Genomic DNA, 144,179 nt, shown 5'->3' on the forward strand with positions numbered 1-144,179 from the left:
GCACTTATTGTCTCGGGAGTGTCAATTAAATTGATTATTGCAGTCTCACAGGAGACTGCAGTTGCCATTGCTAGTCATCTGGGATTATATTCCAAAACCTCCCAGTCAGTCTCCAAAGAACTAGATGCAATGGATGTCCAGCAGCTTCCACAGGTAGTGTCAAAGGTGGCACTAGTGGTAAAGAACTTGCCTGCCAATGCAGGAGACAGAAGAAACGTTGGTTGGATCCCTGGGTTGGGACGATCTACTGGAGGAGGAAATCACAACCCACTCCAGTATTCTTGCCTGGAAAATCCCATGGACAGAGGAGCCTGCCGAGCTACAGTCCATGGGGTTGCAAAGAGTTGGACATGACTGATTAAGTATTAGATAAAAGATTATGTATTAGACTGAAGAAACAGATAAAACAAGCAGTTCTCAGATTTCTGAAGTTTTACACTTGCATCTTGTCCACTGGGGGTTGAAGAAAAGGACAAGCAGGGAGCTACTCCATAAAGTCATTCAGGAATTCAGACTTCTGCCTTGAAGTTTATCTACCATCATCTTGAGCAAAAGTTAGAAAACTAGGATCCATGGAAAAATTTTGGCCCAAATCTAATTTTGTATGTCATCTGGGCAAAGAATGATTTTTGCATTTTTAACAGCTATTAAAAAAAAAAGAATATGACAAGCAAATCATTTACTCTCTGGACTTTTCAGGAAAAACAAAATTCCCAATCGCAGCTCTAGATCCTTGGTACCTTCAAATAAAGTCTCTGTATCCAGCTGGCAGATAAGGAAAATGAGACCATAGAGGGCTGTAATAGAGGTTTAGGGGACAGATCTGGATATGACATTCATCATTTCCACTCACATACTAATGGCCTTACATGTTTAAAGGAGCCCCACCTCAATTTAAAGCATAGTTGTAAGCACAGCCTCTCTTTAGACACGGATGAAAAAGGACTATGACTTAAAGAATTATTAGAGATGCTTCACTGATAGGGAAAGATTTTTTTTTAAACTTGTTATAATCCCAATTGAAGTTAAAGATGCTCAAAGTCTTGTCTGACTCTTTGAAACACCATGGACTATACAGTCCATGGAATTCTCCAGGCCAGGATACTGGAGTGGGTAGCTGTTCCCTTCTCCAGGGGATCTTCCCAACCCAGGGATGGAATCCAGGTCTCCCACATTGCAGATGGATTTTTTACCAGCTGAGGCACAAAGGAAACCCTTTTTTAAATTTTTTATAAGAGAAGGCAGAGGAACCAGAGATCAAATTGCCAACATCTGTTGGATCATCAAAAAAGTTCCAGAAAAATATCTATTTCTGCATTATTGACTACACCAAAGTCTTTGACTGTGTGGATCACAACAGACTGTGGAAAATTCTTAAAGAGATGGGAATACCAGGACACCTGACCAGCCTCCTGAGAAATCTGTTTGCAGGTCAAGGAGCAACAGTTAGAACTGCACATGGAACAAAAGACTGGTTCCAAATCAGGAAAGGAGTATGTTAAGGCTATATATTGTCACCCTGCTTATTTAACTTATATGCAGGGTACATCATGCGAAATGCTGGGCAGGATGAATCACAAGCTGGAATTTAGATTGCTGGGAGAAATATCAATAACCTCAGATATGCAGATGACACCACCTTATGGCAGAAAGAGAAGAGGAACTAAAAAGCCTCCTGATGCAAGTGAAAGAGGACAGTGAAAAAGTTGGCTTAAAACCCAACATTCAGAAATCTAAGATCGTGGCATCTGGTCCCATCACTTCAGGGCAAGTAGATGGGGAAAAAATAGAAACAGTGAGAGACTTTTAATTTTGAGGGTTCCAAAATCACTGCAGATGGTGACTGCAGCCATGAAATTAAAAGACACTTGCTCCTTGGAAGAAAAGTTATGACCAACCTAGACATCATATTAAAAATCAGAGACATTACTTCATCAACAAAGGTCCGTCTAGTCAAGGCTATGGTTTTTCCAGTGGTCATGTATGGATGTGAGAACTGGACTCTAAAGGAAGATGAGTGCCAAAGAATTGATGCTTTTGAACTGTGGTATTGGAGAAAACTCTTGAGAGTCCTTTGGATTGCAAAGAGATCCAACTAGTCCATCCTAAAGGAAATCAGTCCTGAATATTCATTGGAAGGACTGATGTTGAAGCTGAAACTCCAATATTTTGGCCACCTGATGTGAAGAACTGACTCATTGGGAAAGACCTTGATGCTGGGAAAGATTGGAGGTGGGAGGAAAAGGGGACAACAGTGATGAGATGGTTTGATGGCATCACCAACTTGACGGACATGGATTTGAGTAAGCTCTAGGAGTTGGTGCTGGACAGGGAGGCCTGGTGTTCTGCAGTCCACGGGGTTGCAAAAAGTTGGACATGACTGAGCGACTTAACTGAACTGAACTGATAATAATACCAACTACTGGGTAACAAAACTTAAAATGGAAACATTTGAAAAATATATAATAGAAAATAATTAAATGTTGATTTGCAAAAAAAAAGTTAACCAGAAAGCACAAGATTGTCCGGGTTACAAACAGGCAATTGTGGTTAGTGGCATTTTTTTTTTCCTCAATAAATATTCAATACAATCCAATAGTAAATTATTCTAACCCTTGAACACAAAATCTCTGGAAATATAATGCACATTGGTTGGCTTGTCAAAATGGAAATTATATCTTTCATACTCCATATGAAAAGTGGAACTGAGATTATCTGCCCCAAATATACGTTGAATAAAATTGTTTACTAGATTCTTCATGCTCAGGTATCTACCATCATATTATCTAACAATTTTATAAAAATAATTTTAAAATAAGTTCTAAATTAACACAGAGAGAAATGAGCAGTGTTTTATAAACATTGAATATAAGCCTAAATATATATAGAAAAAATGAAAAAAATTACACATCACTAGACCGTGATTCTTATGTAAACTATAAGTCACTTATCTTTGGGCTTTAGTGGAAATCATTAGTCATGACTATCTGAGAAAAATCTCCCTCCTTACCCTGTCAAGATGTTCTTTTTCCTTACTGTCATGATTGTTTTTTATCTGCTTCTATACACATTGATTCATGGTGGACAACAGCAGGCAGCTTACTCTCTTTATTCAGTGCCAGGATATTAATTAAAGAAAATTATCTTCCTGTCTGAAACTGTTTAACATTCAGTATTTAAAGCAAGAGGAATAGTTGACTACATAGATTTCATCAGTAATATCTCTTCTTCTGGTTATATATGCCACAATTTATATTACCTGCACTTGTGAAATAGAAAATGTAGGGATAGGAAATCTGTTAATGTTTTTTTCAGAAGCTCTTTGCAATGCCTTTCATAAAGTGCTCTTTGCAGACTGTCTGCTTCATCTGTGATGGGAATGATTTTATTCATCTCCTTCATTCTTCAATACTATCAAAAACATGATATAGGGAAAATAGTATCTTGGATGTGAAATGTTACTTGCAAAAATTGCCTGTATTTCTCATCCTCCCTTCCTTTGAGAATTGTTTCCTCTTTCAGTTATTAGGAAACTCCAGGTTTGTTACATCAGAGCAATTACACTGTATCTGTTTGATATACTCCAGGAGTTTGTTGTTAAACTGTTCCATGCTCTTTTGCATGTGGATTAAACACACACCCTTTCTCTCATACCCAAGCTGTATCATCTGATTGTCACCATATAGCCTCCACATCTGGCATCCAGTAAAAGCAATGAGGTGAAAAACTCAGGGAATCTATCTTACTAGAATTTTTGGACATAAAATATCCTTAAAGCTGCCAATCTGGTTCTTTCGGCCATTACTCCTCAATGACTGTGGAAACACTCATTACAGATTTTTTTTTTTTTTTTCCTGTGAAGGAAAAAAGAAAAAGATTCTGCTTCATAAAGCCCTTGACTTTCTCTCCTAAATCTTGCAAAGGAGAGATTCTCCTTTGACTGCCATCATCTCCTGTGGATTGCAATTTGCCACATTGCAAAATTACACTGTGACTCTTCGAAGGGCTTGTGCATTCCCATGCTGTTTTGTGAATCGGTTCTCAGCTATCAGCTTTGTGTGTGTAGTGATGTCACACCATGCACTCCTGAAAAGTTGTTACAAGCCACATCCTTATGGATTCTGTTTATGGATTCTGTACAATTTATCTAGAGAAAGCCTGTGGAAGAATATGATCAGACTTTAAATCAAAGAAAAGAAGCACTATGAAGATTTTCTTCAATACACTGCTAGCTCTGTGTGAAACTAATAGGGACAAGTAGTCTGTGAAATCTGTGCTACTGAGTTGAAAAGCTTTGCTAGAGTTGCTTAAACCTATAACATTCATAAACATCTTTTAATAAGATTTTGATTCATGAAAATCTGACTGTCCTTTTTATAAGTATTCTTACAATGACGTCAACACAACCTATTCTGTTCCTATTAGTAAACATTACACATATAATATTTGAATTATATATATATATATATATCAGAGAAGGCAATGGCACCCCACTCCAGTACTCTTGCCTGGAAAATCTCATGGACGGAGGAGCCTGGAAGGCTGCAGTCCATGGGGTCGCTGACGGTCCTGCAAGACTGAACGACTTCACTTTCACTTTTCACCTTCATGCACTGGAGAAGGAAACGGCAACCCACTCCAGTGTTTTTGCCTGGAGAATCCCAGGGATGGGGGAGCCTGGTGGGCTGCCATCTATGGGGTCGCACAGAGTCGGACACAACTGAAGCGACTTAGCAGCATATATATATAAAAGGAAACGGCAACCGACTCCAACATTCTTTCCTGGAGAATCCCATGGACAGAGGAGCCTGGAGGCTTACATTCAATAGGGCTGCAAAGAGTCAGACACAACCTAGCGATTTAACAACGTGTGTGTGTGTGCGCACATGCATGCATGCCCAGTCGTTTCGGTCCTGCCCAACCCTTCGTGACCCCAAGGGCCATACCCCACAAGGCTCCTCAGTCCATGAGATTTTCCTGGCAAGAATACAGAAGTGGGTTGCCAAGCCCTTCTCCAGAGGACCTTCCTGACCCAGAGATCAAACCTGCGTCTGCTGTGTCTCCTGCATTGCAGGTGGACTTTTATCGCTGAGCCACCAAGGAAGCCCGTGTGTGTGTGTGTGTGTGTGTGTGTGTGTATACACTACTTTGAACTACCCTTGGTGGAATCATAATTCCAGTTCTAGAAGCATTAAACCTGTTCATACCAGAAAAATGTCTGTACAGGAAGAAGTTGTCAGAGTCACTTTTATAAATATTAGCTTATCTTTCCAGAAATAAACAACATCCTGGGTCATAAGTATTCGATTTTAAGAAATCTGAAATTGCTACTAAAATAGTTCAATTGCTTAGGAGTTTAGTGAATGATCTAAATTACAGACAACAAAATTCAAATAAAAATTTTATCATTGAATAAAAGACTAGTTTGATATTGATGAGATTCAACTTAATAGCTGAAAAACCAAACCTTGTGGTCTCTTTTCTAAAGTAACACAGTGGACATAGGAGAGATTGGAAACTAGTCAGAGTAAATTGGGATAAATGAACAGATATGGTTAAAATAACACACAATTTTGGGACTTGGTCTAGGTAATAAAATTATAAAATAGAGCTATGACAATAGGAGGGTAAGTTATCTACTTTATGGGTAACTTTGCAATGAGTGGGGGAGAGAATAATAAGTACAAAATTTTTCCCCAGTAATTCTCAATAAAAGGCTTAGAACCTCAACTTAATGTGATGTTTAACCTGAAAGGGTCTATGATACAAATAATAAATACATATCAGAGTAATTGCTAACCATAGCACTTTTTTTCTTTTTAAAAAGGATAATTGTTTTACTGTACTGTGTTGGTTTCTGCTATATATCAACATGCATCAGCCATAAGTATATATATGTCCCCTTCCTCTTGAACAACCCTCCCACCTCCCCCCCATCCCACTTTTTTGGGTTGTCATAGAACCCCAGTTTGAGTTCCCGGTGTCATACAGAAAATTCCCACTGGCTCTCTGCTTTACATATACATATAGTATATGTTTTTTATGAAGTGTTGATGTGCCAGACATTCAGGAAAGTGTTGTAAATATTATTTAATTCACATATACAGACTAAAAGTTATCATATGTACTAATATTGTTACAAATGAAAAACCACAAGCTAAGAAAGGATAAATAAATTCCCTTAAGAACCAAAACCTGTGAGTGGTAGAACCAGGAGTCCAAATGAAGTTTGAGTCCAAAGCCACTGTTCTTAATACTTAAAACTCTGAGTTCTTCCTCTAAAGTTCGAAATGGATATAACCTTTGTGATTAAAAGAACATAGCTATTCAAGCTTCCCCCAAGCATTCCTTAATAAAGCTGAGCAGCAAAGTGTGACCTGTTTCATTGGCTCAAGGGGGTAAAAATAAATAGATAGATGGATCAGTTCAGTTCAGTTCAGCCTCTCAGTTGTGTCCAAATGTTTGCGACCCCAAAGACTGCAGCATGCCAGGCCTCCCTGTCCATCACCAACTCCCAAAGCTTGCTCAAACTCATGTCCATCATCAGTGATAGATCGATAAATAAATGCATAGATAAGTATTCCAGTTCATATCACCTGAAGGGGAGTCTTTTGGGGATCTAAAAGACAAAGTGAGTAATACAGATTTTAAGGATAGAAATGAAAAAAAAAAAAAAGATGAATTTCATGTTGTGATGAGAAAAGATGAGAGGCACAATGTAAAGTAGCTGGAGATAAATAAGAAGTACACTGAGAAAACAGCAGGTGGAAGACAGCTCTTACAAAGTGAATGAGACACAGCAAGCTGATTTCTGAACATACAGCTTTGTGTGAAATCTAACTATGAAGGGGAAAAGGGGAATGAGAAATGAAGACATCACTACAAATAAAGGAGATTAAGCTAAAGGGGAATAAAATGGAAGTTAACTAGAGACTGAAGCTAAGTTTTTGATTCAAAATAAGAAATATAACTCAGAAATCAAGTAACAGAAAAGAGCCACTTTGGGAGAGCTGAAGGTAGAAAAGAAAAACCCTTAAATAAACTACACAAAGTCACATAGCTATGGATCAAGTAGTTCTTGAAGCAGGATCGTGTAACCTAAGCAGCATCACCAGAAAGAAGGCATAAAAATGTGATTTATTGTTCTTTGAGAAAAGAAAAAAATACAATGTCAGTACAAGAAAAAATCATATGAAAAGAAAATACTATGAAAGAATGAACCAGTTTTGGAGTTCTTCATAATGATTAATAAAGGGAAATGCATAAAAAAAGAGGGAATATGATATTTTACAACTATTTCTTTAATTGATCCCACTATGTGACTCTATTAGAATGGGTATGCTCAAAATTATCATATTTAGTTTTTCTCAATCTATATTTGACTTAAAATTAATGCTAAAGAAAAAATAACAAATTGTATTTGTTAGAATAGATAAATTTTGTGTACATTTATAAGATATATGAATTGGGAGGCAATTCAAAGTAGAAGTATTGATAAAAAACGAGTGGATTGAAAGTGACCTAGGGAGAAAAATATTGAAAATCAGATTTAATATTATAAATATCACTAATTCATATGTTTTTTCATTCATTTATTTGACATAATTCCAAAAGCAATCTATAATCATTTTTAAAATTTTAGAAAATACTCTTCACAGCAGCAATACAAACCCAGAGGCATGACATGGCGTTCCCAAGACCACCCACTCAAGTACACCTGTATATCCTTGCAAGCTGCCTTCAGTAGTTTGTCAATGTGGTGAGGATGTCTTCCTGGATCATCACTTTGGGGCCATGAACTTAAATGCCCCTAGATCAACTTCCAGAATGTTAATTCACCAATAGCCATTCATCATAAGACCAAGTTGCTCCATGATAAATTTGACAAATTATTAACTCTCCCAGAATGTGTACCCATTAACCAGTTATGAAGCCGGTAGCAATCCCTACTCACCCAAGGCCACTCAGTTTTCAATGTTAGTTTAGATATTGCAATTTATTTTGGACTTTGAATTTTAGGTTTAGAATATATCATTTATGTTGAAGAATTTTAAAACTTTGGAGTGAGTCTCTTACAAAACATTTTCAATCAGGTCTACAATGAGTAAATGCAGAGGCATTGTGTAGGGAATTGTGTATCTTTATTACATTCAGGAGGCTTTCCTGGTGGCTGAGTGAGTAAAGAATCTGCTTGCAATGTGGGAGACGGGTGTTCAATCACTGGGTTGGGAAGAGCCCCTGGAGGAGGGCATGGCAACCCACTCCAGTATTCTTGCCTGGAGAATCCCCATAACAGAGGAGCCTGGGGGTCTACAATTCATGGGGTAGCAATGAGTTGGACACAACTGAGCGACTAAGCACAGCACACATTACATTCAGATAGCCATAGGAACTAAACCTGGATTCGTATAAATCATAAAACTGAATTAAAAGAATTTGCAACCTAAAACTTCCATGGTTGCTCAGCTATAAAGAATTTGCCTGCAATGCAGCATACCTTGGTTCAATCCCTGGGTCAGGAAGCTCCCCAGGATAAAGGAATAGCAACCCACTCCAGTATTTTTGCCTGGAGAGTCCCATGGACAGAGAGAGGAGTCTGGCAGGCTACAGCTCATGGGGTTGCAAAAAGTTGGACACGACTGAGCAACTAAAACCTTCACTTTTTTCACAACCTAAAATAAAAATAGTTTACAAATATGAGATATGCAGGCTCTTTGTGACACACAAAATTAATGTTACACACGTCATGTTATTTCTACTAGAATTGTTTGATCTGTATATATTTATAAAAAAATAAATAAAAGCATTTGAGCTCCATCAATCAGTAGCTGTTTTCAGCAATAGTTGGCTACACAGAGAAAAGACATAAGCATGTACATTTCAAATTCCTGAATACTCTTTAAATGCTTAGCGTTTTATATACAGATGGGTAAATTTTTCCTTAATTGCAATTCAGACTGACATGGATGCGTGAAAACAGACACTCAGGTGAAAGTCCCACTTGGTGGTCTGAGCAATAATTGGTCTTTGTGCACATCTTTATGGTGTACACAATCAAGTTTGCATAAATTAGGCTCAGTATTATTTCTTGGTTCAGTGGTATTAACAAATTGCTATCATAGAATTGATTCATTAGATTATATATTTGGGAACTACATTTAGAAGAATGTGGGCAAATTGAGCATAAGTATTAAAAAGCCTGCAAATTTAAAATTAGCTATCACTATCTTGGAGGAGGGAGCAGCATATTATAGATACATAATGTTTTTTCTCTTTTATAGTTCTGTAGATTCAATCAATGCCCACTAAATTTTCTTAAATCATAAAGATAACTACTCACAATAACAAAAATTAGAATATTACAAATATGGAAATTTGGTGCAACCACTACGGAAACTAATATGGAGGCTCCTCACAAAATTAAAAATAGAATTACCATATGATCCAACAATTTTACTTCTGGGTATTTTTTTGAGTGAAAAAAACCCCACTATCTCAAAAAGATATCTGCAACCCCCATGTTCATTGCAGCATTATTATACAAAAGCCAAGAAATGAAAGAAAAGTATCCATCAAGGATGAATGTATAAAGAAGTGTGATATATACATATGATGGACTATTATTCAGTCACAAAAAGAAGGAAATCCTGCCATTTGCTATAACATGAGTAGGCTTCAAGGGCATTAGGCTAAGTGAAAGAAGTTAAATATAGAAAAACAAATACCATATGATTTAACTTATATGTGGAATCTAAAACAAAAGGAACTCATAGATACAGAGAACAGATTGGTGCTTGCCGGAGGTGGAGGGTAGAGGGTGGGCAGAATAAGCAAAGATAATCAAAAGGTACAAACTTCCAGTTAAAAGACAAAAAATCCTGGGAATGCAATATATACCCTGGGTGAATATAGTTAACAATAATGTATTGTGTACTGAAAGTCACTAACACACACAAAAAATATTTGCAACCGTGCGTGGTGTGGATGTTAACTACATCTATTGTGGTGATCTTTTTGCAATATTTATATAAATCAAGTCATTATGTTTTACATCTAAAACAAATACAATGTTATATGTCAATTTTTAAAAGAGTGTTATGAGCCTATAGTTCATGGGAGGGTGAAAGTGCTCTAAATCCTCAACATTCATAGTAAGAAGTAGAACATGTCTGTAATTTATAAAATAAGAAATACAAATTTAAATGTTGTACTTAAGGTAATGACAATCATCAGAATAACTAGAGAGATTTATTCTGATTGGAAGGTGTCAAGAGGGTAGAAGTGGTGAAATATAGTGTAAATAGATTCATTTACTCAATGAATATTTCTAGTTACTACTTAAAGTTGTTAAGTCAAGCAACAAAGTTATAAAAATTGATAAAGACTGGTAACTAAGAAATCCAGTTTGTTTAAAGAATGTAGAAAATAGGCAAGAGTGCTGTTCACATCTTAGCAACCAGAAAAAAAAGCAAGGTGATTTACAAATCCATATCTTTTCTTGAACCTATCACATAGCTGAGGTCACAGGGCAATCAACTAGCCTGAAATCTAAAGAGAAGTACAAACTGTCAAGGAGAGATGTAGTCGCATAATTTAGGTTGCTGGGGCAGAGCCAGAGACAAATACAGGACTGTCATAAAAGGGAGTTAAAGACTTTTTACTAATAAACTTCTCAAGGTTTAGCGTCAGCTAGTATTTAGAGTTTAGATACAGCCTATATATTGAAACAATCCATCAAAGAGTTAAAATATTTATGATTAATATGTTAAAGGCCCTGGTAGAAAATGATGGACAACACACATGAACAAGTGGAAAATTTTAGCAAAAAGATGGAAACTATACAAAGTAATCAATTGGAATTTCTAACAGTGATGAAAAATATAAAACAACAGATCTAAAATTCTCAGAGAACCTTAGAGTAAATACTCTGCCCCCAAAAAATGAACCTAAAATCCTCCTATGCAAACATCTAGAAACCAAGATAAAGAAAAAGAATGAGGACACTGACAATACTCTAGGCAAGAAAAAGGAGTAAACACAAATTACCAACATCAATTAGGAAACAGAACATAACAACATATCTATAGACATTTAATTTAGAGTCTGCCTGCAGTGCAGGAGACTCAGGTTCGATCCCTGGGTTAGGAAGATCCCCTGGAGAAGGAAATGGCTACCCACTCCAGTATTCTTGCCTGGAAAATCCGGTGGATGGAGGAGCCTGGCAGGCTACAGTCCATGGGGTCGCAAAGAGTCAGACACGACTGAGCAACTTCTCTTTCTACTTTCTCTTAATTTAGCAGAGGAATTTTACAAAACTTAATAGGAGAATGTTACCAAAAAGTTATATAACTTTGATGAGATAAACATGTGTGTGTAATCTCAATAGTTTTACCCATTTAAATATATCAAATTTGTATTAAAAAATTACAGAAGCAGGAGCAAAATTCTAGGCCTATGTGACTTCTCTGGCAAACTCTAACACATATTTAAAGATGAAATCATACCAATCTTATGAAAACTTTCAGAAAACTAAAAATGGAACATATTTCAACTCATCTAAAGAAGCAAAAATTGCCCTGACATCAAAACCAAATACTAAGATAAAGACTGTGAAAAAAGAAAATTACAATCCAAGATCCCTATGAAATAAAAATGCCGAAACCCTCAATAAAACATTAGCAAATCAAATCCAACAATATACAGAAAATGGTAAATATATGATGATCAGATAGGGTTAATCCCAGGAATGCAGGGCTGGTCCAAAATTCTAAAATTGGTGATTGCTTTCCCCCATTTCAATAGATAAGGGAGCAAAGAAAAATTCATTTCAGTAAATGCAGTAAAAGCATTTATTCCCCAGTTGCATATTTCATCAATCAGCATGCCCACATTATATTGATAAGTGAAAAAGGCAATTTCCAGAATTTCATATATATATATATATGTTTATAGGTATATAGGTATATACAGCTATAGGTATATAGATATATGTGTACCTATACACACAATGATCCTGACAGATTAAATGGGTGGGTGTAATTGTGTATATCAGAAAATATCTTGCATATTAATAATGACTGCATCTGAGGATGTCAGATCAGATTTTGGAAGCTACATGAGAAATCAGGAATCTTGTACTTTTTTCTTTGTATACCTCTGTGCAGTGTAAATTGTTTTATAGCAGATTCATTACCTATATAATCAGTTTTAATATAAAGTCTATAATTATGACTGCCTGTTAAGTGACATATTCTAAAGAAGCTGTGCATTAATGCAGAGAAAGTTTCTAAGTGAATATCTTGGAGTTGCTCAAAACTTGCTGCCGGCAGATTTTTCTCCCCACTGCTGCTGGAGCATTAATTGGCACTTGGAATAGATGATTAACTGACTCTTGTGAATGCTTTATCCTGTGGAGAGAGTTATGGCTGAGAATTAAAGCCCCTTGTGATATAGGTAAGGATGAAACTGGAATAGTAACCATTCCAGGTTTCATAGAAAATTATTCCTCTTTACTGATTATACACAGTTGCATCTCATTCTCACAATGGGTGGTTTCTTTTATAAAATGTGAAAATGGGTTATTTTGTAAATAATGTAACATTGTGAATAGCCTCAAAGAAAACTTCAGAGAGAACTGAGGGATATGTGTGTGTTCTTTGGAAGGAATGATGCTAAAGCTGAAACTCCAGAACTTTGGCCACCTCATGTGAAGAGTTGACTCATTGGAAAAGACTCTGATGCTGGGAGGGATTGGGGGCAGGAGGAGAAGGGGATGACAGAGGATGAGATGGCTGGATGGCATCACCGACTCGATGGACGTGAGCCTGAGTGAACTCCGGGAGTTTGTGATGGACAGGGAGGCCTGGTGTGCTGATATTCATGGAGTCGCGAAGAGTCAGACACGACTGAGTGACTGAACTGAGGGATATGTAAGAGTGAAGAAGACATTTGACATAACCGCTGTTTCAAAAGGTCCTTCAGAAGAGAGGGCTGGGGTGGGAGGGGGTCAAAGGAAAGACTAAGGGGATTCAATTGTAAGAGCTTATCACTCCAGTGTTTTCAGTTGATTTTATTCATTTTGTGTTTGGAGTTCTCCATAATGTTGTATTCATAGAGAGTGTTCCACTGCAAAAGAAAGTCTACCAAATCCATTTTTAAAATAATTAAGTCTTGGGTGTTCCCTCTACCTCATTTTCTGTCTCTTATAATTCAAGCTGTTCACATATGTTGCCTTTATATAGAAATAATTCAAGAAGTTGTTAAATTTATTTATACATTATATTTATTATGCTTATGCATTCAATTACAATTAATTTTAAACTCGATGAGTACCATTTATGTTAAAGTTCTATTGTTTTTAATTGAAAAAAGAATGCATGCTCAGCTAATAATAAAAATTCAAACTATTAAAAATATAATTTGTATAATCTATAACATAATTATTCCTCTCTGCCTAAGTCCCTCCACCTTTTCCTAAAATGCAATCTTACAACATTTTTATGAATGTACCTTTAGAAATTTTATATACACATACAAACCCATGTATATGTAGATATAAATATTATGAATATGAATAGCCATTTACAAAATTTAAATGGTTGTATTCAACATTCTATCTGCCTTTTCTAACCAAACATCTTAGAAATTGTTTCATGTCTTGTGCTCAGTAGCTCAGTCATGTTCGATTCTTTTCGACTCCATGGACTGTGGCCTGCCAGGCTCCTCTGTCCATGGGTTTCCAGGCACGAATACTGGAGTGGGTTACCATTTCCTTCTCCAGGGTATCTTCCCAACCCAGGAATCGAACCCTCATCTTCTGTGTCTCCTGCATTGGCAGGCAGATTCTTTACCACTACACTACTTGGGAAGCCTGTTGTTTCATAATAAAACATGAATTTAAAACTACAGTGTATATCATTGCTTGCACTATAATTTAATCATAATTTTAACTGATCAAAGAATTTTTTTTAAACTTAGCTGAATAAATTAAGCTCATGTTGGTCAATTTTAGTAATCTGCTATTAAAAATCATGTTATTAGTTTGTTATCATTTATTCCAACAATGCTGCTTAGCAAATGACCTCCAATTAAAAGACTTAAAAACAAACTTAAACCTATGATCATTTAATATTGTTTATGAAAATACAGTTTAGATGAGCCATTCTTCTAGCCTTAATTAAACTCATTCATCTGTCTGCAATCAGTCAAAAGTTGAGGAAGTTGTCTTTTTGTTCTTAAGTCATCTGATGTGTTTATCACTGGAGGTTGGCTGGATTTTGTCTCTTGCAGGTGGTCTTTGATGGGAACAACTGGGATGACTAGGAAGGTAAGAAAATCTAAATTTTCTTCTACATGTCTCTCACATCCCGTTCCACATTAAATAGTTTTAGTTTCATGCAGGAAATACTCATTCAGTGATTCTGAGGATACTAATTGGAATTGTTTTCAATGTTTATGGCTACATTATCTTTTCCCTTGAATCAGTCATTTTGTTCATCTTGTTGTTTTCAGTCACTCAGTTGTGTCCAACTCTTTGTGACCCCATGGACTGCAGCACATCAGGCTTCCCTGTCTTTCACCATCTCCAGGAGCATGCTCGAACTCATGTCCATCGAGTCAGTGATGCCATCCAACCATCTTGTCCTATGTCATCCCTTTGGGTCTTCCCTTTCATGCTAATGGTTTTACTAAGAGGCTGAGTCCTGGTTGTTTAAAGTAAAAAGTGAAGTCACTTAGTTGTGTCTGACTCTTTGTGACCCCATAGACTATAGAGTCCATGGGATTCTCCAGGCCAGAATAATAGAGTGTGTAGCCATTCCTTTTTCTAGGGGTTCTTCCCAACCCAGGGACTAAACCCAGGTACCTCACAGTGCACGAGGCTTCTTTACCAGCTGAGCTACCAGGTAAGCTGCCTCGGTTGTTTAGTTGTATTTATTAATGTTCCCTGATGGCTCAGAAGGTAAAGAATCTGCCTGCAATGCAGAAGACCTGGATTCTATCCCTAGGTCAAGGAACGGCCCTGGAGAAGGGAATACTCACTCCAGTATTCTTGCCCGGAGAATTTCATGGACAGAAGAATCTGATGGTCTACAGTTGATGGGGTTGCAAAGAGTTGGACACGATAGAGTGACTAAAACTATTTTTTTTGTTTACACTATTAATGAAGTGTGATCTTAGAATAGATATCTGGCAAAGGATAATATTAGATAGGTAACAAACAAATCTGCCTCTTGAATGGGAGTGTGAATTATTTGTTTATAACTAAAACAGATACTTTAACAGGCAGGGCTCACAAGTAGGAATGAAAAGAAAAGAAGGCAGACAAAATGAACAGATACCAACTGCCACTTAGGGCTTTACTCTGGAAAGGTGAGGCAGTTCCGTATATTTTACTGTGCTACCAAGTTGTCTTCTTATCTCACCATATTTTTTTCCTTGTCTGTTGAAGAGGTTCAACTGACACCTCACTCTGTTCACTACACTATTAGGGCAGACACTTTCTAATTTCTTCTAAATATATTAATTTATCTATAAATTCATTTAATAGGAGTTCTCAAGATTTGTACTGTGGGCAAGAATTGGTGCTCAATTTATAGACAGTAAAAGAAAAATTACCCTAAGAGCCAAGTGAATTTAATATAGCTCTTTCATGAATTAATTTGATGCTACCCTCTCCCATTCACCCCCCATATGAAGCTTTTTAGGTTCTTGACTTAGAAGTTCATGGAGGCTTCTTTGAGAAGAGGCTCAAGTATTCCTAGTGATTTGGACCATTATTTGCTCTGATTTCTTCCCCATTCACATGTTTTCTGCTGTCAGTATTGCTGAAATAACTCAAAATTTCCTATGGCAAACTTTGTTATACTCTAACACTGTTATAGCTGAAAAAGAATTATGATTATTAATTAGCACCATTTCTGTGTAATTTCTATTTTAAAATGAATTTGAAAAAGTGGGAGAGAGATGTCCTTACTTTTCCATTAGGAGCTAAAAATATGTAATTAATTATGTAATGGAATGATTTTTAATTTTTTTTAATTGGAGGATAATTGCTTTACAATATTGTGATGGTTTCTGACATATATCAACATGAATCAGCCACAGGTATACATATGTCCCTTCCCTCCTGAAACTCCCTCCCATCTCCCCATCCCACCCCTCTAGGTAGTCACAGAGCACTGGGCTGGGCTCCCTGTGTCACACAGCATGAAAGCATAGAGAACAGACTAATCAAAAAGCTAATTCTGAATGGTAATTTTTCCTCGGTATATTTTCTCATGGATAATCTATTTCCTATCCTCCCATTTGTCAGTGGCAAATGAGATCTGCCATAATCTGTATTTTTCCATTAGAAAGCAAATAGATTTTAATTCTCATAAACAACATTTTTAGTAATATTAAAGGAAGTATAAAATCTGATCTTAATTGCCTAAGATTTCCAAACTTGATGACATAAATTATGATCTAATTATAGAAATAGATTTGTCAAATCTATAGAATGATGGATATCATCTCTCATATCTTAATGTTTGTATGTATAAAATATCCTTATATCTAAAAATGTTTCTCTCTTTAAAATAACTGCCAATCTGGAGTCAGTCCAGATTAAAAATCACTTAATTTTTAATCAATCAGATCTGACAAAATTAAGTATTGTTACCATTCTCTTCGGAAATGACCATTAAGACATATCATGCCTCTCTCTAATAAACTTGTAACAGATACAAAATTGCTTCTAGGAATGCCTCATAGAATTCCATTTCTAAACTGGACAGCTGGTAAGAAAACAGGTCTCTGTCATCTTAGAATAGATCATTTATTTTCAACACTCTGAAGAGATTACCCCTTTGGCAACCAAACACTTTTTGCCATCTGCAGCAGGTGAAAAACAGAGACAGTTTGTGAAATTCTGGTGCATTTCAGTGACCACAAGAAATATTTGCAGAAAAATGTTTTCTCTCATTTTAGTGGAAATTTTATATATTTTTAGTAAATGTTCCCTCCCCATGATTTCTGTTAAGATATCATCTCTTTTCCAAGTATGTTACTATTTTTCTTCTCAGAGATGTCCAATATGGTGTCAGGAATTAGCCATTAATGTAGGCATAAATCATACCAAAGTTATTCAATAAGCATGTTTCAAACTGCAATTTCTGCTTTAAGTCCCATTATTATCTTATATCAATTTCATTAATATTCAGAAGATTCAGTTCTCTTTCAGATGTCACTGTTTTTCTGTCCATCTTCTTGTTCTCTCCTTCAGTTAAACTCTCAAATCTATGTAAGCATTGTACACTACACATACAGGCTAACAAAGACTCCTAGTCATCATAAATGTTTCAGGTAATAAGAAATTTTGTGGATTTTCTACTTCCTAGATTGTCTATACTTTAATGCTACATTCAGGACCTTTTAGGTCTTATAATTTAAAGTATATGAACAGAACTTCTTACCTATAAATCATATATAATATATATATCAATATATATTTATAATTATCATATATTCATAGTTATTTATTATATAATAAATTATACTATAGACTCTTTGAGTTAGCACCTAATAATCTATCATTGAGATGGATGAATGGATACATGTTTTTCCAGAAGAAATCTAATTAACCAGACAAACCAATTGCTCTCAAGAAGATAACCATGGCTCCCTTCTGTAGTTGAGTCAGTGCCCAGAACATTAGAAGAAATATGGGAATTTTCATCAGCAATTATCAAACCATTTCTAAACTGATACAGACCTTTAGTCCAATAAAACACTTCTTAGAATTCCAGTTTGTTGAACTACTTGCATGGAGACAGGATACGATGGGTAGTCATGCCCCAATTTTTGTCCTTACTATCTCACTTTGAGACATGATTCACTGTTTCTGAACTCTTTGAGGACTGTAGATTACAGTTGTAAAAGTTGTATCTTGTGGGAAAAATTGATTATTTCTGATTACCATAGTTTGCATATTGTTTATATCACATCCAACTTGAATAAACTAAGGCAGCATATATTACTAAAATGTGTTTTACATTTGATCTTGAAACAATAATTCAGTTCAGTTCAGTTCAGTTCAGTCACTCAGTCCTGTCCAACTGTGTGACCTCATGGACTGCAGCACGCCTGGTCTCCCTGTCCATCACCAACTCCTAGAGTTTACTCAAACTCATGCTCGTTGAGTCGGTGTTGCCATCCAAACATCTCATCCTCTGTTGTCCCCTTCTCCTCCCGCCTTCAATCTTTCCCAGCATCAGGGTCTTTGTAATGAGTCAGTTCTTCACATCAAGTGATCAAAGTATTGGAGTTTCAGCTTCAACATCAGTCTTTCCAATGCATATTCAGGGCTGATATCCTTTAGGATGGACTGGTTGGATCTCCTTGAAGTCCAAGGGGACTCAAGAGTCTTCTCCAACACCATAGTTCAGAAACATCAATTCTTCGGTGCTCAGGTTTCTTTATAGTCCAACTCTCACATCCATACATGACCACTGAAAAAACCATAGCATTGACCAGATAGACCTTTGTTGGCAAAGCATTGTCTCTGTTTTTTAATATGCTGCCTAGGTTGGTCATAACTTTTATTCCAAGGAGTAAGCGACTTTTAATTTCATAGCTGCAGTAACCATCTGCAGTGATTTTGGACCCCTCAAATTTAAAGTCTGCCACTGTTTCCTCTGTTTCCTCATCTATTTGCCATGAAGTGATGGGACCGGATGCCAAGATCTTAGTTTTCTGAATGTTGAGTTTTAAGCCAACTTTTACACTCTCCTCTTTCACTTTCATCAACAGGCTCTTCAGTTCTTCTTCACTTTCTGCCATAAGGGTTGTATCATCTGCATATCTGAGGTTATTGATATTTCTCCCAGCAATCTTGATTCCAGCTCATGCTCCACCCAGCCCAGCATTACTCATGATGTCCTCTGCATATAAGTTAAATAAACACAGTGACAATATACAGCCTTGATATACTCCTTTTCCTATTTGGAGTCAGTATGTTGTTCCATGTTCAGTTCTAACTGTTGTTTCCTGACCTGCATACAGATTTCTCAACAGATAGGTCAGGTGATATTCCCATCTCTTTCAGAACTTTCCACCGTTTATTGTGATCCACACAGTCAAAAGCTTTGGCATAGTCAATAAAGCAGAATTAGATGTTTTTCTAGAACTCTCTTGCTTTTTTGATAATCCAGAGGATGTTGGCAATTTGATTTCTGGTTCCTCTGCCTTTTCTAAAATCAGCTCATGGTTGGAAGTTCACGGTTCACATATTGTTGAAACGTGGCTTGGAGAATTTTGAGCATTACTTTGCTAGCATGTGAGATGAGTGCAACTGTGCAGTAGTTTGAGCATCTGTTGGCATTGCCCTTCTTTGGGATTTAAATGAAAACTGACTGTTTCCAGTCCTGCGGCCACTGCCTCATTTTCCAAATTTCTTGGCATATTGAGTACAGCATGGTAACGGCATCATCTTTTAGGATTTGCAATAACTCAACTGGAATTCCATCACCTCCACTAGCTTTGTTCATAATGATGCTTCCTTCTTAAGGCATACTTGATTACACATTCCAGGATGTCTGGCTCTAGGTGAGTAATCACCACATCATGATTATCTGGGTCATGAAGATCTTTTGTTGTACAGTTCTTCTGTGTACTCTTGCCACCTCTTCTTAAAATCTTCTGTCTCTGTTATGTCCATACCATTTCTTTATTGAGCTCATCTTTGCATGAAATGTTCCCTTGGTATCTCTAATTTTCTTGAGGAGATCTCTAGTCTTTCCTATTCTATTGTTTTCCTCTATTTCTTTGCACTGGTCACTGAGAAAGGCTTTCTTATCTCTCTTTGCTACTCTTTGGAACTGTGCATTCAAATGGGTATGTCTTTCCTTTTCTCCTTTGATTTTCCCTTCTCTTCTTTTCACAGCTATTTGTAAGGCCTCCTCAAACAGCCACTTTGCCTTTTTGCATTTCTTTTTCTTGGAGATGGTCTTGATCCCTGTCTCCTGTACAATGTCATGAACCTCCATCCATATCAGGCACTCTGTCTAGCAGATCTAGTCCCTTAAATCTATTTCTCACATCCACTGTATAATCATAAGGGATTTGATTAAGGTCATACCTGAGTGGTCTAGTGGTTTTCCCTACTTTCTTCAAGTTAATTTTGAATTTGGCAATTTGGAATTCATGATCTGAGCCACAGTCAGCTCCCAGTCTTGTTTTTGCTGACTGTATAGAGCTTTTCCATCTTTGGCTGCAAAGAATATAATCAATCTGATTTTGGTGTTGACCATTGGTGATGCCCATGTGCAGACTCTTCTCTACATACTGAAACTATAATTCAGTATGGAATATTTCTGGAAAACAAAAATATCATAGATGATAATATTTAAGCTTTTCAAACATTTCAGTTTACAGTAAGTTCATGAAACATCAAACTCTGAAAATGGTAAATGATGTCAGCACACAAACTTCTTTATAGAAACAGCCAAGCTAGTGATGAAGGAAACAAATAATCTATTCTAGTAAATGCTGGAATGTAAGTGCCCAATGAATTAGTGAGCCCTGGAAATACATTATCACTGAGGACATCTGCTCAGCTCTGGCAGCCCAAAGACATTAAGGGTTTTCATGGCCTCTTGGCAAGAAGAATAGAAGCAAATCACAGGGTATAAGCACAGGAGGAGAGAACTCACCACCCACATACAATCTGAACATAATTTAACACATCATTGGATAAGGAAAAACAAAAACAATAAGCAAAATTCACCAGATAGCAGAAGATTCTCAGAATAAATAACTATCTAGTAAATCCTTGTTTAGTAGTTTTAGAGTCAGCATTTCTATCAGCATGGGCACAAAAACGCCAAGTCAAAAATTTAAAGCGTGTTAAGTTAGTCCAATTTTAGGGCAGTTGATTGAAACAAGCAGAAATTATTTCTAGAACACTGCATTTTAATACAATTCTCAAATGATTCCAACAAATAGTGTTTATAGTTATAAGAGCTCACAATTTACCAAAATCAACATACAAATGAAGAAATCAACCACAATCAATAAGAATCAGCAGAAAACAGATTCACACAAATTTGACAGTTAATCCTTGAAGATTTCATATGTTGAAATTATAAGCTATAAAGTATAAAAGAATTTTGAATGTTTAAAAAATATAAATATGATATTTAAAATAGAAAGAATGTAGACCAAGCTTATATAGGGAAACAATTTATTATAATTTTTAGTAATTAAAAAAAATAATTAAAATCCTAAAAAATGGTCATATCAAACTGCAGATTCAGTTCAGTTCAGTTCAGTCGCTCAGTCGTGTCCGACTCTTTGCGACCCCATGAATTGCAGCACGCCAGGCCTCCCTGTCCATCACCAACTCCTGGAGTTCACTCAGACTCACGTCCATCGAGTCAGTGATGCCATCCAGCCATCTCAACCTCTGTCGTCCACTTCTCCTCCTGCCCCCCATCCCTCCCAGCATCAGAGTCTTTTCCAATGAGTCAGCTCTTCGCATGAGGTGGCCAAAGTACTGGAGTTTCAGCTTTAGCCTCAGTCCTTCCAAAGAAATCCCATGGCTATTCTCCTTCAGAATGGACTGGTTGGATCTCCTTGCAGTCCAAGGGACTCTCAAGAACCTTCTCCAACACCACAGTTCAAAAGCATCAATTCTTCAGCACTCAGCTTTCTTCACAGTCTAACTCTCACATCCATACATGACCACTGGAAAAACCATAGCCTTGACTAGATGGACCTTTGTTGGGAAAGTAATGTCTCTGCTTTTGAATATGCTATCTAGGTTGGTCATAACTTTCCTTCCAAGGAGTAAGTGTCATAATTTCATGGCTGCAGTCTCAATCTGCAGTGATTTTGGAGCCCAAAAAATAAAGTCTGACACTGTTTCCATTGTTTTCCCATCTATTTCCCGTGAAGTGATGGGACCAGATGCCATGATCTTCGTTTTCTGAATGTTGAGCTTTAAGCCAACTTTTTCACTCTCCACTTTCACTTTCATCAAGAGCCTTTTTAGTTCCTCTTTACTTTCTGCCATAAGGGTGGTGTCATCTGCATATCTGAGGTTATTGATATTTCTCCCGGCAATCTTGATTCCAGCTTGTGCTTCTTCCAGCCCAGCATTTCTCATGATGTACTCTGCATATAAGTTAAATAAGCAGGGTGACAATATACAGCCTTGATGTACTACTCATTTTCCTATTTGATAGGTAGAGTGCCTGATGAACTATGGACGGAGCTTCATGACATTGTACAGGAGACAGGGATCAAGACCATCCCCATGGAAAAGAAATGCAAAAAAGCAAAATGGCTGTCTGGGGAGGTCTTACAAATAGCTGTGAAAAGAAGAGAAGTGAAAAGCAAAGGAGAAAAGGAAAGAGAAAGCATCTGAATGCAGAGTTCCAAAGAATAGCAAGAAGAGATAAGAAAGCCTTCCTCAGCGATCAATGCAAAGAAATAGAGGAAAACAACAGAATGGGAAAGACTAGAGGTCTCTTCAAGAAAATTAGAGATACTAAGGCAACATTTCATGCAAAGATGGGCTTGGTAAAGGACAGAAATGGTATGGACCTAACAGAAGCAGAAGATATTAAGAAGAGGTGGCAGGAATACACAGAAGAACTGTACAAAAAAAACAAAACAAAACTGAAGATTAGGCTTATATAAAGGATTTGGTGAAGTGGCAAATGTATATATAAAGAAATTATGTAAAACAAGGCATAAAAGCACTAGAAGAAAATATACAAGAAAGTTAGAGCAGACAGAGAAAGACAGACTGCAAATTAAATATCAAGAAGCATATAAAAGAAAAGTGGAGACAGACAGTTATTAAAGAGAAGTAGATTAATAGTTTTCTAGAATTTAGATTTAAATCTAGAATTTAAAAATAAAATCATAGATTCAGATACTTAAACAAATTCAAAAGAGTATAAGTAAAAACTGTCCCTTGGATGGAGTGCAGTGAAATGGCAGAATACCAAAGTGAAAGAAAAATTATATAATTTTTTAGAGTTAGAATGGGTTACCTACCACTCAATGACAATGAGTCCAACAGCTGCCTTCTCAATATCATAAAAGAAATACAAATATCTTCGATAATATACTCATAGTAATTAGAGAAAATAACCACTGAACTAAAATTCTATCTTTTAAAAAAGTGGTCAAAGTAAACATATGTTCAAAATAACAAAGTTTTGTTCACGATCAAAATATGTCACTGAAGACTTAATAAAGTAGTACTATCCAACAGAACTTTCTTCAGTGATGGAAATATTCACATATGTGCTGTCTAATATGGCAAGCCACATGTAACTTTAAGCACTTGAGATGCGGCTACTATGACTGAGAAATTGAATTTTACATTGTAATTAATTTAAATTTAAATAATCACAGATGGCAAGTGGCTATAAATTAGACAGCAGGTCTAAAGGATATAATTTAAGAAGAAATGAAGTGCAAAGATAATAGTAAATTTTGTATAAATATTAAAATGTATAAAACAATTTGTGTTATTAAGAGAATCAAGAGAGATAAAACTGGAATTATAGTCAATAATATGATCTGGGAAGCGGCTAATCTGTCAGAACATTTTAAATTATTTGTTCATGAGGAGAGTAAAGTAAATATTAATTCAATCTTTAACATGCTAAATAGTTATAGTAAAATATAGGGAGACTAAAAAAAGGAAAACTTAGAATACATAATTTCTAAACTAGGAAACACATAAAGAGTGGGTGTAATGGATGAAAAAAACTCAGAGTAAAATAAGGGAATGAGAAAGAAAAATCTATACAATGTACAAAAAATAAAGGGAAAAAACAAGCTTAGTAATGGAAATAAATCCAAATCTATCTGTGATAATATTAAATATAAAAATAAAAATATTTCTACTTAAAATTGGATAGTACTACTATAAGATTCTACTTAAAACTTCTACTTAAAATTCTATTTAAAAGAAAAAGATTACCTAAGTGTATTTTAAAAAAATCTAGTTGTACTCAGTGTTTAAGAATATAAAATGAGGATAAGACAAAGAGAAAGATGTATCAGGCAAATATAAACCAAAAGAAAATTGATGTAGGTATGTTAATATGGATTAAGGGGAAAAATTTACTATAGAGAGACTTTTGAATGTTAATAAAATATTTAATTCGTAAGAACAGAATTAAAAATTCTAAATTTACAAATACACAGTAAAATAACTTCAAAATGTACAACAAATTCAAACATATAATTTAAATTAAAAATTTATAAATGTGGCATTATTATAAGAGATTTTATTACACTTTTGCTCATCAAATTTTAGATATGTAGAAGAATATTTCACTAAAGACATGGCAGTTTAAATTAACATAATTAGCAAGAATGATCAAATAAAAACTGTCATAAATGCAGTATTTTTTAGCATAACTGTAATTTTCGTAATAATTGACTATGTTAAGAGCCATAAAACAAGTTACAACAAAGTTATAAAAGGGATAGTCATAGAGTGTTGTAGAGACTGTTAAGTCTACCAAACCCCTATCTTTTTTTTTTTTTTTGAGAAAGTAGCTGAATTCCACTCCCCAGACTTAATTCCAGTTAAGACAAGAATGTACATGCATCATATATAGTCATAAATGCTATTTTATTCAATGGAATGTGAGCAGAAATGATGTATGTTTCTTCAAGCATGTACTATAAACACCTCTCATAATAATTCTCCACACTCATTCCCTTATCTCATTTATGGTATTAAGTATAAAGAAATTAAAGCCTTGTACAAAGATACTATACCCAAATATAAAAAATGCCTGGAATCTTTAATCACTGCTTAGAGAAAAGCCTCTTCCTAATCAAGAACACATTTGTTGGAAGCTTTACATGAAAAAGAAATGGAATTATATTTTGTTAACTCACTGAGATTTCAGAGGTTATCTGTTACAAATGCTAGTGTTATATCTGATACAGAAATTGATATCAGAAGTGGTATACTACAGTATATCATTTTATATATACAAACATAAGTATACAATATATCAGCTTACAAACATATATCCACACTAGGTTGCCATGAATTCTTATTAATGACTAAAAACAAAAAAATGGATAAACATGAAATAGTTGGCAAAACACTTAAAGATACATGAGCTATGATAATTTGGAAGGCAAACCATATGTCTTCTGCGTCTGCTGCTCTTAGTAAAATAGGAAAGAATTAATGTAATAGTATATGTAGAATTCTGATTTTGGTAAAGTATCATAAGATAGATATAACCTCAAATAAGAATGCTTTTCTTTGCCAGTCAAAATAAAAGGAAATTGACTTTTTAACAAAATGTAGCAGAGAAAAATCAGAAAATACGATTGTTCCTAGATCCCAAGCAGTAAGACATAAGACTGAGGACTTTGAGAGTCAAAAAGCTATTGACAAAAATTAATTAATTAATTAAAATTAAAATTTTAAAATGCAGAGGGAAAAAAAAATAAAACACCTATGAGCTTTGCGACCCCATGGAATACACAGTCCATGGAATTCTCCAGGTCAGAATACTAGAATACTGGAGTGGACAGCTGTTCTCTTTGCCAGGGAATCTTCCCAACACAGGGATTGAACCTAGGTCTCCCACATTGCAGGCAGATTCTTTAATATCTGAGCAACCAGGGAAGCCAAAGAATACTGGAGTGGGTAGCCTATCCCTTCTCCAGGGGAACTTCACCAACAAGGAATCGATCGGGGTCTCCTGCATTGCAGTTGGATTATTTACCAGCTAAGCTACCAGGGGAGCCCAAATGATTTAACTCTGCAATAAAGGTCAGTGTGTTAATTATCTATTATTGCACAAGAAATTACCCTGAGTAGTATACTAGTTATCTACTGTGTTCAGTTGCTCAGGCGTGTCTGACTCTTTGCCACCCCATGGACTATAGCCCTTGGGCTTTCCAGGTGATGCTAGTGGTAAGAAACCTGGCTGCCAATGCAGGAAGCCGTAAGAGATGCAGGTTGGATCCCTGGGTTGGGAAGATCCCATGGAGAAGGAAATGGCACCCCACTCCAGTATTCTTGCCTCCAGATCCAATGGACAGAGGAGTTTGGTAAACTACAATCCAAAGTTTCCAGAGCTGGTCACAACTGAAGTGACTTAGCACACATGCACGCGTGTGGACTGTAGCCCACCATGGGATTTCCCAGGTAAGAGTACTGGAGTGGGTTGCCATTTCTTTCTCCAGAGGATCTTCCTGATTCAAGGATCCAACCCACGTTTCCTGCATTGCAGGCAGATTCTTTACTGCTGAGCCATTCTGGAAGCCCCATTAGTTATCTATTACTACATAACAAATTATCCCATGTAGTTAGTAGACCCAAAGACATCAAGTCATAATCTCTAGAGCTTATGGATGTTACTTTATATGATAAAAGTTTTGGGGTGTGATTAAATTAAAAAATTTGCAATGAGGAGATTATTCTGAATTATCCAGGTTAGCCCTAAATCCTATCACAAGTGTCCTTATAAAAGAAATGAAAGGGAAATTAGACACAAACTGGAGTGATGCAGTGACAGGCCACTCAATAGCAGACTCCAAAACCTAAGAGAATCACAGAAGAGATTTTTCCCCTATAGCCTCCAGAGGAGGTGTGTCTTGGTTGAAGCACCTTGATACATACTCAGTAAAACTGTTTTCAGACCTCCACACTCCAGAATTGTTAAAGAATACATTTCTATTGTTTTAAGATACCAAGTGTGTGACTATGTGTTACAGCAGCCATAGGAAACTAATGCGCCTTTAGCAGCTATAAACAATGAACATTTATTTTCTCACTGTTTCCCAGGGTCAGGGATACACTGGATTGCCCTGGCTTAAGATCTCTTACAAATCCATGATCGAGGCCTCCATGATCATCTCTGGGCTCAACTGAGGGAGATCTCTCTCCAGGTTCACTCATATAGTTTGAGTGATCTCAGACAATCTGCTTCCAAGCTCATTTACACAGTACTTTCCACACAGATGCACTAGTTCATAGCAGCTTGCTTCCCCACAGTGAGCAATCTGAAAGCAAAAGAAGGCACCAAGATGGAAACCACAGTGTTTTTCTAGCTTAATATTGGAAGTGAAATCCTATCACATATGCCTTATTCTGTTAGTTAGAAGTGAGTCAATAATTCCATCCTGTGTTCGAGGGGAGCATATTGCACAGGGCATGAGTAAGAGGAGATGAGCTATTTGTGGGCCATGTTGGAGGCTTTCTACCACACAGGCATAGATTTTATGAAGAAATAGAAGCACTGAAGAAAAGTTGTTTCCTCTTAGCTCAAGGATAAGTGAGAGTAAGAGGAAAGGGTGAATCTTAGAATTCCAGGTATACTTCTTGGTATCCTGAAGAAAGCAAAGTCATAAGAAGAGAAATCAGATCATTTTCTGCCAGGAGCTAAGGGTGGAATAACAGACAATTGTCAAAAAGTGGTACTTTGAGGTTAATAAAATTATCTGCATCTTGATTGTGGTTGTAATTATCTAAAACATGTAGTTAGTATACATTTATCTAAATCATTAAACTATATCTTGAGTGGGTCAGTTTTATAGCACATAAATTACATCACAAGAAACCTGACTAAAAAAATATCACTCTTTCAATGCAAACCAGAAATAATATACAAGGAATAAATAAGTATAATCACATACAAACATTTCTGGGGAAAATGAAATGAGCATACTCCTCAAATTATTTTATGATGTTAGAGTAATCTTAATCCCAAAATCTGAAAAGGAGATTAAAATATCACAGAATTAGAGGTTTATCTCACTCATGAATATGAATACAAAAATTCTAAACAAACGTGAGCAAAATAAATACTTTTAAAAATGAAAAGGACATCATGACAGAAACAGATTTATCCCAATACTGCAAAATTACTTTCTAAGTATCAACAAAAAATTAATGTGATTCATCTAGGTAAAGAAAAAGATTTAGACAAATTTCAATATAATTTATATATTTTTTAAAAATATCTCTCAACAAATTGAGAATAAGCATGAATTTTCTTTTATTGACTTTTAACTGTTGCCAGGGATTTTTAAGCAATATCTGTCACTGATTTAAAAAGAAAGCAAATAAAGCATTTTCCTCCAAACTCAGAATGATAGGGTACTAGTATGAATTCACTGAATATGCCATATCTTTTTGGTTGCTTGTCCACCACATCTATTTCTTGTTACTATTAATAGAATACAGCTTTGTTCAGAATAGTATGGATGTCCTTCCACTTATAATAAAGCAAAACCAGTCTAAGTTGTCATGATAATTCTTATTCCATTGCCAGATGTGGAATTTACTAGCTTCCTTTGTAGCCAGTTATGGTCATGTGACCCTGTTCTGACAAATGGAACACAGCACATGGCTACTATTTGATTAGAACTGCTTCTAGAAAAAGTTAATTTCTATCAAAAAGAAGCCTGTGTATGACAACATCTTTGTTGCCTTAAATATGAATGTAATGTCTGAATCTCAGAGATAAGTCATCTTATACCCATGAAACAGTGTATAACTTGTTGAGGATGATACACAGAATGATGAAAAGAACATAGTTGCTTGCAGATGTTAAGTTTGTCTATCAATACTGTGTTGTTTATCTGGCCTTGGGCATGATTAGTGTCCTTATTACTGCGAGCAAGTGTAAGTAAGAAACTTTTTACTTGCAGCTGAAAGTACTCTAAACTGATCAGTAGTTACTGATCAATCCAAGTTCTCTTATAATTAAACTATATTTATTTCCAATTCATGAGAATATAGATGGGGTAGCTTGGCCCTTTTTATTTGTAACAAAAAGTATTTAGTTCAAAAATCTTACACTTAAAAAAATGTTTAAAATTTGTATGGAAACACGAAAGACTCCAAATGGCCAAAACAATATTGAGAAAAAAAGAACAAAGCTGGAGGAACCACTCTCTCTGACTTCAGACTGCAAAGCTATAGAAATCAAAACATTATGGTACTGGTACAAAAATAGATTTATAGATCAATGGAACAGGATAGAAAGCTCAGTAACAAAACCATGTACCCATGGTCAGTTAATCTATGACAAAGCAGCCAGAATATACAATGGAGAAAAGAGAGTATCTTTAATTAGTGGTGAGGGGAAAACTGGATAGTTACACGTAAAAAAAAAAAAAATGAAATTAGAACTTCTGTAACACCATACACAAAAATAAACTCAAAATGAATTAAAAACCTAAATGTAAGATTGGATACTATAAAACTCTTATTGGAAAACAGGTAGAACAGTCTTTGACATAACTTGCAGCAATAATTTTTTGGATACATTTCCTAGGGTAATGAAAATAAAATAAAAAATAAACAAATGGGACCTAATTAAACTTAAAAGCTTTTGCATTGCAAAGGAAAACTATGAACAAAGCAAAAGGAAACCTATGATTTGAGAGAAAATAGTTTGAAGTGATACTACAAACAAATGATTAATTTCCAAAACACATAAATAGCACATACAGCTTAATATAAAATATCTTATTTAAAATGAGCAGAACACCTTAAAATACTTTTCTCCAAACAAGATACACAGATGGCTAAAAAGCACATGAAAAGATGCTCAGTATCACAAATTTTTAGAGAAATGCAAGTCAAAACTACAGTGAGGTATTACCTCACACCAGTCAGGATGACGATCATTAAAAAGTCTACCCCCACCCCCCCAAAAAAAAAAATGCTGGAGTGGATATGGAGAGAAAAAACCCTTTGGACACTGTTGATAAGAATGTAAATTGGTACAGCCACTAGGGTCAACAGCATGGAGGTTCCTTAAAAAACTAAAAGTATTATTACTGTATGATCCTGTAATCCCACACTTGGGTATATATCTGGAAAAAACTCTAATATGAAAAGATACATGTACACCAATTTTTGTCTGGTAGTCAGATGGTAAAGAATATGCCTGCAATGCAGGAAACCAGGGCTCAGTCCCTAGGTTGGGAAGATTCCCTGGAGAAGGGAATGGCAACCCACTCCAGTATTTTTGCCTGGAAAACCCCATGGGCAGAGGAGCCTGGCAGGACACAGTATATGGGATCTCAAAGAGTCAGACAGTACTTGAGTGACTAACACTTCCAATTCCCAATGTTCCTAGCAACACTATTTACAGTAGACAAGACATGGAAGCAACCTAATTGTTCATAATCAGATGAATGGATAAATAAAATGTGACCTATATATGTATATATATGCATAAAAAGAATGAGAGAATGCTATTTGCACCAACACAGGCGGACCTAGAGGTTGTCATGTTAAGCGAAGTAAGTCAGACAAAGACAAATATCACATGATATCAATTATATCTGAAATCAAAAAAATGATACAAATGAATTTATTTACAAAACAGAAATAGACTTACAGACATAGAAAATAAACTTATGGTTACCAAAGGGGATAGCAGGAGTGGGGAGAGAGAGATAAATCAGAAGTTTGGGATTAAAATATGGACACTATTATATATGAAATGGGTTTCCCAGGTGATGTTAGTGGTAATGAACCCACCTGCCAATACAGAAGATGAAGGTTCCATTCTGGGTCAGGAAGATCCCCTGGAGGAGGAAATGACAAACCAAGTATTCTTGCCTGTAGAATCCCATGGACAGAGGAGCCTGGCAGGCTACAGTCCATAGGGTCACAAAGAGACAAGAGTGAAGCAACTTAGCACACACACACGCATATATAAAATATGTAACAACAAGGACCTGCTGTAACAGTATAGGCAATTATACTCAATATCTTATAATAGCCTATAATGGAAAAGAATATGAAAAAAGAATATATATGTGTGTATATATGTGTGTGTGTAACTGAATCACTTTGCTACTCTTGAAACTAACATATCACAAATTAACTATATTTCAATTAAAAAAATCTTATTCTTGAAAAGAATGTATAGTCTCAAAAAAACCATGTTTCAGTTCTGAATTCCCATGTAACAAATGAATCCAAAATCTAGTGACATAAAATGGCAATGATTTACTATTTCTTGCTTCCTATAACTTTTTTCAGTTAGTTGACTTAGCTTTCTTTCTTTGCCACGGGGGTGTTGGCTAAAAATACAAAGCATTTCTTTGGCTACCTTCTGTGGAATATGGCTGGGATAGCACGTTCAAAATGGCTTCATTCACACTCACGGCACCTCTTTTGTGGTAACTGGAATGCCTGTGTAGACTGCTTTGGGCCTTTTCTCTTTTGTCACAGTAATCTTGCCCATAGCTCTTTCACTTTGTGGCTGGATCCCAAGAGAAAGATAATGAAAGGTGCTATGCCTGGTAAAGAACAGCCATGCACAAGAACTTGCACAAGATGACTTTTGCCTCTTTCTCCTGGTCAAAACAAGTCATAGGACTAGCAACGATTCAAGAGAGGGAAAATAGCATCCAAATCTTGATGAGAGATCAAAGGGATTGTTGGTAGCCATCTGCCAACTGGATAATTTGCCTCTAAGTCGCTTATAATAATATTTTTCTCCTATCCCCATTATACTTTCTTTTACATGTTTTATTTTACTGTAATGCTTAAAATAAAAGTATAGTCTTGTAGTTAAGAATTACTATAAAGAAGACTGGAAGATACAGCATAGATATAAATACGTATTGCATGCATGAGTGCTCAGTTGCTAGGCTGTGTTTGATCTGAGACTCCATGGACTATAGACCACCAAGCTTCTCTGTCAATGGATTTCCCAGGCAAAAAACTCTGGAGTGTACTGCCATTTCCTTCTGTAGGGGATCTTCCCCACCCTGGAATGAACCCATGCCTCCTGCATTGACAGCAGTTTCTTTAATGTTGAGCCATCAGGGAATATGTATTATTCTATACCAATTCAAGATAAGTCAGATATTTTGTTAGTTATTATTACTATTGGAAGTAACTACATGATTAATAGAGACAAAAGTGATAGTGTACTATGACTGAATGTTTTTATGCTATATAATCTTCCCTTCATTTCTTCTTCTAGATATTTGCCTAACTTTAGAATGGAACACTGTTTTACACTTCTATTTTTAAATGAAAATAGAATTTTTCATTCTAATATAAAAATTACTTCTTCCACTTTGCAATAAAAATATAGAATGTGGAGATGATTAAAGAAGATTTTTCTATTACCCGAGAGAATACTTACAAAAGAAATAAGATCATAAACTTGTAAGAGATTAGAAATGTCAAATATATTTGCATATAAACAGATTCAGGTCAGTTCAGTTCAGTCGCTCAGTCATGTCCGACTCTTTGCGACCCCTTGAATCGCAGCACGCCAGGCCTCCCTGTCCATCACCAACTCCCGGAGTTCACTGAGACTCATGTCCATCGACTCAGTGATGCCATCCAGCCATCTCATCCTCTGTCGTCCCCTTCTCCTCCTGCTCCCAATCCCTCCCAGCATCAGAGTCTTTTCCAATGAGTCAACTCTTCGCATGAGGTGGCCAAAGTACTGGAATTTCAGCTTTAGCATCATTTCCTCCAAAGAAATCCCAGGGCTGATCTCCTTCAGAATGGACTGGTTGGATCTTCTTGCAGTCCAAGGACTCTCAAGAGTCTTCTCCAACACCACAGTTCAAAAGCATCAATTCTTCAGTGCTCAGCCTTCTTCACAGTCCAACTCTCACATCCATACATGACCACAGGAAAAACCATAGCCTTGACTAGACGGACCTTTGTTGGCAAAGTAATGTCTCTGCTTTTGAATATGCTATCTAGGTTGGACATAACTTTCCTTCCAAGGAGTAAGAGTCTTTTAATTTCATGGCTGCAGTCACCATCTTCAGTGATTTTGGAGCCCAAAAAATAAAGTCTGACACTGTTTCCACTGTTTCCCCATCTATTTCCTGTGAAGTGATGGGACCAGATGCCATGATCTTCGTTTTCTGAATGTTGAGCTTTAAGCCAACTTTTTCACTCTCCTCTTCACCTTCATCAAGAGGCTTTTTAGTTCCTCTTCACTTTCTGCCATAAGGGTGGTTGCATCTGCATATCTGAGGTTATTGATATTTCTCCCGGCAATCTTGATTCCAGCTTGTGTTTGTTCCAGTCCAGTGTTTCAGAGTTGGTGATGGACAGGGAGGCCTGGCATGCTGCGATTCATGGGGTCGCAAAGACACGACTGAGTGACTGAACTGAACTGAAGTGAAGAGATAAGAACTTAAATGTTCACATCAAAAGAAAAAAAATGGGGAAAATAGAAGCAAAAAAAGGTAAACATGTGAGGTGATGGATGTGTGTGTGTGTCAGTGTACGTGTGTGTGCTTAGTCTCTCCGTCATGTCTGAGGACTCTTTGCAACCTTTCGGATTGTAGGCCACCAGGCTCCTCTGTGCATGAGATTTCCCTGGCAAAAATACTAGAGTAGGTTGCCATTTTCTTCTCCAGGGGATCTTACTATAGTCTTTAAATATCTTACAACTGTATCTGTCAAGTATATCTCCAAAGCTGCGACAAAAAGGAAATCTTCTTGAAGATCAGCATGAGATAATTATCTTAAGGTATCTTGTAAATTCAAATCTCTTTGTAAGGGCATAAGAAGCAACTTTTGTATTTCTTAGAATTCATTTTCTCTAGTCCACTTATCATCATTTTTCATAGTGTTACTTATTTTAAAAAACAAGTATCTTCTTAAATCCAAATTACCAAAATTAATAATAATTAGAATAGGTAATATCATATTACATTATGTTGATCAGTTACTCTAGTCAATCAACTTTAGTCTCCTCTACATACACTCACACATATGTGCACATGTACTTATGTACCTATTTATATACACAAATAAATATATATGTGTGTTTATATAAGCATTATATTTCTACATAAAGAAAATTGCAAGACAATATATAAAGGAAAAGAAAGGTGAAAGACACTGGACTTAGAGAGTGATTGTCACTACATCTAGTCTGAAAGTACAACTGAGTTGGTAATTAAACAGCCACACTCCCACTGACAGGCTTGCAGCTATGTAGCTCATCCCAAGAATAAGACCGAATCTGGACTCACACTGAAAACCTCCATTAAATAGGTTTACCTCAAACAGATTCAATCTTTCCGGCCAGAGAGTACAAATTATAAAATTTGGGATAAGAGGAGTCATGAAATACCCAATCTTTATCAAACAGTATGTGCAAGGGTGGAAGATAAAAGGATATTATATATTTTAATGCATTATATATTTAATGCAAGTTGAGTCTTTACAAAAATCGATTTACTGTATTAGGATGTACAGCAGCATACAATGATGGGATACACATCTCATAATAATACTGTTTGATGGTGTCTTTTAATAATATTCCATCTGTATTTTTGGCTCAAGAAAAGTAAATCAAAGTCAATTCCTGCAATCATTTCTGAAATAGTTAAACTAAAATGCAAAATGACCAAGAATATTAAATTGTACTTATGTACTTAGGCTGCTACTATCAATAACGCTATTATAATCTCACTGAATTCTACACAGTTCCCAATAATAGAAGCTATATTAGAGCTATTAAAACCTAGATTTGCATAGTGATTATCCATCCATAGAGCCTAATTTCCTTTTATGAATGTTATTTTGCTCAGAATTCCTACTTTGGATGGAAACAGATGCAAAGGGACAGAATTTTATACTTTGTCCAAGATCAAAGAAAACTATTATTTACGAAATGAGAGCCCTGAAACAAATATCTCTTAAACTCCTCAGCTAATCTTTTTCACTTCAAGTTCATCCTCACCAACTCCTTTTTGATTGAAGATTCCAGAAATTTTTCTGCAGAGTTTGGGGCCACTTTTTGTTCTTTCAAGACAATAGGAATCTACAAGCTTGAGGTCATAGTGGGAAGTCATTTTAGCCAAATTAATGCCAGAAGATGTGATAATATCACTGCCTTCAGCCAATTGGTTGCTCACAGGGTCTCCAAGCAATAATGTCCCATGATTTGTGTTAGGTAGTTAGAATAGGAAAAAGGAGACTAGACTGGTGGTGGCTAAAAGACAAGGAAGGAAAAAACTCACAAAAATAGAAAAAAAGAAAGTCCGAGGACTGGAGTGAGGACCTCAGGTAAAACAAACAGCACTCCTGGCTAGTCCAATTTACATGGGGCAGGCTCAGGGGGAGGAGAAAAAACATATAAAAAGAGGGGCCATTGTTGGGCTGGGGGAGGGCTCTCTTCTAGTCTTTTGGGTCCGCATGGCCTCACACCTCTAGGATGTATTTTCCTTTACTTTCTAAATAAAACTGAGCTGTAACAGAGAGCTGTAACTGGTCAGTCTGAGGGCTGTAACACTGGTTCATCTGTCACTTCAAATTTTTGTTGCAATGAGACAGAACCAAGGAAATTACAAAAGTACTACAGGAAATTCCTCTCGAGTCTCTAACTATGAGAAAAAAGACCACAAAAGACAAAATCAGGGCTGCATGTTTCTCTATCACTTAAAATTCTTCCCTATTGACCTCACTGTTTACCTGCCTTTCCAGTTAGAGCCTATTCATCTTTTACCTAAATGATCTCTCATGTAGTAACAAATTTCTTCTTCAAAAGATTTGTTCCCTGGTAGTCAGCCTGACTTTGGTTCACAGCCTTCCTCTGACTTATGATGCTATAAAACAGGACTCATATTCTATGTGGGTAACTCAACACTGCCTTGGCAACAAGCTCTTGAAACTTCCCAGGCATGACCACCCCTTCTGCCTCTTCTGCTTGGTCTTTCATTGGGTCTTCTGGTGGCAGTCTTTAGCAATCTGTATTTTGTTTTGACATTATCAAGCAGTCAGCACCTTGACACTTTCCTTCTCACCACCATCTCCTGTAATATCATGTTTAGCATCATTTTCCTTATAAAACAGTTTGAGCTACTCAGAGCTCATATTCTCTGTTATTCCTATTTAGATTTGAAAACAATCCTGTTTTATTACCTAGAGTTATTACTCTGAAACATGACAGGCATTACCTAGTTTTTAATCTAGGTAACTAAATATCATGTTCCTTTGTTGTTGTTGTCCATTGGCTAAGTTGTGTGCACCTATTTCTGACCTCATGGACTACAGCATGCCAGGCTCCTCTGTCCTCTACTATTTCCTGGAGTCTGCTCAAATTCATATCCACTGAATTGGTGATGCTATCTAACCATCTCATCCTCTGCTGCCCTCTTCTCCTTTAGCATTCAAACATTCCCAGCATCAGAATCTTTGACAATGAGTCAGCTCTTCACATCAGGTAGCCAAAGTATTGGAGCCTCAGCTTCATCAACAGTTCTTCAAATGAATAATCAGGGTTGATTTCCTTTAGTATTGACTGATTTGCTCTCCTTGCAGACCAAGGGACTCTCAAGAGTCTTCTCCAGCACCACAATTCAAAAGCATCAATTCTTTGGAACTCAGCCTTCTTACTGAGAGTATTCTTCAGGAGCTTTTAAAATTCTTCATTGTGGGTTTTTTTCTGTCTTATATGAATTTATGCTAATAGAATAATACTCTCATGGAATTGTGGGATAAATTACCCATTACATTTCTCCAAAATCCATTTTCTTTACTTTATTTTCTTTCTTTATTAGCAATGAAACATTTTCAAGTAGGTTCATATCCTGAATTTGCAATTAGGTAAGACTAAATAACCAAAATCTGTTAGATGAAATATGAGCTGAAATAACATGAAAAACTTCTGGATCGTACTACTAAAGGGATGTGGCATACATTTCACATCTTTTCTGTTTTTCATTTTTTTACTGATTTTTTTAAAACATTTTTTTAAATTAACCTTTAGATTTTAGAACAGTTGGAGATTTGGGGGAAATTATAAAAATAGTACAAAATCTATCATACAGATTCCACTATTATTAAAATCATATCATATGGCACATTTATTCCAATTTATTAACCAATATTGACATATTATTATTAACTAAAGACTATACTTTGTTCACACATTTTCAGTTTTGATTATACAGTAGAAGTGACAAACAGAATCAAGGGATTAGGTCTGATAGACAGAGTGCTTGAAGAACAATGGATAGAGGTTCCCAGCATAGTACAGGATGTGGTGATCAAAACCACACCCAAGAAAAAGAATGCAAAAAGGGCAAAATGGTTGTTTGAGGAGGTCTTACACATACTTGAGAAAAGAACAGAAGAAAAAGGCAAAAGAGAAAAGGAACGATACATCTATCTGAATGCAGAGTTCCAAAGAATAGCGAGGAGAGATAGGAAAGCCTGCTGAAGTGACCAATGCAAAGAAATAGAAATATAATAGAAAGGGGAAGACTAGAGATCTCTTTGAGAAAATTAGAGATATCAAGGGGACATTTCATGCAAAGATGGGCACAATAAAGGACAGAAACAATATGGACCTAATAGAAGAAGAAGACTTAAGAAAAGGTGGCAAGAACACACAGAATAAGTACACAAAAAAGATTTTCATGACCCAGATGGTGTGATCACTCACCTAGAGCCAGAAATTCTGGAGGGCAAAGTCATGTGGGCCTTAGGAAACATCACAATGAACAAAGTTAGTGAAGATGATGAAATTCCAGTTGAGCTATTTCAAATCCTAAAAGATGATGCTGTTAAAGTGTTGTACTCAATATGCTAACAACTGGAAAGCTCAGCAATGGCCACAGGACTGGAAGAGGTCAGTTTTAATTCCAGTCCCAAAGAAAGGCAATGCCAAAGAATGTTCAAACTACTGCACAATTACACTCATTTCACACTCTAGGAAATTAATGCTCAAATTCTGCAAGCTAGGCTTCAACAGCACATGACCCAAGAACTTCCAGATGTGCAAGCTGGCTTCAGAAAAGGCAGAGGAACCAGAGACAACTTGCCAACATCAGTTGGATCACAGAAAAAGCAAAAGAATTCCAGAAAACTATCTACTTCTGCTTCATTGACTATACTAAAGGCTTTGTGTGGATCACAACTGAAATAAGGACCTCATAATCTTGCCAACATCTGCTGGATCATGGAAAAAGCAAGAGAGTTCCAGAAAAACATCTATTTCTGCTTTATTGACTATGCCAAAGCCTTTGTGTGGGTCACAATAAACTGCGGAAAATTCTGAAAAAGATGGGAATACTAGACCACTTCACCTGCCTCTTGAGAAACCTATATGCAGGTCAGGAAGCAACAGTTAGAACTGGATATGGAACAACAGACCGGTTCCAAATAGGAAAAGGAGTACGTCAAGGCAGTATACTGTCACCCTGCTTATTTAACTTATATATGGAGTACATAACAAGAAACACTGGGCTGGAGGAAGCACGAGCTGGAAGCAAGATTGGTGGGAGAAATATTAATAACCTCAGATATGCAGATGACACCACCCTTATGGCAGAAAGTAAAGAACTAAAGAGCCTCTTGATGAAAGTGAAAGAGGAGAGTGAAAAAGTTGGCTTAAAGCTCAACATTCAGAAAACGAAGATCATGGCATCTAGTCCCATCACTTCATGGCAAATAGATGGGGAATCAGTGGAAACTGTCAGACTTTATTTTGGGGGGCTCCAAAGTCACTGCAGATGGTGACTAAAGCCATGAAATAAAAAGACACTTACTCCTTGGAAGAAGAGTTATGACCAACCTAGAAAGCATATTAAAAAGCAGAGACATTACTTTGCCACAAAGGTTTGTCTAGTCAAGGCTATGGTTTTTCCAGTAGTCATGTATGGATGTGAGAGTTGGACTATAAAGAAAGCTGACTGCCAAAGAATTGATGCTTTTGAGCTGTGGTGTTGGAGAAGACTCTTGAGAGTCCCTTGAACTGCAAGGAGATCCAACCAGTCCATCCTAAAGGAAATCAGTCCTGAATATTCCTTGAAAGGACTGATGTTGAAGCTGAAACTCCAATACTTTGGCCACTTGATTCAAAGAGCTGACTCATTTGAAAAGACCCTGATGCTGGGAAAGATTGAAGGTGGGAAGAGAAGGGGATGACAGAGGATGAGATGTTTGGAAGGCATCACTGACTCAATGGGCATGAGTTTAAGTAAACTCTGGGAGTTGGTGATAGACAAGGAGGCCTGGCATGTTGAAGTCTATGGGGTCACAAAGAGGCGGACACAACTGAGAAACTGAACTGTACTGTACCTAGACAGCATATTAAAAAGCAGAGACATTACTTTTCCAACAAAGGTCCATCTAGTCAAAGCTCTGGTTTTTCCAGTAAGTCATATATAGATGTGAGTGTTGGACCATAAAAAACATCTGAGCACCGAAGAACTTATGCTTTTGAATTGTGGTGTTGGGGAAGGCTCTTGAGAGTCCTTTGGACTACAAGGAGATCAAATCTGTCAGTCCTGAAGGAAATCAGTCCTGAATATTCTTTGGGAGGACTGATGCTGAAGTTCCAATACTTTGGCCACCTGATGAGAAGAGTTGACTTATAAAAGAACTTGATCCTGGAAAATATTGAAGGCAAGAAGAGAGGGGGATGCCAGAGGATGAGATGGTTTGATGGCATCAGCAACTCAATGGACATGAGTTTGAGCAAGCTTCAGGAGTTGGTGATGGCCATGGAAGCCTGGCATGCTGTAGTCAAAGAGCTGGACATTACTGAGCGACTGAACTGAACTAAAAGACTCTACTTTGTTCACATATCTTCAGTTTACCTGAAGCTTTTTTTCTTTTCCAAAATCCCATCATGGATACCACATTACATTTACTACTCATATCTCATTCACTTTTTGGCTGTGAGAGACTTATTTTTGATGACCTTTATAGTTTTGAGAAGGAGTGCTCAGGTATTTTGTAGGATGTATTGCAATCAGAATTTGTATGGTGTTTCATGTTTAACTGGAGTTGTGTGTACATATTTTAATATTTATAAATATTGATGTTAATCAACTGGACGTAGTTGTGTTCTCAGTAAGAAAGTATCCAAATGGAGGTGTCTGGGCTAGAAAGGCAGATATGACTAAAAAGAGTGTCTAAGTGCATGCTTACAATTCTTCCAAAGAAACACAATTGGCTGACTTTTTACCAAGTCTAGGATGGGGAAGGCAGCCTCTTTCTCTCCCTACAACCTGCCAGGGAAAACTTGTAATTGCCTATCTCTGGCCCCAAAATATCATACGTATGGTTTTGACTTGGACCCAGACTCATCAATACCATATATATATATATATATATATATATATATATATACTTTTTTTTTTTTTCCTGAAAACCAGGATTTTGTTTTCAGTAATGAAAACTGAGGTAAATAGACCTACATTGTAAGGATTTATATTAATCTGGCTAGAAGCTGGACTGCTTTTAGTGTTTGCTCTAGGCATAGGGCTTCCCAGGTTGTGTTAGTAAGAAACAATTCAGCTGCCAGTGCAGGAGATTCAAGAGATGTAGGTTGAATCTCTGTGTGGGGAAGATCCCCTGGAGTAGGAAATAGCAACTGACTCCAGTATTCTTGCCTGGAAAATCCCATGGACAGATTAGTGGGCTACAGTCCATAGTGTTGCAAAGAGTCAGACAGGACTGAGCAACTGAGCACAAGTACAGGTACAAGTCTTCAAATAACTTGCTTCATTGGTGCTAGAGTGGTGAGCATAACTGCCTTGCAAAGACTTAAAATTCCTCTAGTATCCTAGCTTTTGCCTCCCCTCTTGATGACTTTCAGTTATCCTGAAGTATCTCTTAGAAAATTATTTTGTCTTGCAGTTCTTCCAGCTTTAATCCATTATTATGTTGTGACTCTCTTGGTGTGATGATTACTGAGACAGCAAATTTCTCTTCTCTAATGCTTCTGCTCCTTTGACTCATATTGACATGATGCCAATTTATATCACAAAATAAAATTCACTTTTTGGAACTGGCAAGTACACTTCAGGACATTCACACAAAGGGAAATGACCACGTGTGGCAGCCATCCGAGCCTTAACTCTCCCCTAGAATATATGTGTGGGTTCTTTGGAAAAGATGAAAAAGAGCCTTCTGACTGCAGTTTCCTGAGGTGGAAGAGGTCCACTCCACCACTTCTTGTTGCCGGGCTACCTTCAGGCAATGGATATTCATCTTGAGTGAAAAATCAGGAAGACAGAACCCAGCTGCCTTTCTTAGTGTTTACTTGAAATGGGAACTGTGAGGAGGAACATAACTTCCTTCACTCTTGACTCCATCAACTCCTTCCCAGTCCTTGTCCTTTGTTTAACTAATACAGAGCAGGTCAGCAAGTCTGCTGGCTAAACAGATAAGTTTCTTGAGGTTGTCTTCTTTGTTCTATCACCTTGAATTCTGCTGGCCTCAAAAGCTTTAGTTTCCTATCTCTCCAATCCTCCTTTCCTATTTATTTGCATTTAGGGTGATGTTAAGGGTTGTAAGGCCATTTCTGAAGCCCCTTAAGTCCAAATGGGACAAAGGCGTGTTTGCCCCCACTCTGAATTTAGAATGTTGTGTGCTTAGTTCCTTCAGTGTCCAGGTTTGGTCCTTAATTGTAATTCAGAAAGAAACAGAAAAATATAATAAACTTGTTATGATTTTTAAATAAAAGGTAGTCAATGTTTTCTTTTTTACCCAATTTCTGATTCTTTAGAAATATATAATAAAGGATTCTCTTTCAAACAAATTCTTCTGAAATGTAATTCCTCTCACAAAGCCAGAGTATCTATAATTTGGTCTGCCCTTTTTCATAGATAGCATTTAACTTTATCTTACTCACATTCAAGAACTGAGAGTCCATGTTTTTCAAAGGTCTGTAAACCTTCATCTTAATTTTAAAGACACATTTTCTGAATCTTTTGAAATCTCAAAAAGCCTTTCAACAGTAATTCACTGGCAAAGCACCATTCTGTAATCATCTTATTTAGAGCATGGAATGTAAATCCAGACTCAAGTGGTTACAACAATATTTAGTAATTTATGAACTACGAAGAAAATAAACCATGGACATTCAGTCTGTCAGTGGTCTGCTTAGGAAAGTAGCCTAATGAACCACACATAGGGCCTGGAATCTCACCTCTAATCAGTAAAGTGATCTAGATATATCTACATATCAACTGACCAAATTCTACTGAAAATGGAAGAGGAAATTATCCAGCTAAAAATAGAAAATCATTGTAACAAACCAAAACATAAAGTGGTGTTAAAATTATAACTAAAAAACTGAGTATAGAGAGTAAAGTCTTAGTCATTTTTTAAAAATCTAACTTCATATGGAAAACACTTTCTAATTTAAAAAATGCTGACAAGGGCTCTAAATTTGACTCTTACACTTTCATGTATTTATCAAAAATGAAAAATATTACTTATCAACCTCCAAAATTACATTTTAAATGACTGTGTACTTTTTCAATAATGTTTTACACATAAAGAAGTTTTATCTACAGTGTCTATATTAGAATCTGATAGCTAAAGGATCACTTTACAGGATCTTAGTTCTCTCTTACAGTAAATGAAGTTCCATTTGTCCATTTAAAATACTGAATTTTTAATATGTCCCTCTGCTCTTTCTCTGTCTCCTATCCCTTCAGCCCAAGAGTCCAGTTCACATCTAAAAATCCATTAACTTCCACTTGCCACAGTATTGGAATGGTCTTTCCTGGCTCGGATAAAGAAGGAATTCTTGCCCTACCATTGACCTTTATGTCAAATGGAAAGATAACTTCACAGTGTTATCCTTTCTTACCATGCTCTTTTCACATGATTTAAATTCTCTCATGTTACCTTTACTATTTTCAAATAAAGATTTGAGTTTGACCTGAACTCTCTGCTATAGAGACAGTCTTTCTTACAATGGTCATTTAGGACAAGTCTCCACCAACTAAAAACTGGAGGAAGTCTGTTAAGGATAATTTGGGAAATTGAATTCAAGCAAAATGGTGTTTTTAAAAAGAAACGTGAAATATTATTTTCACATATTTTTTAGTTTTGTTACAGAAAATTATTCATATTTTAATGAGTACTTTGAAGCACAGATCTTTCCATTAAATAATAAATTATGGAAATGTGTCCCCAAAAACATGAAAATAAAATTTTATTTTAAAATAATTGAGGAGAGGATGATACAGTAAGAAGAGTAGTAATAGCTATTGTATAATTAATGCTTACAACGTGATAGCTATTCTAGCATTTTACATATTTTATATACCATTTAAACCTGACAATAACAGACTATTGGTAGCTATCATTTCTTTATTTCCAGATGTTAAAATGGAAGCTGAAAGAAGGTAAGTGACTTAGTGATAATAACAGAGTCAGAAATTCTACCTAGTTACATGTCATTCCAAAGCCTGCTTTCCTAATCACTTTTCTAATATGCTTGTGAATAAATGTTGTTTAGAAATGAATTTCAGGAACACAGATGTTTAACAGAGATTTGAAAATTAAAAAAAAATGATACTTCTCTTATAGACCAAAATTTAAGTTAGATAATGCAAAACAAGAGCACTAAAACAACTTAGATTACTTGGTATATTATTATTGCAAAATGCATTATTTTCACTTCAAAGAGTGATCTCTAGCATCATTGATAATAGTAAAAAAAATCAACAAATTTGTCTTGGAAAAAAACAAAATCTTTTAAGTCACTTAATGCTTGATTTTTTTTTCCTCATCTTGATCAAATTAATGAATTTATTGTGTAAATATACATAATCAAAATAGGGTATACTTTAGTCAAGACCTTAAAAATACTTTGTGGTCTAATTTTCATGTTACAGGTAGAATTCCAAACCTAATCTTCAATCTCTCTTAATATTTCTGATTTACTTTTGAAATACAGAAAGCCATTTAATTATTACTGTTAATATTGTCAGAGGTATATAAAACAGCCTAATGTTAAGTGTGTTTTCCTCCTCTTTAATCCTGTAACAAAAAGTATGTATTTGAAAAGACAAACACTTTCAAATGGTGTTATAAAGGTTTACAAAGTATGAGCTTTCTATACAAAATAGGAAAACACTCTTGTTTTTTTTTTAATTCTTATATCATTAATAAATAAATTTTTGCCTGAATGATGAGACAAGCATTTTCTTTTCTTTACGACTGGAATTACCTGGAGATCATCTTAACTCTATCTAACTGTAACAAATAAATGACTTAAAAGAAAAAAAAAAAGGAATCACCTGTCAGATTCCATACATAGCCTAGACTTTTTTTTTTAATAATATACTTCTCTGTTTTACCTTCCAATTTTTAAAAGAAAATACATCTGGACCTATCTGGACAGGAGAACAGAGATAACTCAGTAGGGGCAGTTCCAGTAGGGGCTGGATAGATTTTTTCATGAATTAGGGTTGCAATAGGACCCCAAGTTCTACCCCAAGTAGAATATCATGCACTTGGCCTAAGAAATCTGATTCAGATATTTCATAAGAAAATGTTCAGAGAATAAGAGTATACTAAACAAGTTTGATTTGTGACATAATTAAACCAAATTTCTTCTGTTTTCCATTGTTCCTTTAAAACACATTGGTGGAAGTTATCATATGTATCTAGATTAAACATGGAAAAGTCCTATGATTTTATAATTTTTCTCTTTTCTTTCAGGCAGCAGAATATGCGGTTTTACAGGACCTAAATCTTAGATAGTTTAGGGTGACTTCCTTAAGGAAATAAACACTGAAATACAAATTTAATTAAAAAAAGAATACATATTCAGAAAGAAAAAACAAATCATAAGAACATACTGTGCTTAGTTGCTCAGTCATGTCTGACTCTGCAACCCATGGCTTCTAGCCCATCAAGCTCCTCTGCCCATGATGATTCTCCAGGCAAGAACACTGGAGTGGGTTGCCATGCACTCCTCCAGGGAATCTTTCCAATCCGGGGATTGAAACAAGGTCTCCCACATTGCAGGCAGATTCTTTACTGTGTGAGCCACCAGGGAAGCCCAAGAATACTGGAGTGGGTAGCCTATCCCTTCTCCAGGGAACTTCCCAACCCAGGAATCGAACCAAAGTCTCCTGCATTGCAGGTGAGTTCTTTACCAGCTGAGCATAATATGTACATTTTTAAAACTTTCAAATACCACAAACATCACAAATCATCATCCTTATAAAGAAAAAACTGTACTGCATTTGTATCAATTATACCTGAAATACCTGTGTACTACCTTTTTTCATTATATTTTTTGGTCATATACCCTTTGATTATTTTCACATTTCAATATATGTCATTTTTTCACAGTAGTACACATCAGTTTTTAATCATGATTTAGCAAAAAATAAGATTCATTCTTTTCATTTAAAAAATTCCTTCAGCTTCACTCCTTATGTTAAATTTTTAAGATAATTTTTAATACAGGGAAACTTCTATTTTATATGTATGTGTTTGTATGTGTTTAAGTATGAGCTGTCAGATGTGAAAGAACTTTTCACAGACCAACTTCTGAGTCTGTATATTACAAGCCTTGCTTCTTCCCACATATATTTGGTGCCCAGTCACAGCATGGAATGGCTTCACAGCATGGAAACACTCAAGTCTCAAGATGACGTATGACTCTGCACCTCTCCATAATGGTGCCAGATGAGTGGGCACCGGCCAGCAGGGGGTTTGCTGGCAGCCATTTCTACACCTGAAGAGCCAGCAGTACATTAACTTTGCATGGAAGTAAGTGAGAACATAGACTCTTCCATGGAACCCAAATGAAAGCATCTGTGGCTTCTCCATAGCTGGGCCCTAGAAGTGCATCCATGGTCACATGAAAGTCACTTACCTGGAAGGCAAGTGTAATGTGAATAGTAGGAAGTTAGAATGGAAGGAAATAGTCATGCTGATTGTGGTTAAAATATTATTGCAAAATTTATGAAAACCAACGATCCTGTGACTACATTGCTAGAGTTGATTCTAGGCTCCTGATATCGAGGGACCCTGAATGGAGCATTAAGTGTTTCAGTAATACTATTACAGGTGATGTGCTGTGGCCAATTAATAGGCTTGGGAGACCCAATTATGTTCCTCTCTCCCAACTCTGGTTTCAGGGACACCATGTTGGTAGATAGAAGTTGGCCATGATGGGGAACTTATACCACAGAAAAGGGTGAATGCCACAGATCAAGGCTTTCATTCTGGGGGCAACCACTTGTGATTAACCAGAACAGCACTTGTCCTATTTTCACTTCAAGTATACATTTAAAAAGTGGAATTAATCAGTCCAAGATATAATCAGTGTTCAAAACTTGAGTTAATATTAAGTGAATATATTTGGTATGTATGAGGGATATCAAGAAGGTGAGTGCAAGTGAATGAAGCAAGAATGACTGAAGACAAACTGTAGAGATATTCAAGGTTCCGTATTACTTAGTCTTGTTGGCTGTGATGAGAACTTGGATTTTTATTCTAAATGCAATTGAATTTTAAATTTGGCAGATAATATGATCATACCTAAACTTTTAAAGGATTACTCTAGCTGTTTTGTGTAAAAAGTGGTTGATGGGGAGTGCAAGAGTTGAATTAGGGAAACCAGGTAGAATTTTGTTGCAAGAGCTCTGAGAGATAATGGCAGCTTAGTCTTTGGTTTTAGAAAGTAGTAAAGTAGACAAATTCTGAATTTATATAAAAAATAAATTCAAGAGCATATGCTTTCAGATCAGATATGAAATATAAGAGAATGTAAGGTATCGAGGATAATTCCAAGAATTTGGTCTATACAGCTGAAAAGATGGGGTTGCCATTTGCTGTGATAGGAAGTCCATTGGAGATAAATAAATGCTTTTCTGAGTTCATATAAAGAAAAAGTCAGGTTTGGAGTAGACATGCCTTACTTCAGACAGTCTAGAGTTGCCATTTACTAAAATAGTGGAGACTTCAGTGTAATCAAGAGGTCACTTTTGGATATTAGAAGGTTGAAATTCTAATAGTTCTTTAGTTGGTGGCAATGATTAAGAGTCGGCTAAATACACAAAACCGGATTTCAGGGGAAAAACAGTTCTGTGTTTAGAATTATACATTTGAAACTTGTCAGTGCATTTATAATATTTAAAGACATATGACTGGATGAGACTATCTAGGACAAATGTAAATACAGAAAGGAACTGAGGCCATTTATTTTGATGAGTATATTGAAGCCCAGACTAATTAAGAGATTTCCTTCAGTTCAGCTAATAATCTCCAGGTCCAGGATTAGAAACACAATCTCTTTAATCTCCAACCTGCGTTCTTTCCAAAAAACTTGTCTCTGCCTTGCGTTAAATGTCAATATATGTTTCCTGTGTGAACACATATTAACAACAAGACTAAAGAAAGTCTAAGACATCCATGTAGCTTTTAATATATACAGGTGTGTGGATTCCCAAAGGTATTCTTACCTCAGAGCATCATGCAATCAACAGTCACTGTACAGAGCAGATCAATACATTCTAAGATAATATACCATCATCACACTGCAACTGCTGTCAAAAGAAAAGGATAGTTATCTACTACAACTTCCAAATAAAAATCCTAAAAATAAAGTTATAAAGTTCATTGCATCAAGGAAATAAATTAATCTTACTTGTATCTCTTTCAATGATTGCTTTTCCCTTATATTACAGTGAGAATCATCACATATCTTTCCTATTTTAGAGGGAATTCCTGAATAGCAGAGATCTTTTATAACAGACATTTGTAACTCCCTGAAAATTGGTATCTAGCTGTTTTTCAAAAAATAGCTTTTGAGTTAAACATAAAAGAATTAAGAAAAAGAAGATTAAAATATTGTGCAATTAACAGTAAGAAGCATAAGAACTAAGAGAATTTGCCAATTGACATTAATTCTGAGAGAGTAGTATCAGTAGGATACTGATCAGTGGGAGCAGGAAAAGATAGCCTTAAGAAATAAAAGGGTAAAAGAATAGTAAAGAAGAAACAGTAAGCTCAGGACAAGGAGAACATGGAAACTCATGAATAAACAAGAAAAATGCAGTCAAGATGGGAGAGCAAGTATCACAAATGTCTCAAGGACTGGAGGAGATGCAAAGAGAGAGGTTAGAGAGAATTGGGGCATAGAGTAGTTGGACTTATAAGAGCAGAGGAAATTTTTCTTAAGAAATAAGAAGGAAATGAACAGGTAAGAAAATTTTGATGTAGAAAAAAATCAAAGAGAAAGGTGAATTTAATCACAGAGAAGTGGGAAGCAAGGTCATTCTCTGAGAGTAAAGAAGATGGTGATGTGTTTGGATAATGTGAGACATCTCAGAAAGTATTAGAACAGTCACTGTGTCAAGTATGACAGAAAGTCCACAGGAGACAGGCAGATGGTTTTCTGAGTTAAAATAAAGGATAAGAACAGTTTGAATTTGAAGTGGAGGCAATGTTGCTTCAAGCAGTCTGTAGTTAAAAAGTTTTACTGGCACTCATTTTGTAAAATATTTATGTAAGTAGAATTGAAAAGAGGAGAGGAGGGAGGGCATCAGCGGATGAGATTGGCTTGATGTCATCATTGGTGCAATGGACATGGACTTGGGCAAACTTCAGGAGATGGTGAGGGACAGGGAGGCGTAGTGTGCTTCAGTCCATGGGGTCGGGAAGAGTTGGACACAACTTGGCAACTGAACAACAACTGAAAATAATTCCCAATCTGAATAGATAATTTACTGAGCATTCAATACAAGTACATCACTTCGTGGGTAATTTATAATGTGCCATGCTCTAATCTAAGCACATCTCATGAAATAACTCACTTATATTCCTCCAAATTCTATGAGATAGAATCTATTACAATCTCATATGAGTAACTGAGCATGGAAATGTTAAGCTTTTTAATCAAAGCAAACAGGTAGGCCAACCTTTAAATTGGAGTTCAGATCCCATAAGAGAGAGAGAAAAAGACAGAGAGACAGACAAACAAACAGATAAAGGCAAAGAGAGACAGATTTTACACAATAACATAGAGTTACCACGTAAATGGTCGGTGGCGAGGGAGGATACGTACAGGATTATCTGTTTTCCTAAAAGGTTTTCTTCATTGGCCACTGACGAGGGTTCCTTTTTCCCCTTAAAATGAGGCTAAATTGTATCTCTTTTCTAGCATTCTGATGGGTAAAGTAGTATGTTCTTTTATTATATTTGAGGCTTCCCTGGTTGATGAGAACTTAAATAATCCTCCTGTAATGTAGGAGACTCAGGAGACCCAGGTTTGATCTCTGGGTCAGGATGATCCTTGAAGAAGGGAATGGCTACCCACTCTAGTATTCTTGCCTGGAGAATTCCATGGAGAGAGGAGCTTGGTGGGCTATAGTCCATGCCGCAAAGAGTCAGACATGACAGATGTTGTTTTATTATATTTGGAGTAAGAATTAAATGAACTGCTGTGCAGATTATGGAATTCTAGAGCATATTTATTTCCTTCTTTCTTGTATCCTCATCTAGTCATTTAAATTTTGCTTATGAGCTTTAACATGAAGATAATATATGTAAATATTCAAACATTCTTTAGCCCATGTTGCCATTTTTTAAATAATGGATAAAACCTCATTCTTAATAGTACTAAACTCCCCTGTCTTAAGAAGAATAACCTTTCTGGCTTTGCTTGGATTTTATGTTTTATATTTACTGTAAAAATATGTGTCTGATAATAATACAACTTGTGATTTCATTTATGATCTTGACATATTTACTGCTATAGAGAAAGTTTTCAAGCACATACTTAGGAAGCAAAGGTTAATGCTTAAAAATATTTTATGCTAAGAAACCATCTGAGAAAGGCTGCATATGTGTGGGAATATTTCACAGGTATGTTGGTAAAATTTTGCACAGTGATTGTAATGGTCATAACTATGGAGGAAGGACTTTTTTTTTTTTTTAATACTTAACTTCTGTTTTTTTATTTTTTTTTATTTTATTTTATTTTTAAACTTTACAATATTGTATTAGTTTTGCCAAATATTGAAATGAATCCACCACAGGTATACCTGTGTTCCCCATCCTGAACCCTCCTCCCTCCTCCCTCCCCATATCATCCCTCTGGGTTGTCCCAGTGCACCAGCCCCAAGCATCCAGTATCGTGCATCAAACCTGGACTGGAGACTCATTTCATACATGATATTATGCATGTTTCAATGCCATTCTCCCAAATCTCCCCACCCTCTCCCTCTCCAACAGAGTCCTTAAGACTGATATATACATCAGTGTCTCTTTTGCTGTCTCGTACACAGGGTTATTGTTACCATCTTTCTAAATTCCATATATATGTGTTAGTATACTGTATTGGTGTTTTTCTTTCTGGCTTACTTCACTCTGTATAATAGGTTCCAGTTTCATCCACCTCATTAGAACTGATTCAAATGTGTTCTTTTTAATGGCTGAGTAATACTCCATTGTGTATATGTACCACAGCTTTGTTATCCACTCATCTTCTGATGGGCATCTAGGTTGCTTCCATGTCCTGGCTATTATAAACAGTGCTGCGATGAACATTGGGGTACACGTGTCTCTTTCCCTTCTGGTTTCCTCAGTGTGTATGCCCAGCAGTGGGATTGCTGGATCATAAGGCAGTTCTATTTCCAGTTTTTTAAGGAATCTCCACACTGTTCTCCAGAGTGGCTGTACTAGTTTGCATTCCCACCAACAGAGCAAGAGGGTTCCCTTTTCTCCACACCCTCTCCAGCATTTATTGCTTGTAGACTTTTGGATCGCAGCCATTCTGACTGGCGTGAAATGGTACCTCATAGGGGTTTTGATTTGCATTTCTCTGATAATGAGTGATGTTGAGCATCTTTTCATGTGTTTGTTAGCCATCTGTATGTCTTCTTTGGAGAAATGTCTCTTTAGTTCTTTGGCCCATTTTTTGATTGGGTCATTTATTTTTCTGGAGTTGAGCTGTAGGTGTTGCTTGTATATTTTTGAGATTAGTTGTTTGTCAGTTGCTTCATTTGCTATTATTTTCTCCCATTCTGAAGGCTGCCTTTTCACCTTGCTAATAGTTTCCTTTGTTGTGCAGAAGCTTTTAAGTTTAATTAGGTCCCATTTGTTTATTTTTGCTTTTATTTCCAATATTCTGGGAGGTGGGTCATAGAGGATCCTGCTGTGATGTATGTCGGAGAGTGTTTTGCCTACGTTCTCCTCTAGGAGTTTTATAGTTTCTGGTCTTACGTTGAGATCTTTAATCCATTTTGAGTTTATTTTTGTGTATGGTGTTAGAAAGTGGTCTAGTTTCATTCTTTTACAAGTGGTTGACCAGAGTTCCCAGCACCACTTGTTAAAGAGATTGTCTTTAATCCATTGTATATTCTTGCCTCTTTTGTCAAAGATAAAGTGTCCATATGTGCGTGGACTTATCTCTGGGCTTTCTATTTTGTTCCATTGATCTATATTTCTGTCTTTGTGCCAGTACCATACTGTCTTGATAACTGTGGCTTTGTAGTAGAGCCTGAAGTCAGGTAGGTTGATTCCTCCAGTTCCCTTCTTCTTTCTCAAGATTGCTCTGGCTATTTGAGGTTTTTTGTATTTCCATACAAATTGCGAAATTATTTGTTCTAGCTCTGTGAAGAATACCGTTGGTGGCTTGATAGGGATTGCATTGAATCTATAAATTGCTTTGGGTAATATCCTCATTTTTACTATATTGATTCTTCCAATCCATGAATATGGTATATTTCTCCATCTATTAGTGTCCTCTTTGATTTCTTTCACCAGTGTTTTATAGTTTTCTATATATAGGTCTTTAGTTTCTTTAGGTAGATATATTCCTAAGTATTTTATTCTTTCCATTGCAATGGTGAAAGGAATTGTTTCCTTAATTTCTCTTTCTGTTTTCTCATTATTAGTGTATAGTAATGCAAGGGATTTCTGTGTGTTGATTTTTTATCCTGCAACTTTACTATAATCATTGATTAGTTCTAGTAATTTTCTGGTGGAGTCTTTAGGGTTTTCTATGTAGAGGATCATGTCATCTGCAAATAGTGAGAGTTTTACTTCTTCTTTTCCAATTTGGATTCCTTTTATTTCTTTTTCTACTCTGATTGCTGTGGCCAAAACTTCCAAAACTATGTTGAATAGTAATGGTGAAAGTGGGCACCCTTGTCTTGTTCCTGACTTTAGAGGAAATGCTTTCAGTTTTTCACCATTGAGGATAATGTTTGCTGTGGGTTTGTCATATATAGCTTTTATTATGTTGAGGTATGTTCCTTCTATTCCTGCTTTCTGGAGAGTTTTTATCATAAATGGATGTTGAATTTTGTCAAAGGCTTTCTCTGCATCTATTGAGATAATCATATGATTTTTATTTTTCAATTTGTTAATGTGGTGTATTACATTGATTGATTTGCGGATATTGAAGAATCCTTGCATCCCTGGGATAAAGCCCACTTGGTCATGGTGTATGATCTTTTTAATGTGTTGTTGGATTCTGATTGCTAGAATTTTGTTAAGGATTTTTGCATCTATGTTCATCAGTGATATCGGCCTCTAGTTTTCTTTTTTTGTGGGATCTTTGTCAGGTTTTGGTATTAGGGTGATGGTGGCCTCATAGAATGAGTTTGGAAGTCTACCTGAGGAAGGACTTTTACCTTCCATGAGAACATTCTTAAACCTTTATTTCAGGCAATAATTTACTTGAGATTATTGAGTTATTTATGTTCTCTTATGGGTCAATCATAATTTAGCAATTTAAGAATACCACAAATGTTTTCTGATATTAAAGATATTAACAAAAAATATGAACAATGCATTTCCTGAAAGATCTGAAGTTAATCCAAACTGTTACCTTGAGTGACTTACTCATGATTTAAAGTGATACAAAGAGGTAAACGGAAAGAAAATCTAATTCACATTGGAAAGGAAGGCTAGAAATTAAAATGGCAACTAAAACAGATTTACCACAGGATATTCAATAAGTGAAGAAATAAAAGAAGTATATATAAAATCATAAAAAGATATCTAAAATATAAAGTGGCATGCTTAAAATGTTAATATGAAATACTTATATATACAGAATTTATATTTTTTCATTCTTTAATATTGAAATAACTTGAAAGAGTGACTTGGAGGAAAAAGATACAAAAAAATACAGATAAAAGAGGACATATATGAAAACATCAACATTAATAGGTGAAATATAGCCAACTTGATAACTACCAACAAGGTAATTTTCACTCATTTTTAGACTGCAATGAAGATCATTAGTACCTTGACAGTCTTAGGTAAAGTTTCAATGTAGAAAAGGTCTGAATTTGGTTCACTAACAGAATTAAAAGATGCTTACTACTTGGAAGGAAAGTTATGACCAACCTAGATAGCATATTCAAAAGCAGAGACATTACTTTGCCTACAAAGGTCCGTCTAGTCAAGGCTATGGTTTTTCCTGTGGTCATGTATGGATGTGAGAGTTGGACTGTGAAGAAGGCTGAGTGCCAAAGAATTGATGCTTTTGAACTGTGGTGTTGGAGAAGACTCTTGAGAGTCCCTTGGACTGCAAGGAGATCCAACCAGTCCATTCTGAAGGAGATCATCCCTGGGATTTCTTTGGAAGGAATGATGCTAAAGCTGAAACTCCAGTACTTTGGCCACCTCATGCAAAGAGTTGACTCACTGGAAAAGACTCTGATGCTGGGAGGGATTGGGGTAAGGAGGAGAAGGGGATGACAGAGGATGAGATGGGTGGATGGCATCACTGACTCGATGGATGTGAGTCTGAGTGAACTCTGGGAGTTGGTGATGGACAGGGAGGCCTGGCGTGCTGTGATTCATGGGGTCGCAAAGAGTCGGACACGACTGAGCGACTGAACTGAACTGAACAGAATTTATCAATTGTTTTATCTCTTTATGAAATGTATTCTTTTCCTAAACAATTCTCCTTTCGTTATCCCAAAAGCTGGTTGGTTAATTAATTTGTTGTTGACATACTCTTGTTAAACTTAATAATCTCGTGTGTGCACGTTTGCTAAATTGCTTCAGTCGTGTCCAGCTCTTTGTGACCCCATGGACAGTAGCCACCAAGCCCCTCTGTCCATGGGATTCTCCAGGCAAGAATACTGGAGTGAGTTGCCATGCCCAACTCCAGGGGATCTTCCCAACCCAGGGATCAAACCCAAGTCTCTCAAGTCTCCTGCATTGGCAGACAGGTTCTTTACCACTTGTGCCACCACTTGCAAAGCCCTATTAGTCTCCTAGCCAAGTTGCCAATTTTAATAAGATTTCATATTATAAAAAGTTTTGTCCTCTTTACAAAAGTTATTAAAACAATATAATAAAGAATAAATTTGAAAATAAAACCAATTAAATAGAAATCCGAACACAACAGGTCAATAGTTGTTCTTAAAATTTGTACTACGCCTTTAGTCTTTGACTATATGCACACAAAATGTTCGTATAATTTTGAATTTGGCTTATTTTTTCTTAATATTAAAATTTAAGATTTGGGATTATTAAATCATTTTTCAGTGTTTCGGTAATTTTTTGAAATGCTGTAAATAGCAACTTAGAGATGAAAAGTTTCATTTTGTTTTTGCATTTTTTAAAAATAATTTTGATATGGTTTAAGAAATCGATGTGTAGAAACAAATTTCAAGGTCTTCAGAATGGTATTATTGCCTTTCAAGAGCTTTGTACCAATTTACGTTGTTTCCAGTTAATGTATAAATGTACAAGTTTTACCTCTATCTCATTAGCCTCAGGTATTATGTTCGTTAATGTAATAGGTTCTAAATGTACCTTTGCAATGTTTTAATTTGCAAGTCTTTAATTAGTAGAGAACTTTTTCATGCTACCAGATGTTTGTTTTCTACCTGGAATTTTTTAAAATTAATTAGCCACTCGTTATAGGTCCAGTTATGTAATGGTATCATGATGCTCTCATAACTTTGAATATGTACTTTGTATTTAAAAGCATCTATTTTTTAATGTTTGGTGCATGTTTTATTTACTTCTTATTTTCTATATTATTTAACTTTTTGTACTAATTTATATGAGCTTCTCAGTGGCTTTAAACTTTTTTGACCATGGCAAGGCAGGCACTGGATGACATTTTGAAAGGCAGCTGGATTTTTGTGGCACTGTTCAAAACACATCAAGTAGGCAGCATTCTGGTCTACTTCTTTAGCATCTTTAGCCACATAGATTACAGTAATAGGCTCTGTTATGCAGGGTGATGGTACATGAAGACTCCTAATAATAAAATGCATTCTAATAGGAATGTGCATTTAAATGAATAAAGGCATTGAGATAATGTAGCAAAACGGTTAAAAGATTGGGAAGGGAAGTAATGGTAAAGCTGCAAACCATATAGCTTCTCAAATTGGATAGGATTGGGCAAAGGCAAGTAATGATCTGATGCTTGAAGAACGTTAGTCAAATGTAGAGTAGTATACGTACTGAGATGACCTGAAAAAAAATCAAGCAAGTATCAAATATTTTTATAGTCAACTCATATGCAGTATGTATATATACAACAGCTATTACTGCTATTTTGTTTGAAGACTTTTCCAATCTTTTTTATGAATAGAAGATGGAGTAACTCATTAAAGTTCACATGGCAAGTCAGTGCCAAAATCAACACTGAGCTTACAAACATACTTTTTGCTTTGCTTTCTACTTTGGTTCCAGAACACCTCTCAAATTAGTTAAAATACTTCAAAAGGAGGAGCAGAGGCTAAAGTTTATCAAATAGATGTGAAGAAGCTGAAAAAATAACAGCCAAAGAAAAAGTTAAAAAAGGAAACCGTAAACAAAGAGAAATGTTCTTGCACTAGTTCCAATGACTTGACTAACTAGAAAATCAAGAGCAGCAAAACCTGTTTCTCTGCACCTGGTGAATCTCACATACACCTCAAATCCCACAGCCAGAAGACTAATATTAAAATTTTATTTCCTCATTCTCTTGATCTAAAAGTTGGATTCATCTTGACAACATCCAGATTTATTTTGAGGTATTAATTAGTGAAGTTGAAATTGTACTAACTTCACTGGTATGTATGATTTTCATTTTTTTCCCTCTGAAATGTTTATGTCAAGTGACTATATATTAATTAACATTATTCACATGTTTTCTTTGAAGAATCAAAAGACTTACTGAACATTTGACTAACCTGCATTTAGCAAAATTCTGGGTTTAAACTGAATTGATTTCTGACTTACTTGCTGATGACCTCTTTGACAATATTCATAAGACTTCTTTCTTCTAAATTCTTCCATTTTTCAGTATTTTTTCACTTCATGTCCAAAAAAATTCTTCAGAGCTCCAAGTTTTCGGGTTGAATTTGTACTATTCTAGTGCCTGATAAAATTTCCAGTAGCCTGGAATGGGGCTTCTCAGGTGGTGCTTGTGGTAAAAAACCTGCCTACCAATGCAGGAGACATAGGAGATGTGGGTTCGATCAGGAGGGTCAGAAAGACCCTCTTGAGGAGGGCATGGTTACCCACTCCAGTATTCTTGCTGGGAGAATCCCATGGACTGAGGAGCCTGGCCGGCTACAGTCCATAACGTCACACAGAGTCAGACACGACTGAGGCAACTTAGCACAGCCTTGAATACGTTTTTTTTTTTTTAATTCTGCATTTTATATTTTATCTTTCCTTAAACAATTATAAAGGTGATTCTACTCCCATATATCTGGAGTTGAGTGGAAACAGGATTCAGAGAATGAGACTAGAACTGAAGAAGTTCCAAAATGAAATAAAGTGAAATGGGTATAGAAAAGAAATATATATATATATATATCTTAGGAAATCTTTTGAAGTCAAGAAAATGTGTGTGTGTGTGTGTGTGCACTTTCTAATTGCTAGGACTCGATTCTTTATCTTCAGATAAAGGGGAAAGCCAAAGCAACAACCAAATATCTGTTTCATCACGTTTCCTCTGCAGGAGAGATCTAGTGAGCCTAGGTCTGTCTGGAACATTCTGATGCTGTTATAAACCCCATATATATGTTTCATTTTCATAATCTTTCCTAAATTTCTCAATAAATGTTAATTGGAATGCCACTGCAAACCTAAAGTAAATATGTCACTGTTTTCCAGTCAAAAATATTACGTATTTTGGCAACTCCAGTGGTCTCTTACAACAGATTTCAAATTAGATCCTAATATTGAAATTCTAGCTCTTGGATCCTAGAGAATATAGTATCAAGAAATGATAGATACCAATTCTATAATTAAAATGAACACATAACAGGAAATGAAGTATACTTAATCTATACCATCAAATAATTGAAAATAAAAAAAGTTAGGCTAAAATAGTAGAAATAATTCTAAAACTGAGAGAAGAAATTTTCTCAATAAATGAGATTAAGATTTCTCAAAAATCTTAAAAGGCTAAAAACAAAAGGCAAACAACAAGCCAAAACCCTGGAAAGACACAAATATGTAAAGACAGGAGCCGTAGAATGATTTTTAAGTAGCTAAGCATTGCAACCCCCTAATTTTAAGAAAATATTAGGGAGTAATGAGATTTAACATACTTAAGTATTCAGTTTTTCTCACACTAGGGAAGTAAAATAGCAACACTTCAGATAGTCTCTATAGGTTCTCCTTTCTTTGCAACAACTCATTTTTTCCACTTTTGTTTAGGGCTTTGAAACCTCCAGAATGAACTTAGAGCAGGTCTCAGTGACTGGTGTTGGTTGCCTAATGCAGTGAAAAGAGTGAAAGAGAATAGCTAATGGGCAATTAAGATATCTGTCAGTCTGGAGCCACAGATTAACTTCTATTCTAACATCTCCCAATTAGCTGCTGAAAATTCAGTATAAAACAGTAAAGAGTAATCAGCACCTTCATACAACCATGGATTAGGGGGAAACCTTGATGTTAACAGGAAATTGGATGCTAGTAAAAGGAACTTCAAAGAAGCAATAGAGATGCAAAATCTTAGTAGATTTACTACATCATGGTCTTGACATGCTGCTGTCTATCACCTAAGTGAGGAGTTACTAAACTCAAATTTACTGGCTACTTTGGATCAATGCAAGGTCTTCCTGGCAGATGTGAAAACAAATAAACACATGAACAAACACCCAACAAATAAAACAAACAGATTTGGGGGGAAAAAAACCCTAGGAAAACCTCTTGAAATGAACTTGTAACAAAAGGGGAATTTCTGTTGGGAAGAACAAAGCTAATAAAGGATAGTGAAAACAACCTCAGTTCCAGGAAAATAAAGTTCTACTAGTTTCACTCTGTAGCTCCCAAGCATTGTACTGAATCCATAGGAACCTCACTTAACTCATCTAACAGTTCAAGGGCTTAGACATGCTAGATACTAAGATTCAGTAAAGATCTAAATTCCCATAATTCTATATGACTAGGATTCTCAAACTTTTCATAAACATTGCTTTTATCCTTTCCACTGGAAAAACTTACACTGCAAAATTACCAAAAATTTAATGCTCAAATCGAAGATCATTTAATCTAGTGTATTCCACACTTAGGAGACACTTAGGAATAAGAATGAGTAAATCAAATGATATACTCAACTAAGGGTTCTTTTCTGTTTTCTTGCTGTGTAAATATACTTGTTTAACAAAAATGGTAAATATATTCATTTTTATTTTAAATTATAGGAAAATATATAATATGGCATCAGGAAAGCTGATTAAAATCACATACGTCTTTTCCCTAATGGGTTCTATTATTCTTCAGGTACAATAATTTATATAGCACACTAACTAGGTATAATAATAGCCCCACTCCTTTTTTTATATCTTATTTATAAAGTCATTTATTTATTTATCCATTCAACTGACTTAATGAGTACTTACTCAGTTCAGTCCAGTTCAGTTCAGTCACTCAGTCATGTCCAACTTTTGCAACCCCATAAATTGCAGCACACCAGGCCTCCCTGTCCATAACCAACTCCTGGAGTTCACTCAAACTCGCATCCATCGAGTCGGTGATGCCATCCAGCCATCTCATCCTCTGTTGTCCCCTTCTCCTCCTGCCCCCTAAAGTGAAGTGAAGTGAAGTCGCTCAGTAGTGTCCGATTCTTTGCGACCCTGTGGACTGTAGCCCGCCAGGCTCCTCTGTCCATGGGATTCTCCAGGCAGGAATACTGGAGTGGGTTGCCATTTCCTGCCCACTAGGTGACAGTAATTATGCAAGGCACAGTCTGGGGAATCAACTACACAAAACACAATCCTTGTATGTAATTAACTTTGGTACACAAAATATGAATCTCTTAGAGAAAATTCAATCATTTTAGCTATTTTTTCTAATAATAAATTTCTTTCCTTATAAACAATAGAAGTAATGATACCACTTCCACTTGAATATATATATTGTATATATATTGTATAATGTTTACACCACTCATTTCTCTCAGCAATCTTAGAGGCCAATGTTATCATCAAAACACATATATCAACCAAGCTTAATGTTATTTTGACTAAGGAGAAACCACATATCCTTTACCTTTTATTGATCAGTCGTTAAGAGACGAAATGTTGGTAAGGTGTACATAACAAAAAAATAACAAATAATACATTTTAATTTGTGAGCAAAGACACTTGGATAGACATGTAAAATAAAAAGTATATAAAATAGAGAAATAGATATAAAAATCAAGAGATAGCATGACTATGAAAAATTAGAGGAAAAAAAAAAAGAACAAAGAATAAAAGACAACCACAGAGCAAGGGCAATATTAAAAAATAAATAAATAACATAGTACAACTCAGGCCTAAATTCTATTGGAAAGATGCCAGAGAACTACTCTTGTGTCTGAGTAGCAACAGAAGAAGCAACTTGATGAATGATGCTCTAGGTGCTAGCTTTAACAACAGAGGTCACTGAGGCTTACTGATAATCCAGGAGGAATAAAAGCACTGGGAGAATCATAGCATCAGTAGTGATAGACTCAATCTGATTACAGAATCTAAGTCTTTATCATAGCTTACTGAGTTGGAGTTATAATGACCTTACTTAATATCACTGAGTTATAAATTTAATTGCATATGAAGTAACAACAAATAAAAATGCCTAGAAAGACCTAGAGGAGGGAATCAGTAAATATGATTTTGTTTCCTTAACCAGAGCATGTACAAAAGCCAGAAGCTCCCAGGAAGATTTTCCAAGTCTTGCACTGCTCAGTTATTAATGTCCCAGATAGCTCAGAGGAACTTGTGGAGGACTGTGCACCCAGAGAATGATGAGCTATACTTTCAGATGGGAAAACAGTAGGCCCAGGCTTTTATTTTCTCCAGATTCTTCATGTCTTCATTACTTTGCTTTCCCATGAGCTTTATGGGTCACTCACAAGTGCTTTAGTTACTGTTACCGAGTACAAGCAATGAATAAGCCAGAATACATTTTAGTAACATTTATTGTGTTTATAATAAATGACATAAGTGCCATTTATGACATAGTGACATAAATGCCACTAATACAGATGCATATCTTTCTGGAAAGGGATATTGTATGTTAGATGTCAGAAAGGCAGTGACTTTTTTAAGAAAAATCTATTTCATTTTATATCTATACTTAATACCTTCCTAAGCTTGAATTTTCTAGTTATCAAACTGTAGAAAACATATTAAAAATTATCAAAATTATCAAACTGGAGAAAACATATTAAGATTTTTAGATAATTTTACCCATATATAAACATTGTCATTATTTATATTTTTAGACTATTGTCCGCAACTCTACTAATAGAACTAAAGAGTAACAGCTGAAAGCTAGAGTAAAATATAAGTTTTAAAAGTCTTTCAAATTTCTATATTTGCATAAACCAAAAAAGTATAGTGTAGGCAATTCCATTTCAAGTATTAATCATAGAGTGGGAAGGGGCCTTAAACATTATCCATTTCAGTTTCCCATTTTCTTCTTCAATATCTCTGGGGTATGAGAATCAAACTGATACCCTTAGCTTAGATGGCACAGAACAATGCTAACAGTTTCTGAACAGTCTTTGTAGCAAGTCCTGCCTTTGTCACCTTGGACAACTTTGGAAAGTTTACTAAATCTGCTTTTGCAATATTGGACACATTTCTCAGTTTCTCTGAGCCACCATTTCCTCATGTAAAAACAGAGATCATAGTAGTACCTACCTCAGTGGGTCAATAAGTGCATTAAAATGAATAGAGCACTTTGAACAGTGCTTAAAGTCAGACAGACTGACTCACAGCTGAGTCTCCAAAATTTCTAGCCTTTATTAGAAGTGTATCTTTTGAGCTCAAAAGTTCACCCAATTCTTTGTTTGATAGTCTTTAATACAGAAAATTATTCCCTATATTGAATCGCACCTACCTTCCTGGAACCTTGATCCCATTTATGTTTTCAAACAAGACAACTTAGTGTCTCTTTTACTTAATAGTTATTCATAATTACAAAGCACTGCTCATGTTCACTTTTTTCTTTTATTCATTTTTGTCTTTTTTGTCTTGGTGTGGGATGAAACTTACCTAGTTTCTCCACATATAATTTTTCCAAACTATTTACCATCCAGCTTCCCTCTTCTGTATAACTCCAACTCATTCATATCACTTTTCAAAGCAATACTTAGGAAGTTACATGAAAGTCCAATTGTAAACATGATTATTACCATTTCACATTATAACATTGTTTCCTTTGATCTAATTCAGTTTATCTATTATTTTAAATCTAGAACATTATATTTTTGAAATTTGATTTACTCATAAAATATTAGAATAATAGAACACAGAATTAGAAAAGAATTTAGTAATCAAATAGTTCAAATCCCATTTTTACAAATGAAGAAATAATAACTGAAGACTAGAGAGGGAAAACTATTTTACTAAGGTTACATGGCTTATTTTCCTAGTATTGATGGAACCAGGACCAGATTACAAATCCAAAATCAATAGGTTTTAACTCTGGTGCCAAGTGTAATCAATTGTTAGTGTTAATCAATCAATGAAAATTGTTCATTTTCCTGAGCAAAAATTAAAATTTTATCCTGGCTCCAAGGAAAAGAGTACTATTAGTAATGTCTGCCTTGGGCAAAATAATGGAAAATGATACACTCTTACTATATATTTGCTATTTTTAAACCTAAAACACTCTTAATCCAGACTGTTCCAATACTGAAATTGATGTTTCTAAATTTCATACTTTTTATCATATTATTAAGTATTATTTTGAGCCCTTCATTCTAGTCTGTTGACCTATTCTCAAAACTTTATTCTGCCATCAAATATATTTATTCTTTATATTTATGGGACACACACAAATTTGCTAAGACCACTATATCCTTATCCAAATCATTCATTAAAATGTAGAACAAGGGTATTTTCAATATTTTAATAATATCTATCTCATATTTTCCTAAACTGGAACTGAAAGCAAATATTTCATCTGCTTAGGGTATAAGTCTGGAGAAGGCACTGGCACCCCACTCCATTACTCTTGCCTGGAGAATCCCATGGACGGAAGAGCCTGATAGGCTGCAGTCCATAGGGTCTCGAAGAGTCAGACACAACTGAGTGGCTTCACTTTCACTTTTCACTTTCATGCATTGGAGAAGGAAATGGCAACCCATTCCAGTATTCTTGCCTGCAGAATCCTAGGGACGGGGGAGCCTGGTAGGCTGCCGTCTATGGGGTCACACAGAGTCAGACACGACTGAAGCAACTGAGCAGCAGCAGCAGCAGGGTATAAGTCATATGTTCAGCCACTTCAATTTCCTCTTTACTATGATTTTTCAGGAATATGAGTGAGAAAAGAATAATTAATTATACATGTATATATACATACATTTTGTGAGTGAAAGTCACTCAGTCGTGTCTGACTCTTTGCAACCCCATGGTCTATAGTCCACGGAATTCTCCAGGCCAGAATACTGAAGTGGGTAGCCTTTCCCTTCTCCAAGGGATCTTCCCAACCCAGGGATCAAACCCAGGTCTCCCACATTGCAGGCGGATTCTTTACCAGCTGAGCCTCAAGGGAAGCCCACATATATCTTTCAAGATATTATTATTTAGTTAATAACATGGGATAAAAGGAAGGATGAGTAAGCATTTTAGGGAAAGGAGTAAAGCATTACTAATGGTGGACAGTGGTGGTGGGGGGGAGATTATATTACAAGTTAGGTAGACTATTTAAAAACTTAAATAAAAAATATTTTAAGAATTTTATAAATCAAGGCAAAAATATCAGCTAGACCAGAAAAGCTACATTTCAACCCTGATAAGAACTTCCCACTTTCCTTCACTATGGGATAGGACAATGCCTGAAGCATTCAGGACGCTTCTAGTTCTGAAGTGAAGCAGGTCACAGCAAGCCCCCAGTGCTTATGGCCAGTTCAAAACATTTCACTCCTGGGACCAATAAAGGAGTAAGTTGTGAATACTAAAGCACCAGTCAGCATGACACCTGACTGCCCAAGCAACATTTCACCTGCTATGCCTTAAAGGAAGCTTGCTTATGGGTCTTTTAAAATCTGTACTAGCTTCTCAGTGTTGTTAGGAGGAAACTAATAAGCAAGCTTTAAACTTTAGGTTATTTCTCTAGTTACAACAGTGTCAAATATCAGGGATTCTTTTTAGTACACCTGTCTTATAAACTTGGTCCTTCTTATTCCCTCTCTGTGCTTGTTCTAGGACTAAAAACAAAACAAAACATTAAATAATCCAAAAATATTCCTCATGCAATGGGAGGGATTATGGCAACCAGCACCTGGGTGTCTATGTACCCAAGGGACCACTGCAGTTGTGTGTATTTCTACTGCTCATTCAAGGCAAACAGCAACCAGCTGGCTGTGACTAGCTCAGACTAATAAGCATAAAATCAACATAGGCTGATCCCGGCTGTATCAGCATCTGTTAGGCCATTGTCTCTGCTGATATGTCTGACTGAGCAGAAGGAAGAGCAGAATAGACAGTCTGTTGTGAGGCAGAACGCAAGATGAGGAGCCCCTAACCACCTGCCAAGTTTTTGGTGGAGGAGCAATGGGGCAAAGGAGGACAATCAAACCCACTAAGAAGGTGCCTCATCCAACCTGTAAACCCTCTGTCCTTTTCCAGATTTTTCTTTAGGCATTGCTTCTGGCTAGTTTCAAACAAAAGATAGCAAAACAAAGAGCCATTGATGACTCAGGAATTAGGATTAAAGATCAAGAGTTGTAAAATCATTTCCTGCCTCATTACCCTTACCAGAGAGAGCCAGATGAACAAACATGGCAGACCATGCTCCACTGCACCAAATAATGAGGTTTCCATCTGATCTGAAGAAGAAATATAAATAAATAAATAATAAATAATTCTCACCTCGGAAATGGAATGAATTTAACCTCCCTCATGAATTTAACCTGTTTCCTCATTCTGCTGAGGCTTCTGCTCCTCTCTCAGCTCTGTCCTTGGGCATTTTCACCATTTCCTGCGACCTCAGAAGCACTCAGGACTTTAACATTATGCTCAGATTCTTCTGATGCTTGATTACAATGTAAACTCTTCATCTCTCTTGGGAGGACAGCCTCTTGAACTATAATTTAAAGGATAAGGCAGAAAACTGATGAAGAGAAAAACAAGTGGTCTCCCTTGCAATCTCCCGTTCTAATCTATGTAAGATTTGATTTTTGAAAATAATTATTTCCTCTAAGTATTCCTCAAGAAAACCAAAAATCACTTGGCATTTCTAAGAGAATAGGAACATCATATTTTTGTAGAGTATTTTATAAAATGGAAGAGTTTGAATATGGAAGCTTGGCATGTTAAAAAGTGGTGCTTCCAAAGTGTAGACCAGAGTATGCGAGCCTTTTGCATTGAAGGTTAACATTTGTATTGAAGCCTTTGTATTGAAGGCCACCCCAAAATATGCTGCTCTGTTATGTTGATTATTCCAAGCTATTGGCTCTTGAAAGATAGCAAATGCAGGAGAGGTTTTCTCTGGGCTTCCCTTATCTGCCTAAACACAGATCTCTAAAAGGAACTTATTTGTCATAAATCCTCTCCCCAGGGAGCTTCATCAAGCAAGGAAGATTGACTCCTATTACAAGGGAGGAGACTAGAAGTTGTCATCATCTCTGGACAAACTGTGTCCCAAACTATCATACCTCCCACCATTCTTCTAAGTGCCCATTCATCTTTCCTGGGAATCATTTCCTCTTCCCTAAGAGACCTACATCCCCGCCTCTTCACCTTTTCCTATTAAAGTGAAAGTGTTAGTCACTCAGTCCTGTCTGACTTTTTGCAACCCCATGGACTACAATCTGCCAGGCTCCCCTGTCCATGGAATTATCCAAGCAAGAATACCAGAGTGGGTAGCCATTCCCTTCTCTACGGGACTTTCCCAATCCTGGCGTGGAAGCTGGGTCTTCTGCACTGCAGGCAGGTTCTTTACCATCTGAGCCATCAGGGAAGCTGGTATTTAACCCTGAAATCCAAGCCACCTCTGGGAGTTACTCACTTTTCCTTGGGTGTCTCCTATGTAAATATAACGTTTTTTGTTTTCTTCTTATTAGCCTCTCTTTCTATCCATGGTTTGTTTTTTGTTTTTTTTTGTTTTTGTTTTTTTTTGGTGGGGGAGAGTAGGGAAACAAGTAAAGTGTTTTTTAGGAGGGAAAAGATTACACGTAGATAGACACATGGGTGGGCTCAGAGTTTATTTACCTGTTTTTTATCACAGGAGTCTCAGCTAAGAACACAGATTAGAGGGAAAATTATTTTTCCTCCCCTATAGTATGAAAACATCCAAACATTTTCTGTGGGAGTAAACAGTATATAAATCTGAAGTCTTTCTTTTTGAGGTAAAATTCAAAGAAACTGTTGTGTTGGATCAACAGGAGACATGAAAGATAATAGCAAGGAGGGAAAGAAGAGACAGAAACATAGAATTAGACTATTTAGTGTAAATGTACAGAAAACAGTTTCTGAACCAAATGTGGTGATTCATAAACTGTGAATCATTCTGGGGGAAAAAAGATTCATGCTGCAAATTGGCTCAGCATCTTTATGTTTTCTAATTTTTCAGTTTTTCAATGAAACTGAGCCATGCCGTGTAGGGCCACCCAAGATGAACAGGTCATGGTGGAGAGTTCTGACAAAATGTGGTCCACTGGAGAAGGGAATGGCAAACCACTTCAGTATTCCTGTCTTGAGAACCACATGAAAAATATGAAAAGGCAAAAAGATAGGATACTGAAAGATGAACTCCCCAGGTCGGTAGGTACCCAATATGCTACTGAAGATCAGTGGAGAAATAACTCCAAAAAGAATGAAGAGATGTAGCCAAAGCAAAACCAACACCCAGTTGTTGATGTGACTGGTGATGGAAACAAGGTCTGATGCTGTAAAGAGCAATATTGCGTAGGAACCTGGAATGTTAAATCCATGAATCAAGGCAAATTGGAAGTGATCAAACCAGAGATTTCAAGAGTGAACATTGACATTTTAGGAATCAGAGAACTAAAATGGACTGGAATGGGGGAATTTACATCAGATTACCATTATATCTACTACTGTGGGCAAGAATCCCCTAGAAGAAATGGAGTAGCCATCATAGTCAACAAAAGAGTTTGAAATGCAGTACTTGGATGCAGTCTCAAAAACGACAGAATGAGCTCTGTTCGTTTACAAGCCAAATCATTCAATATTACAGTACCAAGTCTATGCCCCAACCAGTGATGCTGAAGAAGCTGAAGTTGAATGGTTCTATGAAGACCTACAAGATGCTCTAAAATTAATACACAAAAAGATGTCCTTTTCATTATAGAGGACTGGAATGCAAAAGTAGGAAGTCAAGAAACACCTGGAGTAACGGGCAAATTTGGCTTTGGAATACAGAATAAAGCAGGGCAAAGCCTAATAGAGTTCTGCCAAGAGAATGCACTAGTCATAGCAAACATCCTCTTTCAACCGCACAAGAGAAGACTACACATGGACATCACCAGATGGTCAATACCAAAATCAGATTGATTATATTCTTTGCAACCAAAGATGGAGAAGCTCTATACAGTCAGCAAAAAAAAGACTGGGAGCTGACTGTGGCTTAGATCATGAACTCCTTATTGCCAAATTCATTTAAATTGAATAAAGTAGAAAAACCACTAGACCGTTCAGGTATGACCTAAATCAAATCCCTAATGATTTTACAGTAAAAGTGAGAAATAGACTCAAGGGACTAGATCTGATAGACAGAGTGCCTGATGAACTATGGTCGGAGGTTCATGACATTGTACAGGACACAAGGAGCAAGACCATCCCCAAGAAAAAGAAATGCAAAAAAGCAAAATGGATACCTGAGGAGGCCTTACATTAGCTATGAAAAGAAGAAAAGGGAAAAGCAAAGGAGAAAAGGAAAGATATACCCATTTGAATGCAGAGTTCCAAAGAATAGCAATGAGAGATAAGAAAGCCTTCTTCAGTGATCAGTGCAAAGAAATAGAGGAAAACGATAGACTGGGAAAGACTAGAGATCTCTTCAAGAAAATTAGAGATACCAAGTAAACATTTCATCCAAAGTTGGGCTCAATAAAGCACAGAAATGGTATGGAACTAACAGAAGCAGAAGATATGAAGAAGAGGTGGCAAGAATACAAAGAAGAACCATACAAAAAAAATCTTCATGACGATATAATCACGATAGTGTGATCACTCACCTAGAGCCAGACATCCTGGAATGTGAAGTCAAGTGGGCCTTAGGAAGCATCACTACGAACAAAACTAGTGGAGGTGATGGAATTCCAGTTGAGCTATCTCAAATCCTGAAAGATGATGCTGTGAAAGTGCTGCACTCAATATGCCAGCAAATTTGGAAAACTCAGCAGTGGCCACAGGACTGGAAAAGGTCAGTTTTCATTCCAACCAAAAGAAAGGCAATGCCAAAGAATTCTCAAACTACTGCACAATTTCACTCATTTCACACATTTGTAAAGTAATGCTCAAAATTCTCCAAGCCAGGCTTAAGCTATACATGAACCATGAACTTCCAGATGTTCAAGCTGGTTTTAGAAAAGGCAGAGAAACCAGAGATCAAATTGCCAACATCCTCTGGATCATCAAAAAGGCAAGAGAGTTTCAGAAAACCATCTATTTCTGCTTCATTGACTATACCAAAGCCTTTGACTGTGTGGACCAGAATTAACTGTGTGAAATTCTAAAAGAGATTGGAATACCAGACCACCTGACCTGCCACTTGAGAAATCTGTATGCAGGTGAAGAAGCAACAGCTAGAACTGGACATGGAACAAGAGACTGGTTCCAAATAGGAAAAAGAGTACATCAATGCTGTATATTATCACCCTGCTTATTTAACTTATATGCAGAGAACATCATGAGAAACTCTGGGCTGGAAGAAGCACCAGCTGGAATCAAGATTGCTGGGAGAAATATAAATAACTTCAGATATATAGATGACACCACCCTTATGGCAGAAAGTGAAGAAGAACTAAAGAGCCTCTTGATGCAAGTGAAAGAGGAGAGTGAAAAGGTTAGCTTAAAGATCAACATCAGAAAACAAAGGTCATGGCATCTGGTCCCATCTCTTAATGGCAAATAGATGGAGAAACATTGGAAACCATGACAGACTTTAATTTTTTGGCTCCAAAATCACTGCAGATGGTAGCTGCAGCCATGAAATAAAAAGACACTTACTCCTTGGAAGAAAAGTTACAACCAAGCTAGACAGCATATTGAAAAGCAGAGACATTACTTTGCCAGCAAAGGTACATCTAGCCACAGCTATGGTTTTTCCAGTAGTCATGTATGGATGTGAGAATTGGACTATAAAGAAAGCTGCGTGCCAACTCTTGAGAGTCCCTTGAACTGTAAGGAGATCAAACCAGTCCATTCTAAAGGAGATCTGTCCTGGGTGTTCATTGGTAGGACTGATTTTGAAGCTGAAACTCCAATACTTTGGCCACCTCATGGGAAGAACTGAATCATTTGAAAAGACCCTGATGCTGGGAAAGACTGAAGGCGGGAAGAGAAGGGGATGATAGAGAATGAGATGGTTGGATGGCATCACTGACTCAATGAACATGAGTTTGAGTAAACTCTGGAAGTTGGTGACTGACAGGGAGGCCTGGTGTGCTGCAGTCCATGGGGTCACAGAGAGCCAGACACTGAGTGACTGAACTGAATTGAATTTTTCAGAAAACCAACACAGAGCCCATAAAATGTCAGAACCTAGTAAATTATTGCTTTTCAATATTCTCTTTGCCTCAGAATTAGCTGACTACATTAAAAAAAAATAATAAGTAAACCTTCAACTTCATACCCCTCCTTCCCTTACCCTATGGTTTAATTTGGGTGGGTGGGAGAATATTGAGTGGTTTATTTTTGGTTTAATAAACCACTTATGGTTTAATAAACCATTAATAACCATTTATAGACCATTAATAAACCATTGATATTGATGGTTTAATTTGGTGGATGATAATGAGGCAATGGAAATTAAAAAAAAAAACTCTCCAGGTGATTTTATTCCAGCCATTCCTAAGAACTACTAAAAATAAAGACACAGGCTGGAAGAGAATATTTCCACAATATATAACAGGAAAACATTAGTAATTAGAATATATGAAGAATACAATTTAAATTTTTAAGATGAATAGAAAAAATAGACAAATTTTCAAATTACATAAAAAAAATTCTAATGACCAATAAAATATATGAAAGTATGGTCAACATTCTTTAAGGAAATAAATTAAAACAATAAATAAAATACTCTAGCTCTGACCAGATTTGCAAGATAATTAATATCTGATAATTTAAAATATTGACAAAGGATAGAAAAATATGAACTTTTAAGTATCACTAATTGGAATACAAATTTTTTCAATTACTTTAGAGAGAGAGTAATGCTATAATACCTAGTAGCTATACATACTTAAGACAGTAAATTTCATGTATAGGTATATATCTTTGTGAAATTTTCACCAGCACACAAGAAAATGTGTAGAAGATTATCCATTAAATCATTAAATTTTACTAGCATATAAAATGTAAACAATCTAAACATTCACCAATGTGACACTCTGAATGCAAACTGTGGTATATTTCATACTGTAATCCTGTAGAGCTGGTAAAATAAACAAAGTTATTTGCATCAACATGTGTATTATATATGGAGAAGGCAATGGCAACCCACTCCAGTGGTCTTGCCTGGAGAATCCCAGGCATGGGGAGGCCTGGTGGGCTGCCGTCTATGGGGTTGCACAGAGTCAGACACGACTGAAGCGACTTAGCAGCAGCGGCAGCAGTGTACTATATATTTTTGAAAGTTGTTATGAAAATTGATCTTAAAAGTTCTCATCACAAGAAAAATAATTTGTAGCTATACGTGCAGATGGATGTTAAGTAAACTTATTGTGATGATTTCATACTATGTACGAATATTATTGTCATATACCTGAAATTAATATAATGTGGTATGTCAATTATATATATATATATCAATTTTTTCATAAAAAATCTATAAAATAGAATGAAAAAAGGGAAGAAGCAGTAGAAGAAAAAGATAAAAAGGAAAGCTCATTGCTTTTGGCCATACAATTTTCAGAGTCAGTGGAAAAATATGGAGATACTATACAAAACTGGTTTAATAGTCTTTGAAGTCAAAGAAATCTGGATTCAAAATCTTCATCAGACAGTTACTTTCAGTATAACATTAGCAAATTTCTCAATCTTCATAAACCTATTATGGCCACCTATAATATAAGAATGATAAAAGCTAACTTATGGAATTGTTCCAAGCATTAAATTAGACAAAGGAATATGTGAAATGTTTCTTTATTTAAGGAAATTCTTCAATTAAATAAAAGAAATACTTTCCCTCACCTTCATTTTTATGTCTTAACATATTTTACTAAATACTAAAAATAATATATTGACTAATAAGCAAATGATCTCTACCCCTACAGAACCTATGATTTCTATGAATTAGACCTTAAAGAAAAAGTCACTCCAGCTGCCTTAGAATCACTGGCATAGAACCATCATATGCTTTCATTCAAACAGCTGAACAACCAAAGAACTGAAAACAATATATCAAGCCAGAAAACCCATAATCATAGAGAACATTTCACCTTTTAGACATGGATTCTATCATTATAAAGGTCACCTCTACAGAAAAGTTCTAGATGTGGGGTTTTTCAGGAGAGTGAAAATATTGGACTAATGCCTTGGCAGTAGTGAATTACTATGTAACATTACCAAGCTAGGCTTATATTACATGCCCTAAATTGGTTAAATGAAGGTAATGTGCCCCATTTAAATTTATTGCTACTTTGTGGATATAAAACAATTTCAGAGCATGACGTTCATAAATAAGTGACCACATTCTCTTGCTGCTGCTAAGTACAAATTTAAGATTTGAGTTTCTCACACATCAGGCACCAGCATACAAGAAGAAATATGGAGACTGAGAAAGAAGTTTAGGGTATGAATCACTGTTGTCCTCAAAGTCTCTGTCTCTCTCATTAGAAATTTCGATGTCAGCATTTTACAACAGCTCAAAAAGCAGAGTAAACTTTAGGAAAGGTTTTACTGAACAGAATAGATTTTTTTTTACTTATGTGCATAAGAGTCATGGTTAAACTTCAACACTATAGGTTGTAAATTACAAAATAAAGTATAAATGTAGCATTTAGAAGCTGGGACTAATGAAACAAACAAAAAACCCTCACAAAACAAAATAAAAAACCATACACACATGCTCTCATGCCTATGCAATACAAGCAGTTCCCTAAAATTTTAATTCCTGGAATGATGGAAAGTTAAGCAGAAAAACAGTTTTTAGCAACATTACATAAAGTGATTTTGATAAGCTGTTTGAATTGAGTAGGTCCTTTGCTAATACATTTAAACAAAACAAAGAAAAAATTAAGAAAGCAGAATAAAGAAAAAAAGGAAAGATATAGGCAAAGCTATATTTGTCTAAGCAGAATTTAATATAAATATAGAATATTTTCTTCAAGAGAACTTGTTCAGATTAGTTATGTCAAAGTCATACAACAATAACTTGAACATTTTGTTAGACGTGGTGAAACTAATTTTCAGTGAACCAAAAATATGATCAAGCTCTTAGAATGTATTAATTTGATAAATATTTATTGAACACATTCTTCAGATACAAAGATGGGAAAAAATAGTCATAACCTTCAAATACCCTATGCTTTGTTTTACAAAGGAGAGAACACACACAATGTAATGAGAAATACATCAATAAAAATCTTTGCAGATATATTTTTTCAAACAAAATTTTAAAGGATGAATCTAAGAGGATTAATGGAGGATTAATGAAGGAAGATAGCAGATACATCTCATCCTAGAGAAAGGGAAAAGTACAATTTAAAGAGATATAAAATGGTGGTGTTTACTTGAGTGAAAGTGAGTAGTTTGTATACAAATAAAGGAGTTGTAGGTGGTCTCCTGATGCTATTAAGACTGTCTTCCAGTAGCAGCCTGATTTCTCAATCCTAGCTTACACTTGAAAGGAAATGCCATTCTCTTCTGTCATATCTCTCCTAGATCAATACATGCATCATGAAATATGGCCATTTGGTTCCATTCTCTAATCTCCCAGAGAGAAGCTAATGTTTCAACTTAATGGGTAGAGCAAGATTACATAGAAAATTTCAACCCATTTCAAGTAGCCCATGGGGGAAGAGACTTGCTTTTATGATTGCTCTTCTGTTCTCTCTCTGTGTCTTATCCCCCTCATCCACACATTCTCAGCTCCATTTGACCTAAATCAAACAATGCAATGCTCCTAAACTCCAACAATAACTTATGCTTACTTTTTCTAATTTTCATTTTAAAATCAGTTTACCCATATTTTACATTTTCTCAAGTAAGCTATTAAAAAGTATGAGAACGTCATCTGTGCTTTCTCTGAATGGTGTCCTCAATAAACCATGGTGAACAAGGAAACATTTCATAACTCCAGAATGCTTAAGTTTTGTTACAAGCTTGTACCATGTTTCTGGCTGTAGGTCAGTGATCACACCATCGTGATTATCTGGGTCGTGAAGATCTTTTTTGTACAGTTCTTCTGTGTATTCTTGCCATCTCTTCTTAATATCTTCTGCTTCTGTTAGGTCCATACCATTTCTGTCCTTTACCGAGCCCATCTTTGCATGAAATGTTCCTTTGGTATCTCTGATTTTCTTGAAGAGATCCCTAGTCTTTCCCATTCTGTTGTTTTCCTCTATTTCTTTGCATTGATCACTGAAGAAGGCTTTCTTATCTCTTCTTGCTATTCTTTGAAACTCTGCATTCAGATGTTTATACCTTTCCTTTTCTCCTTTGCTTTTCGCTTCTCTTCTTTTCACAGTTTGAGAAGAAGTTGTGTTATAAGCACTAGATTCCTGAGTATAGCAAAAAGATAATTTTTCTTCTCTTTGTTTTAAAATCTTAAACCCGTGTAATAGGCAAATGAAGTAAATATTTCCTATTAATCAAAAGCTTGATAGAATATTGTGTTAAATTTGGCGTTTACAAATAATTGCTAGTTTATAGTACATGCTGTTGAACTTTACAAAAAACACAAGAAGGCAGTATATAATTAATTTTTCATTAGTTTTGTGTGTTTAATGGAGGATGAGATCATAACAGATAATTTTAAATCAACGTAATGAAATAAAGTGATGTGAATTATAGAACAGTGAAGTGACTTTAGGAGCTCCTACTGTGTCATTTGGATCAGCAGTGTCTCTATTTCCTCTTTTCTCTGAAGCAGAAGCAACTTACTAGAAAATTTAAGATCGGGAGTCATTCATATGCCTATGAATGACTAACTATATGCCTATTCCTCCTAACTATATGCCTATAGTTAGGAGGAATAAAATATTGAGAGAAGGTCTTAAGCTTTCATCGCTAAATGTTGGTAGTAAGTTTTTCAAGATTAAAAGGTAATTTTTAAGCAGGACCACCAGCTTCATTCAGAGAGAAATTTATCCGAACATTGTGATTTGAGATAAGTTCTAGACAGTATATCCTTTAAAATCCCACAACCTGCCATTCTATAAGAGACCCATACTTCTGCATCTTAAAAGTTTTTATTTTTAAGAATGTCCTAAAATAATGCAAATTGTAGCTAACTGACTTAAGTTACTAAATTCTCTTCCTAATTAGTTGACAGCATGGTTTGAATAAGACTGATAGAAGTGAAGCTCAGAATACTTCTTGAGTAAGAAGAGTGAGAGGGGATCTTTGGTAGAAGAAAGAGTTTGATGTCCTTAATTTTTACCTGAACATAGAGAATATTCATCAAACAGAAAATACCAAAAAGTTTTGGTCAGAAAAATCAGTTAGTAGGGAAGACTCAAAAAAATGTCCTTAATGGTTAAATAATTTCAGCCTGATGCAAAGCCTTTTACAATCCAAAATCTCAGTTCATATTGACAAAAACAGAAAAGAAAAAAAAAAAACCTGGCCTACCTGCCCTGACAGCAGATCAAAGGGCATTCTGTAACCAATCATTTCCATAATAAATGACAGTAGCTGGTATAACTAGTGGGGTAAACCCTGGATTTTTGAAGTCCAACCATCTGTATTCCAATTTTTGCTCTTTACTACCAAGCTAGGTGGCCTTAGGCAAATTACTTAATCTCTCCAATTGTCAATGTAAATTTCAGACGCTGCTAGGGAATCAGAAAAGAAACAAACCCATAATAAACATAATGACTACTTTGAAGGTAGTAGCAGTGGTAGCACAGAAAAAGAAGCATCTTAGTTTGCCTAAGGGATTTGGAGAAGCCTTCCCAGAAGAGGTAAATTGAGCTAAATAACCTGTAGGAATTCGCTAACTGTATAAATCTGAGCTGTGAACTTCAGGCAATGAAAACATCAAGCAAAGGCAAAAAGGTGTGAGAGAGCATGGAGCCATCAAGGAATTTAACATGGCTGGAATCTAAGATGCAAGAAACAAAGAGGCAATGGGGAACTACAGATTATTCAGAGGAAGGGAATTTCAGATTTGCTTATTGGAAAGGTCACTCTGGTGACACTTTGAATTAAAACAAAATAATATTACAGAATTTCACCTGAGCAGTGATGAGAACCTGAATTGGATTAAAATATAGAAAACATTAGATGAATATAGGAAGTAGAAGAAATAAGACTCAAAAACAATTTGGTGGCGGAGAGAGAGAGAAAGAAGCTTTCTGGAATGACTCCTAATTTTCAGCTTGAACGTCTGACGGGCAGTGTTGCCCATCATTGAAACAATGACCACAGATTCAAAGCAGAAGGTAAAGAGACAGAACCCACCAAGCCATGAGAAAACAGGACTGATATCTGCTTCCATTTTTAAGACCATGAGCACTTAGAGCAAGCATTTCTGTGGGAAAACACAGAAAGAAAGCAAATCTCTAATAATGAAAAGTTAGTACCTAACAAGTAGCAACAATTAAATCAACAATAAATGTTAGAATAAAACTACTAACGTGTGGATTTTGAGCGATTTAGAACAAAGGTCTCATAATTTCTTTAACAGGTATGAACATGGATAGTAGGAAATCATTAACCTGAGAAAGTAAAGATGACTAGGCAAAGAAGAGAATATGGCTCTTGTAAAGACAATTATTCCCCTCAGCCTCTTCAGATTAAAACTTTCAATTCATTGGAGTAGAGGCATTAAAAAAGAGCATCCTAGTTCTCAGTGCTATTTTTACTATGTTATTTGTAACCAAACTCAGCTCATTGTTCAGTAAAATCTGAATTTATCATCCAGTAGTACAAGTTAAAATATTCTCAAAAAATGTTGTTTTCATTTTGAAAAAAAAAAAACCCTACATAAACAATCTTACAGACATATTAAAGACAGTTATGTGGCTGGAATTCAACTGAAAAAATTTCCCTAAGCTACAGAAACCAAACTAGTAACTTCTTCCGACAATTTAAAAAGTCATTCTAAATAAGAATAATTTTTTCCTTGGTAAGCTAAGATGGATGTGGAAGGTTAATACCTTACCTAGAACTTGTCCTGAACTAAATGACCACGGTGTTTTTCTAAAAACTTGTGAATAACTCCCAGTAGCAATCACATATTAACCTGGTAATGATCAGAATCTTTTTGTTTTTCCCTTTAACTACAAAATCATCAAATGGGAAGCAGCGCTTGACAGGACAAATCATTCAGTTAGTTATAGGGGTTCTAAGTAAGGTTACAAGTGTAAATGTCAGGAGAGGGTTCTTAGCAGCTTTATGCATCAATGTCTGTAATGACAGCATTGTGTATAACCAATCTCTGACTGTCTTCTGTGAGGAAGTAGAAGGAAATGTACCATATGATCAGATGTAGCATTTCCCCTTGCTGGCATCACTAAAACAAGGCAGGTCCAACTGGATGAGACCGGTATAATGTATCTTCAGCCTGCAAATCTCCTGGTGATAGGGCACAGTTCTATTAGGCCTGTTTTTTGAACTAGTGCCAAGTGTGTCAAACAAACCCAGTAACAAGCAAGATAGCTATTCTTACCTTTGCAGTTTCTCTTTTCACTTTATGTCCTTGTGGTGGACACACATTTTCCAGACCACACACTTGCATTCCAATCCTCTATGATGAAAATGACATCTTTTTTGGTGTTAAGTGCTAGAAGATAAGTCTTCATAGAATTGTTTGACTTCAACTTCTTTGACATCAGTGGTTGGGACATAAACTTGGATTACTGTGATGTTGAATGTTTTACCTTGGAAAGAACACAGATCATTCTCTCATTTTTAAGACTGCACTCAAATACTTCATTTCAGACTCTTTTGTTGACTATGAGATCTACTCCATTTATTCTAAGGGATTCTTGGCATAGCGGTAGATATAATGGCCCTGTTAACTAAATTTGACCATTCCTATCCATTTTAATTCACCACTTCCTAAGATGTCAGTGTTCAATCTTGCCATCTCCTACTTGACTATCTCCAAAACTAAGATAATGGCACCTGGCCCCAGAACTTCATGGCAAATAGATGGGGAAACAGTGGCTGATTTTATTTTGGGGGCTCCAAAATCACTGCAGATGGTGACTGCAGTCATGAAATTAAAAGACACTTACTCCCTGGAAGGAAAGTTATGACCAACCTAGACAGCATATTAAAAAACAGAGACGTTACTTTGTCAACAAAGGTCCATCTAGTCAAGGCTATGGTTTTTCCAGTAGTCATGTATGGATGTAGGAGTTGGACTATACAAAAAGCTGAGTGCACAAGAATTGATGCTTTTGAACTGTGGCGTTGGAGAAGACTCTTGAGAGTCTCTTGGACTGCAAGGAGATCCAACAAGTCCATCCTAAAGGATATCAGTCCTGAATATTCATTAGAAGGACTGTTGTTGAAGCTGAAACTCCAATACTTTGGCCACCTGATGCGAAGAGCTGACTCATTTGAAAAGACCCTGATACTGGGAAAGAATGAAAGCAGGAGGAGAAGGGGACAACAGAGGATGAGATGGTTGGATGGCATCACTGACTCAATGGACATGAGTTTGGGTAAACTTTGGAAGTTGGTGATGGACAAGGAGGCCTGGCATACTGTGGTTCATGGGGTCGCAAAGAGTCGGACATGACTGAATGACTGAACTGAACTGAACTGAACCTTGATTCATGGACCTAACATTCCAGGCTCTTGTGAAATATTTTTCTTACAGCATTGGACTTTACTTTCACCACCAGATGCATCCACCCATATCTAAGTATCATATCCACTTTGACCCAGCCACTTCATTCTTCTTTGAGATGTTTCTAATTGCCCTCCGCTCCTCCCTAGTAGCATATTGGACACCTTCCTATCTGGAGGTGGGGGGAGGATCATTTTCCAGTGTCATATCTCTTTGCCTTTTCATATTGTCTGTGGGGTTCTCCAGGCAAGAATACTGGAGTGGATTGTCATTTCCTTCTCCAGTGGACCACATTTTGTCAGAACTGTCCAACATGACCCGTCCATCTTGGTTGGCTCTGAACAGCAAGGCTTATAGCTTCATTGAGTTATGCAAGCCCCCTTTCCATGACAAAACTATGATCCATGAAGGGAAAATATAGGTATAAAACATGGCTATTAGAAAGACATTTTCTGACTACATCAGAACTACATCAGAACTCAATAACCATTATAGAGAAAACTATATGATAAATGTTCATTTTTTATTGTCAGGAAAACATTTACGTCTCTTGAAGTAGCAGTATTCTTTCTGTGCTCAGGGGACATCTTACAACATATATCATCTTGTTTGTGCATTAATTGACAGGAAGCTTAGGGCTGAAATAATTGCATAATCATTTTATGTTTTAAGTCACTTTTGTATCTCCTCTTTCTTTTATGTTTTTAATGAAATAAAAATATATTTATTCACTATCAAGACAGTTTTATACTACACTTTAAGCAAGTTCTGTTTTTTCTTTATCTCTGGTATAATTAATGCCTTTAATCCTTCTGTATAATTTCTAAATCATTGCAAATTTAAAAAATAACTTCTTGGTTGTGTATTTATCTTGGAAACAGATTTCCAGATTTTTTTTCAGCTTATTGAGGTATAATTGACATATAAAATTGTGAGATATTTAAAGTGTACAATATGATGATTTGATATACATATACATTGTGAAAGAATGTACCCTCAATGAGTCAAAAAACAATCTATCACCTCACATATTTATATATGATATATATTTATATATATGATATATGTATGATATATATGATATTTTATATTTATATATGTGATATATATATGATTTATATATGTATATATACTTATATGATATATATGATGTATATTTATATTTATATAAATATATGTGAACACATTTATGTTCTATTCTCTTAGCAAATTTTAATTACACAATATGGTATTATCAGCTATAGACACATATACATTAGATACTCAGACTTATTATAACTGAAAGCTTATACCCTTTTACCAATCTCTCCCCATGTTCACCCCTCCACAGAGCCTGGCAAACCCACTTTTCTACTCTCTTTTTCTATAACTTTAACTATTTTTTACTCCATATACCAGTGTACTATGCAGTGTTTGTTTTCCCCTGTTTATTTCACTTAGCACAATGACCTCCCAGTTTCTGGTTCATCTACGTTGTCACAAATGACATGATTTATTTCTTTGCATGAATATCTTTATATATATGTACATATATTTCACATTTTCTTTATCCATTGAGCCATTAATGTACATTTAGGCTGTTTCTATATATCACTGCTTTCTTTACATGGCTTATATTTTTAGGTTTTCATCTTTATTTTAAATAATCAAGATATTTTTGTAAAAGACAACCCAAATGCTTTTTGGAATGAAAAAGTTTATAAATAAGAAAACTTCTATAAGCATAGCGATAGTTGTCAATGCATCAGCTTTCACTTCCCAGGTGGCAGTAGCAGTAAAGAACTGTCTTGCCAATGTAAGAGACATACAAGACCCAGGTTTTCTCCCTGGGTCAGGAAGATCCTCTGGAGGAGGAAATGCAATCCTCTCCAGTATTCTTGCCTGGAGAATCCCATGAACAGAGGAGCCTGGCGGCCTCAGTCCATAGGACTGCAAAAAGTCTGACATGACTGAAGCAACTTAGCATGCATGCACAGCTTTTGCTTTATCAGATATAAGAGAAAATACTTGAGTAGGATTTATAGCCTTTTATAATTATAGTATTGCAATGCATTAGGTATTTTTTACTTTAAGTTTTTCTCAAAATTTAAATTACAGTAAAAATTTATTGATCAGCCTATTTGAGAGCTAATTCTTAGTATATTGCATTAGCAACAGCATCATTCTTACTCATTGAATCCTTAACTGCTTAAGCTTGAATGCATTCCCTTGAGTGTCTATTACTTATCAATACCTCTCAGGAAGACAACTTCTTTTTTCACTATACAGATGTTGCTTTACTTTATGTAATGATGGATTTCTGAAACTTCAGGTATAGGCTAGTCTTTTAAGTTTCAATATTATTTTTTAAAATAATTTTATTTATTTATTTATTTATTTATGGCTGTGCTGGGTCTTTGTTGATGTGTGGGCTTTGCTCTAGTTGCAGTGAGTAGGTGCTACTCTCTAGTTGATTTCTCTTGTGGAGGATGGGCTCTAGGGCACGCGGGCTTCAGTAGCTGTGGTGCATGGGCTCAGTTGCAGATCAGGGGCTCTAGAACACAGTCAATAATTGTGGTGCAAGAGTTTATTTTCTTCGAGGCATGTGGGATTTTCCCAGATCAGGGATTGAACCTCTGTCTACTGCACTGGCAGGTGGACTCTTTACCACTGAGCCACTGGGGAAGCCCTCAATTATATTTTAAATACATAAATTCCATAGTTTTAAAGCATTAATCAGAAGTACTTGTGTATTTGAGTTGAATCATCATTTTGTAAGTTTATTAATTTACTGGTTTGTAATGAAGTTCAGGGATTTTCAATTATATCTGCACTTTCACTAGGTTATTATTACTATCATTGTTGAATGTGTTACAAACCTAAAATATTCATTACCCTGATTAATTATAAGAAACCCTAATAGATAGTCTGTGTTTTATGACTATATCCAGAAGTTCAGGAGCATACTTGAAAGTTTGAATTAAAGTTGACCTTAAATATCTAGCTAAGCATGTCAGAACAAGCAATTTGGGATTCATTAGGTGAGCTATGTTGGAAGGAAAAATATGGATAAATAGAACTGGTTATTTATTAAAGAACTGAAATGTAGCTTTAGAGCTTGAAAAGAGATTGGAAAGAGGAATATGAGATGTTTTGCCGTATGCTGGTTTTGGCTGACATCAATTGCAGCAGCTCTGAAAAAAATTTGTGAGTGTTCAGAAAGTAGGCTATAAAATCTTTCCATGAATATATACCAGAATCATATCATCATAGGCTATTAAAATTGGGAGGAATTTTTGAGAATATTTAATACAACACTTTCATATATCACATTAAAAATGATAGACATGGAAATGCAGTGATTTCCCCAGGGATAAGTATTTTTGTAATGAAGTTTGAATAAGAATTTCACCCAACTTCATCCAAATATAAAAAATATCAAATATCTCTTTTTTAAACTCAAAACAGAAAGCTTTGCTCCCACTCCTTCTATTTAACCTCCCACTGTTTCTATGATATACTTCCAGTTATCACCAAGCATCACAGAAAGAATGTCAAAATGATACCAGTAAAGATGCTCACCATATCTAGGAAATAAAAACAGTTTCAAGACAGAGCTCACAATCATGAACTCTTACTTTGCCTTGGAGTTATTTTTCCCTATATACTATTTTAAATTACACATCTTTTTCAGTAATATTTTGTATCCAATCTTCTGAGACAATTTTCCTAGTTTCTTTTGTCTTTATTAGGCATAAGTATTTTTATAATGATTTCTCACAAGAAAGTTGCTTATATTTTTATAATTATAATTCATCAGTGAGAGAACGTATTAACTAAACCTTTGCTACCACAGATGAGAAGCACTGATAAGATTTGAAACTTGTTAGAAATGTAGATCTTCAGGTCCTGTCCCAGACTTCCTGAACCAGAATCTGCATTTTAATATGACCCCTCAGTGACTCCTATGCACATCAATGTTGGACAATCACTGAACTAGATCAGTAATCTATATAGAAACCAATACAAAACTACTCTAAATACCCAGAATAAGACTCTCTTTTATGACTAATTTTTGGTTAAAAAAATAATAATAAAATTTTTAAAAGGATGGCTAAACCTGGGATATCAGATACAAATGGATTGGACTTTCAAAAAGTTTAAATAGTTGCTTCTGTTATTAATTTAGGCAAAACAAAACTCTAAACTTCTCTAAAGCAGAGTTATTTGTCTTAACAACATAGGTTTTATACTTTGAAAGTGAAAGTCACTCAGTCGTGCCCAATTCTTTGCAACACCATAGACTATACAGTCCATGGAATTCTCCAGCCCAGAATACTGGAGTGGGTAGCCTTTCCCTTCTCCAGTGGATTTTCCCAACCCAGGGATCAAACTGAGGTCTCCTGCCTTGGAGGTAGATTCTTTACCAGCTGAGCCACAGTTCAGTTCAGTTCAGTTCAGTCACTCAGTTGTGTCGGACTCTTTGTTACCCCATGAATTGCAGCACGCCAGGCCTCCTTGTCCATCACCAACTCCCAGAGTTCACCCAAACTCATGTCCATCAAGTCGGTGATGCCATCCAGCCATCTCATCCTCTGTTGTCCCCTTCTCCTCCTGCTCCTAATCCCTCCCAGCATCAGGGTCTTTTCCAATGAGTCAAGTCTTTGCATGAGGTGGCCAAAGTATTGGAGTTTCAGCCTCAGCATCAGTCCTTCCAAAGAACACCCAGGACTGATCTCCTTTGGAATGGACTGGTTGGACCTCCTTGCAGTCCAAGGGACTCTCAAGAGTCTTCTCCAACACCACAGTTCAAAAGCATCAATTCTTCGGCACTCAGCTTTCTTCACAGTCCAACTCTCACATCCATACATGACCACAGGAAAAACCATAGCCTTGACTAGATGGACCTTTGTTGGCAAAGTAACATCTCTGCTTTTGAATATGCTATCTAGGTTGGTCATAACTTTCCTTCCAAGGAGTAAGGGTCTTTTAATTTCATGGCTGCAATCACCATCTGCAGTGATTTTGGAGCCCCCAAAAATAAAGTCTGACACTGTTTCCACTGTTTCCCCATCTATTTCCCATGAAGTGATGGGACCAGATGCCATGATCTTCATTTTCTGAATGTTGAGTTTCAAGCCAACTTTTTCACTCTCCTCTTTCACCTTCATCAAGAAGCTTTTTAGTTCCTCTTCATTTTCTGCCATAAAGGTGGTGTCATCTGCATATCTGAGGTTATTGATATTTCCCCTGGCAATCTTGATTCCAGCTTGTGCTTCTTCCAGCCCAGTATTTCTCATGATGTACTCTGCATAGAAGTTAAATAAGCAGGGTGACAATATACAGCCTTGACGTACTCCTTTTCCTATTTGGGAGCCACAAGGGAAGCTCAAAAATACTAGACCCAACTATTATATAGATTCTCAGAAATATGGTGGGAATTTAAATATTTAAATTACTGCAAGAATGAAAAATGGTAACTCTAGGATAAGATCATAGATGAGAAGTGGAACAAAATAGTGCAGGAAACTGAAATATAAGAAAAATGTTTTTGAAAATTATTTGTAAGATAATAAATCTACTCAGTCATGTCCAAATCTTTGCGATCCCCTAAACTATAGCCCAACAGGTTTCTCTGTCCATTGGATTTTTCCAAGCCAGAATACTGGAGTGGGTTGTCATTCCCTTCTCCAGGGATCTTTCTGACCTGGACTGAATCTGGGTCTCCTACATTGGCAGGCAGATTCTTTACCATTGAGCCACCTTGGATGCCCAAGAAAATAAATATAGATGCTATTATCTCATAAGTAGAGTATAGTGTAAACCTGAATACCCCCTACTCCTGAAGCTCATGCCACCTCTAGTGGTTTTTGTCAACACAACCTAGGATATATTAGTCAAAGGAAATACCCATTTTTCATTTTACCATATTGATGTCCCTTAAAATATGTTTTTTTTTTAAATTTTATTGGCTATTTATAATGGATCAAAGTAGTAATTCTTTTTTCAGCATGACTGAGAAGGATAGGGAAATGTAGTGAAAGAGATGTGTTCAGTTGGTCACAGCTTTGCTTATTTTTAACTGAATTTGCTCTAGGAAACATCTACTTTAGGGTGTTAACACATTGTTTACTGAGGCAAAAATCCGTTGTGAAAAAAGAGTATATTTTTAAACAATCTCTATATTTGAGTAGTTGCATGACATGTCTTTTCAATCTAGGTAGTCTGTTTGATAAACCAGTGGTGATAAACCAGTACTAGAGGTGATTAATGAAAGTTATATAAGTTCTGGCCAATTGTTAGTTAAGACAATGATGTGCCACTGACCTTTGTAGCAGATGCAAGTCAACAAGTACCCACTATTGCAGCATTTTGGTTGCTACTTATGCAAAAAGGATTATGAAGAGGAGTTTCATTTCTAGGCAGGGGCACACTTCCTATATATCAGTACAGGCCAAGTTGAGGATACAATCAAAACGTTTTAGTTTAGATGATTGTCTCTTTTAGATTGCTCTTGTTCCCATGTCTAGTCTATATTCAGCTTCAAATAGAATAAAGGCTCTAAACACACAGGTGTAATGGGAGTGGCTGATATAACAATTATCGTTATTTTCTCCTAGTCATCAAATGTCAGCCATTCTAGAGCAGGGGAGATGATCATTATAATGGCTGGTGGAGGCTCAAAGAACATAAGAAAGCATCCGTTTTCATGCTGCCTTTTCAAACAAGGCTATTAAAAAAAAAAAAAGATAAGGGAAGCTAGCTGTTTTCTCTAACAAAATGAGAAAGCTAAAATATATCTTCCATTAAGAGAAAGCATTTGCCTTAATGTGTTACATAATGCCCAGCACATGTTAAAGCATTCAACAAATAAGTGTTGAGATGAAAAATAACTGAACAGGTTTTGCTATTAATAACCTCATACTTAAGAAGTTAACAACTCTTGCTGTTTTCTTCTATTTAAGTAAAAATGGTAAATAATTATTTTGAATCTTTGATTAACAAACAACTGTACTTATCTGTTAGTAAACAGCTAGTATTATATTTATTCTGTAAGAAATTCTCAATCTTCTACTAAATGCCAGCATCATCTTGGACTCTGAGTATGTGAAGATCAATAAGTCAAATTCCTCTGAAAGAAACTCAAAGTCCAGACTGAGTGTAATACATGTAATCCCAGACCCTCCCTTCATGCATAAGGCACTCATTCCCCTAGCTCCTGGGAGGGTTGATGACTCTCAGCTGGGTCCCTCTCTGAGCATTTCCCTTAGCTAAAGAGATCTGTCTGATATAATATCATACCTCTTCCCCAGAGGCAATCCACATTCAATGACAAAGAGTGAATAAAATCCTGGTTCCCCTGCCTCAAGGAGAATAACCATGAAATAGCATCCCAGGAATTCCATAGCTTTCTGGTGGTTTGGTTGAAGCCCATGTTCCAACTGATCTGCAGTGACTCCTCCCTTTGCCAAAACCCATCTCTCTCATTCCCAACGGGAATTGTTCCTTAGGCCTCCTTAGATACCATTTCTGAACAAAAATCTCCATCTCTGAGTCTGTTCCATGGAAAATACAAACTAAGAGAGCTGATGATGCCAGGGGCTAGTTAGTACTGAGAAAATGGGATTTTGGAGACAGTTGTAGGGCAATGAAGATGCATCACAAGTGTAAATGAGGCAATAATTGCGCTCTTAGAATTCTACAGGAGTGCAATTGTCAGAATTACAAGTGTTAAACTGGATTGGGATACTAGTAGTAGGGAATATATAGGTAAGAATTAGTGGTAAAGAATCTACTTGCCAATGCAGGAGCTACAGGAAATTCGGCTTCCATGCCTGAGTTGAGAAGATCTCCTGGAGAAGGAAATGGTGACCCCTCCAGTATTCTTGCCAGGATAATCTCATGGACAGAGGAGCCTGGCAGGCTACAGTCTTTGGGGTTGCAGAGAGTTGGACATGACTAAGACACTGAGCAAGCATAAGCATGCACAATAGTTAAGGCTTTTAAGAGGATATACAAAATATTAATTATAAAGTTAATAGGAACATGGTGGCCCTGTTGGGTGGCCTAGGTATATTGAGAAAGACTGAAAAGTTCAGGTTATTGAATCAGCAAATGAAGATCAAGTGTGAAAATCAAATAGAATTTAATGTTATTTGGGAGCATAATAAAACTCATCTCCTACAACCATGGGCTAAAAAAGCTGAGGACTTAGCTCTAGCGAAAGTTAAAGTCCCTGGCCCAGCATGCATGATAGGTTAGGATCATGGCCCTGGTGGGAAATAGTGGAACTCTGAAATTTGGAATTGAGCATATCTAAGAGCATACAGTCAAAGCACTGGAGCTCTAGAATATATCAGCAACATTGGTGGAAGGTAGGAGGAAGTAGCACTGGGTAGTTGCAGAAGTCAAACTGTCCACCCCAGGGGGAACTCTGGAACTGAAATACCTCTTTGGGCTTTCCTTGCTTTGGGCAAAAATGGATAGGACTTCATACTCCACCTTGATCAGTCACTGCATGGGGTTTCCTAGAACTTAGACCAAAGACAGCTTTTTGCAACAGAACCAGACCTTAAAGGGGCTGTTCAGTGATGACTGGTGACTACATTTCCAGAAGCTGAAGAACAAATGCTTTTGTAGAGGGGGTTTGGTCATAATTTCTCCATGTCTACTACAGTGTGCATCCACTTTTCAGGACTGTACTACTCACTCCTCATAAGAGCTAAAGCATGAGTACTGATGGCCATGTTCTGGAAGTCCCTTTGAGAACTGCCCTCAACCAAATAAAGCCTCCTTGCTAAAATTTATGTTTCCTCTCTGAGAAAAGCCCAGTTCCAAAGACTGGTTGTATAGGGGAAAGGAGTGAATGTAATACTCCAGTCCTCTTGCCTCAGAATTGTCCATTATGAAGCACTATCCCAGCAGCATAAGCACCCTATCCCCTGGTTTTGTCTGAGGCCTCTGTTGTGACCATATCACAGATTGAATCTTCCCACTTCCTATTCCCTCTTATTTTAATCCCCCCTAAGAGTTGATCTGGAAGATACACTCCACTAAACATCTACAAGTAAATCTCTGTCTCATTGTTTGTTTCCCAGGCAACCTGATCTCTGAAGTGATGAAAGTCAAACAAACAACTATAAATCTGTACAATAAAAGATATGACAGAAGTAAGAACAGGGCCACTGAAGCATAGTAAGAGCATTCAACCTGGACCTGATAGTTTGTAGAGATGCAAAGAGGAGGGGTAAGGACAGCCTCCCTTGTCAGATAAAATTATCTGTCTTTCATGTTGCCCAACTATAATGGAGCCCCAAACCCACTCCAATTCTGATAATACAATCATTGTTTTACATGAAGATATATGTAACTAAAATTATATTCACTTAAAAGAATAAGAGATTATTTTTTTGTCATCTGTCAAGAAGTTTTCAGATAGAACAAAGTTCATATGGCAAATTTCACCAGTGACCCAGATTTTTCCCCTATTTCAGCTCTACCATATTCGTAGGTGTGAATGTTTTCTTAGGCTCACAGCATAATTGCTAAATGTATAGACATTGTTTTTATTTCTACAGTAAACATCTGCAAGTAAATCTCTGTCTCATTACCTTTCTGATACTACAATCATTAAGTTTTACATGCAGATATATGCAACTAAAACTATGTTCACTTAATAAGGGATTATTTTTGTTTTCTATCAAGAAGTTTTCAAATAGTACAAAGTTCATATGACAGATCCATCATTTCACCACTGACCCAGACTTTTCCTCTATTTCATCTCTACCACATTCATAGGTGTGACTGTTTTCCTTAGGCTCACAGTGTTAATTGCTAAACAAATAGGCTTTGTTTTTATTTCTTCACAGGAAGAATGAGAAAGATTAAGAATGTAGAAAGTCAAAGGGCAAATTGCAACAGGCAAAAGTCAAATGATGTTAACCCCTTTAAAATATTTTCCCTAACCAAACTGATCACATAAATAACATTTTCATTGAGCTTTGTCTAGCTCAATGAAACTATAAGCCACACTATTCAGGGTGACCCAAGACAGATGGGTCATGGTGGAGAGTTCTGACAAAATGTGGCCCACTGGAGAAGGGAATGGCCAACCACTTCAGCATTCTTGCCTTGAGAACCCCATGAACAGTATGAAAAGGCAAAAAGATATGACACCGAAAGATGAACTTTTTCAGTTTGGTAGGGGTCCAACATACTGCAGAAGAGGAGATAAATCGCTCCAGAAGGAACTGAAAGGCTAAGCCAAAGCGGAAACAACGCCCAGCTGTGGATGTGTCTGGTAGTGAAAGTCAAGTCCGATGCTGTAAAGCACAATACTGCATAAGAACCTGGAATATTAGGTTCATGAATCAAGGTAAACTGGAAGTGGTCAAACAGGAGATGGCAAGAGTAAACATTAACATTTTAGGAATCAGTGAACTAAAATGGATGGGAATGGGCAAATTTAATTCAGATGACCATTATATCTACTACTGTGACAAGAATCCCTTAGAAGAAATGGAGTAGCCCTCATAGTGATCAAAAGAGTCTGAAATCAGTACTTGGGTGCAATCACAAATCACAGAATGATCTTGATTTGTTTCCAAGGCAAACAATTCAACATCATAGTAATCCAAGCCTATCTCTCAACCACTGATGCCAAAGAAGCTGAAGTTGAATGATCTCTACAAGATCTTCTAGAACTAATACCAAAAAAAAAAGATGTCTTTTTCATTATAGGGGACTGGCATGCAAAAGTAGGAAGTCAAGAGATACCTGAAGTAACAGACAAATTTGACCTTGAAGAAAAAAAAGAAGGGCAAAGGCTAACAGAGTCTTGCCAAGAGAACTCACTGGTCATAGTAAACACCCTCTTCTGACAACACAAAAGATGAGTCTTCACACAGACATCAACAGACGGTCAGTACTGAAATCAGATAGAGTATATTTTTTGCAGCTGAAGATAGAAAAGTTCTATACAGTCAGCAAAAACAAGACCAGGTACTGACTGTGGCTCAGGTCATGAACTCCTCGTTCCAAAATTCAGACGTAAATTGAAGAAGGTAGGGTAAACCACTAGGCGATTCAGGTATGATTATACAGTGGAAGTGACAAATAGATTCAAAGGATTAGATCTGATAGACAGAGGGCCTGAAGAACTATAGACAGATGTTTGTAACATTGAACAGGAGGTGGTGATCAAAACCATCCCCAAGAAAAAGAAATACAAAAAGGCCAAATGGTTGTCTGAGGAGGCCTTACAAATAGCTGAGAAAAGAGAAGCAAAAGGCAAGAGAATAGAAAAGGTATACCCATCTGAATACCAAGTTCCAAAGAATAGCAAGGAGAGATAATAAAACTTTTCTAAGTTATCAACGCAAAGAAATAGAGGGAAAAAATAGAATGGGAAAGTCAAGAGATCTCTTCAAGGAAATTAGAGATACTAAGGGAACATTTCATGTAAATAGGAACAATAAAGGACAGAAGTGATATGGACCTAAGTGAAGCAGAAGATATTAGGAAAAGGTAGCAAGAAAACACAGAAGAGCTATTCAAAAGAGATTTTCATGACCCAGATAACCAAGATGGTGTGATAACTCATCTAGAGCCAGATATCTTGGAATGCGAAGTCAAGTGGGCCTTAGGAAGCATCACTACAAACAAAGCTAGTGGAGGTGATGGAATTCCAGTTGAGCTATTTTAAATCCTAAAAATGATGCTGTGGAAGTGCTGCACTCAATATGCCAGCAAATTTGGAAAACTCAGCAGTAACCACAGGACTGGAAATGGTCAGTATTCATTCCAACCCCAAAGAAAGAGAGTGCCAAAGAACGTTCAAACTACTGCACAATTGCACTCACCTCACATGCTAGCAAAGTAAGGCTCAAAATCCTCCAAGCTAGGCTTCAACAGTACGTGAACCAAGAACATCCAGATGTACAACTGGATTTAGGAAAGGCAGAAGAACCAGAAATCAAATGGCTAATATTCATTGGATCACAGAAAAAGCAAGAGAATTCCAGAAAGACATCTACCTCTGCTTCACTGACTATGCTAAAACCTTTGACTATGTGGATCACAACAAACTGGAAAATTCTTCAGGAGATGGGAATACTAGCCCACCTTATTTGTCTCCTGAGAAACCTGTTTACAGTTCAAGAAGCAACAGTTAGAACCAGACATGGAACAACTGACTGATTCAACATTGGGAAAGTACATCAGGCTGTATATTGTCATCCTGCTTATTTAACCTATATGCAGAGTACATCATGTAAAATGCCAGCTGAAAGAATCACAAGCTAGAATCGAGATTGCCAGAGAAATATCAATCATGCCAGATATGAGCATGACACCACCCTTATGGCAGAAAGTGAAGAGGAACTAAAGAGCTTCTTGATGAAGGTGAAAGAGGAGAATGAAAAACCTGGCTTAAAACTCAACATTCAAAAAACTTAAGATCATGGCATCCAGTCCCATCACTTCATGGCATATAGATGGGGAAACAAGGGAAACAGTGAAAGACTTTATTTTCTTGGTCTCCAAAATCACTGCAAACAGTTTATGCAGGCATGAAATTAAAAGATACTTGCTGCTTGGAAAAAAAGTTGTGACAAACCTAGACAACATATTCAAAAGTAGAGACATTAATTTGCCAACAAAGACCCATGTAGTCAAAGCTATGGCTCTAACAGTAGCCATGTATGGATGTGAGAGTTGTACTATAAAGAAAGCTGAGTGCTTAACAGCTGATGCTTTTGAACTGTGGTGTTGGAGAAGACTCTTGAGAGTCCCTTGGACTGCAAGGAGATCCAATCAGTCCATCCTACAGGAAATCAGTCCTGAATATTCATTGGAAGGACTGATGCTGAAGCTGAAACTCCAATACTTTGGCCACCTGATGCGAAGAGCTGACTCATTTGAAAAGACCCTGATGCTGGAAAAATTGAAGATGGGAGGAGAAAGGGACGACAGAGAAAGAGATGGTTGGATGGCATCACTGACTCAATGGACATGAGTTTGAGTAAGCCCTGGGACATGGTAAAGGACAAGGAAGTCTGGTGTGCTGCAGTCCATGGGGTTGCAAAGATTCGGACACGACTGAGTAACAACTGAGCTGAACTGAACACATCGCATTTACAATAGAAAATTACATACAAACAAAACCAAAATAAACAACAATAGTTATCATTGTTACTATGGAGTATATGTGGCTTAGAAAGTTTGAAACTTAGCAATGTTATCTTGCTTATTTATGTAATAAAATATCAACCAGTTTCCAATTAACATAAAACCTACTGTAGTGTTTGTACTGTGCTTAGTCACTCAGTCCTGTCCAACTCTTTGCAACCCCTTGGACTGAAAGCCTCCAGGCTCCTCTGTCCATGGAATTCTCCAGGCAAGAATACTGGACTATGTTGCCATTCCTTTCTCCAGGGAATCTTCCCAACCCAGGATCAAAGCCAGGTCTCTTGCATTGCAGGCAGATCTGAGTCATCTGCCATCATACCATCTGAGTCATCGGGGAAATAGGGAGCAGGGGAGGTTAACACATTTAATACAGAATCAATTATATATGAATGATAAAAAAAACCTTAAGTTGATAATTTTGAATCTGTTTTTCCTGTCCTGTATCATACTGGTTTAAATTGCAAAAAGTAAAGATCAATAAAGAATCCAACTTAGTGCAAATGCTGTTTAAGCGAAACTTTCCATTGAACTCACAAATCCAATTCATGGAATACTTTACTCACACTGCAACTTACATACTCAGAATCTCAAAAGATTTATAAAGTTAAATAATACAATTACATAGTTAAATAACCACAAAGAGAGAAACAAATTAACAAAGCTTTTAGGCAAGAGAGAAGAGACTTTCAAAAACTCTATGGAAAAAAAAAAGAGAGATAGCATCAGTGATGCAGAAAAATGCAAGAATTTTCTTCCAAATGCCAAGTGCAATAAAAGAAAGGGCTTTGATCCTATCTCATGGAAAAGCACCATGGAAAGAAGAGAGAATTAGTGTCAGAGAAATGAGGGAATGGGATAAAATGGAGACAAATATTTCTTGAAATATATTTCCTGGCTACAAGCAGATATAATATTTTAAAAGATGTTGGGTATACAAAATTTTTGAGATATAAAAAGCATTTGATAATATTAATATATGTATATGGTTCCAAAATTCCTACATACAACTAGATACAATTCTCAAAGCAGGAAATATGGAAATGTATGTACTTCATAGTCATAACTTGACCAGCAGTATTGAATTAAATAAGCCCTGTCCTTCCACCCAGTTTTCCTTATGTAAAGAGTCTGATGCATTGGAAATGAATCTACTACATAAGCCTTCTTTTTCTGTTATGCTAAAGGCAGTTCACACCTCAAAGACTACCCTGTTGCATGGAGAAATGCAATGCATGTACTTTGCAGCTTTGATAAGATTCCTTAGTCAGCATCCCCACCTCTCGTACTCATTCTATCAACTGTTATACTCTCTTTATGTGGAACATTTAAACGCAGCTTATTCTCATAACCTATGTCCCAGTTATGCCCTTTTGAATGGGATTCTGAGGTGTAATGAATAAAGTACTAGATTTAGAGATAAAAGAAGGGATTTAGTATCTTCGCTTAGCTTTCTAATGTGTATTCATCTTTGTGCCCTTTAACTTACTTGAGCCTCATTCTTCCCATCTATGAGAGACAATAACTGTACAAGGACCACTGAGGTAGAAACAAATTAAATGAATTTTATGACAGAGAGAAGAGACAATTTATACATATTTAAACAGAACAAAATATAGAGTCAGTTAAGAAACTCCAATACTTTGGCCACCTCATGCAAAGAGTTGACTCATTGGAAAAGACCCTGATGCTGGGAGGGATTGGGGGCAGGAGGAGAAGGGGACGATAGAGGATGAGATGGCTGGATGGCATCACTGACTCGATGGACGTGAGTCTGAGGGAACTCCGGGAGTTGGTGATGGGCAGGGAGGCTTGACATGCTGCGATTCATGGGGTCACAAAGAGTCGGACACGACTGAGCGACTGAACTGAAGACAAAAAAAAAATCAGAATTTTATTCCAATATTGTCAAAAGAACTATATAAAGTATACATGAGTACACTGTGAGTTTTAAATATATACATCTCAAATAATAAGCACAGGAAAGTCAGTTTCAAAGGAAGTAGAATCAATTATGAGGACCATCTTCCTAGTCAAAAAAAGTACTGTGGTCATCTCTTCCATATTAACTAAGCCCATCCAGAATCTTTAGCAATCCTTTCATATGGGTGCCTTCTAGAAACAAACCACATTATCTTATATAGCCAAGCAGATGTTTTAACACACCATCTTTTTGTTAGCATATGTTCTTAAAATATTGATTTTTATATTATATTGGCCTTTATCCTGTATTGGCCATCTAATCAGTTAAACATCTAATCAGTTAAAATTGTAGAATGATAATGATAAGCAAAATTATATGTAATTGATACTGAAATTATGATATTAGGGTATTCAAAACACTGTTTAGAGCCACTTGTGGTGGACATGTAGATTTCATTAATGAGTTTCTTTGTCTTTTAGTGTAATGTTTGATGCAAGACTTGAAACAAAAAGAGACTGGGTTGAACTGGTTTGTGTGTGTATATCAGAACAGAAAAGATCCCACAATTAGGAAGGAGAAGTGGGAAGAAACAGAAGAACCAGCAGAGACTGGAATGGGGAAGTCATTGGAAAAGGGGATTGACAGTTACTTGAACAGCAAATCCAGGGATAAATGAGGTTTTGGGGACTCAGAGGAGAAAGGAAAAATCAGGATATTTTGCCATGTGTCATGTAAAGCATTTATCTATTTTCCCTCTTTAGCATAGACATACTTTTCCTTTCAAGCCTTTTATTTTTAATGTTTGACTTGAATTTTCTTTTACAGATTACACTCTGGTTGTATAATCTGTAAGATGCAGAGATAGGTTGTGAAGCAATGAAGGTGAGTGAATGTAGAGTTATCTATATTGAGATATTAAGGTTATATTACTACCATACACACACAAAAAAATTAGCAGTGGTGGAAAGTTTTGATTTTGGGGAAAAGAAAAGCAGACCTATATTTGCAACAGCAAGTTTAGAGGCACCATATACTATAATTCCACTGAGATCTGCTATGATCTCCAATCAGAGTTCAGCACTGACAGTCCAGGGCAGTTAGAATAGTGTTTCTAATAAAAAGGAAGGATTAAATGGAACAAATAATACCTAGAGCAAAATAAATAAAACAAATCATAAAAAAACCCAGCTCCTGTGACAATATCATAAAACTTGTCTTTAATCTTATTTCTCCTTCGTTTGAAAGAGAGAATGTTCATATGGGAAATTTTCCTTTTTATGTCTCCCTGGCTACCAATATGACCCTTCATGTGAAAAAATCCTGAGGCCTCAAATGTACCATTTACAATAAATCATAATCCAAAGCTCATAATTTTAGCCACTTTAGGATGATTTCTTTCACCTCAATTTGTTGTTCTCCTTGGCTTCCACATGATGTTTTCCTAAAGTCATTATCCAACAGAGTCCGTTTATTAAAAATGTTTCAGTAAGAACAAGATAGTGATGGATATAAAGAGCCAGGAGTCACTATCATTGAAAATTGCTTTAGTCAGTGCAGTTAAGTAAAAACATATGTTGATAAGAGTCATATTTTTCAGTAAAGCATATTCTTATGGCTTAATTTGTTCTACAAGCCTAACCTCTTCCTCCCACTGCTTCTGTCTGAACACAATATTACTTTCTTTCTCTAATTATCTTAACAGCAGCCCTGTAAATAAACACAATAGCTTAATTGTATTTATTTGTGAGCTATCTGTTTTAGTGTGGTTCTAAATGATTACCTTTTCTAATTATTTTTCTGAAGCTGCTGCTCATAAAAAGAATATAAAAGCCTGTGGCTACAGCAGCGAAGAAGTGAACAGTACATTAAGAGGAGAACAGAATTTCATTGTAAGAAGAATGGAAAGAACTTTAGATACTAGTTACTCCTACCTAGCAAATCATCAGTTTAATTGGAGACTGAGTGAGACCCAAGTAAAAGACTAACCAAAATATTCATTAATTAGAAGACTTCTAAGAAGTGTAGAGTGGGGGACACTTTGATGTGCTACCCAGACCTACCTTCTAAGGTACAACTAAGGCCCCTACAACTAAGCCCCTCATTCCTGCGGCTCCGGGGGTGCTGGTTGCTGACAGGTCACAAGTAGACATCTTTAGGTACTGCCCTTAGAGTGAGTGCGCACCTCACCCAGGACTACACTCCTGTTCAGGAACATCTGTTTTCAAAGGACTGGTCTATGGGGAGGCTTGGCTCCTTGGCCTCTGTTTGAGACATCTCTGACAAGCTCTAAAACTCTGCTTGAGAATAGTTAAGGCCTTTGTGCAATTGTATAATTCAAGTTCTGTCTCTGCACAATCTTGTTCTCCTATTTCTTCCAGCAATTTTTCCCAACAGAATACTCCAATAAATATTTTGCATACGAATTCCCACCTCAGAGTGTGTTTTCCAGATAATCTAGTCTGTGGCACAGTTAGACTAATTTAACATTGTCTAATTGTCAACTTGAAAAACTTATGAATACTCTAAGGTATCTGAATTTTTAATAATATTTTAAAGATCAGAATATTAAAATGATAAAGTGAGAAATTTGAAGTCCTAATAATTTATTCCTTTGCATTAAACTAAGAATTATGGTTCTTTTTTTTTTTTTTACTGTTGAAAGTTAGACAAAGGCCAATTTCAGAACACAATCACTTGCATTAGTTAAACATTTATTGAGTCTCTACAATATGCCCCACGTCATGCAAGAAACTGAGAATGTTAAGACAAGTATGACACAGCCCTGACTTCAGACAGCATGTATTTTAATCAAGTATTGGTAATCACATATGGCAATAAATAAATTTAGGTATGCACCAAATAAAGAAATGAAACAAAGGAAGAGTGATTATTCTGTTTTGGTGAATCCAAGGGATCCTTATGTAGGAGAGGATATATTAGCTGTGACAGCAAAAACTAATAAAGAGTTCATGAGTTAGAAAAGGAAAGAGGACAAGAGGAATATGGGCAACTATAATATCATGTACAAAGGCACAGAAGCAGTAAGGAGGACATTCTGTTTGAGGAAATTCAAGTAATTCAAGACAGGTGCCATGAAAGGAAAAAGTGGTAAGACAGAGAACAGACTTAGGCTGGACTAAGAAGATCCTCTGCCAAAATAAGAAATTCACATACTCTCTGTAGTAATATGATAAGATCTGTGTTTTAGAAAGAGCATTCTGGAAATTGCACAGAGGTGGTATTGAAGGGAGGCAAGACAAAGACCAGCATAACAAGGTCCTCTGGTAATAATACAAATGTGAGATCATGAGAGAAGTGAGAGTTGTAATAGAAAGGCATATACAGAAATAAAAAGAAGTACAGATATCAGGAAATGGTGACCAAATTCTCCTTGATGCAAGCTTCCACTTTGTTGATGAGAGTATGGTTTGGCTGCTTTGGCATCTGGAGGTGTATAGTCAACTCTAGCTCCAGGTAGAAACCACAAACTCTATGTATTCCACAGTCATGTATTTAGGAACTTGCTTGTTACTTTAGCAGATTAATTTATTATAGACTTTAATCATTTCATGTTCAATATCTCCCATAGGTCTTAATGGATATGTAATGTCTTAACATGGGGGAATGAACCACTAATGATGAAATTGCAGGCTGTCCTTACTATTTACTACATATGTATCTCTCTCCCATTTAAAAACAAACAAACAAAAAAAGGAGTATACAGTGCATGAGAAAACTAACTGCAAGAAAACTAAATTTTCCTATATGGAGAATTTTAAAAATTCATAATTATGCATATTTTACTGGTACCAAACTTAGAACTTTATTTTATTTTATTTTATTTTTAAACTTTACAAAATTGTATTAGTTTTGCCAAATATCAAAATGAATCCGCCACAGGTAAAGAAATTAAACATCACTGTGTTACAAGCTGTGGATGAAAGGAGACAGCCTAAAATTGGAAGAAAGAATTCCCAAACCTCCAAATTCATATTCAAAAAGTTTTAAAGAGTATTAGTCCTTACATTCCAACTTTTGAAATGTATGGATAAATCAAGCTATTAAAAAAAAATTAGTAACTTGCTCACATTAATTCAGGTTATGTTTAATCCACATTTCAATTTAGTGTTTTTTTTCCAATAGTTTATGCATAAATATCCATCACATTTCTACTATATTCCAGAGAAATGTGAACATATAATGGTGACTTGACTGGGATTACAATAGCTAGTTTTAGTCATTTCTTTTTCATTCTACTTTAATAAGATTTTTTTAAAAATTCTCCATTAACCCATTCAGCTGCACTTTTATAAAACCAGAATATGTATCTTATATTTTATAGATTTCTCCCTAAATTGTGTTTCTTGTCAAAATTACTTCCTCTCCATAGACTGAGCAGCTCTCTCCATCACTCATCTATTACCACAGAGATGTTTGTTTGGCCAGTTCTGCAAACTAGCTCTTCAGAGAGAAGTCACTTGGAGGGCTGGGGCTTCAAATCCTTCTTGGGAGAAGTGGAGTATAAATAGATTTGACTCAGTAACACTGAGTTCTTTAGACTCAAAAACTATTCCCAACAATTCTATTTACTTAGAGACACCAAGATCAAATTTTCAAAAGTTTTCAAAATGGAGACTCTCAAAACATAAGTGGAAGAGGTAGTTGGAAGCAGGTATGCCAAGAGCTCTGTCCTTGGATCTCACAGGGAAAAGGGTGGCAGTAAATTAGAAGAGATGATGATGTGTGCTCAAACCCATTCTTCAGAGTGTGTGTGTGTGTGTGTGTGTATGTATATAAAAACTCTAGTTTATAGTTTATGTAATATATATATGGGCTTCCCTGGTGGCTTAAATGGTAAAGAATCCACCTGCAATGCAAGAGACCTGGGCTCAATCCCTTTACATACATATGTATATAAATACAAAACTTTAGTTTCCAAGGTGAAAAAAAAAATTATATATATATATATATATATATATATATATGTGTGTGTGAGTGCTAAGTCACTTCAGTTGTGTTTGACTCTTTGAGACCCTATGGACTGTTGGCCTGCTAGACTCCTCTGTCCATGGGATTCTCTAGGCAAGAATTCTGGAGTGGATTGCCATGCCCTCCTCCAGGGGATCCTCCTGACGCAGGGATTGAAACTTACGTCTCTTACGTCTTCTGCATTGGCAGGCAGGTTCTTTACAACTAGCACCACCTAGGAAACCAAACTACACACACACACACACACACATATATATATATTTTCATATTAAAAACTAAAGTTTTGGTATCATAAACTAAACTGTAACAAATATATAACCTATCAGAGAAATTTGTGATGAAGATAAGCTGAGGAGAACAAAGAACCATTTAGCAAGAAAGAACAATAATGCATTAGCAAGAAATGCCAGGGTCACATCAAATACTTCAGTTCTTAAGATTAATAATATTTGTAAGACATTATTGCAAAACTAACATACATTGTAAACTTTATAATAGAGTTTACAGTAACATTATCTGATTGATCAACAAATTTTGAAGTTGCTATTCTTGAGTTATACATAAAATGATCTTTGCCTTTATTAAGTTTTTCATTTATTTGTTTGGCTGCACTGGTTCTTTGTTGCTGCATGCAGGATCTCTTTTTTTAGTTGAGGCAATTGCATCCTTGCCTTTAAATGACAAGAATGTGGCTTGACAACAGATTCACTGAAGTAGAGTTAAGAGTTTTATCTTTCTTATGGATATAAGTGATATATCTATGCTAAGTGAATGACAAAGTATCTCAGAGCTAGATAAAAGTTCCAAGGACTGTATTACAAACTAGCAGTTATAATGTAATTAGAATTAGGTAGCACCATTGATATTTTTATATATGATATAAATATAATTTTTTGGTATATAAAACTGTTACAATAATGAAGTCAGTGAAAATATTAACAGAAATTATATTTTAGTGTTAGACATATTTCTGAGAAGGCAATGGCAACCCACTCCAGTACTCTTGCCTGGAAAGTCCCATGGACGGAGGAGCCTGGTAGGCTGCAGTCCATGGGGTCACTAAGAGTCAGATACGACTGAGCGACTTCACTTTCACTTTTCACTTTCATGCATTGGAGAAGGAAATGGCAACCCTCTCCAGTGTTCTTGCCTGGAGAATCCCAGGGATGGGGGAGCATGGTGGGCTGCCGTCTATGGGGTCGCACTGAGTCAGACATGACTGAAGCGACTTAACAGCAGCAGCATTAGACATATTTGTTAAGGCATATTTAATAATTTATAACTATAATTAAAGTATAAAATAAGAATTTAATATTTTTATAGAGTGTGAGTTGATATCTGTTAACTTAATGAGAGACACTGAGTAAATTTCTAGATAAAAAAGTACATTGGTATTTATGATTTATTCTATCATTACATCAGAAAATCTAATAATGAGGCTTGGGTTTGCTGTAAGAAGAGGGAGGGAGGACGGCCGTGACATAAATGACCATAGACCTAAAATGAGTGATTTTTAATTCAGAAAAAGAGAGTTCAGCGTTGATCACCAGTGTTTAGTGTACATCTGTCAATAAGCATTGCCGAGAATGTACTTGGTTTGTTTTCATCTCAAAATGAGGATAATCTCATGGTCTTCTTCACCCTCTCAGCTGTTTTAATTTTGATTCTAACATGCTGGTTGCTTTAACATTACACAGAAATTTTATCAAATGCTTATGAACAATTTTAGTCAAAACTTTAAAATGATAGTTATTCAGTTTGAGTTAGACAAAAGGTTTAAGCTACTTTTCTGTAACATGATAAAGCAAAAATGCAATACAAGTAGAGATTACCTGCAATTTTTACAGAAAACTCTTATTTATTGGTCAAAATGGTCTTAATGGATTCAAAATGATCAAATAGCATATTAGTGTTACCAACTAGCAAATAATAAAAAGATATATGAGAAAAAACAGAAAAAATTTAGTTGTTAATGATTATTCCTATATTCTATCACAAGATGGGAATACAAAAGGAGAATAAGATACACAAATTTTACCATTAAACAATGATTCAGGCAACAGTTACACAAAATAGATTGGTAGGCATGATATATTCTTTTTTAAATGATATATTCTTTAATGTCCTGCTACAAAATCCAATATTACTTTCCTTAAAACTAAACAAACTCATTAATCTCCTCAAATGTTCTTTTTCCCCACACCACTAAAACACTGGATATTAATGGAGAGGTGGGCCATATGTTCACAACCTGTGTGTGTGTGTGTATGTGTGTGTGCGTGTGTGTTCATGTGTATGTATGAGAGAGAGAGAGAAATGTACAAATACACATAGAAAAAGCTAAGTATACCCAAACTGCTTATGCAAATGTTAAAAGAATATACACATGAAACAGAAAATAGAGAACACTGTAAGAAACCCATGTCAAATAGATATTCTAGAAAAGACCTAAATGGATGTATGCGAATATTTTTTACGTAAAGATAGTACATGAGAGAAATAAAAAAGGAATCCAAAATTCCCTTTAGCTTTACAAAAATTTCTAAGCAGTTTTCAGAAGTAAGACAAACTTCACTAAGAACAACAAAAAAAGAGAGGCGAGAAACCTAATTTTGATAAAATGACAAAGGCTGATAAACTTTGACATAACAGAATAGGGAATATTATGAAACAGCTAAAAGAGAGCTAAAGAAAAGGGATTCTATTGTCTCAAACTATTTTAGGTCTTTTCCATTTGCTTCAAAATCTTAGTCTCACCACAATTCTACACATGCAGACATATCTATTAGAAGAAGAAGTGCTCAACTGTTAACAATTTAATAATTAGAAGCACTCTTTAAATAGTAAGGCAGGCAATTAAGAATTGTATGAAAGGTGTTGCTATTGATGTTTCAAGTAAGTTTCAAATGTCCTAAGAAAGCAACTAAAAGCAACTCGTGAAGGAAAGGAAGATGATAAAAATGGAGAGGTAAAATATAATAATAAATAAAATTATGTAAAATAATATAGACACCAATCTCTACGTGAATATCTTAGAATAGGAGAAACATTACAAATGAAGCATTTAGTTTTGAGATTTCTTATTGGCCTTTTTAAATGTACTTTCAAAATTGGATTATGATTGCATTATAGTTGCTAAAGATGCTTTAGACTGTGTGCTTAGAGTACATAAAACTGATGCTTCATGAATATTGTGCATATCATTCTAAACATTTAAAAAATCAAAAAATGTTCTATTTTCCTCATTCTGTGCACTTTGCTCTTGGTAAACATGGCATTTGAAATGTTTTGCAATTTTAAAAAATGTCTTAGGTATCCTAGACAGCAAATTCTCTCATGCAATTTTTTTTTTTTTTTTTTAATTTTATTTTATTTTTAAACTTTACATAACTGTATTAGATTTGCCAAATATCAAAATGAATCCGCCACAGGTATACATGTGTTCCCCATCCTGAACCCTCCTCCCTCCTCCCTCCCCATTCCATCCCTCTGGGTCGTCCCAGTGCACCAGCCCCAAGCATCCAGTATCGTGCATCGAACCTGGACTGGCAACTCATTTCATACATGATATTTACATGTTTCAATGCCATTCTCCCAAATCTTCCCACCCTCTCCCTCTCCCACAGAGTCCATAAGACTGTTCTATACATCAGTGTCTCTTTTGCTGTCTCGTACACAGGGTTATTGTTACCATCTTTCTAAATTCCATATATATGCGTTAGTATACTGTATTGGTGTTTTTCTTTCTGGCTTACTTCACTCTGTATAATAGGCTCCAGTTTCATCCACCTCATTAGAACTGATTCAAATGTATTCTTTTTAATGGCTGAATAATACTCCATTGTGTATATGTACCACAGCTTTCTTATCCATTCATCTGCTGATGGACATCTAGGTTGCTTCCATGTCCTGGCTATTATAAACAGTGCTGCGATGAACATTGGGGTACTCGTGTCTCTTTCCCTTCATGCAATTTTTAAAAGCTATAAAATTGAAACACATTTAGAAATTTGATAAATTTAAAAGGCGAAATTACCTTGATGTTTTTAGCTTTCATAGAGTAACATTCGGAGAAGGCAATGGCACCTCACTCCTGTACTCTTACTTGGAAAATCCCATGGATGAAGGAGCCTGGAAGGCTGCAGTCCATGGGTCGCTGAGGGTCGGACACAATTGAGAGATTTCACTTTCACATTTTACTTTCATGCATTGGAGAAGGAAATGGCAAACCCACTCCAGTGTTCTTGCCTGGAGAATCCCAGGGACGGGGGAGCCTGGTGGGCTGCAGTCCATGGGGTCGCACAGAGTTGGACATGACTGAAGTGACAACAGCAGCAGCGAGTAACGTTGCCCTTTGAACAAATTGGATGTAATTATGCATTCATTAATTTTAGAGTCATTATTCTATACATAGAGAATTAGAATTTTACTTTCAGTCTTACCCTACTGCTCTCCACCCGGGTGCCCTTTCCCAATAAAGTCTCTTGCTTTGTCAGCACATGTGTCTCCTCGGACAATTCATTTCCGAGTGTTAGACAAGAGCCCCACTTCGGGCTTTGGAAGGAGTCCGTCTTCCTGCAACAAATGGCGACTCTGGCGGGGACTCTTCTTCACTGAGACTGACATCCTGACCACTCGGGATACTCAGGGGCCAGCTTGCCTGCCAATGGACCAGACCGAGCGGCCGCACTGGGACCCTTTTGTCCCTGGTCTCCTCCTGACATGGACAACTGGCCAGAGTGCCCCGACTGGGTAAGGAACAAGAGACTATTGACCTCTCTCCTCTTCCCTCTCTCTTTCCTCTCCTTAACCCTTCCTATCCTTTCCCATTTTTCTAGTCCCCTGGTCCTGCACGCAGGAATCTGGTTGAAGGGCCCTCAGCCTGAGCTGAGGATTGGAGACTGATCACCTCCTCTTGGCAAAGAACTCGAATTCTGGTTCTGGTCTGGTCTGCTGATTTCTGGTAGGGCCGAGTTCCAGTCCTCCCTTCTCTGGAAGCCCAGGGAAAAGTCCCATAATGCCTGGGTATCTGTAGGTGGCAGGAGATGTCTGTAAGGCCACCCCTTTCGCCCCCCTCTCCCGCCTCCTCCCCCTTCTTCTTTCAACCTGGCTTCCTTTCTTCCCTTGAAATCTTTGATGTTAGTACTTGGATCTGAAGTTCTGTGTCTCTATAGGAGGTTTTCTGAGAGACTGTATTCTTATATTTAAGGGCTTCCCTGGCAGAGAAGGTGATGGCACCCCACTCCAGTACTCTTGCCTGGAAAATCCCATGGATGGAGGAGCCTGGTAGGCTGCATTCCATGGTGTCACGAAGAGTCGGACACTACTGAGCGGACTTCACTAGTTTTGGAAAGGATTTCCTCTGTTGTGATAACTTATTTTATTTAGTTAGTTAAGTGCAGTTTTATAAGTTAAATGATAGACTTACTTTAGCAAATGAAGAGCCAATTCAGGTACTTAAATTCCTATTAAAAATCTGCATTTAAAATGATATGTACAATGGCAATTTTGTATGATGAATACTGAAGTATTTTTGAATCTAAAGAAGCAATTTTATTATAAATACCAGTGTGTTTTTATGCCAGTATGAGAACCAAGAGGCAAGGTAAAAGGAAAACAAATCAATTATTTGAGGTTTTAAGATATAAAAGATAAGTGTCTATGAAGATTGTTGGGTTAGAGTAGTGAAATTATAGATTTGTCAATTTTTTTCTAAGCTTTTCTTTATTATAATAATAGTTTTTTTCAAACATAAAGGAAAAGCAAATTTTTTTAAAAAACCAATATATTTTCAGATCAGATCAGATCAGATCAGATCAGTCATTCAGTCATGTCCGACTCTTTGCGACCCCATGAATCGCAGCACGCCAGGCCTCCCTGTCCATCACCAACTCCCAGAGTTTACTCAGACTCACGTCCATCGAGTCAGTGATGCCATCCAGCCATCTCATCCTCTGTCGTCCCCTTCTCCTCCTGCCCCTAATCCCTCCCAGCATCAGAGTCTTTTCCAATGAGTCAACTCTTTGCATGAGGTGGCCAAAGTACTGGAGTTTCAGCTTTAGCATCATTCCTTCCAAAGAATACCCAGGACTGATCTCCATTAGAATGGACTGGTTGGATCTCCTTGCAGTCCAAGGGACTCTCAAGAGTCTTCTCCAACACCACAGTTCAAAGGCATCGATTCTTCGGTGCTCAGCCTTCTTCACAGTCCAACTCTCACATCCATACATGACCACAGGAAAAACCATAGCCTTGACTAGACGAACCTTTGTTGGCAAAGTAATGTCTCTGCTTTTGAATATGCTATCTAGGTTGGTCATTTGCAAATAGCACCAAACTTAAGACATAGATTGTAGTTTAAAACATTGGCGTCATAGCAGCTCAGAAGACTAGAAAATTCAAGCAGCTGGTAAGTGGTTGGTTGAGGTTAACTTTGCGATTTATCTTATTCAGCAAATATGATTTCTGTTTAGTATTCAAGAACCAGAGTGACTTTCCTTCCTTGTTGTAGCATATGTATGCTCTGCTCTTTTTTCTCTTACTTATTATCATAAAACATACATTTTTTGACACTCAAGCTTAAAACCACTTTCCATTCTAATTGTGAAAGCAGATTATGAAGGAGATCACCCCCAACTGCCACCCACATTGGAATGTTGAAAGTATTTCACTATGTACCCAATAAGCCTCGCAGGAAAGAAATAAGATCCTGTCCCCAGTATCCTCGGACATTTCTGACAAGTAGAAAGAAATTCAAATACCAATAGAGTTTATTTTCACAAACTGACTGCATACAAACATTTCTGCTCAGGAACAAAGCTACAACCTCCTGAAGGATCTACTTATGTCATTTACTTTGTTCAACTGCAATTTGTTATTGAGAAAATATTATCCCTGTAATTCTACCCTGTCAGTGAATCCTTAACTGCTCAGTGTTATAGGTGAAGGCTGTTAAAGTTAAACCATCTGTCTTTCCAGAGTATCTGTTGTAATCAGTTCACGGGTCAGAAAAAAAAATGTTTTCTTGTTTGTACCACTGTTCATTGTTCACTGACTCTCAGAAGCGGACATATTGCTCATTGACCCCTTCAGGTATCAATTTAATCTTTACCCTTAGTTATTGTTTCTCGCTTGTAGAGTGCAAACATCTATTTCACTTGTACTTTCTAAGTTAGTTATAATAATACCCATGGGGAGCTGCATAGTTTCAATTATTAATAATAATGTCCTGAGTGAGAAGGAATTTACTTTTTGAAGTTAGATTATTTATGTTCTCAGTTGCTACCCACACACTTTATAGTTTGGGGCATGCATGTTTTGTTACTCTTTTCTTGAAAAAAAAAAAAAAAAAACCTCATTTGTTAAGTTTAAATTGTCCAAAATGTAGAACTCAGCAGTTTCAAAAGTCATATTTAATACTCGTAATTCAAAGATGAAAAACATTTATCTCCCCCCAAAACAAAGCAATCTTATAACCAAAGCATATTTCATCAGATATAAATGTATTCATAATCTAGTAATCTTTATCAAAACCACATTGTCTTCATTGTCAGTTACTAGTCCATTCACCTCTCTCTTTCCTCTCTTGTATGATCAGCACTTTTTTCAAAAAAGCCTACAGCTTATAGCTGTTGTTCTCTGTTTGCTCTGTATTTTTTTAATTAACAAAACAAAGAGAGTTCCTGGAACAGCTCCTCAGACCACTATTTACCTCAGGCCAAGCCCCGGGAATGTTTCCTCAGTGAGGAAGCAGCCACTCCTTCCCCTGGGAACTATCAGCTAAGGGTATAAATAAACTAAAGGAACTGCAATCTCTTGAGACAACAAATACAGGTGAATCATTTATTTGGTGACTGGGTCTCTTTCACCTTTCTTTCTGTGTTCCCTATGAAATAAGAAAGTCACTGTGATTTTACAGATCTGAGTCTATAGTAACAAAGATAGGCATTGTGACTGAGTATAACTAGCCCAAAAATAACTGAGAAGAGTCAAGTGAGTTGTCAGGTACCGCAAGAATGTGGTGGTCCCAGGAGTGAGATCCATGAAAACAGAGCTTCTGGACTCCAGACACAAGAAACTTCCTTTACTAAGGTATTGGTACCTGGACGAATGACACACGTGGAGCTGTCTAATAAGAAAGATTGTTTCCTAATGTGTCAAGACTATTCTTTCCATGTAAAAATTAACTTGGACATAGCTTGAACAGAGACAAAGACATCAGGGATTATGTATTGGTAAAATGAAAGTGAGGCAAAGCAAAATAAAATATAACAAAATAAGTGTGTACACAAAAATACTAAGTAGAATGGTAAAAACATGATTTCCAACAAGAATATGATCCAATATGGCAAATGAATTATTTATAGTACATCAAAGAATTCCAAATAGTTAAACATTAGGTACTTTTAAAACAAATCTCATTTATTTTTTTACCACAACCCACCAGATAAAGTCAAAATAAATCCCTTGAAAAAATTATATAAGGCCTTTCATTCTATTATTTCTCCTTTCATTCTATTATTTCTAATTCCACCACACTGCTACAGTCGTATCAAGTGATTAATCTCCAAATAAATCATTCATTTCAAAATATTGTTCCTTCTGTTTAGAATTTCTTAAAAAAAAGAATTTCTTTGCCACTCACCGCCTTACATGTCTCTTTTATTTCCCTGCCCACCCAATATACTTCCACATAATCCAAAAAACTATTTAAATGTTCCTCCTGGGGCAAGTTCTTTCTTATATATGCTTCTGCAACATATCCTATATACCTTTATTATAATCTATGCCACATTGTTAAGTGACTGATGACATGTCAGCGATAGTATGCAATCTGTATGCAGTGGTTATCTTATTTTGTTCATTTTAGTATTTGTAATATTATACACCATACTGAAAAACAAAATTTTTGATGTGTTTGAAGTGATAAAAATGATTGAAGGATATATGTTTGGATATTTTTCTCACGGTCTATCAGTAAGAACTTTTCTAGATATATTTTATATTCAAAAGCTGATTGGTAAAGGAAACTATTTTAAATCTTTCTTCTGATTAAAACTTATAATTATCTTGCCAAGAGTATTTCTTAGTGTCAGTTCAAGTTTCTGAAATAATTGTCAAGTCCCAAATTATTTAAATATACATACTTTCTATTGGTGATCAAAGAAGAGAATAATTCCTTAGGAAACATTACTGTATATATCACTTAGCAGTTTTACAATTAGACACTGTGGAGACACTGGAGTGCTTTAGAAGTCATTAATAAGCCACTTCACTTATGAAATGATCGTTCATTAGAAATATTGGCATCGCAATTAATTCAACAGTGCATATTTATCCCATTTAGTCAAAGAGTCATTTTCTTTTTATCATATGAAAAAAAAAAATTGAAAACTTATGTATACACAAACCTGCACATACATGTTTATAACAACTTTATCCATAATTCCCCAAAGCTGAAAGCAATATGCCTTCAATAAGTGAATGGATAGACAGACTGTGGTACATTTACACAATGGGGTATAATTTAGTCATAAAAAGCAATGATATATCAAGTCACACCTGGATGAATATGTTTTAAAAGCATATTGCTAAGATAAAGAAGCCAATCTGAAAAGGCAGTGCACTATATTATTGTACTTATGTGATATCTTGGAAAATACAACATTACAGAGGCAATAAACAGAGCAGTGGTTTTCAGGAAACTGAAATGTCATGCAGAATGTGTCAGGAAAATCAAAGCTAGACTACATATGTATGAAAGAAACTCAATGGAGGGGATAAAAAAAAAAATGTTGACCTAATTTTTAACTATAGGAATGAGTGGAAACTATGATACTAAAGACAAAGAAACTGCCCACAAGTACTACACTGTGGTACAGAAAGTTGTTTCTCATAGGAGTAAAGATTAATTTTAAACAAGTGCATATGTATACTGGAATTGAAAATTAATTAAATGAATGGTCAATAATGAGAAGCAGGTTTCTCATTGATGAAGTAGGAGGTTACAAATAAGGAAGAAAAGGCTAGAATGTGGCAATGGAATAGACTCAGAAGCATCAATATAAATGCATGTGTATAATTTAATATAGGTACAGGTTGTTATATCCAGAAAATGCGTGTGTGTGTGTGTGTGTGTGTGTATGTGTAAACATGTGGATTAGTATACACACATGTCATTGTTTTGTCAGCTGAGAAGGTCTAAAGTTAATGACACCCCAGTAACAATGAGCACACCTTGTGTTCAGATCTTGGTTTCTAATACCATTCTTCAGTGAAATAAACTAGCAATCCTCAGAGAAAGGACTGACTTGACAACTGGGACAGGGAATGTATAAGATGAGCCTGGAACATCTTATATTGCTAAAAAATAAGAAAGTAATAAAAAAAGAAGAAAAAAGGAAAAGAAAACTACAGTGTATGTCATAAGGATCCAAATGGATGAGCTCCCAGTGTCCAACACTGAAGCAATTTAAGCAATAAAATGTAGTATTAGCTTATAACCTGACATATAAAATAAATTTTAATGAGTTCATGCCAATATAAATAAATGATTAAATTAATACATATGGGATAATAAACAAATTTCACAATAGAAAAATTCCAAAATAATTTAGATACATATCTCATCTATAAGGAAGTAAAGAAAAGCTTATATCCTACAAATATGAGCTACACATAATGACTTCCTTCCTAAGAATATGGAAAAATGAGGCAAGATAACAACATCTAGGTGATCAAAGTTAAAATTAATAGATAAGTCATATAGATAGTACATGATGTGATGACAATGACTTTTTAGTTCTGTGACTTTTCTCCACAAAACACATAACCCCACAATAATCATAAGGGAATAATAAGACAAAAAAAAAAACCAATTGAGGGGCAATTATTTTGCAAAATAATTTATCAATATTCCTCACAAACAAGATTATCAAAAACAAACAAACAAAAGTTCTGAGAAAATGTCACAGCCAAAAGAAAGCTAAGGAGACATGATAAGTAAATGTAATATGGTACCTGGAATGTGATACTGCAACAGAAAAAGGAGAATAGGCTAAAAAAGGGAGTGTGTTATCTAGCATATAACAATGTATCAATATTGCAAAAAAAGAAAAAAGTACTCAGAAGAATCTTGTCTCGTTAACCTTACCTTTCTCTGTCTCTTTCTCTGGAGTTCTCTACCTCTCTCTCTGTGACATATATGAAGTGAAGTAAAGTGAAGTCGCTCAGTCGTGTCTGACTCTTTGCGACCCCATGGACTGTAGCCTACCAGGCTCCTCCATCCCTGGGATTCTCCAGGCAGGAATACTGGAGTGGGTTGCCATTTCCTTCTCCAGGAGATCTTCCCAACCCAGGGATCGAACCTGGGTCTCCCGTATTGCAGGCAGACACTTTACCATCTGAGCCACCAGGGAAGTCCCGTGACATGTATAAACACACACAAATACAAAGAGAATACACATACTAGTGACTTACATAATAATACGTAGTAACTGATACATTACGCTATCATAACTGTTTGTTTACCATCAGTAATTCCATACTATTATAATTTCAAAATAGACATAACCAAGATGAATATTATGTTTATCTGATATATTATTTAATGATAAATACCATCTCTAAATCACTGTACTGTGATACATGTACAATGGAATATTACTCAGCCATAAAAAATAACAAAATAATGCCAATTGCAGCAGCATGGGATAGACCTAGAGATTGTCATACTGAGTGAAGTAAGTCAGATACAGAAAGACAAATATCAAACAATATTGCTTACACATGGGACCTAAAAAGAAAAGAGTACAAATGAACTTATTTACAAAACAGAAATAAAGTCACAGATGTAGAAAACAAATTTGTTGTTACCAGGGGATAAGGGAAGAAATTGGGAGATTGGGATTGACATATACACATTGTAAGTTAAATGAAAATTAGTCACTCAGTCATGTCCAATACTTGTGCCCCATGGATGGTAGCCACCAGGCTCCTCTGTTCATGGAATTCTCCAGGCAAGAATACTGGAGTGGGTTGCCATTTCCTTTTCCAAGGGATCTTCCCAACTCAGGGATAGAACCCAGGCCTCCCACATTACTGGCAAAGTCTTTTTCGACTGAGCCACCAGGAAAGCTACTATATACACACTGCTATATATAAAATAAATAACTAATATGGACCTATTGCATAGCACAGCGAACTCTACTTTATACTCTGCAATGACATATGGGAAAATAATCTAAAAAAAAGCTGATATACATATATGTATAAATAAATAATTCACTTTGCTGTACATCTGAAACTAATATAACATTGTAAATCAGCTGTACGCCAATAAAATTTTTTAAAAATAAACTAAGTAATAAAAATCCACTGACTTCCAAATGTTTGAATCTTAAATGAAAGACTCAAAATTATAAAAAATTTTCACTCTTTCCATATATTTTTTTTTTGATGAGTTTATGAAGTGGCTGAGCTTTTGCATGATTTTTGAAATATGTATAATAATCATAAATAAATTTCCTAACAGTCCCATCCTTCAAAGAAACACATTTTAATATTTATTATACTATCTTTTTTAAATCTATTTCCTTAATAAATGACTATTTTTACACATAACTATATATATATATATATATATCATCTTAATGCATGGGGGAAAAGGTTTCTAGAGAAAATTTACTAATTTCTAAATAATATTATATTATTTTAATAATAATAAATAATTATTTTCTCAATTATTTTTGGTGTCTTCATCCAAAAGTTTTAGGCCAACAATCTGGCTAGTTGATAATGAACTTAAGCTTCCAGTTTTTGCAAAAGATTAACTCTTTGAGACTTATCTATTGTTATCTAATGTTCATTTCAAAAGAACTCAGTGCAATGAACAGGGTAAACAGGTAGAAGTCATGTGGTTGTACTGAAGCACAGGATTATGAAATTCTGTGAAAGTTTCAAAACTACTGAAAAACTAGTAAGACAACTACATTCACTAGGGAAGAAACAGAATTGAGGGTGTATAAAAGTAATCTTTGACTCAAGTTCCCTAAAAACTGGGCTAAAACTTTATGGAATTGTAACATCATTTAATTTGATCCTGAGCCTCCATTACGAGTAGAACAGATAAGACTCATGATAGTTGAATGAACCTAAACTTTATTCAAATGACCCAGAAAAATTAAATAATACAGTGAATTGCTCAGTAATATATGAGGCAATCCTTCAAACCTGTAAATAGCTAAGCATTTTAAACAGCAAGTTACTTACATACACACACTTATATGTCTGTGTATGATAGAGAGAGCAAGAAAGAGAAAGAGTCAGAGAGAGAAAGAGAGAGAGAAAAATAGAGAGATGGAATATTAACATATTATCTCAAGAAATCACTCTTCTTCTCAAATTTAAATTGCAGAATTGTGAAATTATTTTTCAAAAAACTGTTCTCATGCATATTACCCATTTAGTTTTATGATTAACAGGAGGAACTTAGAAGTCTTGGTATAACTGGCAAATGCAAAGATGTGCCAGGGTAATAGATTATCTTTGATATTTGATGTCTTTTTTAATGATAAATTCTAAAAGTATTTTTGTAATCAGATTTTTGTAAGGATAATGTCACTGTCTTAAAAATTATGTGAAGAAGTGTTCATTATCAGTTTTCATATGAAAAACACACTTGATTAAATTGGAAGTTAAATAAAAATTTTGTTTCAGTTTCTTGATATGCTGAGAGCCAATATGACAGCTCTGGTCTTTGGTACTTGATTAGAGGATGTGATTATTTTTTGTTCATCATTTAATCTATCCAAATTTCAAGAGCAAAGTTACTAGTTATTTTATATTTGTCTACTAACAGATAGCAAAAATAAAAGAAGTACTATATTGGAAAAGCCATGAAGCAAATGAAAAATTTAAATAGTCTATCAAATCATTGCCAATGCAATTATAACTGTATGTTATTAAAAGTGAAATTGAATTATCTATATTATGATATTTGCTTTTGAACTTACTCAATTGTGTCCGATCTTTGCGACTCCATGGACTGTAGCCTACCAGGTTCCTCTGTCCATGGGATTTTCCAGGCAAGAGTACTGGAGTGGGGTGCCATTGCCTTCTCCAGGGGTCTTCCCAACCTAGGGAAAATCATTATAAATCTCTAAGAATGCAAATTTTATCTATTGTTTACTGCCTTTATTTTAGAAAAGTCCACTTTTGTAAATATTTCATTAACTAAATATGTGTAGAGTCTTTCTGATGAGTCAGATAAGACTCCTGTCTCTCGGCTGTAATTTCTATTCTGTGAAGAAGGGATTATTAGCCATATTTTACATTTACATTTAAGAAAAGTTGATCTCAAAGGTCAGTAATTCATGCCAATATACACAGATAGAAGTAATGAATCCAGGATTTACATTCAAGTGGCACTAGTGGTAAAGAACTCACCTGCCAATGCAGGAGATGTAAGTGATGTGGGTTTGACACCTGGGTAGGGAAAATCCCATGGACAAGGGCATGGCAACAAACTCCAGTATTCTTGCCTGAAGTATCCCATGGACAGAGGAACTGGGTGGGCTACAGTCCATGGGGTCACAAACAGTCCAATAGGACTGAAGCGACTTAGCATGTACACACATTCTAGTTCCAGATGCATGTTCTTATCTAATTTTTTCCAGTTTTGAAATCTGCCAATTATACTTCAATAAGACATGTTCTTAACTATTACATCACTTGCTTCACTTCACTTAGGACCTTATTGCAAGTAAAATACAATCATTTTATAAAACAGATTATTTCTTCATAATAGAAAATAACAACCATATGTATTCAGTTCAGTTCAGTCGCTCAGTTGTGTCCGACTCTTTGTGACCCCATGAATCACAGCACGCCAGGCCTCTCTGTCCATCACCAACTCCCGGAGTTCACTCAGACTCATGTCCATCGAGTCAGTGATGCCATCCAGCCATCTCATCCTCTGCTGTCCCCTTCTCTTCCTGCCCCCAATCCCTCCCAGCATCAGAGTCTTTTCCAATGAGTCAACTCTTCACATGAGGTGGCCAAAGTATTGGAGTTTCAGCTTCAGCATCAGTCCTTCCAATGAACACCAAGGACTGATCTCCTTTAGGATGGACTGCTTGGATCTCCTTGCAGTCCAAGGGACTCTCAAGAGTCTTCTCCAACACCACAGTTCAAAAGCATAAATTCTTCTGTGCTGAGCTTTCTTCACAGCCCAACTCTCACATCCATACATGACCACTGGAAAAACCATAGCCTTGATTAGATGGACCTTTGTTGGCAAAGTAATGTCTCTGCTTTTGAATATGCTATCCTGGTTGGTCCTAACTTTCCTTCCAAGGAGTAAGTGTCTTTTAATTTCATGGCTGCAATCACCATCTGCAATGATTTTGGAGCCCCCCAAAATAACTTCTATGCAGAGTACATCATGAGAAACGCTGGGCTGGAAGAAGCACAAGCAATCAAGATTGCCGGGAGAAACATCAATAACCTCAGATATGCAGATGACACCACCTTTATGGCAGAAAGTGAAGAGGAACTAAAAAGCTTCTTGATAAAGGTGAAAGAGGAGAGTGAAAAAGTTGGCTTAAAACTCAACATTCAGAAAACAAAGATCATGGCATCTGGTCCCATCACTTCATGGGAAATAGATGGGGAAACAGTGTCAGACTTTATTTTTGGGGGCTCCAAAATCACTGCAGATGGTGACTGCAGCCATGAAATTAAAAGACACTCACTCCTTGGAATAAAACTTATGACCAACCTAGATAGCATATTGAAAAGCAGAAACATTACTTTGCCAACAAAGATCCATCTAGTCAAGGCTATGGTTTTTCCTGTGGTCATGGATGGATGTGAGAGTTGGACTGTGAAGAAAGCTGAGCACCGAAGAATTGATGCTTATGAACTGTGGTGTTAAAGAAGACTCTTGAGAGTCCCTTGGACTGCAAGGAGATCCAACCAGTCCATTCTGAAGGAGATCAGCCCTGGGGTTTCTCTGGAAGGAATGATGCTAAAGCTGAAACTCCAGTACCTTGGCCACCTCATGCGAAGAGTTGACTCATTGGAAAAGACTCTGATGCTAGGAGGGATTTGGGGCAAGAGGAGAAGGGTACGACAGAAGATGAGATGGCTGGATGGCATCACTGACTTGATGGACTTGAGTCTGAGTGAACTCTGGGAGTTGGTGATAGACAGGGAGGCCTGGTTTGCTGCGATCATGGGGTCGCAAAGAGTCGGACACGACTGAGCAACTGAACTGAACTGAAAATAAAGTTTGACACTGTTTCCACTGTTTCCCCATCTATTTCCCATGAAGTGATGGGACCAGATGCCATGATCTTAGCTTTCTGAATGTTGAGCTTTAAGCCAACTTTTTCACTCTCCTCTTTCACTTTCATCATTACTTAGCATAAATAATTAATTTTGAAAATATAAAATGCATAGGATATTTAAAAAATCACAATTTTTTTTGTTTCAAGTTTCAAAAGTGTCATTTAGTAATAATTTGCTATTGTTAATATAAAGTAATTGTATGCAGCTAAATGAGTCCTTGCTGTTGCTTGTGGAATTATGATGTCATCCTAAATTTTGTTTTGGGATATATTATCAGTAGTTATATCATAGGCTCATTGGGCAACTGTTATTACAAGAAAACCAGTGACCAATTAATTTTGTCTACATTTCTAGAACAATTATTTCAGCAAGTATAAATATGTAAAGCAAAAGTGATAAAGCCTCACACCTCAATCCTACTTGGTACAGAAAGATGAAGATAATCTTCTTTTTGTAAATTATTTTGATTTTAACTCAACAAAGGCAATAGAATGGGGGAAATTTTCCAGTAATTTTTCTAATTCCTTTGATTTTGACCTATTAAAAATTCACTATGGTGATATTAGTTAGTACTATTATATAAATATTCAGAACATATTGCTGCATTTGTAAATATCAAACCGATAAAATCAAAATAACATCATTGAAAGGTGACATTAAAAACATTTTTTCAACTTTTTATAAATTACCATTTCAAAAATATATTTTAATGATCAAAATTCCTGAAAATGTGATATCTGACCCCCTGAGTGAAATGGTATCACTATATAATTTCAAAAACTATTTAAGATGGTAGATCATTACTGCTTTTTTCTAACAACCTGACAAAAACCTTCACAAAACATTTGGTCATAATACCAAATTAATAAGTTAACTGACACTTTTATCGCTATTTTGTTTGTAGAATGTGGTTGTAGGAGGTTATTGTAGAAGGCTAGGGCAAAAGGAAATAGGTTTGAACATGTTATAGTTGATGTTTAGATGAAGAAAATCCAGAAAAGATGGGAGGTGGATAATTTGGAGTCACAAGGATAGTGGAACGAAAGGTTTTTCTATTCCAGAGTCTGCAGAAAGACTATCATATGGGTTGAATTTTATGGGGATCTGTACTATTTACAGTCAGTGTCCCAGCAGAGATTTTTCTTTTTTTACCTTGCTCAACAGAATAAATATTAGACCTTAAAAAAGCCCAAAAGGGTTGGAGTTGGGGAAGGATGAATAGGTAGAGCACAGGATTTTTAGGGTGATGAAAATACTCTGAATGATCCCATAATAATCAATATAAGTCATTACACATCTCCCAAACAGATAGAATGTACAACAGCAAAAGTGAATCCTAAGATCAACTATGGACTTTAAGTGATTAGGATGTTGCTGTAGGTTTATCAGTTATAACAAATGTGCCACTCTGGCGGGGCATGTTGATAATGGGGGAGGCTATGAATGTGTTTGGCAGAGTCTATATAGGAAATTTCTATACCTTTCCCTCCATTTTGCTGTGAACTTTAAAGTGATTTAAAAAAACAAAGTCTCAATATTATTAAAGGTTAAAAACAGAATCTATTCAGACGTCTCTCAAATGGAAAGACCAATGTGAGACAGTTTCTGTGTTCCCTCCAATTAGGACTTCAAAGTATGTGGTGGTGGTGGTTTAGTCGCTAAATTGTGTCCGACTCTTGTTGATTCCATGGACTGTAGCCTGTCAGGCTCCTCTCTCCATGGGAGTCTCCAGGCAAGAATACTGGAGTGGGTTGCCATTTCCTTCAAAGTATAAGATTCAATTAATCCTGGGAAAATCATCAGAGATAAGTAGGTTCTATTAAAGAATCACCAATTAGTTAAGTACTTCTACTTTTCCTTTTTTCCTATCATGACAACTTTGAAACCTGAAATCATTACTCTCAAGACAACTGAAGGAAAACACCTTTTCATAAATGTTCTCCATACTTCACAATATCCCCTTTGTCACATATCTAATTTCCTATAACTTTTGAAATTGAAGAATAAATATTTCCTGGTGGCCAGTAGAAATTAGGGAGGTCCATGCTAAATATTCCAGTCTAATAGAGAGGGAAAAATTTTATTCTTTGTACTATAATATAGTAATGACATTGTAAAGCAAACTATGTGTGTGTGCGTGAGTTTGTATATATAAACATGACATATATATATACACATATATACATATAAAATAGGATTTTCCTTTTAAAAATCCCTTTCGTTATTTCAATTATTGAAACTCCTCCATAGATTCTTTATTTTCCCATTATAAATACCAAAACTAGCAGCCAAGTTTAAGCACTGCATACAATTATTTTCCTTTAAATTCCTGGTCTGATGAAGGAAGTAAGATCTCTTTACTTCTTGTCATTCTTAGATGGGAGAACGTTGGGAACAGGCATAAGAGTAGGCTTCATTTCATTTCTCTCTTTCCATGGTCACAAGGCCAGAAAGCATGCCTCAAGTTAAAAAGAACTGAGAGTGTTATAAAACATATCTCTGCCTTTCTGCCCCTTTGGGTTGAAAACAGAGAGGATTGTCTATCTTGGAAGCTCCCAAAGTTACTCACAAAAAATACAAGAAGGCTCATAAAATCCTTGCTATCTAAAATGACATTCTTAGGTATGGGATTGAAAGCAACATTGTAGAAAAAGATAAGATTTAATAGCATAAAACTTCCAAACCTCATGAAAATCTCCTTTCTCATAAAGGTAAGAGAATAAAATAAGTCTTCAAGGACTTCCCTGGTGGCTCAGATGATAAAGTGTCTGCCTGTAATGCGGGAGACCCAGCCTCAATCCCTGGCTGGGGAAGATCTCCTGTAGAAGGAAATGGCAACCCACTCCAGTATTCTTGCCTGGAAAATCCCATGGATGGAGGAACCTGGTAGGCTACAGTTCATGGGGTTACAAAAAGTTGGACATGACAGCTACTTCACTCACTCAAGGATTTTAAGCATACTCCAAAGCAGTCTGTAGGAGCTCTAGCTACCTCTCCTGCACACTGCTGGCTTCAAAAATAAACTTGTTCACCAGACAATAACAGATAGCAGACTCTATTATTTAACTGAACAGAATGTGTTTGGTTTTATTTCACCAAAAGGCAAACTGACCTTTGCACATGTATGGAAGTTGCAAGGGTATAGTTCATGGGAATTCACTGATATTTTCAGGAGATACAGGCTCCTTAAATCAAAATTTAATATTAAAATAAAAACCATTTTTGCTCATTTGTGTGGCTTACTGATTTCATAGTCATTTCTGTCTCTGGGAAATTCATGTCTTTATGCTTCAATACAGTAAAACAAACAAACAAACAAACACTAAATTATGATTGTTCAAATTAGAAAAGCAGGAAATAGAGTCAAGTCTTCTAAATTAGAATGACTTTCTTAGTGGTGATATTGGTATACGTTAAAAGTAGAGGGGACATAATACAGAGACATGAGTATGACAAAATGAATTTTAAAGTATCTAAATAAAGGAGAATAAAATATCAATATCTTCACATGAGTCAGTGATTCAAAATGTAATGCATTAACACTGAGTTTTCTCATCTCATAAAAATGTTATAGATTAAAAGTTTTAATGCTATAGTCATTAATTCTAGTCTTTTGGGCCATAAATCACATAATTTTCTTCCAACAACTTATTCTGTCTTTCTTTCTCAGATGTCTTGTTCTTCTTTCTTATGCTATGGTTATATATCCTTCAAAATTCAGTCAGTTCTTAACCTTGCCTCAGGTCTGCCTCTGGCTAAAATTAGCTCAATTGTGTCTCACCTCAGATCAGGTAAAGGAAGCCTGGGTAAGTAAGATTTGCCTATACCTCTGAGCAGGAGGAGAAACTTCATTTGGGCAAAACAGCATAAAGCAGTCATGTTTATCAAGTAACATAATTTAACTTCAAAATAGTTTTCAGTTTTAGTATATTTCTAAATTCTGAAATTATAAATTTGTGTTGTTTTAAAATTGTTAGTGTTCATACATCATGACCAGTGGGCTTTATCCCAGGGATGCAAGGATTCTTCAATATTCACAAATCAATCAATGTGATACACCACATTAACAAATTGAAAGATAAATACCATATGATTATCTCAATAGATTCAAAGAAAGCCTTTGACAAAATTCAACATCCATTTATGATAAAAACCCTCCAGAAAGCAGGCATAGAAGGAACATACCTCAACATAATAAAAGCCATATATGATAAACCCACAGCAAACATTATCCTCAATGGTGAAAAATTGAAAGCATTTCCCCTAAAGTCAGGAACAAGACAAGGATGCCCACTCTCAACACTACTATTCAATATAGTTTTGAAGTTTTAGCAACAGCAATCAGAGCAGAAAAAAAAAATAATAATAATAGGAATCCAGATTGGAAAAGAAGAAGTAAAACTGTCACTGTTTGCAGATGGCATGATCCTCTACATAGAAAAACCTAAAGACTCCACCAGAAAATTACTAGAGCTAATCGATGAATATAGTAAAGTTGCAGGATACAAAATTAGCACACAGAAATCCCTTGTATTTCTACACACTAACACTGAAAAAAAACAGAGAAATTAAGGAAAAAATTCCATCCACCATTTTAATGAAAATAATAAAATACTTGGGAATAAATCTACCTAAAGAAACAAAAGATCTATGTGCCGGGAGCCGGCATATTGCATATTGAGTGCATATTGCATATTGAGTGCAGCACTTTCCACAGCATCATCTTTCAGGATCTGGAATAGCTCAGCTGGAATTCTAACACTGCCGGGAACCAGCGTGAGGAACTCCGCCCATGACAAAGGTCATGAGGAAGGAGGCTCGGCATACGCAAAGGCGGGATCGAGCCTCAGGAGTCCCCCTGGAAATTCTCGAGCATCTACCCCCAAAACCAGAGTCTGCCTACTTTCTGCTTTGTGCTTTCACCTACACCTCTGACTTTACGGGGGCTGTCCCCCACTACCTCTCTCTGAAAAGAGAGTTAGCTTACAGCTCCAGTTAATAATTCCTGGGTGTGACAGTGTTTTAACCTACAAACTCCTTTGGAAGTCCTCTAGCCTGCCTGAATAGGTTTTTCTGGCCACATGTGATTGTTCAGAGCCTCCCAACTGTGAGAGGCAGGAGATGTTCTAAACTGTCTAAACACAGATTCTTTTGAGTAGTTAAAAGATTGATTAGAAATTGTATTGGTGAAGGGTTTTTCACTTATTGAGCCAATGTTTGCTGCTAAGTCTCCATACTCCTTACCTACTTTGTCCTTGGCAGTGTATTGATTGATATAATGGGTGTATAGAAATGTAAAATGCAGCTTTGTCCAATGCTTTTTTGGAAGCCTGTGTCTGACTTTGGAATAATCACCTTTAGAGAAAAATAAGTTTCTTAAAATGTTAACAGGCCTCCGGGCCAAAAGATGATGTAATTCACCTGAACTTTTGCATATGATAAGTTTGAAAGCCTGGCTTCGATTAGGACCAGGAACTGCTGTCCTTGCATGACTCCACCCCTTCCCCCATTATCCTCTATGCACAACTTAAGGTATAAAAACTACTTTGGAAAATAAAGTGCAGGCCTTGTTCACCAAAACTCGGTCTCCCCATGTCGCTCTCTCTTTTAAATTCTGGCTGAGTCTCCATCTGGAGCGCGGAACCTGCCATACTTGCTAATTATGCCTGGGCTTCTAAGATCCGACTGGGGAGGCCTCAGTGTCTCCTCTCCTTCGGGAGAATGGAAGGACACCTGTGGCCTATGTAAGTGGTGCAAATTTCTTGTCTTGAAGTTTTATTGGTCTCCCGCGTAAACCAAGCTACTCAGCCTCTTTTCTCCACTGAATTTTCCTACTGAGCTATCCTCATTCTATTACTCTTTATATCCTTAATTAACGTTTAATTAAGCAGTTGTTTCCTGACCCTCGCCTACGCCGTCTCTCCTTCGAATACCCTGGATCAGCCGGGGCTGGACCCCGGCACCTATGTATAGAAAACTATAAAACACTGATGAAAGAAATCAAAGATGACATAAATAGATGCAGTAATATACTATGTTCATGGATCGGAAGAATAAATATAGTGAAAATAAGCATACTACCCAAAGCAATCTATAGATTCAATGTAATCCCTATCTAGCTACCAACAATACTTTTCAGAGAACTAGAACAAATAATTTCACAATTTGTATGGAAATACAAAAAACTTCGAATAGCCAAAGCAATCTTGAGAAAGAAGAATGGAACTGGAGGAATCAACCTGCCTGACTTCAGGCTATACTACAAAGCTACAGTCATCAAGACAGTATGGTACTGGCACAAAGACAGAAATATAGATCAATGGGAAAAAATAGAAAGCCCAGAGATAAATCCATGCACCTATGGACACCTTATCTTTGACAAAGGAGGCAAGAATATACAATGGAGAAAAGACCATCTCTTTAACAAGTGGTGCTGGGAAAACTGGTCAACCATTTGTAAAAGAATGAAGCTAGAACACTTTCTAACACCATACACAAAAATAAACTCAACATGTAATAAAGATCTAAATGTAAGACCAGAAACTATAAAACTTCCAGAGGAAAACATAGGCAAAACACTCTCTGACATAAATCATAGCAGGATCCTCTATGACCCACCTCCCAGAGTAATGAAAATAAAAGCAAAAATAAACAAATAGGGCCTAATTAAACTTAAAAGCTTTTGCACCACAAAGGAAACTATAAGCAAGGAGAAAATACAGCTTTCAGAATGGGAGAAAATAATAGCAAATGAAGCAACTGACAAAGAACTAATCTCAAAAATATACAAGCAACTCCTGCAGCTCAATTCCAGAAATATAAGCGACCCAATCAAAAAATGGGCCAAAGAACTAAATAGACATTTCTCCAAAAAAGACATACAGATGGCTAACAAACACATGAAAAGATGCTCAACATCACTCATTGTCAGAGAAATGCAAGTCAAAACCATAATGAGGTACCCTCTCATGCCAGTCAGAATGGCTGCGATCCAAAAGTCTACAAGCAATAAATGCTGGAGAGGGTGTGGAGGAAAGGGAACCCTCTTACACTGTTGGTGGGAATGCAAACTAGTACAGCCACTATGGAGAACACTGTGGAGATTCCTTAAAAAACTGGAAATAGAACTGCCATATGACCAAGCAATCCTACTGTTGGGCATACACACTGTGGAAACCAGAATTGAAAGAGACATGTGTACCCCAATGTTCATTGCAGTGCTGTTTACAATAGCCAGGACATGGAAGCAACCTAGATGTCCATCAGCAGATGAATGTATAAGAAAGCTGTGGTACATATACACAATGAAGTATTACTCAGTTATTAAAAAGAATGCATTTGATTCATTTCTAATGAGATGGATGAAACTGGAGTCTATTATACAGAGCAAAGTAAGTCAAAAAAAAAAACAGTAATACAGTATATTAATGCATGTATATGGAATTTAGAAAGATGGTAACAATGATCCTTATACGCGAGACAGCGAAAGAGACACATAGGTAAAGAACAGACTTTTGGATTCTGTGGGAGAAGGAGAGGGTGAGATGATTTGAGAGAATAGCATTGAAACATGGATATTATCATATGTGAAATATATCACCAGTCCAGGTTTGATACATGAGACAGGATGCTCAGGGCTGATGCACTGGGATGACCCTGAGGGATGGGATGGGGAGGGAAGTGGGAAGGAGGTTTAGGATGGGAAACACATGTATACCCATGGCTGATTCATGTGAATGTATGGCAAAACCTGCCAAAATATTGTAAAGTCAGTCATTTAGTCGCTCGTTGTGTCTGACTCTTTGCAACCCCATGAACCACAGCACACCAGGCCTCCCTGTCCATCACCAACTCCTGAAGTCCACCCAAACCCATGTCCATTGAGTCAGTGATGCCATCCAACCATCTCAGCCTCTGTTGTCCCCTTCTCCTTCTGCCCCCAATCCCTCCCAGCATCAGGGTCTTTTCAAATGAGTCAGCTCTTCATATTAGGTGGCCAAAGTATTGGAGTTTTAGCTTCAGCATCAGTCCTTCCATTGAACACCCAGGACTGATTTCCTTTAGGATGGACTGGTTGGACATCCTTGCAGTCCAAGGGACTCTCGAGTATTCTCCAACACCACAGTTCAAAAGCATCAATTCTTCTGTGCTCAGCTTTCTTCACAGTCCAACTCTCACATTTATACATGACCATGGAAAAAAAACATAGCCTTGACAAGACAAATAGCCTTCAATTGAAATAAATAAATAAAATAAAATAAAATAAAAAATTGTTAGTGTCCAAAGCATTAAAAAGCGGTGTAAGAAAAAGATTTTAAAGCTTGTCTTCTAAAGTGCCTCTTACAAACCTTCACAGTTTGTCTAGGACTGGAGGAAACCACAATCATAGAAAACTAACCAATCTGATCACATGGACCACAGTCTTGTCGAAAACAGTGAAACTATGAGCCATACAGTGTAGGGCCACGCAGGACATACAAGTCATGGTGGAGAGTTCTGACAAAAAGTGGTCCACTTGAGAAGGGAATGACAAACCACTTCAGTATTCTTGCCTTGAGGACCTCATGAACATCATGAAAAGGCAAAAATATAGGATACTGAAAGATGAACTCCCCAGGGTGGTAGGTGCCCAATATGCTACTGGAGATCAATGGAGAACTAACTCCAGAAATAATGAAGAGACAGAACCAAAGCCAAAACAATACTCAGTTGTGGATGTGACTATTGATGGAAGTAAACTCTGATGCTGTAAAGAGCAATATTGCACAGGAACCTGAAATATTAGGTTCGTGAATCAAGGCAAATTGGAAGTGGTCAAACAGGAGATGGCAAGAGTGAACACCAACATTTTAGGAATCAGCGAACTAAAATGGACTGGAGTTAGTGAATTTAACTCAGATGACCATTATATCTACTACTGTGGGCAAAAATCCCTTAGAAGAAATGGAGTAGCCATGATAGTCAACAAGAGAGTCCAAAATACAGTACTTGGATGAAATCTCAAAAACTAAAAAATGATCCCTATTCATTTCCAAAGCAAACCGTTCAATATCACAGCAGTCCAAGTTGATGCCCTGACCAATAGTGCTGAAGAAGCTGAAGTTGAATGGTTTTATGAAGACCTACATGACCTCCTAGAGCTAACACTCCAAAATGATGTTCTTTTCATTATAGGGGACTGGAATGCAAAAGTAGGAAGTCAAGAAATACCTGAAGTAACAGGTAAATTTGACCTTGGAGTACAGAATGAAGCAGGGCAAAGGCTAACAGACTTTTGCCAAGAGAACACACTAGTCATAGCAAACATGTTCTTCCAACAACACAAGACTCTACATATGGACATCATCAGATGGTCAGTACCGAAATCAGATTGATTATATTCTTTGCAGTCAAAGATGGAGAAGCTCTACACAGTCAGCAAAAACAAAACCAGAAGCTGACAGTGGTTCAGTTCATGATCCTCTTATTGCAAAATTCAGACTTCAATCAAAAAAAAGTAGGGAAAACCACTAGACCATTCTAGTATGACCTAAATCAAATCCCTTAAGATTATACAGTGGAAGTGAGAAATAGATTCAAGGTATTAGATCTGATAGACAGAGTGCCTGAATAACTATGCACATAGGTTTGTGACATTGTATACAAGGCAGTGTTCAAGACCATCCCCAAGAAAAAGCAATGCAAAAAGGCAAAATGCTTGTCTGAGGAGGCCTTACAAACAGCTATCAAAAGAAGAGAAGCAAAAGGCAAAGGAGAAGAGGGAAGATATACCCATTTGAATGCAGAATTCCAAAGAATAGCAAGGAGAGATAAGAAAGCCTTCCTCAGTGATCAATGCAAAGAAATAGAGGAAAACAATAAAATGGGAAAGACTAGAGATCTCTTCAAGAAAATTAAAGATACCAAGGGAAATTTTCAAACAGAAATGAGCACAAACTGAGAAAACCAGAATTGAAAGAGACACATGTACCCTAATGTTCATTGCAGCACTGTTTACAATAGCCAGGACATGGAAGCAACCTAGATGTCCATCAGAAGATGAATGGATAAGAAAGCTGTGGTACATATACACAATGGAGTATTACTCAGCCATTAAAAAGAATACATTTGAATCAGTTCTAATGAGGTGGATGAAACTGAAGCCTATTATATAGAGTGAAGTAAGCCAGAAAGAAAAACACCAATACATTACACTAACACATATATATGGAATTTAGAAAGATGGTAACAATGACCCTGTATACGGGACAGCAAAAGAGACACTGATGTATAGAACAGTCTTTTGGACTCTGTAGGAGAGGGAGAGGGTGAGATGATTTGGGAGAATGGCATTGAAATATGTATAATATCATATATGAAGCAAGTCGCCAGTCCAGGCTCGATGCACGATACTGGATGCTTGGGGCTGGTGCACTGGGACGACCCAGAGGGATGGTATGGGGAGGGAGGAGGGTTCAGGATGGGGAACACATGTATACCTGTGGTGGATTCATTTTGATATATGGCAAAACCAATACAATATTGTTGTTAAAAAATAAAATAAAAAAATAAATAAATACAAGACAGAAATGGTATGGACCTAAAAGAAGCAGAAGATATTAAGAAGAGGTGGCAAGAATACACAGAACTGTACAAAAAGAGCTCCACGACCCAGATAATCACGATGGTGTAATCACCAACCTAGAGCCGGACATCCTGGAATGTGAAGTCAAGTGGGCCTTAGGAAGCATCACTATGAACAAAGCTAGTGGAGATAATGGAATTCCAGTTGAGCTGTTTCAAATAAAAAAAGATGCTGTGAAAGTGCTGCACTCAATATGCCAGCAAATTTGGAAAACTCAGTAGTGGCCATAGGACTGGAAAAGGTCAGTCTTCAATCCAATCCCAAACAAAAGCAAGGCCAGAGAATGCTCAAACTACCGCATAATTGCACTTGTCTCACATGCCAGCAATTCGGAGAAGGCAATGGCATCCCACTCCAGTACTCTTGCCTGGAAAATCCCATGGACGGAGGAGCCTGGTAGGCTGCAGTCCATGATGTCGCTAAGAGTTGGACACAACTGAGCGACTTCCCTTTCACTTTTCACTTTCATGTTGGAGAAGGAAATGGCAAACCCACTCCAGTGTTCTTGCCTGGAGAATCCCAGAGATGGGGGAGCCTGGTGGGCTGCCATCTATGGGGTTGCACAGAGTCGGACACGACTGAAGCGACTTAGCAGCAGCAGCACATGCGAGCAAAGTAATCCTTAAAATTCTCCAAACCAGGCTTCAACAATAAGTGAACCATGAACTTCCAGATGTTCAAGCTGGATTTTGAAAGGGAGAGGAACCAGAGATCAAGTTGCCAAAATCTGTTGGATCATCAAAAAAGCAAGAGAGTTCCTGAAAAATATCTACTTCTGCTTTATTGACTATGCCAAAGCCTATGACTGTGGATTCAGCACACTGGAGAATTCTTCAAGAGATGGGAATACCAGATCACCTGACCTGCCTCCTGAAAAATCTGTATGCAGGTCAAGATCAACAGTTACAGCTGAATGTGGGACAACAGACTGGTTCTGAATCAGGAAATCAGTATGTCAAGGCTGTATATTGTCACCCTGCTTATTTAGCTTATATGCAGAGTACATCATGCAAAATGCCAGGCTGGGTGAAGCACAAGATTGCCTGGAGAAATATCAGTAACCTCAGATATGCAGATGACACCTCCCTTATGGCAGAAAACAAAGAGGAACTAAAGAGCCTCCTGATGAAAGTGAAAGAGGAAAGTGAAAATGTTGCCTTGAAACTCAATGTTCAGAAAACTAAGATCATGGCATCTGGTCCCATCACTTCATGGCAAATAAATGGGGAAACAATGGCAACAGTGACAGACTTTATTTGGGGGGGGGGTCCAAAATCACTGCAGAAGGTGACTGAAGCTATGAAATTGAAAGATGCTTGCTCCTTGAAAGGACAGTTATGACCAACCTAGACATGTTTATGTCTAGACAACCTAGTAATGTTTCTAAACCTAGAAACATTAGACAACCTAGTAATGTTTCGAAAAAGGAGAAAGATTACTTTACCAACAAATGTCAGTCTAGTCAAAGCTATTTCTTTTCCAGTAGTCATGTATGGATATGAGAGTTGGACTATAAAGAAAGCTAAGCACTGAAGAACTGATGATTTTGAACTGTGGTGTTGGAGAAGACTCTGCTGCTGCTGCTGCTAAGTCGCTGCAGTCGTGTCCGACTCTTGTGTAACCCCATAGACGGCAGCCCACCACCCTCCTCTGTCCCTGGGTTTCTCCAGGCAAGAATACTGCAGTGGTTTGCCATTTCCTTCTCCAAAGTATGCATGCATGTCATGTTGCTTCAGTCGTGTCAGACTCTGTGCAACCCTATGGACAGCAGCCCTCCAGGCTCCTCTGTCCACGGGATTCTCTAGGCAAGAATACTGGAGTTGGTTGCCATTGCCTTCTCTAGGAGAAGACTCTAGAGAGTCCCTTAGACAGCAAGGAGATCCAACCAGTCCATCCTAAAGGAAATTACTCCCGAATATTCATTGGAAGAACTGATGCTGAAGCTGAAACTCTAATACTTTGGCCACCTGATGAGAAGAACTGACTCATTTGAAAAGACCCAAATGCTGGGAATGATTGTATGTGGGAGGAGAAGGGTTCAACAGAGGATGAGATGGTAGGATGGCATCACTAACTCAATGAACTTGAATTTGAGTAAGCTTCAGGAGTTGGTGATGGATAGGAAGGTCTGGTATGCTTCAGTCCATGGAGTCACAAAAAGTCAACATGACTGAGTGACTGAACTGAACTGAACTGGAGGATTTTTCAGTAGTGACTTTCAGTAGTGAACTCCAAAAATTTCCAGGCAAATTGTGTGTGTGTGTGTTTGTGTGTATTTGTACTTGTATTTTCTTTGTGAGAATCTTGCTGGGATACAATGGGTGGTTTGGAGGAATATAGCTTGAAGTAGCATAAGGAACAGAGAAGGCAATGGCATCCCACTCCAGTACTCTTGCCTGGAAAATCCCATGGGCAGAGGAGCCTGGTATGCTGCAGTCCATGGGGTCGCTAAGAGTCAGAAACGACTGAGCGACTTCACTTTCTCTTTTCACTTTCACTCATTGGAGAAGGAAATGGCAACCCACTCCAGTGTTCTTGCCTGGAGAATCCCAGGGACGGGGGAACGTGGTGGGCTGCCGTCTATGGGGTCGCATAGAGTCGGACACAACTGAAGCGACTTAGCAGCAGCAGCATAAGGAAAATAAGATATGTTTTAAAAGTGAAAAATATTTAAAACCCAAAGTTAGCTTTCAAAGTCATGCAACGTTGCATTCACTACTATATTTGTGATCATTTTAATATAAAATCATGTTTTATGTTTAGCAATGAAAATTCTCCTGTTCCACTTCCAGAATTCAAATAAAAGTGGTACCACATGTATTATTTGGCTTCAAACATCCTCTTGTCATACTGCCACATACCTTGGCAGATTTAAAGAATTACCATATATTTCTAGACAGTATTAAAATATAGACTTCTGAAGATGAAGTTGTTGAAGTTGATGACTTTCAAGATCATTAAAAAAACAAAATGGAGTAATAATGGTCCAAAATGAAACCAGGTAACCAGTGTGGATATGTTTTCGGACATGTTCCTGCATCAGTGAGAACCTGAATTTTCTCTGAACCATATCAAACTCAAGGACACCACCAGCCATTTTCAAAACAATATCTGCTACCAGCTGCTGGCAGTATCCCTGTAGTTCCAAAGTCTCCATCACCCCATAGCAACTGCAATCATTGCAAATCCCCAACCAATTCCTGCTTAACAAGCACCTTTACTTCTTGCCATCCCCAATCCTAATTCTTAACAAGCAATTTATGTAATCTTGCCATATTTTTGTTTTGCCTTTATAAAATTCCCCATTTTGCAGTTTGTCCTGTGCTTAGGTGCTCAGTTGTATCTGACTCTTTGCTACCCCATGGGCTGCAGTCCACCAGGCTCCTCTGTCCATGGGGATTCTCCAAGCAAGAATACTGGAGTGGGTTGGTATGCCCTCCTCCAGGAGATCTTCCCAATGCAGGAATTGAACCTGCATCTCTTACTGTGTTTAATACTTTTTCATATATTCCATTTATAAATTATATTTTGTGAAGTGTTTGTTCAAGTCTCGCACATTTCTTTATTAGGTTGTCTGTGAATTTTCCCTTATAGTTTGTAAGAGTTCTTTATATGAAGTTTTTGTCATTTATACATATATGTTTCCAATATCATCTCCTATACCACAGCATTTAGCAAAAATAAATCTGAATAAATTAACTTTGCCAATCATTTCCTTATGCCACCTGTTGAAGAAATAATCTTATCCTGAAGACATGACCATATTCTCCAGTACTACATTATAGAAGTGATTTAAGTCTCCAGTCTACCTGAATTGATTTTTGCATATGAAATTATGTAGTTTTTTAAAAAATATAAAATTTATCATTTTCACCAGATCATTTATTGAAAAGACTACCCTTCCCCCTCTTAATAAAGAGGTGTCTAAAATTTATAGAGGTGTCTAAAATCAGTATTGCCTTGTATTCCTCTATTTGTCTAATCTGGAACCAGTGCCACACTGTTTTATAATTGTACTTTTAAAACAACTCTTGAAAACTGCTTCAGCAAGTTCCACCAGCTGATTGGAAGGAAAGTTATGACCAACCTAGATAGCATATTCAAAAGCAGAGACATTACTTTGCCAACAAATGTCCGTCTAGTCGAGGCTATGGTTTTTCCAATGGTCATGTATGGATGTGAGAGTTGGACTATGAAGAAAGCTCAGCGCCAAAGAATTGATGCTTTTGAACTGTGGTGTTGGAGAAGACTCTTGAGAGTCCCTTGGACTGCAAGGAGGTCCAACCAGTCCATCCTAAAGGAGATCAGTCCTGGGTGTTCATTCGAAGGACTGATGCTGAAGCTGAAACTCCAATACTTTGGCCACCTCATGCGAAGAGTTGACTCATTGGAAAAGACCCTGATGCTGGGAGGGATTGGGGGCAGGAGGAGAAGGGGACGACAGAGGATGAGATGGCTGGATGGCATCACTGACTCGATGGACATGAGTTTGAGTAAACTCTGGGAGTTGGTGATGGATAGGGAGGCTTGGTGTCCTGTGATTCATGGGGTCGCAAAGAATCAGACATGACTGAGCGACAGAACTGAACTGAACTGAACCAGCTGATTATTTTCCCTTAAGAATGGTTTACTTATTTTTTGAATTTTTGTATTAGCTTGAATAATTCTATAGACATGTACACACACACACACACACACACACAAAGCAATTAGGACTGCTTTGAAACTATAGATCAAGTTTGGAATAATTGACTTCTTTATAGGATTGGTGTCTCAAATCTATAAATATAGTATATATCTCCATTTGGTTAAGTTTTTATTTCATTATTCTCTGTAATGTTATAGAAACATAATAAAATAATTAGTTTTTCCATATAAAGACCTTAATTATCTTTGGCTAATAATTTATAGGTGTGTCATATTTTATGCTGCTAAGTGACATCTTTGCATTTTATTTTCTGTTTAGTCCTGCTTATAGAAATATACTAGCTGATTTTTATATATTGACAGTATCCAGTAGCCTTATAAAGCTATTACTAATTCTAATAATATATCCATATATTCTTCTGGATATTTTCTATACATACAATCATATTATTTACACATTCTCAGAATGTTTACCTTGCTATTATTTAAAACTTTAATCACATTGATATACCCTGATTACTGATATACTTGGGTTTATATCTTCTGTATTACAATTTTCTTTCAATTTGTCCTATCTTTTGTTTGTTTCTCTTTCTTTTCTTCCTTGTATTCCAGGGTTTATTATTATTGTTCCAGGGTTCTATTAAAGAAATCTTTGCCTAACTCAATATTATAAATATTTTTGTATTTTCTACTAAAAGTTTACATTAACTTTTACCTTTAAGATTCATTTTGTTACTATATATTCTTGTCAGTATTAATTTATATCTTTCTAGAAATTCATGTTTATTATGAATTTTCAAATTTATTAGCATAAAGTCACTCATAATATTTTCTTATTTCAAAGTCTGAAGAGATTACAGTGATGTCCCATCTTTCTTTCCTGGTATTAGTAATTTGTATCTTCTCTCTCTATCCTTTTAATCAACTTAGCTAGAGATCTATGAATTATATTAAGTTTTTAAAAAACTAGATTTAGTTCCATTGATTTTCTTCTATTGTTTTCTTTTTCTATTTCATTGATTTCTGCTTTTTTGCTATTATTTACTTTCATCTGTTCATTTTGGGTTTCACTTGCTATTTTGTTCCCAGTTTCTTAAGGTATTAATAGAAGATTAAATCACTGATTTGAGATTGTTCTTTCTATGAATGGCATTTAAAAGCATTAACTTCATCATCAAAAATATCTACAAACAATAAATGCTGGAGAGGGTGTGGAGGAAAGGAAGCCCTCCTACACTATTGGTAAAAATATAAATTGGTGTAGCCACTAAGAAGGACAGTATAGAGGTTCCTTAAAAATTGAGCTATGATATGATCCATCAATCCCACTCCTGGGCTATCAGGGATTTTCTCTAATACAGAGAAAATCATTAATTTGAAAAGATATATGCACCCCAATTTTCATTATTTATCTTAGTCAGTTCATAGAAACAATCAAAATGTCCACTGACAGATGAAAGGATAAAGAAGATGTGGTACACATATATAATGAAATATTACTCAGCCATTAAAGAGAATGAAATAACATGATGAAGCAACATGGATGGATACAGAGATTGTCATATTGGGTGAAATAAATCACAGAAATACAAATATTGCATAATATGAAAATGGTGCAAATGAACTTATTTACAAGAGTCACAGACAGAAAACAGACCTATGGTTACCAGGGCAAAGAGCAGGGATAAGTTGGGAGATTGAAATTGACATACATACCTTATACATAAAATAGATAAATAATAAGAACCTACTGTATAGCACAGGAAACTCTACTCAAGATGCTATAATGACCCATATGGCAAAAGATTAAAAAGAGTGGGCATAAGTATATGTGTAACTGATTAATTTCTCTGTATAGCAGAAACTAACACAGCATTATAGATAAGCTATACTCTAATAAAAATAATTTTAAAAATAAAAGTATTAACTTCTCTCAAAGCACTGTTCTATCTCTTTCCCACTAATTTGGACAATTTATTCTCATTTCACAGTATTCTAATTTATACTTTCTACTTCTGATTTTCTAAATGTAAATTATGAAATCTTTGTTGACTCTGTAATTAACATATATGTTTAGCTTCAAAATATTTGACATTTTTCTTGTTATTACTGTTTCTAGTTGTGTGGTAAATAAAAATTTTCTGCATAATTTAAAACTTTAGAAAAGTCTTGTGATTCATGTTTGTATCCTGGGTAACAGATAATGTACACTTAAAGAACATGTGTATTCTCCTGTTGTATAGCACATTTTTGAAATATAAATATCAATTAAATCACTGGAGTTGATAGTACTGCTGAGATTTTAATTTTTTTCTGATATTTTGACTTGATCTTTCAATTGCTGAGAGAGGAATTATGATTGTGGAATTGTTTCTTTCTCCTGTTAATTCTCTCAAAACTTGCTCCATGTTATTTTGAAGCTTTGTCATTGAATAGTACACATTTATTATTATTATATTGTCATTGTATTGAGTTTTTGTCATTACAAGCTGTTTCTCCTATGTCCACTAATAAATTACAGCTTTTTTTTCTGGTATTTAGTCTCTCCAGCCTTCACAAGATTACTGCTTGCACAATAAATTTTTCTTGTTCCTTTATTTTCATCTTATTTTTATATTCAAAATGTGTTTCTTGGAGAGAAAACTTATTTTTTTTTCCCCCATTTGGATAGTCTCTTTCAACTGGACTGTTTAGCTTATTAAAATTTTATTTTATTTTATTTTTTTAAGTTTTTTTCCATTCTGTTTATTTTATTTTATTTTTTTGCTCTTAAACTTCCACTATTTTTTTTTTTAATTTTATTTTTAAACCTGAAACACTGTATTAGTTTTGCCAAACATCAAAACGAATCCACCACAGGTATACATATGCTCCCCATCCTGAACCCTCCGCCCTCCTCCCTCCCCATACCATCCCTCTGGGTCGTCCCAGTGCACCAGCCCCAAGCATCCAGTATCGTGCATTGAACCTGGACTGGTGACTCATTTCATACATGATATTACACATGTTTCCATGCCATTCTCCCAAATCTTCCCACCCTCTCCCTCTCCAACAGAGTCCATAAGACTGTTCTATACATCAGTGTCTCTTTTGCTGTCTCGTACACAGGGTTATTGTTACCATCTTTCTAAATTCCATATATATGCGTTAGTATACTGTATTGGTGTTTTTCTTTCTGGCTTACTTCACTCTGTATAATAGGCTACAGTTTCATCCACCTCATTAGAACTGATTCAAATGTGTTCTTTGCAATAGCTGAGTAGTACTCTATTGTGTATATGTACCACTGCTTTCTTATCCATTCATCTGCTGATGGACATCTAGGTTGCTTCCATGTCCTGGCTATCATAAACAGTGCTGCAATGAACATTGGGATACACGTGTCTCTTTCCCTTCTGGTTTCCTCAGTGTGCATGCCCAGCAGGGGGATTGCTGGATCATAAGGCAGTTCTATTTCCAGTTTTTTAAGGAATCTCCACACTGTTCTCTATAGTGGCTGTACTAGTTTGCATTCCCACCAACAGTGCAGGAGGGTTCCTTTTTCTCCGCACCCTCTCCAGCATTTATTGCTTGTAGACTTTTGGATCGCAGCCATTCTGACTGGGGTGAAATGGTATCTCATAGGGGTTTTGATTTGCATTTCTCTGATAATGAATGATTTTGAGCATCTTTTCATGTGTTTGTTAGCCATCTGTATATCTTCTTTGGAGAAATGTCTATTTAGTTCTTTGGCCCATTTTTTGATTGGGTCATTTATTTTTCTGGAGTTGAGCTGTAGGAGTTGCTTGTATATTTTTGAGATTAGTTGTTTGTCAGTTGCTTCATTTGCTATTATTTTCTCCCATTCTGAAGGCTGCCTTTTCACCTTGCTAATAGTTTCCTTTGATGTGCAGAAGCTTTTAAGTTTAATTAGGTCCCATTGTTTATTTTTGCTTTTATTTCCAATATTCTGGGAGATGGGTCATAGAGGATCCTGCTGTGATGTATGTCGGAGAGTGTTTTGTCTATGTTCTCCTCTAGGAGTTGCAAAGTTTCTGGTCTTATGTTTAGATCTTTAATCCATTTTGAGTTTATTTTTGTGTATGGTGTTAGAAAGTGTTCTAGTTTCATTCTTTTACAAGTGGTTGACCAGATTTCCCAGCACCACTTGTTAAAGAGATTGTCTTTAATCCATTGTATATTCTTGCCTTTTTTGTCAAAGATAAGGTGTCCATATGTGCGTGGATTTATCTCTGGGCTTTCTATTTTGTTCCATTGATCTATATTTCTGTCTTTGTGCCAGTACCATACTGTCTTGAGAACTGTGGCTTTGTAGTAGAGCCTGAAGTCAGGCAGGTTGATTCCTCCAGTTCCATTCTTCTTTCTCAAGATCGCTTTGGCTATTCGAGGTTTTTTGTATTTCCACACAAATTGTGAAATTATTTGTTCTAGCTCTGTGAAGAATACCGTTGGTAGCTTGATAGGGATTGCATTGAATCTATAGATTGCTTTGGGTAGTATACTCATTTTCACTATATTGATTCTTCCAATCCATGAACATGGTATATTTCTCCATCTATTAAGTGTCCTCTTTGATTTCTTTCACCAGTGTTTTATATATATATAATTTATATAAAATTTTAATATAATAGAGGTACACCAGTTTCCTTTTTATTTTCTACTTATCTCAACTTTTTTCCATTTTATTTCTCCTTTACTAACTTTTAACAAGATTACTGAAACTTTTTCAGAATTCTCTTTAATTTTTAATTTCCTGCAGCTTTTTTTTTTGTATATTCTTTTGTGCATTATTTTCATAGTGGTTGTCTTGTAACTATTATATATAGAAGCCTATATACATATATACATATGTATATAATCTTTAACATAGCTTAATTACTACATGTAAAATTATAAAATATAAAAATATTTAACCATATATCTCTATTCCCTCATTTATTATAGCTCTTATGTAATACAATTATATGTAACAAATTCCATAAAGCAATGTTATACTTTTATTTTAACAACTTATAAACTTTCTAACAAAGTTAGGATTAAAAAGGAAAAAATGCCATTCATTTATCATTTCTCCATTCCCTTTAAAGACATAAGTTTTCATCTATTATCATTTCCTTTTACCTTGAGACGACTTCCTATCTCAATTCTTATAAGTCTCCTGGTAACAAAGTTTTACTTTATTTCTCTGGAAAAAAAATTCAATTTAATTTCATTGTTGAAATAAATTTAGTCAGATATTAAATTCTAGGTGAACAGATTTTTTAAAGTCAACACTCTAAAGATATTTTTTGTTCTTTTTTTTTTTTTTTTTTTTGTGGGTGGGTGAGTGGACATTGTAGTTAACCACAATTTGAATCATTCTTCCCCTGCACAGAATATATGTTTTTTCTTGTTTTTTTCCTGCTGCTTTTGTTAGTAGAAGCACACTGATTGAAACCACCCACCAGGCACCATAGTAACCATTTGCATGAGTTGTTTTATGAAAGGAGATCCTGATAAGGAATATGGAAATAATAAGCCACCACCAACCAGAAGAGTTCAGGAAAAGTCGAAAGGAGGCACCGGTTGTCCGTCCACTTCCCAGAATCCCTCTCACTGGCATCCATCTTGGCTGAGTGATGCGTGCTCCACCAGGAAAGACTCTGAATTAGAATGATTGGCCAAAGACCACCCAGAAACTAATCCCATCACCATAAAACCCAAGACTGCAAGCCATGCAGCAGAGCACTTCTCCTGGGTTCCCTTACCCTACTGCTCTCCACCTGGCTGCCCTTTCCCAATAAAATCTCTTGCTTAGTCAGCACATGTGTCTCCTCAGATAATTCATTTCTGAGTGTTAGACAAGATCCCAGTTTCGGGCCCTGGAAGGGGTCCCCTTTTCTGCAACACTTTCAAGATTTGCTTTTTATCTTTGGCTTTTAAAAGTTTTATCATGATATATATACCTTAGCATGGGATTTTTTTAATGGTTCATTCTGCTTAATATTTAGAACCTTATGTCTTCAAATATCTAACTTTTAACAAAATGGAAGATTTCAACCATTATTTTTTAAATATGTTTTCCTGTCCCAGTCTCCCTTTTCTCTCTAGTATTTGAATTACACATTCATTTAATCATTTGGTATCAGCTAACAGGTTCTTGATGCTGTGAAAGTGCTGCAGTCAATATGCCAGCAAATTTGGAAAACTCAGCAGTGGCCACAGGACTGGAAAAGTTCAGTTTTCATTCCAATCCCAAAGAAAGACAATGCCAAAGAATGCTCAAACTACCACACAATTGCACTCATCTCACACACTAGTAAGGTAATGCTCAAAATTCTCCAAGATAGGCTTCAGCAATATGTGAACTGTGAACTTCCTGATGTTCAAGCTGGTTTTAGGAAAGGCAGAGGAGCAGAGATGAAATTGCCAACATCTGCTGGATCATGGAAAAAGCAAGAGAGTTCCAGAAAAACATCTATTTCTGTTTTATTGATTATGCCAAAGCCTTTGACTGTGTGGATCACAATAAATTGTGGAAAATTCTGCAAGAGATGGGAATACAAAACCACCTGACCTGCCTCTTGAGAAATCTATATGCAGATCAGCAAGCAACAGTTATAACTGGACATGGAACAACAGACTGGTTCCAAATAGGAAAAGGAGTATGTCTAGACTGTGTATTGTCACCCTGCTTATTTAACTTCTATGCAGAGTACATCATGAGAAATGCTGGGCTGGAAGAAGCACAAGCTGGAATCAAGATTGCCAGGGGAAATATCAATAACCTCAGATATGCAGATGACACCACCATTATGGCAGAAAATGAAGAAGAACTAGAGAGCCTCTTGATGAAGGTGAAAGTGTAGAGTGAAAAAGTTGGCTTAAAGCTCAACATTAGGAAAACTAAGATCATGGCATCTGGTCCCATCACTTCATCACAAATAGATGGGGAAACAGTGGAAACAGTGTCAGACTTTATTTTTCTTGGCTCCAAAATCACTGCAGATGATGATTGCAGCCATGAAATTAAAAGACGCCTACTCCTTGGAAGGAAAGTTATGACCAACCTAGATAGCATATTCAAAAGCAGAGAACATTATTTTGCCAGCAAAGGTCGGTCTAGTTAAGGCTGTGATTTTTCCAGTGGTCATGTAGGGATGTGAGAGTTGGACTGTGAAGAAAGCTGAGCACCGAAGAATTGATGCTTTTGAACTGTGGTGTTGGAGAAGACTCTTGAGAGTCCCTTGGACTGCAAGGAGATCTATCCAGTCCATTCTGAAGGAGATCAGCCCTGGGTGTTCCTTGGAAGGAATGATGCTAAAGCTGAAACTCCAAAACTTTGGCCACCTCGTTCGAAGAGTTGACTCATTGGAAAAGACTCTGATGCTGGGAGGGATTGGGGGTAGGAGGAGAAGGGGACGACAGAAGTTGAGATGGCTGATTGGCGTCACTGACTTGATGGACATGGGTTTGGGTAAACTCCAGGAGTTGGTGATGTACAGGGAGGCCTGGCATACTGTGATTCATGGGGTCGCAGAGTCGGACACAACTCAGTGACTGAACTGAACTGAACTTAACAGGTTCTTGAAGCCCTGTTCATTTTTTCAATATAAGTTTCTGATAGAAAGTCACCTGACAGTATTATGGAGTTTCTTTATATGTGCTTATTTTTCTCTTGCTGCCTTAAAATTGTCTTTAACTATCAGTATTTCAATTTGTATATGTCTTGTTTGGGATCTCTGTGCTTCATGAACCTTAATATTTGTTTTCTTTCCCAGGTTAAGGAAGTTTTCAGCCATTATTTCTTCAAATAATTTTTCTTCCCCTTTCTATCTCTTGCCTCCTTCTGGGACACATGCAATTCAAGTATTAGTATGCTTGATATTGTCCCAGTGGTGCCTTAAATATTCTTTTTTTTTTTTCCTTTCTGTTCTGATTGAATGATTTCCACTATTCTGTCTTTCAGATGGCTGATCTGTTCTTCTGTATCATCTGATCTGTTGATTCCTTCTAGCATATTTTTCATTGTCTCAGTTATGATATTTTTCTGCTCTGAATGGTCCTTTCTTATATGTTTTAACTCTTGTTGATGTTCTAATTGTTTTTCTCCATTCTTCTCCTGAGTTTGGAGTATTATTATAACTATTATTTTGAACTCTTTATCAGATAAATTACTTATTTCCATTTCATTCGTGTTTTTTAACCCAGGGTTTTATTTTTGTTTGTTTGTTTGTTTTTATATATTCCTCTGTCTCCTCATTTGGTTTGACAGATTTGTGTTTGTTTCTTCTATTAATTAGATAAAATAGCTACCTCTTTCTCACCTGGTATTGAAGGCATTAGTTTGTTTAGAAATGTCTCCTTTGTAGTCTGCATGTTCCAGGCAGCTTTGGCTGGCCAGGGGGTGGCTGGAGTGGGTACAGGCTAGGGGTATGGGACATGCTACACCAGGGCCCTAGGGGGATGGCTGTGGCTGCTGTGGACCAGGGAACTGGGGTGCATGCTGGCAGCCTTGCCAGGCCAGGTAGAGGGCTTGGACTATGTTCCCACTCTTGCTATCAAGACAGAGAAGGAACATACATACACAAGAATGGCACTCTTCAGCACCTCCAACCTCAGAGAGAGAGAGTACTATTAATAGTAGTTCCTTGTCCATTTGGCAAATGCTCTGCTGCTGCTGCTGCTGCTGCTAAGTCGCTTCAGTCGTGTCCGCGACCCCATAGATGGCAGCCCACCAGACTTCCTAGTCCCTGGGATTCTCCAGGCAAGAACACTGGAGTGGATTGCCATTTCCTTCTCCAATGCATGAAAGTGAAAAGTGAAAGTGAAGTTGCTCAGTAGTGTCCGACCCTAGCGACCCCATGGACTGCAGCCTACCAGACTCCTCCTTCCATGAGATTTTCTAGGCAAAAGTACTAGAGTGGGGTGCCATCACCTTCTCCGCAAATGCTCTAGTGTTAGTAAATAGATTTCTTTCGCATATAGTCTAGGTTCCCTTTAAACCATTGTTTGCTGTTGCCTGAGGTAGGCATATCCACAGAGGTGGGGGCCTTTGTGGTATGCCTCCCTAATGCACATTACCAAGTTGGAGGTAAGGGGTGTGGTGAGTTCAGGGTTTTCCTATGCCATTATCTTGAACCTTTGTCTTTCTAGTGACTATTTTCAATGTATCATGCAGAATTTTCTTAAAAGCACAGTACTTAGCATGTTGTGACATTGTGAATGAAGCACAGAAGTTGGCAGAGTAACTGGGAAAGTCAGTGTTGCCATAGGAATGTTGACTCAACCACACAGCAGACAAAGTGCTGTATATTAAAATTCATTTTTTTTTTAAAAAGTGAACATAGTGTTTAACTTCCTTTTAGAGCTTAGCAAACTGTGGCTTTCACTGAATTTTTTTTAATGTCTTCAATCAAAACAAATAAAACAGAAATACAGAAAAATTTCATCAAACTAGAAATAGAAGGAAATTTCCCCAACCAGATAAATGTCATCTATGGAAAGCCTACAATTAACATATTTGACTATGAATAACTGCACAAGTTCCCCTAAAATTGGGATCATGACAAGGGTGCTTGCTCTCAGCACTTCTGTTCAACATTGCAATGGCGGTTTCAGCCAAGGAAATTATGCAAGAAAAATAAATAAAGGGCAGATTGCAAAAGTAGAAGTAAAATGATCTCTATTTCCAAATCACATAATTTTGTAGGTAGAAAGTCATAAGGAATACATATATATACACAATTAGAATTAATAATGAGATTGGCAAAGTTGAAGAATACAGAATCAATACACAAATTTCAATTATATTTTTATATTCTACCAAGGAATGCTCTGAAAATAAAATTAAAAGAACAATTTCATTTACAATATCATCAAAGAAATTCTTTAAAATAAATTTTACAAAAGAAATACAAAACTATACTGCTGTGCTTAGTCACTCAGTCATCTCCGACTCTGTGACCACATGGACTGTAGCCCACCAGCCTCTTCTGTCCATGGGGATTCACAGGGCAAGAATACTGGAGTGGGTTGCCATGCCCTCCTCCAGGGGATCTTCCCAACCCAGGGATTGAACCGAGGTCTCCCGCATTGCAGGTGGATTGTTTACCATCTAAGCCACAAGGCCAGCAGAAAGCAATTAAAGAGAGCCAAAATCAATGAAAACACATCTGATGTTCATGAGTAGCAATACTTAATATTGTTCAGATGGCACTACTTTTCAAATTGATCTACAGATTCAATAAAATTGCTATAAAATACCAGCTAATATTTTGCAGATTGACCAGACAATGTTAAAATTCATATAAAAATTCAAGGGATCCCAAATACCTAAAACAATCTTAAAGAACAATAAATTTGGAGAAGTCACAATTCGTGATCTCAAAACCTGTAACAAAACTCCAATAATCAACACTGTATGGTACTGGCATAAAAATAAATATATTGACAGATGAAGTAGAATTAATATTCTAGAAATCACCCTTAAATTTACGTTCAGTCAATTTTCAACAAGAGTGCTAAGCCATCAAATGTAGAAAGAATAATCTTTTCAACAAATGGTGCTAACACAAATGAATATCCGCATGCAAAAGAATAAAGCTGATCTGACCTCAGACTAAATATAAACATTAACTTAAAATAGATTCAGTATCTAAATGTAAGAGCTAAAAATATATAATTCTTAGAAGATATTGGATTAAATTTTCTTGACCTTGGACTAGGAAATGGTTTCTTAGGACACAAAAATCTCAAGTGGCAAAAAGAAAATTACATAGGTTGGACATTATCAAAACTAAAACTATTGTGGTCCAAAAGATCCCATCAATAAAATAGAAGGAAAGAATCCCGATTGAGAAAGACAAATACTGAATGATATCACTTACATGTGGAATCTAGTGAATATAACAAAAAAGAAACAGAGATATAGAGAACAAGTTAGAGGTTACTAGTTGTGGGGGAGGCGATATTGACATGGAGGAGTGGGAAATACAAACTATTGGGTATAGAATAGGCTGCTGCTGCTGCTGCTAAGTCACTTCAGTCGTGTCCAACTCTGTGCGACCCCATTACAAGGATATATTGTACAACACAGGGAATATATTAATAGCAGATATTTTTTAATAATGGTAAGTGGAGTGCAAACTTTAAAAAATTGCATAAATTAAATAAAGAAAATAAAGACAACCCACAAAATGGATGAAGATATTTACAAATCATGTCTGATATAAGACATATTTAGAATATAATTTTTAAAATGGTTAAAGCCACAGGTATACACGTGTTCCCCATCCCAAACCCCCCTCCCTCCTCCCTCCCCATACCATCCCTCTGGGTCATCCCAGTGCACCAGCCTCAAGCAACCAGTATCATGCACAATATTGTAAAGTAATTAACTTCCAATTAAAATAAATAAATTTATATTTAAAAAAATAAATGGTTAAAGCTCAGTAGTTTAAAAAAATGGATAACCTAATTTTAAAATATACAGAAGATTTAAACATTTCTTAAAAGTGGATATATAAATGATTACTAAGAATATGGAAATATGCAGAATACCATTAGTAATTAGGAAAATGTAAAAAAAAAAAAAACCCACCATAATAAGATACTCCTTTACACCCTCTGGGATATCTAACTTCATAAAGATGAATGATAACAAGTTTTGACAAGCATAAGGAAAAATTGGAACCCTTGTACATTGGTGATGGGAATGCAAAATGTTACAACAGTTATGGGATACAGTTTGGAGTTCTCCATAAAGCTTTAAAAGTTAAATATGAAGTTCCTATACCACCTAGTATTTCCACTCCTACATATGCAGTCAAAACTGAAAGCAATGTATATCTCCTTTATAATTGTGATAGAGACTACTGGCTGTTTACCAGGCTCATTTCCTTTTACTTTTGGACAAAGAACAAAATTGTCATTATTTGTGACCATACAAATGAGTTCTGACCAGTTATGGAAAGGAAAGTATTGACATGCTCATTTTCTCAGTCTGGCCCAGATAAACCTCTCATAGGAAGTCCCCCATAGTTTTTTTGATTTATTAGCTTAAGAGACAAGCATGAGGAAAGATGGCATAGATACAAGGAAAAAGATTGGCTCAGTGAAAACAGTTACTAGAAGAGAGCTTCTCATACAATCATCATTAACAACTATTTTGGTATTTAAATAAGATACAAAATGTTATTCTTTTCTTCCTCTAAGATGTTGGGGCATATTTATTACTCCAGAGAGATTTTTCTTTAATTACAAAACTATTCTTACTAAATAAATTTCCAAAAATTAACAACCCAATCATGAAAAAATCAATATAATCAGAAGACTCTCATGGGGGCAATTATTTTGCTTCAGGTAACACAGTTTATATTTCATAAAGAATGAAACTGACTTTCTGGATAGTTATAAAAGTAGCATCAAATATTCACTACATGGACATAAACAAATAGTTGAACATTTAGATGTGAAGTTTATAGTTTAAAGTTCTTGGGGGAAAAAACTTTCAAATATAATTTCTTACTTGCAATGTTTGGTAGTAATATGAATTTTTCTATCATCTTAATTTCCTGAGTAGAAGAGATTATAAAACTCTAATGTGAAAATACTTGAAGCCAGTTTTACAATTTTTTTCTTCCTAAATTATTTGTTCCTTCAAAATGTAAAGATTTTATATTTAGCTGCATTAAGTTCAAGCTGTGAAAGACAAAAATAAATTGCTATAATAAGAGCACACACACACACAGATTTCTTTCATACCAATTTTCAAGATTACCTTTTAATATTTTAATTACCTAAAATTACTTTAAAATTATTCAAAAATAAAATGCCTTATTATAACAGAAAATCATTTTAAATTTGAGAAGGAAAATATTACTCAGAGATTTCTACAGTGTATATTTGATTTACTTGAATACTAAACTGTTAATGCAAATTACACACCATATTTTATAAAAAGTAAGGTCCTTTTGCCTAATACTACTCAGATGTATTGGATAGCTATCATGAAGGTATGAAGTAACAGTTTATAGTCCCAAGTATTAAGGATGAATAAGGAAACTTGAAATGTCCATTTTAATGCAGTTTTATTGATATTAAAAAATAGCTGCATGTGAAGAAGTATTGTCTCAAAGTGACCTATCATCTTATTTGACTGTTTTACAATTTTCTGACAAGCTTCCCAAATATCACATTGTAGTTAAATTTCTTTTGATTTCCAGTTAAGTTTGGGGTGCTTTAGATGGCCTCTGAAGTACCTCATAAAAGAAATATTTAGCTAAGATTATTTGTGTTTTAAGTTAAATGTAATCATTTGTAATTATTGTTTATGTAACCAAGTTTTATTATCTGATTACACTTTAATCAGAAGTTTAACCATGCCTTTTAAGCCTTTTGTCATTTATAGACAGTTATTGTTGAACTCTGATGCTGTTACAAAGTGCTGCATCAAAAAGATTCATAGGAAGGCTACAGAAGCAGTTACAACAGTTCCACATCAAGATGATGGCTATGTGAGGATTCTAGCCCATACCAACTTAAAACAAGGCACTGTCCAACCCCTGAGGCTCCTATATCAGGCATCCAGAGATTTTTACTCCCTGACAGGCAGGGTCAATATCTGTCAGCTTTGAAGCAATTATGGAAGATGGGCTGTTGTCCTTCTGCCTCCCAAAACAATATGGGAATAAAGTCTCTGAAGGAGGAACGAAACAGGAGGGAAGAGGGCAGTGCACAACCTCTAAAAGAATGACACAGCCCTTGAGGATATGACATAAACTGATTGGAACCAACTAGGTTCAAGATGGTGGAAGATTCAACTTTCAGTAGACTATGAGCCTCATTATATGTGCACTGTAATACATTAGCAAGCTAAATGACACACCCACAGATGACATGACATTTCAGAAGCTAATGAATGGTGGCCCAATTCTAGAAATCCCCACCACTTCTCCCGAATAGTTGGAATAATCCTCACACACAGCCTATGAAGTTACCCTGCCCATAAAAACTAATCATATTTTCAGCTTCTGGATTGCCCAAATTCTGTCTGTGGAGTGTGTTTTTTTCCTTGGCTACTCTCACTTTCCAAGATGACACTGTGCCTTAGAGTTGCTCTCAATGGACCTAATTTTGCCTATGGAATGTTACATAACCATTGGCCACTCTGAGCTTCCCATAGTCTTCTGTGCATGCTATCAAGGGAAAAGTAATGAAGAAGGCAACTCTTTCCTTCCCAACTGTACCAATCACAAATATATGTGATTGAAGCACAAGAACCTGCTTCTGGTTCCACTGGCAGTGGGCATGGCTTCATGTTACACCTATATGTCTTAATACAAGGTGAGGATGTATTCACATTATGGGAAATGTTGAAGGTAGCAATGTTCTAGCTGAACAACTACTGCTGTGAAAATGTTAGGAACTTCTGGCATAACTATCTGCACTCAAAAACAAAGAGCAATAATCAGAAGAGAACTCTTGACACTTGGGGTTCCTGAAAATATTTGGGATGGAGAAGAAACTGTATTTTAAAAAGTCAGTATTTCTACAATCATGAAATGACAAAGAACTTTTCATATTTGGGGGCCAAAAACGTAGACACCAACAGATGAATACAGACACTTGAATCACAATAAAGTTACAGTAAATGTTCAGGAATCAATTCTTAATATGTTTGCAGTTTATATATTAAACTTAGAGTTTTACTAACTAAATTTCTGTAACCTAACTGCTACCAAGACTAATTTTCTAGTACACTTTCTTTTTGTTGTTTAGTCACTGTGTCTGACTCTTTGTGACCTCATGGACTGTAGCCCACCAGGCTCCTCTGTCCATGGGATTTCCCAAGCAAGAATAGTGGAGTGGCTTGCCATTTCCTTCTCCAGGGGATCTTTGTGACCCATGAATCAAATCTGAGTGGCCTGCACTAGCAGGCAGATTCTTTGCCACTGAGCCATGAGGGAAGCCTTATCTGACTGTTACCAAAATGCAAGTCTGTGTACCCAAAGTACTGTGAGGCCAAGCAATACCAAAACATCAGAGTTTGGAGCAGAGAAAGGCTAACTGCAGAGTTCTGCAAGGACATGGGTGATTCATGCTCTAAAACCCTAAACTCCCTGATAGCTTTCAGCAAATCCCTTTTCTAGGAAAGG

Source organism: Bubalus kerabau, chromosome 2, assembly GCF_029407905.1.
Source record: "Bubalus kerabau isolate K-KA32 ecotype Philippines breed swamp buffalo chromosome 2, PCC_UOA_SB_1v2, whole genome shotgun sequence".
NCBI classification, from domain to species: domain Eukaryota; kingdom Metazoa; phylum Chordata; class Mammalia; order Artiodactyla; family Bovidae; genus Bubalus; species Bubalus kerabau.